We start from the raw sequence: 117,043 nt of genomic DNA on the forward strand, positions 1-117,043 counted from the left end.
TCACCAGTCTGAGCAGGATGGGTTTGGGAAGACTGAGCTGACCGGCCAAGAAGACTGGATTCCTCATCCCAGGCACCTGCAAAAGAGATGGAAAATCAAAAAGGAGACACATTTAAAAAGACTCCTTATTCTGCAAGCTGCACGGGCCAGATAAGACTCTTTTAATCTAATGACTGGAGCTGCTTTAGTGGAGGTTCTGACCTCTTTATGAGCTCTGTAGATGAGAGTCGAGTACCCTTGAATCCTTCTCTTTGTCTGCGGAAGAATCCTGCGCACCGTTCCAGCAGGAGCCTTCATTTTGTTGAAAGCAGTCAAAAATAAATCCACTGATGGAAGCTAAAGCAGCAGCTTGGCCACTAGCAGTGAGAGCAGGGTATGAAAGAGTGTGTGGGGACTGAGGAGGATGTTTTAATGAACACAAATTGAAAACAGCTTTGCTTAATTAGGCTTAATTACATTCACCCACCTGGCTTTAAAACCCTCAGTGTGAGTTCAGACGTCTTTAGCCTGAATATCTGCAGCAGGGAGGGAAGTGGAGTAAAAGCAGAGAACCACTGCAGGATGTTGTTTTGATTTAAACGTTGTAGATGATGGCATTTAGCCACTGTAATCCACATTTTACACAATCTACGATAAACTCATAAAACAGTTCAACAAAAAATAAACACACGGTATTTTTTAATGTGAACTTTACATCCTACATGCCTGAAAGTCTGCTGAGCTTCAGAAGAAACAGACGGAATTCAACACCTGAACTGGCTTTATTTCATAGCAACTTCAATTATATGTTCTTCTAAACACAATAATTCATCGTTTTTTTGTGCTAAAAGTTAAGTTGTGTTGGAAAATAGAGGGATTGATCATTCTGGACTGAGGAGTTTCCCCACTTAGGCTTATATTTTACTAAACAGTAGAGAAAGAAGCTCATAGAGAATTTTTTTTTAAGAAACTCGGACAACTGTTTCCTAATTTTTTTATTTTCTGAGGAAAAGTTCAGATGTTAAGATAGAGGCAGATTTTATTCTAGCATTTGTAATCTATAAAATTTGTTCAATTTAATAGCGACGCTGTTTCTGGCGTGTCGACAACATTGGATTACCGAACCTCATATTGATAATAAAATATTCTGATGACAATGTTTATAGGTGATATTATTTTTTCTGTTTCCTTTTGAAAGATTTGTGAAAAAGAAAATTCCTGAGTGGGGCGTTTATTGTTAATAAATGAACGATGACATCAGTATTTTTTGGTAAAAATGTTACTTATCAGCTGACATATTCTGACATATTTGCGATAGAGTATCAGCCATTTATCAGCTTAGTTTTTAAAAGAATCCTATATATATGTTTGTATTTATATGTTGCCATTGTGTGTTTGTTTTCTCTTGTTACACTTTTTTCTTGATTTCTGTTTTTCTTTACATAATAGAATTAATACAACAATGTAAATGGAAGAAGCAGCAAATATATACAGCTGCAGATGCATCCAAAAGCAGACTTTCCGTCTAATCATATGAGCCAACATAAATCACCACCTTCACTCTCCCACACACACACAAACGCAGACACACAACCCAGATCTGTCACTTAACCATGCTGCCATTTGTTTCCTCCTGCAGGATTTCTGACTTTGACCTCTGCTCTCCTTTCTCCAGGGTGTGTGTTGGTCCTGATGGTGGTGGGCGATGGGCTGTGGGAGGGGCTTCGTCAGATAAGGATGGCATTAGGTAAGGCCATTAACGTCCTGTGGATTATTGTAATCCAGCCTCTCTATCACTGCTGGCTTAGCTGCTCAGTCTGCAGTTGGTCTCGTCTGGTTTGGAGCAGGTTGGAAGATGGCTCTCAACGTGCTGCGTTTCCTGCTGGTTCTGCTTCTTCTGGGAGCTAACGGTACAATTTCAGTCTTTACGTTCTGATTCTAAATCTGCTGTTAGGTTTAGAACCCACATTATGTGTTTGTAGATATTTTGCAAGCTTGGATTTAGTGAAAATTATGTCAAATTGGACAATGTGTTGGAGAACGCCTCTAATCTCAAATGTCAGACTAGTTTCTCTCAGTAACATCCATGTTTTTCTTGGTGGCATTTGTGTTTTATTCTGTATGTCTATGTTGTGTTTATTTACCTTTTCTTAATGTGGTTAAACGGACAGATTGATGCACAGATTTTATTTCCTAACAGTCTTTTTTTTCCCTCCTCTGTGCTTCGTTGGCTTTCTTTCTCTCCATCTGGGTGGACAGTCCTCATCAGCATTCATGCTCAAGAGGTACGAAGAAACCTCAGCAAAAAAAGCAACACAAAATGATAGAGAAGGTTTAACTCTCAGGATTAGAAAATCTGAAGAATTTGCACAAATTTAATCTTTTGGGGTCAGCCACAATGGAGATATTTTGTCTTGGAGTTTTGCAGCGTCTCTCCAAATGACATTGGTCAATGACAAATTATGTTCATTTAGTGAAAAAACACCAGAAATCAGCTGTCATGAGATGTCTGAACTTTCAGTTTCTTTTCTGCATCTTTGCCTTTGCAGTCATACATGAAAATATTCTTTTTAAGTATTTTATTTTTTTTGCACTAGAGCTATATTTTAAGATGAATGGTGTTCATGTTTGTGGTATTTCTGATGATGCTACCATTCTGGATTGAATGTACTAACGTTGTTTGTGCATGTTTTTATGAGGTTGGTGTGTCTGAAGCGTGGACCAGCAGGTCTTGCAAATGTGACTGCGAAGGGGAATCTCCAACAGAGTTTTCTGCCATCGGGTCTGGCTCTTCTATGGTGCAAGGAGTGGATTGCATGCCAGGTAAGAAACACCTCAAACACAGTGGTCTCTTCAATCTCAAACAGAAATTTTGATCATTAATAATCCATTTTTGGCTTCTCAAAGTGTAAGAAATAACAATTCACTTTCTAAATAGTATGTGGTCACACTTAATTAATCCCATAATGAGACTGATGTTGAACAAACTAATTTAGGGACTTTTGTTGATTATGTTATCAAATTGCACCAATCAACTAAACTTAAAGAGAGAGTGGACAAGGACAAATGAAAATGATGCATGTTGGCCTGTTTCAAAAATTGATATAGAAAACAGTATGTCTCCAACTGATGATTTTTTTTTTTTTATTGTTAGCGGAGAAATCCAAAGAAAGTCAAAGTGGAATCATATGACAATGCAAATCTTCACAATTAAGAATCTGAAATGGCCAATTCTTTGGCTTTTTCCCTAGAAAAATGATTTAAACTAATATTTAATCTTCAAAATATTTGATTGTTTAACTCCCATTGATTGACACAAATCATTTAAGCCCTACAATGCAGTCGGATGGAGCATTTGAATGTGTGTGCATTTGTGTGTGTTCTGGGAGTCTCTATATGTACATACTCATGCCTGAGTGTATTACACTCCAGATTTGACGCCACAGGGAGACCATGCTCCACTGGACATCATCAGAGAAGGTGATGCAGATGGAGCCATGGGTAGAAACAGAGAGGACCTCCATTAAGGCTGTGCAATCCTGTTCATTTACTGTCTTACCTGCCTATTTTCTTCATGCAAGTTCAAAAATCCTCAGAAGATACAGTTTCCCAAAGTCAACATTGGTCCATTCTTGACCTTGGAAACAACGATCAATAAGCCCACCACATTTTTGTTTAGATCTCCTGCAAAGAAACACACCAACCAAAGGGTCTGATGGCAGCCTCACTGCATCTCAGATCTTCAGCTCAGATCTTGCGTCAAACTTGAAGCTAATAGGACAGAAGTGACTCCGTTTGGTCCAATCGAGCCTCAAATCACATGGCAACCGGTGACGGACGGGAGAGAGAAGTTCTGCAGATAATCATTATCTCCGAACATGATGCAGAGATTACGGGGCTCGTAATAGACCGAGCCGATCGCACAATCACAGAAACCAGTAATTACCCCCACATGAACCCGCTGATGATAAATGATGAGCGAGAAGGACTTTCCTCTGCCCTGCTTCAGAGTTCCCATCGCCTCAGTTCACTGTGTCTCACCTCCTGGTTTGTGCTTTTAATTCAGCCATCTGAATGTGTTTCGTTTTTGTCAGGAAATACATTAGGGAAGACTACATAGCATCCGTATTGCTGTTATGTAAACACTTATCTCCTGACTCACACAGAAGCTTCTGCCGTAAGCGTTGTAATACTGGGATTAGACAGGATGCGACCCTGTGCCAGATAAGCTTAAGCCAGTAGTAAACAAAAGCACAGCAGGCTACTCCAGTTTCTCTTCCATATGTCCACAACTGATGTTCTTCTCGCTCATATACGGCCTCGTCTCTCATTCATGTATTTATAGGACATGTTTACCAAGTCACCAGAGGAGCTGTTCTCATTTGTTTTTAATGGAAGTGAATAAAAACATGAGAGCAACACGGAGCTAAAGCTGTGGAGAGGAGAACACGGCCATCTGTCCGCCTGCCGCCCTAATGGACATCACTGATCTCTCACTGTGGAGAATTAAACTGCAGGCTTTTAGGATGGGATATGGGTCACACTGGGACTGCTAACGGCAGGGGCCTCGGGAGCGGGAGGGTGTGAGGACGGGAGTCAGCAGGGGTGAGGCGAGAGACGAAAAGGATAGAGGGATGGAGAGTTAAGAATCCAGAGAGGCTTAGCGATGATCATTTGACGCTCGCATTTCAGTGGTTTGCTGCTCGGCCGTGTTTGCGTCTGTCAGGGTGACCTTAAAATCTCTGGAGGTTTAGAAGCGGAAAACGGTAATATTAGCGGAAGCAGAGATTTAAATTTAGACCTCTCCTTTTACTCTGGCTCTGATCCCCTTGCAGAGTGTCTATACCACAAGCCTCTTGGCTTTGAGGCCGGATCTGTGAATCCAGACCAGATCACCTGCTCCAACCAGGACCAGTACACCGGCTGGTTCGCCTCGTGGGTCCCCAGCAAGGCCCGGCTCAACAGCCAGGGCTTTGGGTAGGTCCACGCCAACAAATAGTCAACATAAAGTGACTTTTTTCCACACGATGTGAAAAGATTTACATAAAAATGATGTATTTTGAATCTCTAATAGTGAATTCTGAGGTTAATAAGGCCTATTTGTTTTCATTTTAGCTCCCAAAATGCTGGCTTTTCCACACATCGTTAACTGTTCTGTCTCAGAGAAAAACCCTTTTCTGAATTCCTACCATCTGTCAGAAACAGTATAAGAGTGATGATTATTTATGGTGCATGTGGTAAGGTTGACACATCAATATGCTCCTGTTTAAAACATTAAATTATGAATAAGACAAACTGCAGACACTGGAGAGCTGCCCAGGACTGAACATTACGGAGGATTTTCTTCATTAGTGTTTTATAAAAACACTAAAGCGTTGGTCTGGGAATTTAACCATTGTTCTTTATATTGTTTTCTGTAAGTATTAAAAGAGTAAATAGTCCATTTCAGCTTCTGTCTTTAAGGTAATACTCCAATTTAGTATAAAGGGATGGATGGATGGATGGATGGATGGATGGATGGATGGATGGAAGGAATTTTTTGGGAAAAATATTGCTTCAGCGTCATTACAGAGACTTTATTGGCACAAATCAGGACTTTTTTTTTTTAAACAACAGAGTTTCTACATCTCCCAACAAATAAAGCAAAGGCATAAATAGACTATTTTCTGATGGCTGAATTCCACTTCGCTCCACACTGTTGTAACCCACTGTTGCCCCTCATTATAATGGAGCCAATGTTTCCTGCTATACCGGGTGTAAAAGTCTGCTGTAAAAGAAGCCTACAAGACTAAGTTTCATGTTTCTATCAAATGTTTCTGTTCCTCTTTCAGCTGCGCCTGGCTGTCTAAGTTCCAGGACAACACTCAGTGGCTGCAGATCGACCTGATGGAGGTGATGGTGGTGTCGGGGATTCTCACTCAGGGCCGCTGTGACGCCGACGAGTGGCTCACCAAGTACAGCGTTCAGTACCGCTCTGATGAAAAACTCAACTGGATCTATTACAAGGACCAGACTGGAAACAACAGGGTCGGTTGAGACGACATCTCACGCACCACAAGTCTCATTTTTTACTTAATTGGCAACACGTGTTTCAGGTCTGCTTTAAAAGCTTTATTTTATGACTTTTTTTGAGCAGATCTGGACTGAATACATAAAGCCCATATTTTACTTAAACCCACCTGTAACTAGATACAACCATCTACTTTTTTCTTCTTTTCTTCTCCTTTTTATTGAGTGATGTGAAGATAATTGCAAAGAGAAAGCTCAAGATTCAAGAGTTTGTCACTTGCTCATACAGTATGTGCAGTGAAATGCAAAGTGACTGTTCATTAATGCCTCAGTTTATCATTTAAACATTACAACTTACAGATCACACAGTGTCTACAAAAAGGCAGAAAATATTTAGTCACAGGTATCTAGAACTGAATGATCTAGTATTTTGCTTTATGATGAAAACGACAAAAGTCAGAAAAAAAGACAAAAAGCAACAAAAACAAGACAAAATATTGCAGAAATGAGACACAAAATGAGAAAAGTGAGAAGCAAAATGACAACAAATGAGACAAACGACACAAAACAAAACAAAAAGAGCCAAAAATGACAAATAATATCCGAAAACAAGACGAATGACAGAAATGAGACAAAAAAATGACCAAAAAAGAAACAAAACAACAAAAAATAGACAAACCACACAAATGAGACAAAAGAAACACAAAATGACAAAAAAGCAAAGCACAAAATGACAAGCGAGGGAAACATAAAATGACAAAAATGAGAAACAAAACAACAAAAATATGAGACAAACAACAAAAGTCAGACAAAAAAGACAAAAAACAACAAAAACAAGACAAAATATTACAAAAATGAGACGCACAATGACAAAAGAACATTAAGCAATCTGGTATTTTATGTTATGATCAAAACAGCTTATGCATAACTTTACACATTTACAATCTGCAGTTAATGTCTTCTCTGTAATTTTTACTAAGTCGTCTTGCAGACCGGATCGGACCCTCTGGAGTGCCGGTTTTGGCCCGCGGACCACATGTTTGACATGCCTGTCTTAAACTACTGTGTACCCTTGTTCTGCTGTTCTTATGCAATAACAAAAGAAAGTTGTGAAAAATGAAAATATCGGAAAAGCAATCAGATCTATAATGTAAATATGATATGCTTTGGAATTGTAGTAACTTGCTTTTTCATTTTATCAATTTAAATACTGATTGGCCTCGCAGTGACACCCAAACTGATGTTTTGTACGTTTCACTGAATAATTAGTTATTTTCATCAGTTGGAGTGATAATAGCAGCTTTAATATTTAAGCAGCACGTCCTGAGTGCTCATATCTGTGTCGACTCCCTGACTTTGCCTTTCTGTCTTTCCTCAGGTGTTTTACGGCAACTCCGACCGCTCTTCGTCCGTACAGAACCTCCTGCGGCCGCCCATCGTTGCGCGCTACATCCGCATCCTCCCTCTGGGCTGGCACACACGCATCGCTCTGCGCATGGAGCTGCTGCTCTGCATGAAGAAATGCGCTTGATTCTTTCCTCCCATCATCCCTGAGGCCTTGCCCTCCCAAAAAACTACGACTAGAACCTACAGTGAAAGCCTCGTCCTGACAGTGTGTGGTATGTGAGTATAAATCCACAGATTTGGCCTCCTGAAACTGCTGAGTTGACCCTAAAATATTCAACATGAAACCTTTTTTAAAACACAAACAAAACGGTTAGAACAGACTTACACGTTTGCATTAGAATAGGTTTGTTTGATATGTACAGTGAGCTTTCATTCGCTCCACTCTGTATTGTCTGTGCTAAACCAGTCTCACACTGGGGGCTTTAATTCGGTGAGTTCTCAATAGAATGCTCCATTTGAAATGAAATGGCATAAATTCAAAGCAATAATTAGGCACGGAGAGGGAGAGCAGCGTTGCTATGGGGGTTGGATCTGCAGGTCTGAGGCGAGCTCTTCCAAAACATTTGTGTTTCTCTCTGTGATGGATCCATAAAATCACGTCTTCTTCTTCTGATATTTAAATGTAACGGGGAATTTACACTTCTTAGTAAGTTTCTTCCCCTTATTTACCTTTTAAAGTATAAGTCTGGTGATATTTTACATGTTTAATACTGCCAAGAAAAGACGAAATCCAGCAATAAATTCATCCTCATAATGCGTATTGTTAGTGTGTCCAAAGTCTGATAGAGTTCTGTGCTTCGTTTTACTCTTTTTATTTGTCCAAAAACACATCGGTGAGACATAGTGTTGCTCTGGTTTCCAGGGGCACTGTAGTTTGTTCCGAAACAGTAGTAAAATACGCAATTCTGCTGTAAATTCTCAAAGTTTCAGTGTGTAGAAAACATGTATTAATCCGCAGCTGAAAATAGTCCCTTACAGTAACTGTGCACAGCTGTAATATAAATTAATTTGTTACTCCTTATTTAAAAAAATAATAATGCTAGACTTTCTTTAAAAATGTCTGATCTCACTTTGTTTTTTTTCAACGCTTTTTTAAAAAGTGCTGTATTAAGATTGAGCAGATTCAGTGATATTCAGATGTTGTTTGGTATTGTGGTTAATTCCTGATTTTTAAAATGTATTTCTTGCTGTAACATTTCAAATCATTTTCCCATGGTGCTTTGGGAACACATCGCAGAGCTCTACTCACTCTAGAGATGTGTTCTTTATTGTATCTTTAAACCACTTCCTTGATTAAACAAATGTGTCGCGTCTGTTTTCATTCTGTGCCACAAAACAAACACGGGAGTCCTTCAAAAATGTACAGTTGGCATTTATTATGAGACCCTATCATTTTTAAAGTAGAACGGTCAGTATAGATACACTCTATTATTTCTATTTACACCCTGTCAGAAGTGGGAAAACAGCTTAATGAAAAAAAAAAGAAACAATGTTTTAGGAAACACATTCATATTCGTGAACAAAAAAAGGTCTTCTTCTCGTCTCGGTTCTGGGTGACTTGCTGGGGGGGTTGAAGCCTCCGTTTTCCGTCTGAGATGTTGAGCTAATGTAAGGCTTCGGGTCACTGGCAAGGCAAGCATCACTCTATCCCATTAACGATACAAACATCAGCAGTCAGGTACAATCAGTCAGTTTTCTATAATACACAACATGGGGCGGCTTTACCAGTTGCGGGTCACAAATTGAAAATAAAAACTATATTGCAATGACTTGTTGATACTATATGTGGACACTTGTCCCACTTTTAACACAGTCTCCTGCTGGAAATCCTTTCCTGTGCTATATTTGGCTCCAATTTAACCGGTCGCTGATTTGACTCGTACAATCTGCATCACTCAGAGTTTCCAAATGTTATTGCTCTCAATCAGCCATGTAATCAATTAGTTCTGTTTTTTTCTTCCTTTGTTTAAATCCTTTCCACAGAAATGGAAAAACACAAAACTCCCCAAACCAAATTCTTCTTTTCCTCTACAGATGTTTGACTTTTTCTCCTTTGTTCCCTCTTCCTGTGATGGAAAAGCGTTTCTTTAATTTTTTTTGCTTTATGCTTTTAAACCACAAAGGAGAAAAGAATGAAGGATAAAGGTGATGTTGGAAGAAGAACTACGCTGTATACTTTGTCTAGGCCACAAATAGTGTTTTGTTCTACACAATTCAGTTGTTTTTTTTTAAATCATCCACAGGTCAGAAGACAACAAGTAAATGCTTTTATGAACAATCAAGTAAAATCATCCCTGATCATGGCTGTTGATGCTAAAAAGAATGCAAATAGGAAAATTAAATTCAGATTTACAAAAGGCATTTACAAAAACTCGGATGACACAAGCTTTTAAAATGCACACAGGAAATGTAAACACACATATCATAGGATAAGTCTGGTGTTATTTCATGTAATTCATATTGTCAGTGAAGTCTGATGAAAAGCCCAAAACCAACAAATGGCAGAATGTAACTAAGTACATTTACTCAACTACTGTACATACAATTTTAAGATAACTGCACTGTGTGTGTGTGAGTGTGTCCATGTATGTTGCTTTATACATTTTTTTTAGGTGTGACTCCTTAAAAAAGCAGTTTGGGGCACGTTGTCACAGCTTAGATGCCCATCTATTCCATTAAACATCTCAGATTGTTTTATTTAAATACCACTTTGAGGACCAGATATAACCCAGAATTAAATAAATTAGAGAAAATCCCACAAACAGAAACACATTTTTACAGCTGAACTTGGTTTCCCCTTATTTTCTATACCATTAATGATTTTCTGACACCTTAAATTTATGATTGAAAATATATTTGGCCTTGTGACGCTTTGGAGGGAACTAGCTCCACCTCGATCAGCTGCAACAATGAAATGCAACACACACATCATCGCATCCGAACTACCAAATGTTTGATACTTCAAGTACAATTAACTAATGATATTTGTGTTTATCTGTTTTATGCGAGTTGGATTTTGATTGTGGGACTTTTGCATGAAGTGGAGTATTGCCAGGTTGTTGTGTTTGTTTGCTTGAGTGCTTCCTACACAATCAAGACTACTGGCCCCTAGTGAAGACGTAAATTCAAAAAAATTGGCCACAACACTGATATTAAATCTAAATAATTCCCTAAACTGCCATAAAATGAACTTATCGATGTTTATTATGGACAAGAATTGAGTTCTATCCAGGTTTTCCCTTCACGGACGATATTTTAGGATTACTGACAATTAAAAAATAACTAAAATAACCAGACTTATCCTTTAAGATCTTAAAGGTTGTAGGTGAGGTATGCCTTTTTGCAGAGCGCTCTCCTGCGATCTCAAAACACCTAAAATGTTCTGTCTCGTGTTAGTTCCACCTCAGTTTAAGACACTGACATCTCACCAGGGTTACATGGTGACGAGGGCAAACATGCCCGGTACTTGCTGTTAAGGCTGTAGACAAAACCAACATGGCAGCATGGAGCTGGAAAGCTGTTGTCACTGATAAAAGACACTGAAAATGGGGCTTATTTTTTTAAAAGGTGACACCAGCAGTGGGACATAAAGTGAGCTGACAATTACTGCATGTGAAGCACAGAGCCTAACAGTCTCACTCTGGCTGTTCTGCTACCAAAACCCTGATGACAAATAGCCCAACTTGTCACAAAACTTCAAAACTGATGTCATGAGGATAGTGATCAGATTCGTACTAGATGCAACGTCAGAGATTTTTCATGTATTCATCAGTACATTGTTGTTGTTTTTTTACATTTTAATGAAACAAACTGAAAAAGGGGTAAAAATAACATGAAATAACGTGAAAATCTGTTAATAACATATCAAATTGAACCAAAAAGGACATTCACCATTATTAAATATTCCATGTGACATATTGTATTATCAACACATAAATATCTATGCATTTCTTTGTGTCGAAACTAAAGCTCTTGCAATTACACATTTAATTCTATATTACCTTATAATATTCCCATATAGCCTACATACTGTGTCATTTATAGCTTATATCCTTGAATTTAAAACAAATAAATATTTAATAAATAATGTTGATAGAAATCTTCTTTTTTTCTTTTTGTTCTTATCAAATATCAGAGCTTGAAAAACATTTGAGTTTATTGGCCACCGGTGTGCCAGCGGCCGTCTGATGTGTTGCAGTAGCTTCCTGTGAGCAGAAGATGGCAGCAAAGAGGCCACACAGGCAGTGTCTCCTTGACAGGAAAGATCAGCTTATTCTGATGTAACCTTGTGAGCAGAGAGAGAGAATAACGCACAACTGATTCAGTACTGGCATCCCTAGAGGGAGTGGGCCCCTTTGCTTCTCTAAGCGACACTGTTACTGGTGTTTTGGCCTGTTAACGTCTAGCAGGTTTCAGAGACATGAGCATCAACAGATGACTGTGTTTCTGAATGAGGACTTGATCCAGTGAAAGAGGCTCTTGTGTAAACTTATACTACAGTAACATGATGTCCGTCTGTCGGAGGTGGTGTGGTTTGGTTTTACAGAGCAGTCTCCTTCAGGTCGTTGAGGTTTGGCATCCTGGTGCGGGAGGCTCGGGTAAAAGTTGGTCCGTTCTGACCCGGTTTGATGCCCAGCTGTTCGGCGGTGAACTGGGCGCCCTCTGCCCGCTGTAAAGCAGAGACGTGCCAGCTGGACTCGATCTGTCCGGGTAATGGGTAGCTGGGTTTACGGCTCTTGGCCTGGGTGGAGCTGCTCACCCCGGAGTGCCCCCTGCTGTCAGCGTGGCCTCGACCCTCGGGGTAGCCGGCTTTGGAGGAGGGCTGAGGAGGGTTGGGTAGAGGTTGTTGGAAGCGCAGGTCGGGAGGAGGAGGAGGAGGAGGAGGAGGCTGTCCTTGATTTGAAGATGAAGGGGAGAGGTGAAGGAGCCTACGGAGCGACTTGAGTGGTTGACTCTGGTAGGCGAGAGGGAGACACAGTTGATTAACGATCTTATAAATCACTATCTGTGAAAACATTAATTCGACTTCCTATTCATGACATGAATCCTAAAGTACAGAGACAAATAAGGTACCCATACCGCTTAGAAGTTTTCTTCTTTTACACCTTTAAACATTGAGTCATGGCTAGTTTAATCTTCCTTTTTTTGACATGAATGTACCTATAAAGACTTTTACATGTAAAAGTGAAAGCTGGTTTCAACAAAGTAATATCCATCCATTATCTCTACAGCACCCAAGCCTCAAAGAGCGAAGATGGGGGACACCCTGGACAGGTCGCCAGTCTATCGCAGGGCTACATATATAGACAAACAATCACACTCACGGACAATTTAAGGTTACGAATTAACTTCAGCATGTTGTTGTAAAACACCCACGCATGCACAGGGAGAACATACAAATTCCATGCAGAAAGATGCCGGGACGACCGGGACGCGAACCAGGACTCTTCCAGCTGCAAGGCGAAAGTGCTGACCACCAAGCTACTATGCAGCCCCCGAAGTAATATCAAATAACTTAAAAATATAAAATAAATGGTTGCAAAAGTATTCAAACCCTTTGAAGTGACTCACCAAATTCAACACAGATGCAGCCAATTGGTGCAAGATGTCACAGAATCAGTGAAATGGAAATCATCTGTGTGAATGTGTTTCAAGTGATTGTATCATAAAGACACATGTATCTGAAGGGTCCAGTCATCGGTGATTCAGTACTCCTGGATACAACTACACCATGAGGACAAAACAACACTCCAAGCAACTCCGTGAAAAGGTCTTTGAAAAGCATAAACCAGGGAATGGATACAAGAAAACTTCCAAGTCATTCAATTTCTCTTGGAGTACAGTTAAATTCATCATTCAGAAATGAAAGGAATGACACGCGCCTGAACGGGCTTCAAAATCCTCAAGAACTAAGTGACAACAAAGAGACTTTTGAGAGAGGCCACCAAGACACCTATGACTCTTCAGCAGCTAAGATGGGAGACACTGCATACAGCAATGGTTGCTTGTTCTTCACCAGCCAAACTTTTATGGAATTGTGGCAAAAAGAAAGCCATTGTTAATTAAAGCTCACTATATCTAAACATGAGTTCACCAGAAGGCAAGTAGGAGATTCTAAGGTCAACTGGAAGAAGGTTCTTTGGTCTGACGAGACCAAAATTATTTTTTTGGCCATCAGACAAGATGTTTGGTGAACACTTAATTTGGCTGGAACTGTTTTTTGTGCCAGACCCTGAAAAGCCTGTAAGGTTAGGTGAGGATAAAATGAATGCAGAAAAATGCAGGGAACTCTTAGAGGAAAACTTGATGCACGTTGTAAGAGAAAATGACCCTAAACTACAACCAAAGCCACATAGAAATAATGAAGGCTAATTGTTCTGCAGTGACCAAGTCAGATCCCAGACTGCAATCAAACTGAGAATCTGTGGCTGATGTGTAAAATGGCTGTTTACTCACAATCTCCATGTTGCTTTAAAGTTGTGCAAAAAGGAATAGGGAAAAATTACAGCGTCCAGATGACCCAATTACCATAATTCAACTCTGAAAAGCAATAAAAGGGGAAAGCTTCCCAGGGCGTGGATGCTTTTTATAGGCGCTGTAAATGTACGAACAACTATTGCATAAATCGTATTCATAATGAACATGTAAAGTGCTTCTAGAGGGCCACTTACTCATTTTTAGTTCCAGCAGGAGAAAATACTGAGATGTAATGAAGTTGAAGTTGTACAGTTATACAGTTGGTCTTTTAAGTCTGATACACTTTTGAAAGGTGCTACCAATACTGGAAAATAATTCTGCATTTAACAACCTGCAAAATACAGATAGTTAAAAGAAATGGGTTTTACAATGTGTATAACTAGTGAGAATCCAAAGTAGTTTAAATAAATCCACTGGACTTTAAGAAAGTTCCTTGAAGACGTTTCACCTCTCATCCAAGAGGCTTCTTCAGTTCTGGTGGTGGTTGGTGTTGCCTCAGCTTTCAAACCTCTGTGAGGTGTGTCCAGAGCTATTATTCCAACGACTGATACCAAAACTCATCTGACTACTCAACGATGGTCGTTGCGAGTATCGGTGGGGGTTGTTGAAATGCACAGATGTCACTGAGCCCTCGTGTAGCATGAGTCTGCTGAGTAGTTCTTTTGGGGAGTTTTGAAAGGGCCTGATTGTAAATTGGCAAAAGATGATGTCGCAGACCACCCCCCTGTTCAGAGATGGCTTCTCTACTTTGACATGGATGGCTTCTTTCACTCCTCTCTCAAACCATCTGTCCTCCCAGTCCAAAATCTGATCATTGGTGTCCTGAAACGAGTGTCCTTCTTCCTTAAGGTGAAGGAAGACTGCCGAATCCTGTCCTGAGGAATTTATCTTGACCCAGACCAGATTTGCCAACTTTTGGACCTCTGTCTGAACACCACCTATTTCCAGTACCCTGATCCGGTCCCCTTCAGGTGAACTGCAGGTTGTGTAAACCTTCAGCTGAACTGTCCCTGAATGACTGTTTGTCATAGCTAAGTCGCTAACAGCTACTCGGTCGTGCTGAGGAGTGCAGAATTTATTGGTTTTTGGTCAGAGCAAATGCACATTTTTGGAGAATCTTTCAATGCAACATGTAAAATAAAGTGATTTTGATTAAATACTCCTATTTCAATCTTAGATTTGTGTAATTTTCAGCACATCACAAAGTTAAAGTTCAAGAATGATGACAAAGGTAAAGAACCTGACAGTTCTTTCTGTTTTTACAGTTTCTGGCTCTGGGAAATGCTGTAATTTGGGTGATTTAAAAAAAAAAGCCTTGCAAAGCCACTGGCAACTTGTGAGGTTCAGAGAGTTAAATGGTGTAATTTACATATAATTTTTTATATCCGTGACACACTACGAGTCTGTTCCGGTTGGTGAAAGCATGAGTCACGGTGATGGTAGACTGCTCACAGCCATGACCTTCAGACCAACACAAACTGGAATTCAAAGGAAGTACAAACCTGAGAGTGTGAGTCCACTGGTTTGTCTGGTGGCCAGTCATTGACTCTCTCTCTCTCCCTCCCTCTCTCCCTCTCTCTCTCCCTTTCTCTCTCTCTCTCTCGCTCTCGTTCTCTCTCTCTCTCCCTGTCTCGGTCTCGGTCCCGGCTCTGTTCTCGGTCTCGGTCTCTGTCTCGGGATCGCTCGCGGTTTTTCCGCCGGCTGCCATGGTGAGAGGACGACTTGGAGCTCCTCTGCAGCGACAGGTGTTCTTGTCCGTTACCAGGAACCTAAAGCAGACAAATGGGGATGTTATTCTCTTAAACGTGGTCACCTTCATCACATCTCACTAAAAATTACACCTCAGATCCCGGCGAGTTTCTTCATGCACCCATTTGGCAGCAACGGACAAAACACAAGGAGATGTGATGGCGATTAGTGATGACTTTATACAGTACATGAAAAAATGCACAATTATGTGATTATTTTCGTAACCTCTAATATATAGCAGGTGTGCAAAAAGTTATTCATTCATTATCAAATACTGTGTTGATTTGTTTTTAGATTAGTCATTAAGTTAAGCTGATGTTTTGTCTGATCAACAGGCTAAAAGCAATACGAAATGAAATTTACAGGATATAAAATAAAGAAAAGCAGCAAATTCTCATTTTTGCGAGGCAGAATAATTGATTAATCATTAAGTTAAGCTGATGTTTTGTCTGATCAACAGGCTAAAAGCAAAAAGAAATGAAATTTGCAGGATATAAAATAAAGAAAAGCAGCACATTCTCATTTTTGTGAGGCTGAAACTAACAAAAAACATGGCATTTCTACTTTAATTGACATCAGTTATCACCTAATTTGAAAAAGAGAGACCTTCAGAGGTGCCGATATGTGGATTTTGTCACCTTTAGTCAGAGTCAATAGTAATTTCTCTCCATTTCCAATCTTTGTGCTAAGCTAACTGCTGACTAGCTTCATGTCTAACAGGCAAATATGAGACCACAGTTTTATTCTTTTTATAGAACTGATTCAAGCAGCTTTATACAATACAGCAAAGAGTCCAAAAATATCTGCATTGTAAGTTTGAATGCATGTGCGTGTTCCTGCATTTATAAATGCTCTGAATGACCTTCATGTTATACAATGATGTGACTGCGTTCGCCTCACAAACAGCACACACTGCAGCATGGAGTCAGCGTCTGACAATAAAATGTGAGTGCAAGGTGACTTCATTTGACACACATCGTAGCGAGATGAAACGGATGCGCAAACAGCGTGCGGTATTAAACTGAAGACACGTTTGAAATGCTTTCAGTTTGGAATCAATCGCAGCAAAATCAATGGACCAAACGAGAGGATTTCAAAGCAGCTCGCAGTGGTGAGTGCGGTGTCAGTAAACATGCAGCCGTAGTGTCGGGGTTAGATTACTGGTGAGGCAGGATAGGGCGCGGGAGGCTGGTGTTGTACCATAGGCGAGGCGACTACGGGTAGGACTTTGACAGCTGAGTTGTGCTTTAAGCTATTCTTAGAGCTAAAGAGGGGGAAAAGGCTTTTCTTGATGCTGGGGTTCCTCCCGTCCTCCATGTCCGTCTGTGGAGCAGAAGACGCACAGCCACAACTCTCAACACAAATCTCTGACAGCAAACAGAAACACAACTGCAGCAGCTGATCCTCAGTCTTTAGAAATACCACTTAATGGAGAGATACAGAAAGAAAAACCCTGTCAACAATAGTAGGAACATTTGGGTCGATATATAATTGCAGGACTTTTTATAACATAGATGACAGGTATCATAGTTGACATTTTTGCTGTTTTCAGGCCTATAAATCAACATGGCCGCCTATAACCAAACACCACATGGTATTTTTACAGAAAGATTCTTCTAAATATTATACATACAATTGAGTGAAATTGAAAGTTATTTCTAAAGATATTGTAGTAAACCTGTTGACTACTTTATATTAAATAATTCAGAAAGCCTTGGAGTCTGCCAGTCTTTTCTTTAGGAGGAAATGACATCATGTGGAGCAGGTCATGTGATCTGGAATTAACACACTTCCTTGAGAGGTGCTTTTGTAATGGGCAACTTAGGTGAAAGTGATTTCTCGGACACAGATACAATTTGTTATTTTCCATGTAAAATTTGATGTATCGCCAAAAAAGAAATATCTGTCATTATTATCTGAACATAGTAAAAAGAACAGTTTTTGAATAAATTTATTTTATTATTGTTTAGCTAATTAGAAGGTGGTTGTTATTAAATTGGGATGGTTATTTAGTTGACATTTTAGTCATATGCAGTCATTTTTTAATTAATATGTGATTGTTTCCATAATAAATAATTTCTGAATTTGTAAAGACATGATGATAATGAACATAAAAAAAACAATAGTTTTTTTTTAAATAAAAATGTATGCAAGATATATCCCATGGACTTCAAAAGCCCCTCAATTATATATATTGACCCATTTGATTAATGAACAAGGAACTCCATTAAATTAAACAATTCTTCTATTTTATTACAATTTGGGCAGTGTGATCGCGATTTCTATGTGTTGTAAATTAACCGGCATAATTACATGATGGGCAAAGAAATGAGCTGTAAGACGTCAGTTGGTCAAAACTAGTTGGTTTGTTGGGTTTTTCTAATCTGTAAAAAAAAAAACATAATATAATTTGCACACAGATATCTTGGAATATGGTGGAAAAAACAGGAATGATATTACAGAATTTTTTTTTACTTTGCTGAGATAAAGAAGTTGGTGTACTGATAAAAAGAAAAAGCAGCCAAGTGCAGCAACCATATACTCGGTGAACTAATCATGAAGTAGACAGATAAAACCGTCACAAGCTTCCGCTCCTCTGGAGATATTAAAAGCAGCCATCAGATATATAAGCACCAAATTTACATAATATTTTTCATTTTCTGAGATTAGATGACATACTTTCTTCATATTACTATGTCGACTTCTTTTACAATTGCTTTCCTGCGGCTTTATTTGTATAATAGACGTGGAAGAAAAAGTTGAATTTTGCATTTGGCAGTTGCTTTTCTGAAAACCTGGCTAAAATTTGCACTATTTTCCAATTAAAACTCGACTTTTTCAGGCATACTCGGACAATCTGGGGAATAATTATGAGGAGTTTACAGTTTTGTTATCTCATCTAGATAACTTTGTGTACAATCAGTCTGACTGCTTCCTGCTCCGTTTATTTCTGATGATGTATTATCAAATTTCAGCAAATATCTTGGTGAGGCTGACATTATTGTTACCAACAGAAGTGAGAGCAGACTCCAGAGGACAAGACCAATAAGTCAGAATTACCCAGTAGCACTCTCAGTGGTTAATATTAGTGTTCATTCACACAGTAAGTGCACATGCTGTAGTTAGTTTTCAGTGTTAAACACATATAAACACAGAATACTGTTAAAAAGCCTACTGATTATTATTTAACTAAACATTGAAAAGTATTTTGTAGAACCAAAGTAGCATTGTTTCAGTGAGTTCTAGACGAAAAAAGGGCTGAAAAAAATCTTACTATTTGTGTCTTCTTCTTTTTCTTCTTGATGGATCTGAAGAAGCCCTGTTTTTCCTTCTCTTTGGCGGGCTCTGGAGGATTCATGACCATCGCTTCTGCAGCGGTCCTGCACAGAAAATGTGGAAAGGTTTCATAAGACTTGTGTTTGCAATGACAAACTCGGGTTTAGAAGGAGTCATAAGACTAATAAAAAACAAAATAGACAATTTATAGAGCAAGAAAAAGGCAAGAGTCCTAAAATAACACCCGCAGCACAGAAAAGGTTTGTAACTGTACATCAACACGGAATGATTATCCAAATTATTCACTTTTCACAACAGAAAATGTTGTAACTTCTCTCTGCAATAAACCTAGCTTTTATATATTGCGACTGGCAACACAGTCAGCATAAAGAAGACAATATTTTTGACAATTTTAAAGACTGATAGTTCATGTCTTTACAGCAACACCACAGAGTCATTTTGAAAACATAATGGATCTTATTTGGCAGATTTTCATGTAACGGTGAGGAAAACATGACAGACATGGAAATATGAAGATAAAGCTTCAAGGAAATTCAATCTTAGATCATCAAATTTTCTGTTTGACCATCTTTGATTAGCTTGAATATTTTTGATCATAAACTATGAATATGTGTAAAGATATTTGTCAAAATTTAGCTAAATAAATCAAATATTTCCCAAGTGAAATCATTTTTAAAAATGGCCCATTTTTTTTTCCACACATTGAAATTAAATATCTCAAGAATGATTAAAGACAAAAAGCCTGAAACTTTCATGTTTTTCTCATTATGTCATTTATTCAAAATGATACTTTTCATGACTGCTTCGTTTTTGTTTCATAATGTAACTCACCTAAAATCTGAGACCATTTGATCCACTTTTCCAACAATGCAGATTCTGAATGAATGGTGGGAAGAGAAATAATGTGGAAAATCTCAAGCTTTTATCTCTTTTTTTCTATGAGGTTCTGAGATATTTTCACTGAAAACGGTCTCAAATTTCAATGTGTGAAAAAACGCACCGAAAATTTTTTAGTAGTTTATAAAAAACCTCATATATTAAGCTAAAAATACACAGTTACCATTTCAAATATCCAGTTGATGATGGAAACGAGTTTAAAGCAAATCAGAGGCAGTCAAGCAGAAGGTCCCCGATGATTCGAGATGGACTGATCCCTCAATGTTTTGCATCTCGGAGGCACTTTGTACTGTAGATGCAGCAAATAATCACCTGCAAACTTAAATGTTCCCTCGATTCAGTAGTGACCTTACACCTACTGTAGTGCTGGATGGACCTGCCATACCAGCTCAGCCAATCAGTTCTCACCAGTCAAAAGCTGTCTGGCGTTTGGAGTGGTTGGGCATAGCAACGGGGTCTCCGGGTCCAACGGGTCCAACGGGTCCAACCGGCCCTCGACCCTGACCGACACCATCATGGAAAGAAGTGGAATTATCTGGTCTGGGGAAGGAACTGAAGAGAAACAAGTAGGAGAGGAAAATAAGTGAAAGTGTGTATTTCAGCATGATTGATCTCTGATGTATTCTGACAGTTTTTTTTCACAATGTTTTTCACATTCCCCAAAATCCCCCGTCTGCCTCGTCTGTTTAAGCACAAGCTGATACTTCTGCCTCTTTTATTTTGGGTTTCTCCCAGTGTAATTGTTAAACACAATGACGAATGGGAAGTGTAGAAGGAAACCCTTGTTAGTGGAATATAAAGCCTGACATTCACCACCGATCTGTGAGAAACCCCCAGTGTTTTTCTCCTATTCATTTATTCAGAGCAGCTGCCTGACTTCAAGTCATTTGACCTGTCACCCATACATGAAAATATGCAGTTAAAGAATAAAAGTGTGAGCAGTTGGTTTCCTTGGTTGATAAAGGTTTAGATGTGTCTGTTTACTGTCTGCAGGATCATAGCTAAACATAACACAAAGACCAAATTCTCAGACTTTTCTGTTTGCTTTTAATTCAATTTAGCTGGGGCTTATTAATAAAAAATAAAAAATGAAGCACTGTTTATTTATATCTTGAGCTTTAACTGCGCTGTATTTTTTGTTTTAATTGATGCCATGACAGATTTTCTTTTATTTTTTTACGCTGGTTCTGTGATAATATTGATGGCAATACTGGTTGCTCAGTCAGACAATAAAACAGCCTTTCATAAAATGTTGTTTAAGGATTCTTAAGTTCCAGAGGATGAGTTGTACTTCTACTGGTTTGAGGCATAGCTTGTTTGTTTGTTTGTTTTAAAAACCAAATTAAAATCAGTTATTAGAGCCAGAAACTGTTCAAACAGAAAGAATAATCCAACTTATTCATCAGTGATCTAACATTCTTTCAGAAAACTTAACCAAATCTAAGCTTAAAATTGTGATATTTATTCTTAACTACTTCATTCTGTCTAATTTAAAAACATTTCAAAAATCATTTGCTCTGTTTAAATATTTTCAGGAAAAAAAATCTTTGCCATTAGTTCCTCATCTGTGAGAAAAAGTCATGTAATTTTGGGGACTATAAGTAGTAAAATATTTATAGTATGTACAGTCAACATTTTTTCCTAGTACTGGGGACACTTGGAGGCACTTCAATTACATTTTGTTTAGAAAATAAATCACAAAAACTCAGCTTTCTTATGATTAATGGAATGATACATTTGTGATACAAACATTTCTACTGCTGTCTACTTCTAGCTATAATTGTGCTTTTCCCAATGAGCTGCGGGACTTAATACTGCAGTAATAAATAGTCCATTGTGAATAAAAACATGAATGCAGCAGCAAGTTCAAACGGTTAATTATAATCCTGCTGAATGTGAACATGAGTGAACATTTCAGCACGATAGCAACTCCTATGCTTATTTTTATCTTCCATTTTAATCTTTTCGATCATCATGTCATTATGCCAGTTAATTTATAATGCATGGAAATCATGACCACACTGCCCAAGTTGTAATAAAATAGAAGAACCGTTCAATTTAATGGAGTTCCTTGTTTATTAATCAAATGGGTCAATATATAATTAAGGGACTTTTTAAGTCCATGGGATTTATCTTGCATACATTTTTATTAAAAGTAAAAAAAAAACTTAATGTTTTTTGTGTTTATTATGATCATGTCTTTACAAATTCTAGAATTATTACGGAAACAATCACTTATTAATAAAAAATGACTGGAGATCACTAAAATGTCAACTAAATAACCATCTCAATTTAATAACAACCACCTTCTAATTAGCTAAACAATAATAAAATGAGCTTATTCTGAAATTGTTTTTATTGTGTTCTTTTTATTAAGTTGAGATAATAATGACAGATGTTTCATTTTTGGCAATATATCAAATTTTACATGGAAAATAACAAATTGTATCTGTGTCTGAGAAATCACTTTCACCTAAGTTCCCCATTACAAAAACACCTCTCAAGGAAGTGTGTTAATTCCAGATCACATGACCTGCTCCACATGATGTCATTTCCTCCTGAAGAAAAGACTGGAAGACTCCAAGGCTTTCTGACTTATTTAATATAAAGTAGTGTGTGAGTCAAGTGTGGGCTTAACGCATGTCAACAGGTTTACTACAATATCTTTATAAATAGCTTTTAATCTTAATTTTACTCAATTGTCTATATAATATTTAGAAGAATCTTTCTGTAAAAATGCCATGTGGTGTTTGGTTGTAGGCGGCCATGTTGATTTTTAGGCCTGAAAACAACAAAAAGCTCAACTATGATACAAAAAGTCCCGCAATTATAGATTGAGCCATCTGATTCCTTTTTCTCACCTCGGTAGAAGCTGCCGACTCTCCGAGGCATCGACTCGGTGAAGATCATCCGGTTCTCCTTGGATGAACCTCCATCCTCGACATGAGGGTCGTGATACATGCCAACCTAAGAAACACACACATTGTGCAGACAAACAAACATACATAGACACAGGACCAAACAAAGCTCCTCAATATCAACTTTGTGATTAATGAGCCCATTTAATCTCACTTCTTCACTAATCATTAGCTATCACATCCTTTACTGGCTCGCATCACAACACATTGAGGACAATCTTAGAGCTTTTCAGCGAGGTTACATTTATACCAGCGACAACGTGCAGTGAAGCTGTTGACCTGAGTAGAAACAGAAAAAGCTATGGAAACCAGCAGTCAGAAGGGCTACTGTCAGGAGGTAGGGAGGGGGTCGGACCTCGTTTTTAGAGCGCTGTGTATGAAAAGCAGCAGTGTTGTCCCTCGTAGAGTCTTTGATGGAGGCACAAGGGTGGCTCATGTCTTTAGGGGACTGCTCACTCTGTTGAGAAGACGGACAGGCGCAGGTCAAAGCAGACTGGACAAGCAGCATGAAGCAGTGGCAATGACAATGTGAGACAGTGACAGTAGCTGCACACATATATCACTTAGATCACCTATATCCACGCTCACACAAACACACATCTACAGTGTGCACGACAAAGGAAAATTCACCCTTCTGTACCTTAAATCATTTAATATTTTTGAACAATACCTTCAACACATTTCAGGAAATGTATTTAGCCTATATCTGTGTGATTTTTCACCATCCTGCCTCATCTTCTGCTTGTGTAGCTTAGAACAGGTCCAATAAAACGGTGCTGACTTGTGTTATTGGGTTTCCATGCAGGAGAGGAACTTTGGTGATGAGTGGGCAGCAAAAGGTTTTCAAAAACTTCCTTAAAACTTGCGCTGCTTACTTTTATGGTCTTTACCAAGGCACCGTTTTTGGAGAGGCTGAATAAAAATGTCATATTCCTTCAAAAAAATAAGCAACAAAGGCCCACAGTGTTCTCCTGACATGAAGTGCTACTCGCCACATCTTGTTGTTCTTAGGAATCAATTTAAGCTCATGGAAATTACTGACTTTTTCAACATATTTGAAAACTTGAACACTCAATCCTTTTTGAAACAGTGTCCACAGAAAAAAAATCTATATTCACACACAAGTGATACCTAAAATTGGAAAATGTGTAGTCATTGTCCATTTTCAAACAATAATAAAAACCCAGATCAGTCACATAGGCAAAAGTAAGTGCACTCAGAATCAGAATCTCTTTAGGACGCGATAGTTGTATATCTAGAGTCTTGTGTTCTCTTTGCTATTGGAGTGTGTTTGAAGTGTGTGGTGTGATATTGGCAAGATTTTAAGAGCTCTTTAAAGGTTCGGGAAAAATATTACAGATAACTATGAGCCTTTCAAGGGATTAAAAAAATCCTTAAATTATTTGAATTCTTTGAAATACATTAAAATCACCTACAAGTGACATGTACTTCAAATGCATGACCAGGACAGGCCGCCCCAAGCAAACTGCAAAAAGAAGGTTTCAACAACCCCAACTTTTCATCACAGGACTTGCAGGTAACTTTGCCAGCTGGTAGCAAAGTAGAAAGGTCCAGAAACTGATTTGCTTTCCTGCTTTCTTTGCTGTCCAAAAAGAGCATTTAAGAAAAAACTACAGTTTGCCAGTGAATATATGGGCAAACATCAGCCCTTTTGAAATAACATACTTTAGACAGACCAATCCAAGATAGAGCTGTTTGGCCACAGTAGCAGTAGACCTGTTCGGTCCAGACTACAGGCAGCTTTTCAGGAGAACAACTTCACACCTACTATAGAGCACGGTGCAGGTAATGTTATGGTTTGTGGTTGCTCTGCTGCTTCAGGCCATCTGTCCCAAACGTGGAAACTGAACTGAAAGTGGACCTTTCAACAGGATAAAGAGCCCAAGCACACAAGCAAATCCACCAAGGAACGGTTCAAAAAGAAAAAAATATTAGGGTTATGAAACGGTTGAGTCAAAGCCCAGATTTGAGTCCCACTGATATGCTTTAGGCGGATTTGAAAAGGGCTGGTCAGGTAAGAAAACTCCAGAATGACTTGCAGTCTTTCAAAGTTCCAAGAAGCCCATGTCAGAGACTGGTGAATGAGTATGCAAAATACCTACGCTAAGTTATTTCTGCTAAAAAGGGCAAAAGTTGCTTCTGAGGCCAAAGGTGAACTTACTTTTTCCACAGAACAATAATTCAGCTATTGACATTTTAGTTGAATATGTGATTGAAAAGACTCCTACTGATGTTGTTCAGGTATCATATTTAGTATCTGCAGGCACTGTATCCAAGAGGATCTTTGAGGCATCAATTTCTGTGGGAAGTTCCCTTTTTTGCACAACTGTATGAATCAAACTACTTGTAGAAGGTAAACTGAGCATTAGCAAAAGGACTGTAAAAACTTTAAAGAAGCTGAATTCTGAACACGGATATTGCTGTTACCATGGAAACGGTAACAACTCCTAATGCGTCTGGTGCCAGAGGAGAAACAAACAACACGACCACATGATATAACGGAGCCTAATGGACCCTTCTTTACAATGTTAGCGTCAGTATTATAGGGTGATTGTTTCCGTTCACCACCACCACACTCACTCACTGCCACTAACCCTGGTCATGTCATCGGTGCAGTCCTCTCTCGAAGAGCTCACTGAGTGTCCGGTGAGGGTGGTCCGGTGCTGCAGCTGAGGGGAGAGGAGCTGCAGGCTACTGGCTCGGGTCGGTATCGCCTGACCAGGAGCAGGCAAACCCGCCATGCCGCCCTCCACCCCGTGCGGTCGGTGGCGCTCCCTTCTCACGTACATGGAGTGCCGCTGGGGCCGTTGCTGGGACGAGAAGGGGGAGGTGTAGCCCAGGCCATAGTGATAAGACTCGTGTGGGGAAGGCAGAGTGTGAGTGGAGGGCATCCCAACTCCTCCTGGGTCTAGGAGCTCCGGAGCACCAGCGTCTTCAGGGCAAAAGAGTGAAGATCAAGCAACAAAGTTTCTTTCTCCTCTAGTATATGAGGGTACTTCAGAAAGTTCTCTGCTTCACCTGGGAACAAGGGGCAAAACTCCCATTTTGGGACATAACTGTATAGTATAAAGCCTCATATCACTGCCCACAAAAACGCAACTGTTGAAAGCAATCAAAGAAAAATGGAGCTTAGAACCGGTGTGCTGCTGCTAAAGGACAACGTGCCTGTTCACTAAACACAGGTGGCAGAAGCAGCCAAATGTGGCTTTGAACTGTTGCTCCATGCATTTTACTCACTCGACCTGCACCGTCTGACTTAAATCTAATTCCCAAACTGAAATCCTACTTCGACATTGTCAGAGTGATGATGAGGTTATGTATGCTGCTGAATCTGGAGGTCCAAGATGAGACCTTCTTCTACAGAGGGCTAGTGAAGCCTGAACGTCGGTAAACCAAGTCCGTTGACGTTAAAGGACCATGTTGAAAAATACTGCAAAAATAATCTTTCTCCAGTGCCATTTTCTGGTGAGGCCAAGAACTTTTCAAAGTATCCTCATATTATTTGATGACCGTTAAGTCTGTAGAATGTGAGAAATTAGCCAACAATCCAAACCACCCAAAAGATTCCACCAAAATCTGCACATCCCCACATTTGGAAACTGGAAATTATCAATGAATTCCTACATATTGACTAATCTAATGGCAGCATTACATTTCTCCTACGTTCTAAATGGGGCTACATCTGCCACAGAGTCTGGATAGAGACCCAAGAACCAATGTGACAAAATATGGACTTCTTGTTTCTTACTTTTATCTGTTGAAGGTGTGAATGTTATAGACAATATGTCAACTGTTTGGTATCTACGAGGCTGCAGTTGACTCTTGTGTACACAGTTGGCTCTTCAACTTACCTGGCGCTAAAGATTTATGTCTGGATTTGTGTCTGGATGAGGAGTCCAGGGTGCTGCTCTCCATGCGGGCGGTGCCGCTGCTACGAGAGGCCGGACTGTGTCCAGATCGGTCGCTGTGTCGAGCAGAGGGGCTTCCTGGGGGACCAGGGGGACCTGATGGGGCGTTGAGGTCTAAGCAGCTGGCGGGGAAGAAACGAGCGCCGGGTCCGACCCCACCTGTCGTGTTGGCGTTTGGATCATCAGGGTGGAGTCGACCGTCACTGAGGTTTCCAACAGATTTGGCATCGCTCAGCGCACTGTGGCTCTTGGACAGGCTGAGATAAGAGGCCGAACTTTTAGAGGACGACGACATGGATCCGTGGGCGGAGTCCGCAATGCTGTGGGCGTGTCGGCTGTGTTGTTTCTCTCCTCCAGACTGTAGTGTGTTGGTCTTGCCTTCGAGGAAAGTGTGCCGGCCGGCCTGCTGCTGCTGCTGCTGCTGCTGCTGAGAGCGAGAGGAGCTTTGTTTGCCGTGGCCGTACTTCGCACCGTGTCCCTGGTCCGACAACTTTGGGGAAGGTCCCAAGTTGAAGTCAAACTCTGTCTTGTTTTTGGATTCCTTGGGACTGAGAAGGTGCGGCAGATTGTTGTTTGCCAGGTCTTTGTTGGATGAGGCAGAACGATTTAGGGTCTGGGACAAGTACTGGCCCTTAGGATGTAGCGTCGGACTCAAACTGGTCGGGGCTGGTTTGTTACCATTGAGGAAACTCTCATTGCCGAGGTGATGGAGGTCGCCGTGGCGAGGGAGGCTGGAACATTCTTTACTGTTTGAGCGACGGCTTGAGCTCTTCGTGTGACTCCTGGAAGGTTAGAGGGAGGAACATTCGGCATTGCATTTTTAGTTTATATTTTATGGTTTGTGTAGTCTTTGCTAAGTAGCTGAAGTACTTTGTTTTCTTTAGTGCTATAAAAATAAAGATGCTATTCTTATAACAAAGATTTTCCTATAAGTTGGAGTTTGTAAGCTATAACTTTTCCATCATTGTGGCAGTTATGTAATTATAGATAAGCCTAAAATCAATTTAATTTTGAGAAGAAACTATCCGATATAACAATATTACAATGAAGATTTTATCCATATAATCCAGCCTTTGTTGATCGACACATGGACAGATTTTAACTGGTTGTTGTAAGATGAATACAGGTGAAAGTTAAGACAAAATAAAAGTACCTACCTTGTAGGAACCGTGTTCTCTCCGTGGTGGTGTGTTTTCCTCTTTGAGGATCGTGGGGGGTTGGGAGAAGCAGGAGAAAGCCGCTCTCTCTCTGCCTGCCTCAGAGGCTGGAAGGCTGGATGGTTCAAACTCTGATCCGTTAGATAACGCTCAGTGGGGTTTAGCAGCAAGAGATTCTGAGGGAAAAGACGCACACATGGAGGGTTGGGTGTATTTTAGTGGTTTGTGTCTCAAACTTGATACATAATACAATTACAAATATAACAAGAGTTGAAAAATTACAGGAATATAGATGGATTGACATGGGAGTGAGTATCTCCTGGTGTTTTACCTTCATCAAATCCAACATCAAGCCACTTAGGATGCCTTGGTATCGTCTCTCCAAAGTCTGAGGATGAGTAACTGAGGGAAACTGGCACACGAACAAACACATAATATCTGGATTGAATTCATATCCAACCTGAACTTCCTTTTTGTGCACTGAAGATTACTATTACGATTTCCAGCATACAGAACATTATCCTACCAGTAAAAAAAAAAAAAAGTAGCTCTGAGTTCAAATCGCACAGAAATCTATCGCTGGATCACGCTAAACAAACTACCAAGCACACACAAACACGCACAAGTAAAGTCTTTTTCGGCCTTCTGGGACATTTTCTCTTGCTGCTAAACTGAACACCAACCACCTATCTCATGAGTCATAGCAATCCACTCAGTCATGGTGCTGGGAACACTGCCACAAAAGAGAGAGCGATAGAAGGAGACGGAGCCGAGAGAGCACTAAAGGAGGTAAAAGCACAGAGGAGGAGGATGAAGGAGAATGAAGAAGAAGAAGACAAGTGACTGCAGCTGATGGTTCCTACCCTGATGCCATGAAATCGAGGGTTGTTGTAGAAGAGCTTCATCTGTTCTGCAGGCAGTGGCCCCAAAACCTTCTGAATGGTGAAGAGCTGGAGATGACAGGAAGCAGCATCATAGTGAGTGGTATATGAATTTTTTAAACATGTAAACTGATCCTTGAACATTTTGTGCAAAATTTATCAAGCATTTAAAAAGAAAAATCTGTAAAATTGTACACATTTTCAGCTTCAAAGTTCTTCATTCTTGACCTTGGAAACAATCTCACCTCCAGATCTATTTGTGTGCAGAAAGTCCTGAAAAAAATTCAAACTGGAACATCTATGGTACATTTCCATGACAACTGGGCAAACGCTTTCCACTGAAGAAGACCATGTGATGCGATCAAAAGCAGCAGCACAGTGATAGAACTAAATTTGAGGTTATTTTTTATCCTGTTTTTTGGGTACTTGGGCGCAGCACAACAATGATGTATTATCATCCAACTAAACTGTTCTGTTCAACGTATTCTTTCTTCCTACTGTACCAACTATCTGACAGAAACATCTATCTCCAAAGTTAAGTCGTGAACCGTAAAATCGAAACAATGGGATGAAGCTTAAAGAGCTTCATAAAACTTGACGGAAGCTGCAGAATTGGGCTGGTTTACTGTGGTTTTGTTAATGAATGACTCCTTTTAAGCTACGTGTAGTTATGTGATCTTTGTCTATAAAAAATATTGATTAGAGCAGCTTTAATTTGCTCACTGAAAATTCAGATTAACATTTTTCATTTATCAGCATTCACCGATCACCCTTAATGTTAAAACCCTCTCCCTAATATTGTCTGGGGTCTTATTATGCTGCCAAAACATTTCTGACCCACAGGGGAACAGATACAGGACCTGTAGGGGTATTTGGTGGTGTCTGACACCAGGACGTTGGCTGCAGATTGTCCGTGGATTAGGCTAGTTCCAGTGCACTTAACGGAATTTAACATCTTGACGTCTTTGCCCAGTTCATCATGCTGTTCCTGAGTAGATTTTGCGGTGTGGCTGTGGAAATATGCCACAGTGGTCATGTTTGGTTTGCAACTATGCTCAGGTAGTTTGTACGTATCAAAGTAACATCCACATGAATACCAGGACTCAAGATTTCCAAGAAGAACATTTAGGAACAATGTTACACACATCACCAGTCATTTGCTTTTGGCTTGTTGGTTTATATACTACTATGTATACCTCAAACTTGGTTCTAAATTCATTCCATTAAAGTTACTAATGGGTCATAGATGCTACTTTTATTTTCGGCCACATAGATTCTGTAAAACATTCGACTGAGCCTGGTTCTTGCCACAACATTTTTCTGTAAAGGGCTCATTGGGCTGGTTTTCAACTTCACTTTTAGATTTGTGGCTAAAGAAAGACCCTGTGATGATATCAGAATCAGAATCACTTTATTCATCCCTGAAGGGAAATTCAGTTGTCAGGGTTCTTATCTGTTTAATTTTGAATTGAATAGCCTGACTGCTTATGGCAAGAAAGATTTCCTAAATCTTTCGGTCTTGCAGCGCAGGAATAGGAGCCGTCCACTGATGTTTCATTGTTGATTGAGGCAGATGTGAAGTGGATGATCCATGTTTGTCAGAATGGCCTCCATCTTGCTCAGTGCCCGTCTCTCCACCTCATCCTCCAATGTGTTCAATCCGATTCCAACCACAGAGCCAGCTTTTTTAATCAGTTTGTTGAGACGCCTTGCATCCTTCTGCTTTATGCTGCCTCCCCAGCAGACTGCAGCATAAAACAGGACACTTGCTACCACAGACTGATAAAACATCTGCAGCATCTTCCTGCAGATGTCTAGTGATCGAAGTCTTCTGAGGCAATAAAGTCGGCTCTGGCCCTTTTTGTAGATGAAGTTATGTGGGCGTATGTAAGGTTAAATATTTTAATATTAACAAGTAGTGGGGCTAAGCTTTTTCAAGGGGAGTAAATAAGCAACATACAATTTTTGAAACAAGTATAAGTATATTAGTTTTTTGAGAACCAAATGTAACATTTATCATAAAGACCTCATCATAAGTTTCCCATTAGTGTTTTTGTTTTGTTTATGTTTCTTTTCATTGAAAATATCAACCTGCCTGGGGACAGCCGATGAAAAGCAGAAGGTTTTTGGCAAAGTCTAACATATTTCATATCCATGTTATTTAATGTGTGTTGTCCCTGATAAACAAATGAACTAAATTAAGAAAAGTTAGAAAAAGTATCTTTAATTTGGGTATTTATTTGCATCACCGTGGAGATCCAGCGCTCCGTCTCATCAAGAAAAAGTGGTGATGAGGTTATAAATCAGCAGAGCTCATGTCTCAGTGCATTGACCTGGAAGGGATTCGCATTGTTTCCTTTAATTTCCTCTTACAACCACTGGAATGTAAAATAAATACATAATCCATTAAGTCTTGTCATAATTAGGAACCAGGGCTGAAACTGATTTATGTTTATCGATTCATTCATTTGCAAATTCTTTAATTAATCGTTAGCAGCATGCGGGTCTACAGACTGTGTTGAACTGATTGTAAAGCCAGCTGGGACTAATTTATGATTCTGGGATATCTATGAATAAGTGTGGACTTGTTTTGTCTGTAAAATTTCCGAAAATTAGGACACATGCTCACCGTGTCATCTTCCAGTTGCTCATTATGCAGGATCCAATCAAAAGGCATGCATATGCTTCTTGTTTAGGTGTTGAGAACAAAAATCTGTGACCGATTCTACCTCTTAAGCATGTGTGGGACTTTAAAAATAGTTTTTCAATACATTACAAAATACCATTTCCTTCAGGTACATACGAATCAAACAGTTTTTTCTGAAAAACTGCTCCCTTATAAAGACATGAAATGAGCAGAAGTTGCCAAACATTCCATGGAAAAGTTGTTGTTTTTTTAGGTGATTTACACTTCAAATGGTCTCTCTTTTTCATATTGTCTGTTTAATTTAATACTTGTTTGATCATTACTGGAGTTCACCAACCTGATCGATCTCGCTTTCCCCTGGAAACAAGGGCTGCCCATCACTCAGCTCCCCGAGGATACACCCCACCGACCACATGTCCACCGCCTTCCCATAGGGAGCCCTGAGACAAACAGACCAAATATTATGGACAGGAAGAATGTTAACAATGAACACCTTATTAAGGGTGATAATGACAGCGGTGAGAATGAGAATGAGAAAGATAGCGGTGAAAAGTGCTTAGAGGGGGTGATGATAAAATAAAAGGATGGATGCTGTGATTCTGATGGAGAGGCTCATAAAGAAGACGGTCATTTGTGAGGGAACGGAGCTGAGGAGTCTGGTGAGAAATCTGGCAGCAGAGAAGCAGAGGAGCGGTGGTGTTGGAGGGAGCGAGTATTTGAGTGGGCGGCATTCAAACGCTGTCTCAATAAATGTTCCAGGGCATTTACTAAATCAGGCTACAGCAGCGAGGCTACATGACGCTCAGCCGTCTCCAAGCTAGAGCGGACATTCAGTGCAGCAAAAAGCACCACAACAACACGAGCAACAGAAATCAGCAGCGAAACTGAAATTTGATGTGAGGATACGGTGAGTACGCCTTGGTTCATGTCAGAATGTTGTAGAGGGTGAATCACCGGCCTGCTCTCCCAGTGAGGTGAATTAAAACAACGCCGAGTTGTTCACAAAGACACACACAAAAATATAAATAATAAACTAATAGAAATATAAGATTAGACAGCTCACCAGGCGGGCCACATTTACCACAAAAGACAGTGTTTAAAGCAGTGTGTGTATGTGTGCTAATGTTGACTGAGGTAAATAATGTAAATAAATAAATAGTAAAAAAAAAATACTATTAAAATGTAATGTCTATAAATAAAATGTATGATATAGATAATATATAAAATTTATATATTATAAATTCTATTATTTTTAGCACTCTATGGGTTCCTTATGTACACATATAAATACAGTTATTTTGTTTAAAAAAGTAATTGACAGACAAAACTAGCATGCATATTACGCCATGCTGTATACTGCTAGCCTAGCCCTGCTAGACCCATGTTCTGAAGGCACAAGGGTCTAGGCACGCTCGACAGGGAGGGAGGCGGGCTAAAAGGTTGTCTATCAAATCCCTCTGCAGCAATTGGGTAGGTATACAACCAATCAGCGCAACGAATAGGCTCCTAGAGCGCCGGAAATCAGAGGATGCGGTAGTTCGGTGAAGCCTTATTTATACAGTCAATGGGTGAAGCTCAAGTATATTACAGACATGTTAACAGAAAGATTATTCAGAGTCGGTGCTAATGGAGCTCAACGACTGTTGTCGTTTTTGTTGTCGACCCTGGCAGAGAATTAAATTCGTTGCCGTGGGTTGTCTAGTGCGGCTAGGCTAGTTGTTTCCGGTTGTTTCTGTCAGAATTGTCGCGCCTCTGTCGTCACTTAGTTACGCCCGCCTTCTGACTCTACACTTCATGGTGATTGGTCCGGCCAGTTTTAGGAGAATCCAGCCTCCAGCCTTATGGAGGGTAACTAGACCCACCCTGGCAGAGAATTAAATTCGTTGCTGTGGGTTGTCTAGCGCGGCTAGGCTAGTATACTGCAGTACTACTGTCACTCATATTTAGCATTAATTAAACAGTATCACTATCTGTACTGGCTGAAAACGGCTTTAAAATAAAACATCTGATGGTATTACAATGTCAGTCTAATAGTTTACATAAAAATAAATATCTGATGGGCTAGTAATACATGTCAGTCTAACAGTTTACCTTTTTAAAAAGTATGTGCATAAAAGATATGTGATGTTTCATCTGAGTGTCAAAACAGATTTCTTACATTTCCCTGTGAATTTGAATATTTTCAATTTAAAGTTTGGGCCATCATGATAAGACTAACCATATAAGACATTTCTCTACAATAAGGTGAAAAAGCGTGTCAATTACAGCATCATCACTGGCAAATGGCTAAAACAAACTTTAAAATTTTGGCTTGTTGAATATCAGCAAAAATCCAGCATCATGCATCTCTACTTAAATGTTTTAAACATTCAGAAACAGGAATCAAACTAGACTTTTAGGGATTTGGGAGGAGTTGTGACAGAAACTGCTGCTAGCACGTCAGAGCAGCATGACAAATTATATTTAACTAGTTTTACAGCGGGGGTCTCTGAGAACAGAATTAATCACTTTCAAACTTTTAAAATATGCTACCAGTTTAGCAACTCTCATGAAATTATAAAAAGCCATGAAGTATTAAGCTGATCCAACCATGTCAAGTGTGTTTTAAAGCTGCTAATGAAGTCCTTCAGGGCTCCACATCACACAGCATTACGGCTAAAGTGGAGCTTCATGAACCTTCTCACATCAACTCATTCCCACAGACAATAGAACATGGTTTTGGACTGGTGTTTGGATAAGCAAACACTGCATCAAGTTTTTCAATATCTTTGGGGTTTTTCGCTTTTTGGTCAGACATAACAAGATACTTGAAGCAAAGAGGCCTCTAATAATAAAAATAATTGTCAACAGAAGCCCCAGACTCTATCAGAGAAGCTGTTTTTTTACACATCCATTGAAAACCATGTATGTCCAAATTCAAAGACTTTATTTTTCACTGAAATTGTAGAACTAAATGTTCCTCTATCGTTTGAGGAAAACTCCTAAACTCTGAAAAGGAAAACAAGTGACATATTGCCACCACTTAATTACATGCATGTTTGCAGGGTAAAAATGATAACTTATTGATTTAGATAAACCTTTTAAACAGTAAACATTCATTTGATACGTTGGGTTGACATAATATTGTTGGCAATTGCAGCAAATTAATATTGCATGAAACCTAAAGTCAAATTTCTGTGGTGGCTTTTATTTAATAACTACATTCAAATAACAAAATCAGTGTGATGACTAAGCACCCTCCCCTTCCTACCTAACACTGGAACAACAAAAACTTGTGTTAAAGCTAATTCTCCTCGCTCCGCTCCGCTCCCACTTATTAGTCGAAAATAATTCTCTGTCATTTTTTTCTATTTTTTGAGCCAAAACATTATTTATTAGAATGTACCACTTAAGAAAAATAATAATGTATTATCTAACAATGCCTGTTTTATGTAAAGTCGATGTTTTAAATATATCCAGTCATTTTTTTTTATTAATGAGTGATTATTTCCATAATAAATAAATATGGAATTTGTAAAGACATGATCATAATGAACATAGAAAGCATTTTTTTTTTTACTTTTAATAAAAATGTATTATGTGCTGTGAGTCATCACCAGTCTGCTGTTTCATATTAGTAGCTGTGCTTGTACTGGTATCACAAAAATGCCTTTACTGTTGTTTATATATATATATATATATATATATATATATATATAGCTGTGTTCAATCAGGTTGAAATATTCCACATATCTGCCCCTAGCCTAGCCACGCTAGACAACCCACAGTAACGAATTTAATTCTCTGCCAGGGTGGGTCTAGTTACCCTCCATAAGGCTCGAGGTTGGATTCTCCTAAAACTGGCCGGACCAATCACCATGAAGTGTAGAGTCAGAAGGCGGGTGTAACGAAGTGACGACAGAGGCGCGACGATTCTGACAGAAACAACCGGAAACAACTAGCCTAGCCGCGCTAGACAACCCACGGCAACGAATTTAATTCTTTGCCAGGGTCGACAACAAAAAGGACAACAGTCGTTGAGCTCCATTAGCACCGACTCTGACTAATCTTTCTGTTAACATGTCTGTAATATACTTGAGCTTCACCCATTGACTGTATAAATAAGGCTTCACCGAACTACCGCATCCTCTGATTTCCGGCGCTCTAGGAGCCTATTCGTTGCGCTGATTGGTTGTATATCTCCCCAATTGCTGCAGAGTGATTTGATAGACAACCTTTTAGCCTGCCTCCCTCCCTGTCGAGCTTGCCTAGACCCTTGCGTCTTCAGAGCATGGGTCTAGCGTGGCTAGGCTAATCTGCCCCATCATTTCCCAGAAAATCGAGCTTGACGCATTCAGGATCCTATTTGATATTAGTTCCTTAGTAATATTACAAAACTCAGTGTTTTTCTTAATTTCGTTGCGGCTGTTGATGCAAGGCAACGTGGCCTTATGCTACCTTGCATGAAAATGACTGCAACGACATTTTCACGGTGAGTTTTAAATGTAGGAAAATGAGAGCAGCAGTATTGGATCTGGATTGAGTTATTTGAGGCGGTACTGTGAGAGAAAATGACGGTTCGCCGTGTCTCCGTTGGATGCAATCTTTAGAAAAACAGAAAAGCCTGACATATCTGGTCCTCTGAGAAAATCAAATGAACACTCTTTCCCTCCATCCTTGCTTCTCACTTAGTCTCCTGCAGACACACAGAAAGGACTCACCCCAGCAGCAGCTCAGGTGAGCGGTACCACCTTGTGGCCACGTACTCAGTGTAGTTGGCATCTGTTCCTTCAGACAAGTTACGAGCAAAACCTGAACCAGAGTAACACGTAAAATTACAAATCACATACACCTGATTCTACACTTTAGACATCCAGTACATCCAGCGTGACGCAGATAATTCCTAGTCTTTCACATGAGGGTATAAACGGCCAGTTAATGGGAATAATTAGGATAATCGACAGTCATTTCGTTTGGACAGTCACAGTAACAACATGGTCATCTCCCCATGTGACCAGGCTCTAATTTGTCATGTCACAGCAGGTGGTCTGAGGCTGTGCTTTAGATAACTGTTCTGCAGAGAGTCCTTTTTAAGCATGAAAAGTCACAACAAACACAACGCCAACTCCAACAGTAAATAAAAAAATCTCACCCCAGCTGACTCAGTGGGATTACATTAACCAATTATGCAAAGACAACTGATCGTGTGATTTTTCAAGTACTGAAATACACCTTGAAGATGTAAAAAGGCAAAATTGTGCCAATACAATTAATACGCTATATTAGTATTTTACAAGTTAAGTGCATAACATTAACCCAACTTTCAAGATATATACTTTTGGCACATGAATTGTGATGACAACCACCAGTGTATATTTTATAAGGCTGGTTGGCTGCTTCCCAGTGGTAGAATTAAAAAGAAATAGTTCTGATACACAGTTTACAAGGTGACAAAATAATGGTGGCATTTTTCACTGAACTGTATTCAAGAAACCAAACATGGCACAATAAAATCACAAATAAAGCTGCAAAACTCCCTATTTATAGAAAAATGTTGACTAAATCAGCAGCAGACTCATTCTGTTTAATCCTTTATCTAAGCAGTAAAATGCTGATAGACTGTGTGTTGCTCATCTAAATCTCAACAATTCAACTTAAATACAGCTGATGTAAAGAACAGAAACTGAAAACTCACCAAAGTCACAGAGTTTGAGAACATCCTCATTGCTGATGAGGAGGTTTTCTGGCTTGATATCTGTAGAGAGGTGCAGACAAAAGACTGTTAACCATAGGGGTCAGTTTCTTTCTTAAATGTTCCAGTTATGAAACATTTTATAAAAACTTGTCCCGAGCGCAATCTTCCACTGAGTTAATATTGTGTTTGAGCCACAGTTTTTTTGCTTTTATTAACACATTTTTTCTGAAAATCCAAATGATACTCAAAGTACTTCAAGCCTCCAAGATGTGTTTTATGCATACATGAAGAGATAACATTACCTAAGCATATAAAACACACTTCATAACAAATGATTTCTTCAGTCAGTCTGTGAACTGATCAAGTCTGATTGATCAACTCTTTATGGAGGATGTCGAGGCATCTAGCAATGAGGTTGCAGATGGGAACCAAATGAATACCCCTACCTCATTACAAACTACAATGGCTCCCATTTCAAGGTAAAAATGCCAAAGGCTCTCTCTACCAGCAGAGCCATTGTCTGGTTTGTCCATTCTGGGCTACTGTAGACACACAACAATGCAACATGAAAGGTGTTTTGGAAGAAGACCTGCTCCCTCTGAAGGAATGAAGGGCTTAATCTAAGCTAACAAAAACAACAGCTTGCTTATAAACACTGTATAAACAGATATAAACTGATGAAAACACAATTTTGAACGCTATATTCCATTTTTGCTGACAGATCCCCCCCAAATCCTGCACATCAGACATTTGAAGTTTCTGACTGCAACCTTTCAAAAGCGCTGGATATCGCTAGAGCATCAACTTCCAAGACATTCCCCCTCGATTCCCTTTTACTTACAACCAGAGGAGGTTGTGTATGTGAGAGCCACAAAAAAAGAATGCAGCCACAACCATTCGCCTACGCTAACATTATAAAATACATGGGATGTGTAACATCAAAGTGCTAAAGTGATGAGTCACTTTTCCGTTAATGTTCCTGATCACTACATTCAGACAAACAAAGTGTTGGTACACATGTGATATTTGTCATTCACACAAGATTAGACAACACACCAAATGATATATATAACGCACAATATAGCAAGAACAAACAAAAGACTATGAACTACAAACAGCAGCTTAACCCTCCTGTTGTCTTCACTTACAGGCACCAAAAATACTGTTTCCTTGTCTGATAAAAATTTAAAAAATCCACCAAAAAAAATTCCCCAAATTTCTGAAAATTTGCAAAACCTTCAGGAAGAAAATTTCAATAATTCCTTTAAAAATTTTCCTTAAACGTTTTATTTTTTACAAAATCCCCCAAATTTGGCAGGAAAATTCTTGTAAATTTTTTTAAAAAATGAGTAAAAATCTTCAAAAAAATCCTAAAAATATCTAACATGACTACATATATATCAGTAAAACTTCTAATATTTTCTTTCAGACCATTCACATAAAAATCAACCAAAATCCAGCGAATTTCACTGGATTTTGGTTGATTTTTGTGTGAATGTTCTGAAAGAAACATTTTTAACATTTCTTTTTTCCACCAAAAAATGTTCAAAGATTTCCCAAAAATGTTGAAGATGTTGACATCAGAAGTTTCACTGTGAAATTATATATTTTTTCCACATTTTCAAACTTTAAAATGAGTCAATTTGACTCACAGGACGACACGAGGGTTAACAAAGTGTCCACATCACCAATAGAACAGCATATTTCCGATCTCCTAAACCTTGAAAAATCATTTGTGATGTTAATCTGCCTTACATAACAGTGTGACCTGCCTCCATGTCAGGGATAAATTAGATCAAATGGATCCTGCTGCTGTCTGATGCTGCCAATATTTAATAAACTTAGAGTAAAGACTTCTGAAAAAAGCTGGAAGCAACAAACCAAACTGTGATTCTGTGTGACAACAGAACTACATCACAGGCCACATTCATTAAGGTTTGTCTCAGTTACCACCCACAATCAGCCAATTATCCAATCCTAGCTTTCCACATGGCCCGCACAGTTTCAAACCAACCTGAAGGAAAACTTATTAGTTAGTCTAAGAGAGGCTGCTGTTTGGGTCAGTGGAGCAGAAGAACTTTACCTCGGAGTAAAAGTCTGCGTTGTTGTAGCCATTCAGGATCTAAAAGGAGCCTTTTCTGTCATCGGTATCAGCAACAGGAATGGACTGAGTGTTTTCTTTGTTGGAGTTTCCCAGGAGTTTCCTGCATCAGCAGAGCCAAGGCCAACCATTTTCTGACTGACTGGTCCATGGCATCGTGAGTACCCAGTGTAAATAATGTACATACCTCCACTGTTGAGTATTTGCACTGTGCTAAAATACACTACTTGTTGTTCAATATTTGATTTCCTGTTTTGGATTTGGTGTTGACAGATCCACGGTAAAACCTAGAGCGGATATTTAACTTGAGGTTTGAGTTGTGTTTGGCATGAAGCAGATTGAACTGAACTGTGTTGGGAAGCTGGATTGGACTCACAACTGCAACACAGAGACACTCACCCATTCTCACTGCTTGCTAGTTTGTCCTTGTAAATACATTTTCTAAATACTGAAATGAGTTCTGCTTGTTTGAGCATTGAAGTTTTGTTCTTGTCACTTACCTAGTTTTGTATAATTTGACAATGTTGTTGTAGTTTTCTTGTTTGTCAGACTTGACTATCCTCTTTAATAATGACTGTCAAACCTGCTACAACCTGTTGATGAGTCCTTGGTCGGACTGATCCTGTCTCCATGTCAGGGATATTTTAAAACTACAAGTTATAAAGAAGGTACCGGTGCCGTTGTTTCGTGTGTGCAGTTCTCTTTATTTGGATGTGGATTCTGCTGCTGTCTGATGATGTTGGAATTTTACAAAGAGAGAAGAGATTCTCCATACGTTGTGCTTTTGGATGGATACTGGTGCTGAAATGTGATGTGGAAATGTTACTGGGTCAGACCTAGTGAGGTTACCGAGTTTTATGAAAACGTGATCGGGATTCATACAAAAAGTCAATACTCTCTAATTCTGTCAGATGAACAGAGAGGTGCACATGTGTTCTCTCTCACTCGATTTGCTTCTGTTTCCATGGTCTGCTGTACCAGAATAGACCCATGTGTGGAAACAGACACACAAAGATCAGACCTAAGCAGACAAACTGGACAAGGAGAGGACTCAAAACAGCAGTGGAGACTCTCACACTGAGTTCAAATGAAACAAGTGTGCCTAAATTCGTAAAGTATCATAGAAAAAGTACTTTTGTTTTTAAATTCTTTGGATTTTTAGAGCCCAGAATGATCCAGATGTCACGTTTGCTTTTCCAGGACGGTGTAAGGGGTCGCACTCTTATAAGTAATTTCACCCTGGGGATTAAAAAAAAGATTTCTTATTCTGATTGTGATAAGGCAAAGTGGGACGATGGTTTCAAAGGGAGGGACTCACATGCGCTTAAATGCACATGTAGTCAGACAGACTGCTAAACATAGCCGAAAGACTCACACATACACAGAGGAAGTGTAATTACATTCTCTGCCATGGACACCATAGCTCCTCTATATCTTTACTTAGTAGGTTTGCTGGTATATTTATGCAAACAAATTTTGCATATTACACCTTTGATAATAAAAATGTTAGAGATACAAGGAGACACTGATATTTTTGCAGTAGAGGCACAACTGTACAAATAAAAATACTCGCCTCTGTGTACGATCTCATTCTTGTGACACCAGTTGATGGCTTTGATGAGCTGGTAGATGTAGCTCCGGACTTTATCAGGCGGCGCACCATTTGGCAGTTCCTCTAATAGCTCCAGCATGTTCTGCAAACCACAACAAAATTCACCTGTTAAAAACACAGCTAGGATGTGCAGCAGCAAGGTAAGAGTGTTTGGCTCAGTGACCGTGTGTTTTTAAAATATGAATGATGGCAACCTTCAATTCATCTGCCTGATTTTATTAAATCAATTTTTATTTTCAACCCTAAAAGAGGGACGAGAGGGGACACCATGCTAAATGACTGGAGTACAGTATGAAAATAAAACCTGTCATAAAATAAACACTTGGCTGGATACCCTGGCAACACAGTGGGGAATACCATTACTCACCAACAGCACAGTTCATATGTTGCCATGGTGACACTTATTTTTTTTATGCTTAACTGAACAGTCTCAACATCCTGAAACTTAAAACTAGACTGGAGTCTAGATACAGCAGGAAAGAGAGGAAGAATGTGAGCATAGCGTGGAGGCACAGTGGAAGAATAACGGCAGCTCCGTTAAACCCACCCTCTCGACATATTCAAAGACGAGGTAGAGTTTCCCTCGTCTTCGAAAAGCCTCCTTCAGCTCCACGATGTTGTCCTGCTTCAGCGTCCGAAGCATCTTCAGCTCCCGAAGTGTCGTCTCCTTGACCTCCTCATTTTCTGCATGGAAATTAAAGAGGCAAAGATGATACAACAGCTCTGCTCCTCCTCGTAGTCCGCCTCATTTATTCCCTCACTCACCTTCGCTGTCTTTGAACTTCTTAATGGCCACCAGCTCATTGGTTTCCTGGGAAGATATGAGGAAAAAAACAAATTTATGAGTTAAAACAAGGCCTCAGGAACTTTCGAATCCCTCTAGCTGGATAGATAGACACGTACAGAGATGCACAGAACACTGAGATCAAAGCAGAAGCAAGAAATAGAAAGTGTTTGCAGAACAAAATGTGAAACTGAAACAAGAGGTCTGGTGAAGATATTTAAATTCACCTCCTGCCCACTCTTAGCATGGAAAAAAAGTGTGTCCAAGTTGCTGTGGCACTGCCAACACAATAGCCATGCTGTAGCACTCATTTCAATTATTCTACCACAGGGCACTAACACACACACAGAAGACACATCTTTTGCATCGTTAATATGCATCTTTGCTCTCCTTCAGCTTCTCGCAGGTTGCTTGATTGACCTTGATGAATTTTGCGAGTCACTCTGATTGCAGATTCGGCTATTTAGCTTTGTTTCAAACGCTGTGCTGGAATGCTCGAGTTTACCCATCATATATTGTGCAGATTTATTGAAACACAGTAATGAGAAAAGTAGAGCTGTTCTGCGATCACTTGCCATGCATACAGCAAGTTTATGAAACAATTTAGTTCCAGGAAATGTGATTTTGCTGCAGCTTTTCACGGGTCAGGGTTGCAGTTTCTCTCGTCTTTAAAAAAACATCAGACATCTTTTTGCAAACAGAACATTCGCAGGATAATCAGACATTTTATTGGATTTATCTCTGCTGGCTACTTCCAAACTGGAACAGGAAATTGAGGAGTTATAACCAGCCACAAATCACTCTTTCTTGAGTTTTGAAGGCCTAAATGACTGTTAAAGCTGCGTAAGAAGCTACAGTAAAATATTCTAAAGATTAAAGCAACTGAAGGACTTGAGGAACACATTTAAAATGAATTGGAATCAATATTTTCAACTGTCTCAGAAAAAATACAGTAACTAGCAAATTCTTGTCATTGTTAACGAGCATTTATGACCACAAGACTGACATATCGTCACCTTTTGAGATGATTTAGTCAAACTTTTATCTTTACAGTTACTCGTTTACACCCCCGGCAGTCAAACAGCAACAGTCTCTTTTATTTCAAGTCATGTTTGTGCCCATCTGAGGGATACAGATCAAACGTTCAGTCTCTTTTAGCTCCATTTTTGGTCTCCACCAGCTCCTGAATGAACTATCTGGCTCTGAAGCTGCTTTCTGCTCCACTATGATCATCATTATGCTGCTAAAAGTTTCCCTAAGCAGGTAGTGCAATAAAAAGCAACACTGTAGGAACCAGTGTTGGTCATTAAGCATACAAGAATAAATCTAAATGAGCTGCTGCATCGGTAGACGAGTGATCCGCCTAAAAAAATCTGTACTTTTTACAGATGATGAACTAGAATACGTCTTACCTGGTGCTCTGTGTGCTTGTCTTTCAGGGTAAACACAGTTTTTGGAACAATTTTGTATTATTTTACCGATTAAAAAACAAAAAAAGTATTAATTTACATATAGAAAATTACAGACAAACAAACAGTCAGGCCAAACTTCTAAATTACATTCACAATTAAAATATAATACCACAAAATGTCGCTATTACACTATATTAAATTACACTATTTTGACTATATTTTAATCAGCAACAAATATTAATTATTTTGCAGATATTTGCCACTATGTCAAAGAAAAATTGTTTATTTTAAACATTAAAAAATCACTTTATACACTGTTACTGTACTGTTTTGTTAAATTTCATGTAATACCGAGTGAAATTTAGAAAAAAAATATAATTTACACGCTGACTGTGATGGTTAAAAAAAAAAAAGTCCACGTCAGAAAATTGTATATTTACAAATAATAATCCATTCTTGTACAATGTGTGATTGTAAAATTACGGGTCCACTGAATGCATCATTGTTTTACAGATATTTGCCATTATTTTCACAATTTTACAGCTTTTGAACATTACAATGGCCCATAATTTTTATGTATTTTTTCTTGCAACCTTGCCACCAGATTTCATTGCCTTTGTTTATAATATTTATTTTTTCATTGTGCTAATTAACACTGAATGGACCGTCTGTGTTTCTAAACCATGCTGTTCTTTAATTAATCCTTATTGCTCCAGTCTGTCTGTTACTACTAGCTATCATTTCTTACTGGAACTGAATGTGATAAGGTGTCACAAAAAATTGTGGAAATGGGAGTGACACACAGAAACACGCTTCTAAAAATCAAGTTGTGTTAAATGAAACCCTCTATTTGCTATTATAACATCGTTCTTGGAGGCTGTAGTGGGTGAAGACAGTGGGAATTACAACATCCAGGCCGGTGTCCTCGGCTACTCTCATGTCACTCTGTTGTCCTTTTGTGTGCTCAGGGTCAGACAACAGTCGGCCTCAGTGTTGGAATGAAGCGACACAGTGAGAAGCTTCACGTCACCGTCAGCAATCCTGCTCACAAAAGCCAATTGTTCCACTGAAGATGCTTTTTTTTTTTTTAAGGTTATCTGTTTAGAGATGTTCACTGAACTGAAATGAAACGACATGGATTTACGGCTCTGACAACGCTTAATCCTAGAAGTAAAGTTACAGTTTTCACATATCTGAAGAGCTTCACTGTGTTTACCAGGCAGGATGAGATGAAAACACACATAGCAGCAGACGTTCAGCACATGCGACATCTCAAACTCTGTGGCAGCATCTTGCAATGTGCTGATGATGCTGGTGTGTGGTGTCCCTGACCTCCACTCATTTACCTTTGGAGCCACTGTTAAGTCAGCAACACCCAAAAATAGCCGTGAGTTCGCTAATGTTCTGCTGATGGCGTGAGGAGGTGCTGACTGTCACATTACACAAAACACAGAAGCTTGTCTTTAACACAGGAACCTGTTTAGACATTTTTTTTTTACTGTAACTAATGTTCCTATAAAATACTGGCAGCTGTAGTTACCAGTATTTTATAACTGCAATTTACTTAAACTCTTAATTGATCTATATTAGTTTAGAGTACTCGATCGTAGAATATAAGCTTTAGTGTTTAATACTGTGTCTAAACTTTCCAATAACATACTTTCTATAGTGTTGTCGATGTAATTAACATCATCTGTAACTGTAGTCATCTGTAAATTAGCACATTTTCTTTAAACAAAATGCATAAAATGTAAATTGCAGACATACACTACCATTCAAAAGTTTGGGGTCACTTAGAAATGTCCTTATTTTTTTTAAAGAAAAGCATTATTCTCAATGAAGATGCCATTAAATTAATCAGAAAAACAGTCTCGACATTGTTGATGACTATTCTAGCTGGTAAAAGCAGGTTTTTAATGGAATATCTATCTTGTGCAATTATGTTAGCACATGAATAAAAGTATGAGTTTTCATGTAAAACATGAATTGCCTGGGTGACCCCAAACTTTTAAACAGTAGAATACATCATGAATAACATTGTGTGTTTAATCTTTATGATCCAGAATTAAGATCTACCAACTCTGTTTAACATTTAAAAAATGCATATAGCACTGAAACGCCTTAAACAATAAAGGATGAGGCAAATTATGTTTTTATGGATTGAGACTATTTATCTGAAGGCAGCAATGTATGAGAGATTGTATTTTATAAATCTATTTTAGAAACAGAGTAAATACAAAATGTAACTTGACTTTTAACTTAGACTTAACTTACTTAATTTTTATGTCACATCAGCCTGCTCTTCATAGTCATTATTGTTTGTGGCTCCAAGAAAAGCATTTGATTTTACAGTTTTTAACTGTATTCCTGTAAAAATGTAGTGTTAAAAAAAACAGGTCAATGTCTAATACAACCACATATACATACAGATATGTAATAGGGAACATTTATTTGAAGGCAGTAATGTTTGACAGATTGTATTTCATTGAGAATATTTTGGAAATTGAAAAAAAAATTAATTACGGAATATAGGCAAGAAACAGGTCAATGTCTGACACAATGATATAAACAAAAATACAACAAAAAGTTTGCCAGAAGTGGATGTAGGTATGATTGTTTCCTCAGTGTGCTGAAGTCCTGATGTGTAGTTAATTCACTGAGTTACATTCGCATCTGGTTATTTTTTTTTCCATCGACAGTTTATGTCCCACAATAAATCTCCAATTCCATTTCCTGTATTACAAAATTGTGATGTATTTTATCCCTATCGGCTTCTCTTAACCGGACCAGTGATGTTTTGCTCTTCAAACATATAATCAAGATTTTTTTGAAGTCAGGTTTACATCAGGGATTGTGATAAAACCTATTTCAAAACAAAAGCAGAATAGCAGAAAAAAGTTATTTTTTTGCAATTTTTTATACAAAGTTTAGAGTCCAAGGTGATGTTTAACCGCTTGAACAAATAATCGATGATCAAAGAGTCGCTGATGGATTTTCTGTCGATCACCTATCGGTAATTAATTCCAGTACTGCACAGAAACACTGTATGTGCACCAGGAAACACTGGCTAGCGTGTAGGTTGTGCTATTGTCACTCCCAAAACACAAATTCAAGCTAACACATAAGCCTCCATACACACACCCACATACGCTAATACAACACTTGCATAAAGTGGCAGAACATTGCACAAACGCTGGCACACGTTCACCCGGCTAATTAAATGTTCCGTCAGACACATACTGTACTGTAAAGTATACATAATTTATACAGGGACACCATTTAAAATGCATTTGCGGTACAGTCGGAGTCCAGCGTGCCGCCTGGTTGTGTTCAGAGTCTCCAGTCTTATATTCTCTATGATTCCTCCACCATATGCAGGTCTGCTGTAGTCTCCTAACAGGGTGACCCATTTACCATCAGTATAGTCTCCGTGTTCAATACCTCCCTCTGCACATCCTCCTCTCCATCACACACACACACTCACATGCTGCTTCTCTTTCTCTCTCTCCCTCCGCCACCCTTTCTCTTTTGCCCTGCTTCCAGCTGAGAAAAGTAAAAATAACTGCTCTCTTGCAGCAAAGCTAAAAAGCTTTCATTGCCATGGTCTGAGTCTCTGGCTCTACATGTGAAAATGAATCCCTCACGCTTTTACATAAGTGGGAAATGTGTCACATGTTAGTAACTTCGCAAAAAAGGAAAGGATATCCCGGTTTAACGTGACCACACTCTGACAGCTGGTGTTTAAATTTTAATGAAATGGAGATTCTCTGAGTGTAATGCATTCACGGTTCCATAAAATCAAAAGAGACTGACAGAAGATAAAGTAATTTTTTTTAAAAAATGGAGTGTTATTGGATTATTTGTGATTCTGTGAGCTTGGAAACATATTGTGGTTTGGTGGTAGCTATACTGACAGTTTAGAGAGTGATGATCCTGCTGTCACGATTTTGAGAGGTTTAGTGGATTGAAAAGCACGACACAAAATCTAACATTCAAAAGTTTAAAAATGTTTCCTGGGCGCTAAATAAAATCTCTTACAATGTTACGAAACAGCCTAGAAGTAACACTGAAATGTCCTGGCACAAAAATCAAAGTGACAAACCTGGCAGAGCAACAGCATCTACATTAAAACCACCGGACACGGACACAGCTCTGACCTGTCAGGGCATAAACATCGAACCTTTAGGGAAGCCCACATGTTAGGTTACAGCTGTTACACACTATATAGTGACCTCTAAGTAATCCACAAAACGTGGTGTACATCTGATGGTCATGAACCAAGAAATATGCACCCATGTGCATTGTGTCAAAAGAAAATGGCAGATAGACAAGAGAGTCAATGATTGGTTGCATTTCCGTAGATTTCTGATGGATGTTTTGTAGTGTTACTTTATACGGAATATATCTTTTCTCTATGTGTAGCTTTTCAAAATGACAACATACATGAGACAAAACCACGGGCAATGGCACAAAAAATATGAAAATAAAAATAATAATTGATATTGAGTCATGTCTCACAACATAAAGAATGGAAAAATGTTATTTTCACATGAAAATACACATAGAATTTAAGAAAATACACTCAGAATACAGACAGAATATCGACCTGGCTGACCATCGTGGCTGATATTTGGCATTTTTCCAACTATCGCTATCTGTACTTTTATTGATCAGTTATTGACAAATGAAATGCTCTACTTCAGGTCTGATGAAGCCTCCTCTCTCTGTCTGTCATCCCTATGTGGTCTCACAAATGTTTCTCAAGCAGAAACTGCAAAAACTGAACAAGAAACACAAGCTATTGCCACAAACCAGGAAATTAGCTCCTTTCACTGTGTCTAAGGCTACGCTAACGGATAGCAGCTAAGTTAGAAGGCAGAATAAACTAAAACAGAGTCTGGAAAATAATAACACTTTGAGATCTGGACCTTAGTGAGCAGTAAAAGTGACGAAACAGTGAAAGATTAAGAAACAAACTGATCAATCTCAGTCGATCCCACGTAAACAGATTAGAGTGTCGTTATGAATGACAGGTTCTCTGCTGTCACATGCTGATAAAACATTGCATTCATTGTATATCGGTTCCTAATAATCAATTATCTGCCTTTCTTAATTACCAATAATCCCCACGGGTATCGGCCCTGAAAAATCCATATCCATCAATATATCACAAAAGTGCCGGTTCACTGTTATAGCCCTCATTGGTCTGATATGTTTTTACTGAACGGCATCCATGTTGTAATAAACAGCGCCGAGACTCGAGTAATGTTCGAAAGTGTTGCTTTTGCCGAGGAGCTCCCTACATAGCAGTACTTGGGGAAGTAGGGAATGAATGGATGATTTTGGACACAATCCAGGACATCCTTTGGGTCTTGTGGGGTTTGACCTTCGTGGATCTGGCTTGTTCCGGCACACCTTGTGGATATTAAACCAGATTGAGGATTTGGATTGTTTGAACGGCGGGTCCAATCCTCAGGCTCTTTGTCATGTTCCTCCTGCTGTTCTGAGCAGTTCTTTGTGGTGCAGCAGAGGTCAGCGGCCTTCTGTGGGAGGATGCTCGCAGGGAGGCGTGCTTAGTCTGCAATAGTGTTAAGGTGGGTGGTTCGTGTCAAAGTAACGTCCACACAAATGTCAGGAGCCCAGATTTTCCAGGAGAACAATGCAATATAACGAGAAGATCAGCGTTGTTGCTTCACCTGTAAGTGGTTCTAATGTTGTGGCTGATTGAAGTCTAATGAGTGACAACAGGTGAGTAGATAGGATGGTGTTTGTTGGTGGTTGGTTTGAAAGGACATTAGTAAACAGAAAACACAAACCAGAGGCCTGTACTGTGGAGAAAGTTCAACATATCCAGGCTTATCTTATCTTGCTTTACTAAACCTAACAACCAAAGTTGGACAAAGAGGTTATCAACTCCAGGTAAAGAGGAAAAGTTGGCACCTAATGATCAGTCACAAACATGAACAGGCCTCCAGCTGCATATTCCTCTCAAAAAGAACCAAGTATAATCCAAAACCAGTATGAGGAGTTAAAAACTTTAATTCAGGCTTAAAGGAACACCGCTCTCCACCGGGTGAACATGATTGAACAGGTTTATCAATATTTCTGCCCCATGTGAGGCACATTGGGAGAAAGGTTCTGCAAAAACTGCTAAAATGCTGGTTTCTAGTTCAACCTCCAGTTAAATTCTCAATGTGCAACACAAGATTGTACAGCAAAATTACACATGTAGTCCCTTTATGTTACTCACAGAAAAGACAAATTATATAAACTCGAAAAAATCAAGCAATAAAAAATCAAACTATTCTCATGTCGATGTGGAGGATGAATTCACTAATCTCACATTCGGTGGGATGTTCTTGGAGCGTATAAGACAGTTTTAGCCTCATTCTTTCAGCTGCTTGCCGATGTTAAATGGGTTTTTTTGGAGCAAGAGGAGAACAAATACAAAACATCATTCAAACCAAAAAGTAGGTTTCTAGCAAATCTTATAACGTCAGGAAGTCCAAGGCTTTAGTGCTTCATTAGTCTCTGTTTTAGGGTTATACTGATACATAAAGACCAATAGAACAATGAAGTGGCTTTGAAAGAGACGCTCTTAGAACACTATCTTTGTGAGATTGGAGAATTAATTGGTCAGTAGGAGATGTTGACCCGTCATCTGGAACGTAACTTGCTCTAGAGCAGATTGGGGGTTCAGCATTAGTTACCATGGCAATAAGACTTCGATAAGAATTAAATCAGCTGAAGTTAAACCTAAGCTCACCTCACTAACCCCAAGTCCTGCTTTGTCAATCAGGCATCGGAGCAGGTGACGGAAATAATGTGAAACTGTGATGCCTCCCAAAGACAGGTCAGAAATTTTTGACCACATGGACGCAATATTACACTGTCAAGGTTCACTTTAGTCACAGCTTTCATGGGCAGGTAGGCTACTGAGGGTTTACAACAGCCTTTGTAGGGATGATGTGAGCAACAGTCACAATAAATATCCTGATGATGAAACCAGAAACACGAACCCAGAAGGTGAGAGATCCACAGGGCTGGATGTTTAGAGCATGATGAAGATAGTTTGGACGTTTTGCTATCTGCGCCTGTTTGCTCGATTACCTAAAGAATTCATACAAGGTTTACTTTTCTACAGCTGGCAAGGTCGATGGTTCGATCGGCGTCAAAGTGTCCTTGGTCAAGACATTGAACCCCAAGTTGTTCCCGATGGCAGGCAGGCACATTGCATGGCAGCTCTGTCGCCATTTGTGTGTGAATGGTTGAATGGGAAACACTGTGAAGCTCTTTGAGTAGAGAGGCACTATATACAGTAAGTGCAGACCATTTACTATTTCTTGCTTCCATGCAGTAAAACTTGCTCGCCTGCTACACAAACACTACATCCAGGAATATCCAGTGTCTCCTTCACAGTGTGTAAAGCTGCAAAACTTCACAGTACAGAAATGCACATTTGTTGCATATGGTCACCAGATCGAAATACTGCTGCCTGTGAGTAAATACGTCGTATATTCCAGTTTTAATCTACATAACATGCTGTTTTCTCTTTCGGCAAGTGCTCAATACACACAAATTTGAAGAAGACTGTTATAACCTCTGGAAACTGCTCCTCCTTCCTTAAATTTTTGTGCCAGGTTATTATGTTAGCAAACAGTGTAAAGGAGGGACTGATTTCAACCTTGAAGGGGATGCATGTTTTCCCTGCTCAGACTGTTCTGTTCTACAGACCTGCATCTGGACTCAGCTGCTGCTAATACCCCAGTACAGACTCGCTGCCCTTGACTCAGACTACCTGGTACATTTAGAGGTCCTGGTGTTCTAAAGGGACGACGCTGTGCAGCGGTACATCAGCCTGACTGTTTTGTGTCTGCCTGGTGTTTGCTATCTGCATGTGATTAATGATTTAATGTTTGAGTGTGCTGCGCTCTGATGTGGCACCTTTCACACTGTAAGCTGCAGATTTATCAGCATAAGACGACTGGCTTCAAATGCCCTGAAATTTACTGAAAAGAGGCTTTTCATGGAGTCTAAATACTGTAAAATCCCATATTGCAATTTATAGATAAATGATTCAGACAGATCTGCTACATTTTAAGCATTGTTTTTATTTAACAGAATCACTAAAGTTTTTTATATATATATATATATATATATATATATATATATGGCATGCCGTTTAGGAAATTATATATATAATGAAAGTCGATATATATATAATGAAAGTCGATATATATATAATGAAAGTCGATATATATATAATGAAACTTGATATATATATAATGAAACTCGATATATATATAATGAAACTTGATATATATATAATGAAAGTTGATATATATATATAATGAAACTTGATATATATATAATGAAAGTTGATATATATATATATAATGAAAGTTGATATATATATAATGAAAGTTGATATATATATATAATGAAAGTCGATATATATATATATATAATGAAACTTGATATATATATAATGAAAGTTGATATATATATAATGAAACTTGATATATATATAATGAAAGTCGGAATATAGAATGTTCAGATTTTCATTCCATCTATTCAAAGTTCCATTCCATATATTCAGACTTTTTCCTACTGAGCCCTGGAAGGACATGGCAAACAAAAACAGGAACCTGATTGGACATTTGCTCTTCAGATGAGCTCTTCTGTGATTATCTATCTATCTTCATGGTTGTCACAGGGAACGGCGACTACGTTTGAGAAAACAGGTAATTTTTAGAGATGTTTTGATTCTGAACACTGAACGTGTTAGCATTAGCTTAGCTACTTAGCTTCGACTACATTTGCATCCCTACATAGCTTAAAGGTTAAACAACTGCACCATATGTTGATGATAATGATAATATCTATGTTTATCTTTATAGCTGGTCTTAAGGCTAATTACGAGGCAGAGGTCAGCTGCTGCCTGGACACATCCATGATCACGCCACTGGTGGGACACAATCGTACTGGATTTCAGCTGAAGGCTGCTGTTCTGTCCAAACTGAGACATTTTTATTGTGACATACCCTCCACTGTTGTTAGCTTTTGATTCAAGAATTTTTTTTGAGATGAGGAAATCACTATTGCATGTTTCTAGTTAAATACCCTACTTTTATGATATATCACTACAGCATGCACTTTTTATATTTTCCATCAATTTCACCCAAAAGTTGAATAACTATTTGTGAGCAGTGTATGTAGACACATAATAGAAGCACATTTCAATAATATATCTGCTGCAGTAGTGCAGTTTATCTACCTAGATTGGTGTAACAGTAAAAAAAAAATATATATATATGCTACTGATGTTTCTGACTAAAATCTGCTTGAAAAGCACAACTGCTTATCTGTCAAAATGTGTGTAACAAAAGTGTGCACTGAACACTGAATAAAGTCTCTGTACATTATAGACAAAATTTGCATCTCTCATCACAAATTTCTGTTTATTCACCCAAAGTGCATGAGTAAAATACAAAACAGGTGAAGTACTAAAAAAGATTTATTTTCTAGAAAAGCCAATAGTCAACAATGCAGTTTAATTCTGGGACAGTTGCTCCAGCACCGACACCATGCGTCCCATCAGTGCAACCAAGGTTTTCATTCATCTTCTGGATGTTCTGGAGCATGGCAGAGGTCACGTCTTGGTGTCTTCCGATCTGTTCCAAGAACCGTTCCTCTGACCTCTCCAGATACTGCAGAGGATCCACAGCAGCTTCCTGGTTCCCTTTTCCTGCATAAAAGCACCAAAAAGTACTAGTTGTCAGTAATTATTTTCTATTTTCATAAACACAGTTAACTTAAAGTAAATGTTCTATTTTGTGATTTTAGGATGGGTCAAAAGATAACATACTGATCATGTTGATGTCTGCATAGTCTAAACAGATCTTACTTGATTTGGTCTGTAGAGAGGAGGACAGCGTGGAGGAGCTGCAGGACGGAACCAGTTAAGCTGCAGACTAGTGCTCCTGGTAACTGGACCTCATCATCCAAGGCCGACAACTAAATAAAATGAACAAGACATGCTGTTGATAGCATCTGTAATACAAATGATTTTATCCATTAACTGATTTATTGCTTTGTCCATACAATGTTAGAAAGTGTTACAAATAATACCTGTAATAATTTCCAACAGTGATAAATGCCTTGTTTTATTTTACAACAAAAAACACCAAAAGCATCTGTGTATAAGAAATCAGTGCATTGGATTTCCACATCTGCAAAGCTAGAAAATCACACATCAGAATTTTACCTTGAAATTATGAAAATAGCTGCAGATTACCAGTACTCTTTACTTCATTGTGTTAACTTGATCATTTGAATCAGTTTTTTAGACTTGTATTACTGATACGAAACATAATCAACACATAAATTAAAATGTGTTCGCAAAGAGTTCACTGGTTCTTCAAGGAAAATTTCAATGATAACCATATAGTTCAGTAATATGATTAATGGGTCATTGTGTAACAGCGTGGGAGGTTCTGAATACAGGTCTTGGACTGAAATATTGCTGCTGCTTTCCTCCGGTTTTATAAGGAGTTGTTTCATAGCTTGTTAGCTTACCAGCGGCTAACTGGCTGGCAAACAATAGTTCAACGCCAACCTCTAATCACTGATCCGGTGTCCGGACCGCGTTAGCTGGCGGAACGTTCATAATACTGATGTGGGACTGTTGTAGCTAGCGTATTCATAGTAGGATAACAGCAGGATGTTGGAGAAATAAAACTTACCATTATCAGGATCGCTGGTCTGCATGGCAGATTCTTAGCGCATCGCACTGCTTGAATGTCTGTGTATTTCAGGCCGATTTCAAAATAAAACTCAATAAAATTCTCGTCCGGGTGAGTGTCCTTCATTGTCGCTTCGCCATACGGACATGTCCCTTCCGGGGCTCGGTAGGAAAAAAAGATTTGATATATATATATAATGAAAGTTGATATATATATATATAATGAAAGTCGATATATATATATAATGAAACTTGATATATATATAATGAAAGTTGATATATATATAATGAAAGTCGATATATATATAATGAAAGTTGATATATATATAATGAAAGTCGATATATATATATAATGAAAGTTGATATATATATATAATGAAAGTTGATATATATATAATGAAAGTCGATATATATATAATGAAAGTCGATATATATATATATATATATATATATATCAAGTTTCATTATATATATATCAAGTTTCATTATATATATATCGACTTTCATTATATATATATATCAAGTTTCATTATATATATATCGACTTTCATTATATATATATCAAGTTTCATTATATATATATCAAGTTTCGTTATATATATATCGACTTTCATTATATATATATCAACTTTCATTATATATATATCAAGTTTCATTATATATATAATTTCCTAAACGGCATGCCATATATATATATATATATATATATATATATATATATATATGTACTTGGGTAAAGAAAGCCTACATAAAGTTACTAAACTCTCCAAGATCTGTCCAAGCAGAAGTATTAGAGTTTAAAAAGGAAAAATTTAAAGCTTTGGATGCTTCATTCGTGTCATATCTCATTCATGTAATGATTCAATAGCCCTCCTTGTTGGTTTTTCAGTCTTTTTGCTGTGATTTTTGCAAGCAGTCAGCATCTCCTGGAGCTTTCAGGACACAGAATAGAAGTCGTGATCAATAACTGCTGGTTTCTGGCTCTAAGGTGTCTTTCATACAGCATACAAACAGTGATTTATATTGTGTTGAACATTTTGAGGATTACTCTGCTGGACACAAATCAGTCGATGCTATCCACGGACTCTGCAGCTGCTTTTCTCTACGTGTGGACAGATTAGTCATCCATCCAGAACTATGCACGTGAAAATATTCAAACTTTCTCTGTCCCGCTAATTCTGACAATAACACAGCAAGCAACAATGTGCATGGAATGAATTATGCAGCCAATGATCACATATTCTATGTTTCTGTCTCACAAATGCAGAACTCGACTTTAGCCAACAAACAAGCGGCGCATAAACACTTCAGCCTTTCCCACACAACAGACAAGCATCTTTAGAAGACGAGACCAGGACGACGCGAAAGCCAATTTCCACATTCACAGGCGGCTGCATTCTGCATTTTAATACATCTGATATGCAGATTGTCCTTTAGTTTAGCTTTTATCAGCTTCCATTGGGTTGCGACTTCCTCTCCAGCCGTGTTCTTCTTACCATGTCATTTTGTACATGGCTGCAGAATGCGAGCGTGTGCATATCTGAATTTTACTCAATCTATATAATTTATGGCTCTTTTGAAATCAGGCGTAAACTAACTGTGACGTCACCCGTTGGTTTCAACGCCGAGAAAATGAAGCCCGGATTTTGCTACTTCCTGGTCGCCGTTTTGGATTTTTTGGAGCCAGTGACGTAAAAAGCGTCATCAAACAGACTGGACCGGAGAGCAACTAGGGGCAGGATTGGCTGAGGACTCTCTTATCCCGCCCACATTTTACCGCAGAGGCTTCTGTTGCTGTCTATCAAGTATAGCCACGCCCCCTTGCTTCGCCAACTTTAACGATTTATTTAAAATTCAGTATTGATTTATTTTAAGATCGGCCACCTGATCTCTCATTTTGACCATGAAAACTAATGGGAAAAAAATCCTGAGCTGTAGAACATCAGTCTATCAAATTTTATTTTTTCCAAAAATGAATTGGGGTCTATGGAGAAAAAGCTTTTTGGAGCCAACCCTAGCGGACGGCGTGATATTGCAAATTTTTGACACTTCCGGGTTGGCTTCAATTCTGGAGCCAGATGCTACGTCCACTATATATACAGTCTATGTTTGAAATTTTCATGAAACGGGACGTGGAGAGAACTTGTCCAAATATAGGAACGAAAATGAATGAAAAATGCACAAATGAAATGTCACGTATAGAGAAAGGGACTAGAGGGAAAACATCAAGCACTCACAACTTCATTATGAACCATCTTCAGCCAACTTTAATTCCTTTTAATCCATAATACAATGTAGGCAGTAACAATCTGGATTGTTTTTAAGTCGAGTACGAGATCTTCAAACTGAAATCTAACCATAATTTTCACTTAAAATCAAGCAAAAGCAATCGATCTTGAATAAAACTGACTCTTTCCCAAAGCAAATCCTCTGAATTTCTCTCCATCTCTTGTGTTCTCTTTTCTTGTTGACTCTGCAGCAACTGTCACTCCTCCTACAATAGTCCTCTCTCTCTCTCTGTGCAGCGTTAGGTGTTTTTCACAAATATATTATGTTCAGAAATGTGCACATGGAAGGAATTGGACTAAAAATGTGATTCGAGTAGTCAAAGGAGAACATGTTGCCTCATCCGCTCCGCATGAATATTTATTCTAGAACATGTTCCTTCTCAGATAATGCGCCAGCCAGTCTACCTTTCTGCCGGAGGTGTTTGAGGCTGTATGAGGCCTGGAAGGAACGGCTGAAGAAAAGGTTCTGTAAATGGCAAAAAAAATCTATTAATTTGTGATTTAATTTTGTCCTGATAGACATTTGTGCTGTGCATGTCAAAAATAAGACGGTAATACATCGCTCGGTAGCATAACTCAACTGTTTATCTTTGTATTTTTCTTCTTAACAGACTCATAAATATGAGCTGTTACACTGATATAGGATAAATGACTGCCCAACATTTTTGCTCAGCGGTATATGTTGAGTCATTTTTATTTATAGAACCCAAAATCACAAATTAGCCTCAGAGGGGTGCCTACCGGGGTTTTTCCTGGCTCAGAAAGGCCCTTTGGGGGGTGTCTAGGCACGACAATAAGCATTATGGGTCCACACAGTACAAATGAAGAGTTTCCGTTACCTTTTTTTGATAGAAGTCGGTGTGCTTTTCTGTTATTTCTGACCATCTGATGAACAAACAAGTTCATTATGCTTGAGTAAATGAAACCCCAAATTAGTGAACTGGTTCAAAAAACTATGTATGTATATTAAATATTGTCAACTGTTACCGTTCTGGTACTGGCGGTTTTCCTTTGGCCAATACTAAATGGGGGTTTCTCTATGCAGGAAAAGCCCTTTCATACGGAAAAAAAACCCTTTAGCCATGAAAAATAGAAGATTTGAAAAGAGCCGCTGAGGGGGAATCCCTTTTCCAAGACACACAAACATGAGATGGATCTTGTGTACAGAAAAGCAACACAGCAGACTTGAAGTAAAGATATTAACAAATGACAAAATCACAAAATGTGCGCCAAGATGAAGCAAGTTTCAGGTGTCAACAAACGGATGACCTCCTCCTGTTTGTTCCCAATAAAGGGCAGCTAAAAAACATTACTGCCCTTCTAAATTTCAAGCAATTTCTGGGGATTTTGGCTGCTGTCATTTTTACTCACTGTGGGCTCATTTTTCACTGCGGTATAAAGTCCTGCACCTCAATGGAAACTGCACAAGCATTACTGGAAGTACAGCAAACTTAAAAATGTCTTCATAATGCCATGAAAAGAAAAAAATGATTCTTTATTTTATAACACATTTTAAAAACTTCTCAATAGTTTTCCACATGCCTACAGGGAAGAAATGGGGCTCCACATGCGAAAGTTATTTAATCGACATTTTAATTTGTTTCCATACTTGTCTCATGTGTGCTCTGCATACACAGCCTGCAGTTCAACCAAAAAGTGTCTGAAATTTTATCACAAGGCTGCTGGTCACAGCACTGAGGTTTTTAAGCTCATTTTTTTGGCATTTTTTCAATACGACATGCAGAATAAAGTGATTCTGATAAACTCTTATGACTTTAGGCTTTGATTTCTTTAAACATGCTGATGATTAATGACGTATATCTGGTGTGTGTCTGTTTTTTTTTAAAGATAACAAACCCACTGTCAGGTTTTAGTTTAAAGGTTAACATTTTTAAAAAAAAAGTGTGTGTCTGTTTTTTGTTTTTACAATATATTTTTGAGCACAATGTGGATCATGGCTGCACAGTGGGGTAGTGGTTATCACTTTCGCCTTGCAGCAAGAAGACCCCTGATTCAAATCCCGGGGTGGGCCTGGGATCTTTCTGAATGGAGTTTGCATGTTCTCCCTGAGCATGCGTGGGTTTTCTCCGGGTACTCCGGCTTCCTCCCACAGTCCAAAAATATGCTGAGGTTAATTGATCACTCTAAATTGTCCGTAGGTGTGAATGTGAGTGTGATTGTTTGTCTGTATGTGTAGCCCTGTGACAGACTGGTGACCTGTCCAGGGTGTCCCCTGTCTTCGCCCGAGTCAGCTGGGATAGGCTCCAGCACCCCCTGCGACCCTAGTGAGGATAAAGCGGTGTATAGAGAATGGATGGATGGATGGATGTGGATCATTTGATTTAATATGTAAATTCCTACCTTGACATACTATAAATTGAAAATACGGGTCATATTTCCAGTCACTGCTGCTCTCCCTGGGATTAAACTCTTAGTTAACATCATTTGAATAATGAAAACCTCAATACAGGTGCTTATAGTAATCTGCCATTAACCCCAATTCTGTTCTCTCAATGCAGGTTACCAGTTTGATGCTTCATTCAGAACAATGCAAACAGATTTAGATTTGAAATTTGTATCCACTCGTGTACTGGAATCCCTTAATCATTTGTAAATTTCTAAATGTACTTTTCCTACTCTCTAAAATATCATCGCTGCACACAACGTTTGTAAACTTGGCTATTTCAAAAGCCAGTCTGGAAAATCCCCGTGTAAGCCAACTCATTAAATCCAAAGATCTGAGCAAAAAGAGGAATGGAAAACCCCAGACAGTCCAAACAAACCACTGTGTCCATTCATTCCAATGCTTTCCAGTGGACTCTGTACTGCACCGTGGATTGCTTGGATTGCTTTGGTGTAAACTGGAGCCAAATTAATTAAAGTGCTACATAAATAATCACACTAATTAAAAAGCTCCTGGGTGCAAAAAATGTTCTCCAAAAGCGTGCCTCATCTCTTAGGCCTGTGTTTTTCTTCTTTTTTAATATGCAAGCATCAAATGAAAAGGGTACATCTATCAAGGCAGGGAGGGATTTTCTTCCTCTAACTGAAACCTGTAGCAGTTCTATATATAGGACTTTATTATCTAAAGGCACTATATTCATAAATTAATAGTATGTGGTACTAAATTAAGTATGCAGTCGCAAAATTACCATTCATAATAAATTACAGTCAGCAATCCGTCAGTGTTGGAAATAACAGTACTATGAGGCAATTCTAGGTCATTTTAACTATTCATCTATACTACTACACATTACATTTCTGTGGCAAATATTACACTTTTTATTTGACAGTTACAGTTAAAACTTAGTTTGCAGAATGGCCAGAATAGCACTTTGAGTGTTCAGTCTGCACAACAGCCTTTGGTACTTAAAGCATATTTTAGATAAGGCAAGGCAAGGCAAATTTATTTAAATAGCACATTTCAACAACGAGGCGATTCAAAGTGCTTTACAAAGACATTAAGAACAGAGGATGACAATTATTAAAAGAAAAACAAAAGAAAACATTTATGAAATCATTTTTTAAAAAAAAGTCAGAACAGTAAAGAGATCAAACACAGAAGTCAGAAAACAAGGGCAATTATTAAAAGAAAAACAGAACAGTAAAAAGATCAAAAACAAAAGTCGGAAAACGGGCTGTTTAAAATAACTGTCATAAAATAAGAGTTAAAATAACTGTTAAAAGTAACTGTCATAAAATAAGATTTAAAATAATTTAAAATACTTTAATCAAGAGCAGCTGAGAACAGGTATGTCTTAAGAATGGATTTAAATGTGCTGAGAGTTTCAGCTGATCTTCAGTTTTCTGAGAGTTTGTTCCATATATATGGGGCATAGAAGCTGAATGCAGCTTCTCCGTGTTTGGTTTTTACTCTAGGAACTACTAGAAGATCTGATCCAGATTACCAGAGTGGTCTGGGTGGTTCATACTGAGTCAGGAGGTCCCTGATGTATTTTGGTCCTAGACCATTTAAAGCTTTGTAGACCAGCAGCACGACTTTAAAATCTACCCTCTGAGTGACAGGAAGCCAGTGTAAGGACTTTAATGCTATTTTAATACTAATTATGATCAACTAGCAAGAAAATAAATATATATGGTGCAACTTTTGAAAGATTAATAATATTCTGTTCACTACAATTTGGACTGTTGATCAATTAAACGCATCTTTGCTAATTTTAGTACTCTCAGCCTCACTTAGTCTGCTAAAAGGCTGCAGAGCAAAAGTATACTGATCTGAAAACCTAGCTGGTCTTGTTTTTTATAGAGTAAATGGACTATTTGGTGTTTTTTAGTGATTTCATGTCTTATTATAGGTGAATGCAACTTGTCTTTTTGTGATGAGTAACTCTTTCTCTTTATTTGAGTTATTTTTAGCTAAATGTGAAAGATGTGCCTCTGTGTCTTTTGATATTAAGATTTTAACAACCTGTCTTCTTTCAAAGGTCAATATTTTTGGCACTTTTCAGCAAATTACAAAAAAAAAAGAAAAGCCTCACATGTGCCAGGATGCGTCTTTTAAAAATCCAGCTTAAAATACTGGAGGACAGTTCATTTACTGTGATTGAATAACTGCTATTTTTAGAAGCTGCTCTAAACAGGTTGTTTGAGTGTCTGTAGAGTTGCTGCTGTCCAGGGCCCCTTCAGGAAGAAGACTCTCTCTGCATCTGCGATTGACAGTGTGCAGGAAATACCCACAGCAGATGACACAAACATAAATGAGTGTGTGAGATCAGAACTTTCTGTCATTATTTAATCTTTCTCTCTCAGTAGTTGTTTTACGTGGAAATATCGCCAAAGTCCCAGTACAAATGTTTTCAAATCATGTGTATTGTGAGTTTGTCAGACATTGTAATGTTATAAAAATCTGTATTTCTACTAGCCTGGAAAATCCAGACTGACTTTATTTATGTATTAATATAAATACAAATAAAGGCAGTCTGGCATCGTGATGATACGAGACGATTTCAAAAAGGAGGGGCTAACGAATGCAGCTTGAACGAGAAAGAACCAATCAGCGTAACACGGATGTGACGCACAAACAAATCGACCTTGTAGTCCATGTAGTCCAAACAACAATGGCATGCAGCCGAGAAAGCGTCGCGGTGAATGATTACTGTCGTTTTTGTCACAAAAATCTGCGAATACATGGGGTACTCTCAAGTACAACACTTATTTTTTAAAAGGCTACGCAACAAAAGACTCCTTCTGAACAATTAGCGGTGTTAGGAATAACTTTAAATCGGAGCCAAACCAAGTCGGTGCGTATGTGTAAAAGTTGCTTAAATTTACTCACACGTTTGGAACGGGATTTTCCTCTGTACAAACAATGGCAAGAAGCCGAAAGTAACGAGTCATCCACTGCCTCCTCATCGTCGCAAACGTCAAGTGAAAAGAGGCAACGACTAACGCCATCCAAAACGCCAAGAGACCACAAAAAGATTCGCTTTGGCCCCCCTCCTCTCTCTCTCTCTCTCCTTCTTGTTTTACGGCGGTGGCCCCACTCCTCCTCCTCCGGCATCATCTTTATGGGTAATCCAGGCGCTGAAGATGACGCAGCATTAACTCCCGCCTCCCGTGCTATGATTGGTCGTACCAAACTGTACCGGGAGGGAAACGCGATTCAATTCACACAATGCCAAACTGACTCTCCTGTATCTCCTAACAAGGAGATTGGAGATTCAGTTTGGATTTTCCAAGCTATATTTCTACTGTAGTGACTGTTGGTTAACATGTAATCTTAATGGGCTGCATTTCAGTCATTGGGAATTATGTAAAAGAGGAAAGCTTGAGAAATGGCAGAAGTAAACTCTTCATATCTTAGCGGTCCTTACTTACACCTCCAACGTAAAAACAACCACAAAAACCAATAAAAACAGCTTTTCACCATATGGAACTTTTAAGGCATGTTTTTCCGGTAAAATTCACTTCCTACACTGGAATCCAAATGTGTCCTTTTATGCACAAATATGCTTATGTTTGGAAAGTTTGCCCTCAAACTCTAACATTCTAGTGAAACAGTGAAGGTTGCATGAATGAACAAGACAACATTAATCCAGTTTTGTAGCTCATGATGTGACAAGTGACCAGTTTAACTTGGCTAAAAATGGCAAACAGGAACTCTGAGTACAATCTGTGTGACTGTTAAGATACATGTGGATGAGTTTCCTTAAATTGATACGGCATTAAACATGTAATACAATGCAACAAAAAAGAAGAGAAAAAGAAAAGAATATGCGCTCAGACGTGGGTTTACATCATTGATCTGCATCACTCCGGTTTCAAAAAGTAGGAAAACAATGAAGAAGTTTTGGCCACAGAACTGACACTTCTATGCTTCAACAAGCTATAAGAAAGCTGGAGGAGGAAAGTGTGGAAAATTTATTCAAGGATTAAAAAACTGGCATGAGCATTGGTTGGAGTTGGACCAACAATCACAATAAGAGAATTCGATACTACATTTTGCTGCAGGCAGTGTTTGGTTTATTGCAATCTAAGACCACTGCTTTGGATTGACAACCAAAGATGTCACCATGTTTCTCCTCAGACAGCCCAAATGACATTGTGTAAAGAGGTCTTTGAGCTGGCATTTATCATCTTCCCACAGCTGACACTTGGGGTTTTTTTTTTTAGAGTTCTGTTTTAAAAAAAAATCTCCTAACAACTTTCTGATTAGCAGCTCAGAACAGGTTGAGAACATCGCCTTTGCTTGATAAACACTGTGCCGAGAAACAGCAGGTAGAGGATGACACAACAGAGCTGGGAAGCATGCAGGCATGTATGGTAGACGCTGCTGCATGAGTCACACCAGCAGGCCCTGCTTCCCTGCATACCAACTACATTAATGGCAAAAATAGTTTCTGGAAGAGCCACCAAATGAACCCACACGGTCCACCGTGTTCTCAGACTGAATAATATTGGCGTGCATCTGGTCTTATACAGGATTCTACATAGCGGACAATATGTGTGTATATATAGTGACAATCAGGGTTTATTGTAAGAGCTGATGATGTTCTCTTCTGGTGCGGTGGAAAATGTGCACTGCTCACAACCAAAGAGCCCTGCAGAGCTTTCTAAGGTCATTGGAGCGTACCATAAGCACAACACTCCACATCCTCCAAGACATCTACACAAGGATGCTTAAAGAGGATCATGAAAGACCTCCATCAACCCAAGAACGGACTCAACACAAACACAAAGAGACTCAGAAGGAGATGAAAAAATGTTCATGTTTTTTTTTTCCATTCCAATACTCTACCAACAATAAAGCCATTATTGTTCACCCTAAGAGGCAGATTTGTATTTTTTATCCTGTGATAAGCATCAATAGGAGCTTTAAAAATGTGTTATTATTTCTGAAGTTTTGACACTTCAAACACTGATCCACAGATTGGAGTGAAGAAAACGACGCAAAAATCAATGACCTTTAATCTTTTTCGACTCAAAAACTGATATTACCCATGACCCCAGATTTTACACATGGTCATCTCAATCAATATACATCACTTCTGTCAAACTGAAGATGGTCAGACTTGGGGGATTTGGTGAATTGAGGCAGAATGACTGGAATGTAACCAAGGATAGATGCATGAAAACACACACATCACTGCAACACTGCGCTTTATTTCCCAATCTCTGTTCTTCTGACTATTTTGTCTTCTATTTTAGCGAGTTTTTAAAAAACCTGTCTTGTTGTTATTGCACATCCTTGTGGAAGAGTTCTACTGCATTTCCCTGCCCACTGTATGAGCATGACACAAATAAAGATCTCGAATCTGCTCTATCATTAGGTTAATGTTGGTTTGTACAACCGGTTCCCTCTCATCATCCGATTTTGTTCTCAGTGCACAAAAATGCAAAGATCCTCATTTCACAGTTATCCTTCCATCCATTAGCTATAGCTTCTTTATCCTGTTGTGGGTCTGGCATCTCTGACCCCTGCTATTGCATTTCAGGGCTAACACACAGAGAAATGCAACCTTGGACGCTCAGTTGTGGATGAATCACAATTTAACACGTTTTTGAGAGGAAAATAAGTCACCCAGAGGTCTGCAGCATTGAATCTGGTCGTTTCTTTCAAATAGATTTTTTCTTAAAATATTTTTTTCAGGGTTTTTTTTGTGTCCGTTAAATTCAAATGCTGACAGAAAGGAGAACATTTTTGTGGATGACATTTCATTCAATATAGAATCACAATGAACCTACTATGCATGTTTCTGGACTGTTTTTGAACTCGGAGCACTGAAAAGCCACAGCGAACCAGCAGGTTCCAACCCAGAAAGAACCTTGTTGCTGCAACACCGCAAACCACTGCACCCTTTTGCAGCCCCATATCACAATAATGCGTAAAGTGTGAATATTTTCCCATGAAAGCAGTGCAGAAATGACATCTTACCTTATGCCTGCACTTAAGCACCACTCCATACGCTCCTGGACGAGAGAGAAGAGGAGAGAAAGACACAAAAGATCAATAAAAAGTGAGGCAGAGACGTGTTGTTAAGTTGCAACGTCTTAATTATGTTTCGGCCTCCAAACCTCTGACAAACAGGTTCATAAAAAACAAGTGCAGTAGGTGAGAACCACCAGAGAAACAACAGTTAATAGGTGAGGCGGAGGCAAACGTACTCTCCCACACACTCAACACACACTTATGCCTATACCTTTGACAAATAACACACACACACACACACACACACACACACACACACACACACACACACACACACACACACACACACACACACACACACACACTGAAAGGAAACCCATGTCCCTGTAGATTTGTGTCTTTGCTACGACAGACTTAACAAGAATCGGTTGACCACTGATATTTTAAACGTCAGGTTTACAGCTCTGTCTTCACAACATGTCAGCCAGACTTGCATTAGTTCAAGTTAATTATTCTCCATATCTTTCCAAACTGCTTCAGACCACACATCCAGCATTATACTTCAGCTAATTCTACTTGTCTGTGCTTGTTTCTGAGGCCATCAGCACCACACAGCCTGATGTTTGTGCAGGGTTTATAGGTTTGTATAGATCAGGTCTTAAGGAGAGTCACACCCTTTTTGCTCAGTCGTTTTCATTTAAATGTACTGTCACTGTTGTGAACATTTTTTTTTTGGCGCTGCTTAGTACAAGCTTTGTGCAGCTGTATTTGTTGAATACTGACAGAATAATTGTTTCCTGTTTGTTAATGGACGTGATTATCCCGTAAAGATGATCTGAAGACTCATACATGGATACAGACTCCTGAAACAAACACATTCTCTCAAACTATTTATACTCAGAAAGTGCAGATACATTTTGGAGCTTTGCTGGACAGAGCACTCCTAAGCTTTTGTATTGGTTGCAAGTGCATTTGATTATTGATCAATCTTGAAAGGAAGTAATCCCATTTTGCAAACGCAGAAACAGAATAATACATGTTGACAGCACTTGCAAGGCTCGAATGGACATGAACTTCCTGGTTGAATTATTGATGCAAAAGATGTGCTTCTTTGACAAGTTAGAGGTACAAGAATGCACACATAAATAGTGATGAGAGAACGGTGAATCCCAAAGAGTATTTTTTATGAAACGCCCAATCAGACAGCTTGAAATTCTCTGTTTGTTCAGCTAACTATGAGCTGAAAGTAAAGGCTACCTTGCTGGAAACCTGAAAACGCAGCCAGTGGTTCAAATCAGATCCCTTCCTGGATTTTTCTTCACTTTTGGCAAGGCAAGGCAAATTTATTTAAATAGCACATTTCAACAACGAGGCGATTCAAAGTGCTTTACAAAGACATTAAGAACAGAGGATGACGATTATTAAAAGAAAAACAAAAGAAAACATTTATGAAATCATTTTTTAAAAAAAAGTCAGAACAGTAAAGAGATCAAACACAGAAGTCAGAAAACAAGGGCAATTATTAAAAGAAAAACAGAACAGTAAAAAGATCAAAAACATGGGTCAGAAAACAGGGGCTGTTTAAAATAACTGTCATAAAATAAGAGTTAAAATAACTGTTAAAAGTAACTGTCATAAAATAAGGTTTAAAATAATTTAAAATACTTTAATCAAAAGCAGCTGAGAACAGGCACGTCTTAAGAATGGATTTAAATGTGCTGAGAGTTTCAGCTGATCTACAGTTTTCTGGGAGTTTGTTCCATATATATGGGGCATAGAAGCTGAATGCAGCTTCTCCGTGTTTGGTTTTTACTCTAGGAACTACTAGAAGACCTGATCCAGATTACCTGAGTGGTCTGGGTGGTTCATACTGAGTCAGGAGGTCCCTGATGTATTTTGGTCCTAGACCATTTAAAGCTTTGTAGACCAGCAGCACGACTTTAAAATCTACCCTCTGAGTGACAGGAAGCCAGTGTAAGGACCTTAAAACTGGAGTGATACGATCACTTTTCTTGGTTTTGACAGAATTCAGTAACTGTGATGCAGCGAGTTGAGCCTAAAAAGTACAAAGTGTTCTGAAGTTGCTACAGCTGTGACGCTGACTGAGCTCATCTTCATAGCTTTGCCAGCTGAGGCTCACAGACACAGGTATTTACTGTTATTTGTCAAACACATTAAAAAAAAAAAAGCATTTCCCAAGCAAAACTCTAAATAATTAAAACACAGAGTGATATATTATTAAACAGCTAAGTGTGTCAGAGCATTCATAATATTACTGATAGAAAATGTGCAAATATGGATTCTCACTGATGAAAATAACTGACTTTAAATTATGCAAACTTTTTGATACATACATATGAATTATACACATGGTGGCTTCAATACAAGCAAAAAGCATAATCTGCTGTTAGAGATCTTCCCTGATTGAAGTGCAGTTCTTTGTGTATGAAACTTTGTGATTAGTATGAACTGACAGGCACTGATGTAGATCAGCCAGGGAGAATTATCAACAGTACAGTAAGCATTGTGTGCTACTTGTGTGTTAAGACTGAAGCACAAATTCATGTCCATCCAAGAAATAATGTCTGCATGGCTTTATGTGTGGAGGATGTGCGTGCGAAATACTTTTGGGTCATTTGCAGCTCTGGGTAAAATTCAGTCCTCATTTATTTCGTTTTGGGGCCGTCCATCAGTGTTGTCACTGACTGCACCAAGAGTCGACCGAACATGAACACAAAGAAGCACATAGGCACACAGACATACAGTACTCATGCACGCAAAGGAGGCGGATGTTTTCGACCACGGTATTTTAGAAATTTCCCTCAATGGTAAATTTTTCACTGTGAAAATAACAAAAAAAAATCAGGTAAGGAATTAATGAATTTGTTTTGTTTAAAGATGTTTTGGACATTTTGGCTATAATTAAATAGAGACAGTGGACAGAGACAGGAAATATAGAGAAAGGAGCAGGGAAATAAGGTCTCACCGGCCAGGAACTCACTGCTGACCATATGGTTGCTCCCAACCTACTCGGGTATCTCGTTGCCCAAAATACCTTTATTTTACCCCTCTTGGCAGGATGAGAGCATTTATCAGCACCTTTCACTGCTGTGAGTTAATGTTTGGATAGATGTGGGCAGAAATAGTTGATTTTGTTCAGTTAAAGATCACATTCAGGATTAAGTGAAACACTTTAGTGAATCAACTAACCACCTTGACCTTCGACCTTTAACAGACAAACCGTAATTCACCGCTGAAAGTCAAGTAAACCCAGTGTGAATCCCAACAGCGGTAATACAACACCATATATTAAACCAGAGTGTCATTATGTCCCAATGCACAGTAGAAGGGTGGATCAATAAGATCAGAGACTGTTTCTGGTGCATGAAGATCAGAGCTCATGTTCATCAGCAGAGCAGCAGCTGTCATAAGTTAGGATGTGACTTGGTATCACGCTATCAACCACTGGAGCTGTGTTTCACAAGTTTTACTGGTACTTTCAATTTCTCCATGTAGATGAAACTACATGGAGAAAGTGGCAGTGCTGGAAAGCTCCATGACATAATTCCTGAAGGCACCATTGAGGAATACATGCAAGAGGAAGGCAGAGAGGGAAAAGGACATAAAGAGGCGGAGTCCAACACAGTCCTACACTGAAGAGAAGAGAGCTGCGGATAATGGACACAAATGGAGATCTATGGTGGCCAACCTTTGTAACGAAGATGACACATGATGATGATGATGATGAGATTAAACTGGGAAAGAGAAGAAAACATCTCACTCTGAGAGAGTCGGCACTCGACGATCATGTAAAGGACCATTACTGGTGACGTGATGCAAAAAAATGGCAGTTTTCACAGTGAAAGAACTCACAGTTTGTAAAACTGTACAAAGTGCATCATGTTGGAAGCGCAGCAGGAACATGCTGGTTGTTTTCTTCAACATTCACATGCTTGTGCATCAGGAATCAATCTCCTGGGGTCAGACGGTCAAGGCAGAGCTCTGCTGTAACATCCGGAGGTATCTGAAGGAGAACATTCAGCGCTAATGACCTGAGCAGTGGCGTGATGCATGTGGGTGTCACAAAGCGGTAATGATAACACACACATTTTTTAGCCACAGCAACACAATCATCGCTCCACCATGCACACACAAGATCTGGCTGACTGTGATTTCTTCCTCTTTCCCAAAATGAAACTGAGGTTGAGAGGTCACCATGTTGACACAGTTTAGGTGATTCACTGCAGATGGTGTTTGACATGTTTAGATGGAGGGACGTCCAGGGAGCGTTACAGAAGCACTGTGAGCGGTGTGTCACTGCACAAGGAGACTACTTAGATGGGATGACTGCCAAACTCAAATCAGGTTTTGATGTTTAAAGGCACAGTCTTGGAACTTTTTTGATCAACCCTTGTATGTCAAATTTCGTACACCAAAAATACCAGGATGCCCTACTATATTTGTTTGCATGCTTCTCTGGCCATTCTGACCCACAATCCTCTGCACAGCAGAAGATTGGTCACAGTTTCTTGCAAAATTATAAACAACCTTGAGCCACCAAAAGCACACAGACAAATGACAGGTCATTGGATATGGGAGCAAGACAGTTAAAGCTTTTTTTATGCACACTGAATCCAACAATACGGGCAAGTAAAGCTCACACTGAGGGTAAAAAGAACAATTGAGCTATTTTATATGAAGTCATACCTTAGTTTTGTTGTAAACTCTCAAACAAAATCTGGCATCCAAATAATTTCATGCTCACAAGGTGAAAACCTTTTTAAGTGAGGTGGAATTACCTTTAATCTGATCGCTCACACGGTAAATTAAACATATTGTGCATTTCCACACTTCTAATTCCATCAGTGCTATGGAGCGACTTTTCTGCTTTGACTTTCCAGCTCCTTCTACTTTTCCCAAGCATGGTTTAATTAAAGTCTGTGAAACTTAACACTTCTTGCTGACCAGAGGACAGTAACTAAACCATGGATTAAAAAAACATGGAAGCAGTGAAGATAATTAGGGAAAAAAACAGTATCTATTCAAAAGAAGAAACTCAGAGCAGCAGAGTAGTGAGGATAACAGCGGGGCACAGTAGGATAAATTAGTGCTGTGGAAACTATCAAGACAACAGTTAAACACGGAGGATGTTTGGAGTTTGCATGAAGAGAAAAGTAAAACTGGAGCAGATCAGGAAACAAAGAGGCTTCTTACTCAAATCTGATAAGTGAAGGGACGGGGAAATACAGGGATTAGGAAATGTCTGATCATGATCTGGGTTCAGGACTGCTTTTCTGAGCAGTCTGGAGGATAAATAAAGGAAACTAATAGGAAAATATGTGGCAAACAAACATCTAAAGCTTTAATTTTCCTTGTGAGGACAGTCATACTCCATGACAAACTTCCCCGACCTCTTAGGCTCAAAACTCCCTCAAAATCCATCTGCACTGAATTAAAAATGCAAAGTTCAGAAGGAGAAATGTAGGATATATGACATCTGACAGCAGCTATGTGTAGAGTTCAGCTGTATGATGTGAATTCTCATGACAAAACTACACTGGATCTGTCCTCAGTGCTCTGAGTAGAGTTGTAGGACATCAGCATTCCTTAGTTTTTACAATCATGCAGTCAGATCTGCTTTGTAAAACCACCCACCTTCTCCCACAATGCCAAGGACTTCAAACTTATTCATCACATCACCAAGAGTGGGGTCTCCTCCAGCAGGTGAAACGAGCTGCTCGGGTTGTTTAGCGAGGCGACTCCTGCTTTGACCGGCGAACTGATGACTCCAGGAGAACCACGGTGAGAGTCTGACCACACCCCATCTTCACTCCTCTTCCACGATGGCTTCTCGCTTCCTCCTCACTCTCCAGACTTATTTTGAATCTTTTAAATGTCAGTTTCTGTTTTTTACGGATCTGACTCAGGTCTTGTCAGTCGTCACTTTATTCCATGTCTTAATGTTCGTCTTGTACTTCCATCCAGAAGTCCACACGAGTGAACCTGGAAGACAAAGACAGAGCAGTGTTAAAATATGTTGATCATGGCTTGCACAGGCGGTTGCATGCTGGTGGTATCCCTGGCACAGATGGCAGCTAAGTAGGACACGTAGATGTACAGAAAGGCAACATTTCCTTGAGGACACATTTAAATAATGGATGAATTAAGCATGACTTCCACATAGATCGCTGTCCCATCTATTCCAATCAACCTGCAGGATGCTGCACGGCCGACGGTCCAGAGTGAACGTTTAATGAATGGCGGCACTATTAGGCCTAGCTGCTTCTCACAGCTCTAAAGTTGCAGTTTGCTGAAGCATGTCAACAGAATATTACGTGAAATTTTGTAGACGCTGTTGGTCTCAGAAAAATAAATCCTACAGGTGACCCTGAAACACTGCACTGGCTGCACTGTGAGAGTTATATTTTATTATGTATTGGAATGTCTCAGCAGCTGTTGGATGAATCGCCATAAAATCCAGTGAAAGATATGCATGGTGCCGAGAGGATGAAACCTAATCCTGCTGACTTCTCCTACAGAGTTTTTACTTGACCAGTAAAACCTCTAAAGATTGAATAAGATTCAAGAGGTTTATTGTCTTATGCATAGAAAACCAGACGGTCACAGTGGAGACGGTTACATGAAGTTTTTTAATTCAGAATTAACTCATTTGGAATTAAAGTTTCGTGCTTTGCGTTTACATGGAATTATTATTTCTGAATTAAGGTTTACATGGACCGCACGTTTATTTAACTTCCTTCATTCCGCTTTAACGCTTGGGTGTTGGAAAGGATTCTGATTGGACAGGGAGTGGACGTGATCCTGTTTATCGGAAGAAAACTAACTCCATTTACCGTGGCATTTCTTTTCCCCAACAACATGCAGCAACGACTAATAAGCACGCTTTTCGCTTTGCTTTTTACTGTCGTTCTGAAACAGCAACTCGACAATGACGTACTACTTCTGTCGCAGAACGTGTACGTCGCTACGTGAGGAGCCAAGCATGCACAGAATGACTGGAATTACCTAAAGCGGAATTAACTGTATACATAAATAGAAAGTACACAGGAATTAGATTATTCGGAATTAACATCCGAATAAACCAGGTAATTTATTCAGAATTAAGTTTATTCAGAATTAACTTTTTAATTCGGAAGTAAGTGTTTACGAGGAGATTTTAAAGCGGAACTAACTTTAATTCCCAATTAAAGAGGAATTAAAGGTTTCATGTAAACGTGGCAATTGTCCAGTGAAACTCTTTCTTTGCTGACCAAACAGACACAATCTAAGAATGACTAAATAAATAAACACATCTGTTTTGTTTTGTTTTTTGTCTGCATTTATTCTCATTGTTTAACTCCATGGAAGGGGTGTCAACACTTTATGAGATTAATGCATATTTTAGTCTTGCAGCCAAATATCTTATTATTTAGTGCATGCGTGTGACCATCACCAGCCCTCCCTGAAATAAATAAACACATCTAAACCAAACCAACAGCAGCAGTGGTCATAAAGCGCACTGAGCATCATTGTAAACCTCGGTTTGAATAAAGTGATTATGAAGTGCTTTTTGCAGTTATACAGTTGTAAATATAAAACTTATCAGCAGTGGTCCTTGTTTTAACGGTTTGGCACAACTCTTGGTACAAACATAGGTCCCTAATGTACTGATTTGGGTCTGACTCTTCTTCTGCTGCCACCAGCTGGGTGACTTGTTTCACCAACCAACCAATAATGTGTTAGATTTGATGCACACATTCATGCTTCTCTCACAGTGAATTTCAATAACTCCTCCACTTTTCATCTGGTGCGCTATCAGGTCAGAATATTAATTTAGTTCACGAACAAATACCTGCAAAGCTATCGGCTCTCCAAGCATCTCCATATGGACCTCTGTGTTAACTATCAACGGCAAACTAGACCTTGAACGAGACGAGCATTACGCCTGCTTTGCATCAGCATGCTAGCATATTCAGAATTTAGCTCTGCGTGCTTCAGAACAGCCTCACAGCACAATTATCGGATGAACTGTAATGACATTTAGCTCACAGATTCATTTCCGCTTCAGGATGAGTTGTAATAACTTTGGTGATCCCCTGACTTTCAAGCTTGGGCCATCATCGGCTCAAAAACTGTGTCTTTGTTTTGCTTCTGGTTTATTATAGGGTCCACTGCACTTCCCCAATGTATAATTACCCGCATATTTCTTTTGCTGCCACATTCAGCTTCCAAAAACATATTCTATACACATGCACATACATGCAATATTATTAGTTTTTCTTGTAGTAATAAAAAAGGCCAAGAACAATCCTATCTGAAGGCTTACATCTCTTCCTGTCACACATCCAACAACTGACCACGATTATTAAATGCCTCTTTTGTAATTTGAATGCTGTTGGACTGGAACCACAGAAGCCTCTGGCAGTATCAGTCCAACTTCATTTGTGTGATTTATTCAGCAGCACAAAAAGAAAGGGGGGAAAAAAACACTTTAATGTTGATTTGGCTCATGTGTGTGGGCGTTTTCCTATGCAGTGTACATTCCACACAGCTAGTGTTTCCAGAGGAGGAGATGAGGTGGATGTTGAGGCCATCCATGGCTGGTCATTTACAGATATGCCGCTGCCACTGGAGACTGACTGCATCCATCACTGTACCTTCACTGAATGCTCTAACAAAACAAACCTGCAGCTGGATGCAGCAGGTTTTGTACTCAAGGAAAACGTGCTCCTAAAAATGGGTACAGCTTGCAACCTTGCAACCAAACGGAAATCAGGTGGAAGCATCACTGAGAATATTGATAGAAATGAAAGGAGAACATCAATCCTGCAGCGGACGCCTGTTGGTTTGTGCGCGCAAAAAGAAAACCACCAATAAGTGAGTTTGGGAATTTAATAGGCATGCGCGTGCACGAGGGTACGTGTGTTTGTATATGAGGTGAGAGGGAGGGAGAGAGAGAGAGGGTGAGAGAGAGGGGAGATAGTAATGCTGCTCTCTCTGCACCGAAACTGCGTCTCTCTGGTCGCTGCGTTGCGGAGCGCACCATCATTCCATCGCTGTCCACGCGTTTCTCAGCCTACACAGCAGCCAGTGCATACATTATAACGTGGTCTGGTCCACGGAGCATGTTCACGACAGTGTTGCACAACGAGATCCACAAATAGCATTTATCCACGAACCTCACAGTGAGATGTCATTTTTACGCACGTAGGAAACAGAAAAACCCCCAAATCGCAGCCGGATAAAACAAATCAATAAAGACATAAAATTTACCTGCAGATGTGATGTATCGCCAGGGTGAGGTGAGAAGGCTGAATCTGTGAGGCACACAGCATCATGCCCATGAAAATGATGATGTGGGAAGACGAAGAAACATCATGTGGAGCGACAGGAGTGGAGGGAGGGGAGCAACCCGGGGCCTGTGCGTCGTGACACGATCAAATCTTCTACTCACTCAGTCTCTGGACGGAGATGAGACCGAATCCGCAGGCACCGAGCCAATGACAGGGTGTCAATGTACCGTCAACAGTTCTTCAGAGGCTCCGTGTTCACAGCCTCAGCATCAGCTGGTTATAGCAGCAAAAAATCGTCATTCCCTCTGAGCGACGCAGCGCGCAGCCAATAGGAACGCGGACGTCTGCGCGTTCCACCACTGCTTTTCTTTTTTTCTATTTCTTTTACATCCACCATGAGCTTCGATGAAATAAAACTTTGGGATGGAAATGGAATCCAGTTATTTGTTTGGTATTAAATGTGTTTGATAATCAGCCTTCCTGGTGCATCCTTGGTCCTCATGTGGTCAGACTGCAAACCCTCCTGCTGCTCCTCTCCACTCTGCCTCACCTGCACCTCCCCTCCATGGCTGAGATAATTGGTAAAAATCAGTGAGAATTCATTCAATCAATCAATCAATCAATCATTGGATTCACAGAGTCGACCTGACCTGCGTCATAATGAGGAGTTGTTGTTAAGATTGTTTATGTTAAACACTGCAGCCTCTAGATCAGAAATGTCAAACTCATTCTAGTTAAGGAGCAACATTTGATCTCAAATGGACCAGACCAGTAAAACCACAGCATAATAACTTATAAATAACCACAAATCCAAGTTTTTTATTTGCTTTAGTGCAAAAAAAATCTATTCTCAAAATGTTCACATTTAGGAGTAAAATATGCAGAAACATATTGCAGTGAAGTGTGATTCTGTGCACCAGTATTATCAGCAGATGTACTCCACAGCTGGTAAAGTGTACTTAACAAAGTAAAAGTGAACTACTTATTATGCAGAACGACCCTTTTTTGGCAGCACTAGAACACATAAGCCTACTGGATAATTGGATTTATCAGGGCATCCTAATTTATGAGGTGATAGTGTGCTCAAAATCTAAATCTATTACGCAATTCCCACTGTGGTGCATTAAATAAAGTATCGTGTAGAAACTTAAAGTAAGATTTCAACACTAGGATGCATAAGTCAACGGATGCAAGTTGTTGTTTTTGTGTTAAATATGCAAAGTAACTCAGGTAAATGTTGAGGTTTTTCTCTCTGTATTCTCTGGTTTGCAGTGGAATAGAAGCATGAACATGAAATTACAGTTATTATGGAGTCCGTGTGTCTCTATACAGAATTTTAACAGCTCTTCATGTGGCATTGAAGCCTGATTCACCCCTTCTGTGAGGTAAAATACTGTCAGATATTCATCTTCCATTAGAAGCTGCAGCCACACAGAGAGACGTACTAATAAAATATGAAACAGTTGGTCGAAATCATTGCCAAATAAAAACTTTCTCACCTAGACTTCATACCACGTTTGTGATCGGAGAGAAAAGCATTTTGACTGTTGGAAGGGAATTATTTCACATTTTGTCAGTGACAGTTTCACCACAGGAGAATCTCTTTAATTTCAGTCCTTTCTGAGGAAGCAGTGAATATTTTTCATCTCTTAAGGTTTTCTTTGATGTAATAATCAGCAGTAAATACATTCAGTTAAATACATAAAAGGAATTTAACATGAGAACTTTTATTACTTTTCTATTCCAACACATTTCACGTGAACGTACCAGATTATTTACTTCTCTAAATTACTAAATATATTGCACACAAACATACTTTGAGTTTTGCATAAAAAAGACAAAACTTTATTGATTCCAGGGAGCTTTATTTTATTCATTTATTCATTCCTCAGCTTATTTGACAGAGCTCATCATGCTCACTGATTAAAAAAACAACTTAAAATAAGCCAAAATGACCCTAAAAAAGCTCATTTTAATGCTAACTTTAATGCTAGAAGTTACAAAGATCATCTAAACATTGAATTACACCATTCGTATCAGTGATTTGCATACTTTTTTCCCACATACATCAATGAATAACACCACAGCGTGTGAGCTCGTGTCCAAACTAAAAAAAAAATCTGAAATGTGACACTTATTACAGATCAAACTGCAACAGAATCAGTTCAAATACGCTCCACAACCTGCTTTGACTGCATGGAAGTATATTAATGATAAAAATCTAAAATGTTTTAGTATATTGTCCATAACATTTTACATTAAAATATTATACTCACGTCATTTTGGACATTTTCTGAGTCACTTGACAATTTATGAGTCATCTTGGGACAAATCTTAACACTTTCGGGCAAGTTTTCATTATTTCAGACAAATTTTGAGCTATTTTGTAATTTTTTTGAGTCATTTGATGCATGTTTCAAGTTATTTTGGGGCAAACAGTAATTTTGAACATTTTTCATTATTATGAATGAATTTTGAGTTAGATGTGACATTTTTTTTAAAAAGTATAAAAAATTTTATGCTTCAGCATAATTAGCTAATGATACATCATGACTTTTATAGCTATATTATTATTATTATTAATATTAGTATCATCATTAATATTATTGTTATTACTACTATTATTATTATTATAGACATACTTCATGCTGTTTTTGACATTTTTGGATAATAATAATAATAATAACAAAACCTAATAATATATATATATATATATATATATATATATATATATATATATATATATATATATAATATTATTATACTTTAATGGCGTTAGTACAAGATAACAATGACTGAAATCAATCTAAGAGCAAGAGTTTAGTAATTTAGAGCAAGTTTGGTTACAAGGTTCATGTTATTTTTGATATTTTGTAGTCATTTGGGACAAATATTAAAAATTCTGGGCAAGTTTTCATTATTTTGGACAAATTTTGAGTGATTTTATACATGAGTCATTTAGACAGTATTTGAAGCACATTTCAAGTTATTTTGGACAATTTATGAGTCACTTTGACAATGTTTGAGGCTTCTGGGACAAATCTTGTTGGGCAATTTGAGTTATTTTTCACATTTTTTTGTTATTATGTACCTTTTTTAGTCATTTTGACAATTTCTGAGTCATTGAACGTTTCAAGTCATTTTGGACATTTTGGAGTCATTTGAGGCAAATCTTCAAAAATTTTGGGCAAGTTTTCATTATTTTGGACACATGGTGAGTTGTTTTTGAAATTTTTTGAGTCATTTTGACAATTTTTGAGTTATTGGACAAATGTTTCAAGTCATTTTTGAAAATCTGGAGTCATTTGAAACACATCTTAGACATTCTGGGCAAATTTTCATCATATTGGACATTTTGTGAGTCATTTTCAGATTTTTTTTTAGTCATTTTGACAACTTTTGACACATTTGGGACAAATCTTAATTTTGAGCAAGTTTTCATTATTTCGGACAAAATTTGAGTTCTTTCAGAGAAATGCATTTTTCATTTTAAACAGGAACTGAGTAACTTAGAGCAGGTTTACAGTCATTTTGGACAAATTGCATCACACCAGCAAGGTTAAATTCACTCCTACAGGGATCATTATGCAAAATTTTGAGTCATTTTGACAATTTCTGAGGCATTTGAGACAAATCTTAGCATCGTTTAATTATTTTTCACATATTTTCAGTTATTTTATAACATTTTTTGAGCTACTTTAACAATTTTTGACGTATTGAACAAATGTTTCAAGTCATTTTTGAACATTCAGAGTCATTTGAGACTAATCTTAGTATTGTTTAATTATTTTTCACATATTTTCAGTTATTTTATAACATTTTTGAGCCATTTTAACATTTTTTGACGTATTGAACAAATGTTTCAAGTCATTTTTGAACATTCAGAGTCATTTGAGACTAATCTTAGACATTCTGGGCAAATTTTCATCATATTGGACATTCTGTGAGTCATTTTCTGATTTTTTTGAGTCATTTTGACAATTTTTGACACATTTGTGACAATTCCTAACAATTTTGTTCAAGTTTTCATTATTTTGGACAAAATTTGTGTTCTTTCAGACATATATTTATATATTCTAAATGAATATATATGAATCAATCCTTTCAGTTTTCATTTTTATGGTCACATTTTACCACTTTTTCATTGCTCTTTATAATTAGTCCCTATTATTTTCTTGCTCCAGTACCTGCTGATAGATTTAAATCTCATCAGCTCCTCTTGCATGAAAATCACCAAACATGAATCTTTTCGTTCCCACTCGACCTGCAGTTTATTATTAACCCCCGACACCAAACAATATCCGCCTTATTAAAGCCACTAATGACTAATAACCCTCCTTCCTCTCCAATTATTTTTTTTTCTAACCTCCAGCGGAAAAATGTGAATTGGAGCAGAGCGCGGCGGACATGCGCGGAGCTGCAGCGAACATGGCGGCTTGCATCTGCTAGAAAGTGAGGAATCTCCCATCAAAACATCCTGTTCACACGGTCGGTACGGCTCCTGTCTCATTACTACTCTAACGCGAACAAAACCACGAGCTTTCTCTGCTTTTCTCTCGCTTGTTTTTCCCGTTGAGGTGGGAAGTTGTTGATGAACCAGAAGCGATCCTGCTGCTTCTGTTTTTTCCTCCTCCTCCTCTCTCTCTCTCTGCTTCCATTTGCTCTGATAGATCAGGCAGCAGAGTGTTTCTACTGAATCGTGCAGCTTTTCTTCTAGTTTTTCAGCCGCTACCTTCAGCTCTTTTGCTGTTTGCTGCACAGGGAGGAAGGGGAGGATTTGCAGAGGATCGGGGGAAAGCAGCAGCCTGCTATGATGAGGATACAATGCAACGTTAGCTGCTTTTAGCCCGAATAATGAGCTCCGTCCCGCCCACTAAATGTGACCAGAACCCAAAATGAAAATGCGTCACACACTTTTCTTTAATTCTCACCTTCTTTTGCTCGTCCAGCCTCCTGCTCCTCTCAGCCTGTGCACATGGCTGAAAGAAATGTTTACCCAACATGCAAGCTGCTGCTTTTCCTCCACCTCTTAAGGGTTTTTTTTTCTTTCCATTCAATGCAACTCATGTTTAAGATAAACAGTTTGCTGCAGAATGAATGTGTGACATGAAGCTAGAAGTTCCATCCTGGAGGTGACGCCCTGCAGAAATGTGATCCTCACTTCTGTCTCCAAACTGTCCTGCAGGAGGAGGCCCAGAGGATGGCTTCAGGTTCATCTCATCACTGTCAAATGATGCCTTAACCCTCCTGTTGTCTTCATTTACGGCCACCAAAAAATATTATTTCCTTGTCTGAAAAAATCCAAAAATTCAGCAAAAAAATCCCCAAATTTCTGAAAATTTGCAAAACCTTCAGGAAGAAAATTCCAATAATTATTAAAAAAAAAATCCCCCAAATTTGGCAAAACAATTCTTGTAAATATTTTTTTTTAAAAATGAGTAAAAAATCTTCCAAAAAAATTTAAAAAATATCTATAGTGATTACATGTATATCAGTGAACTAATATTTTATTTAAGAACATTCAAAAAAAGATTTTCTTTGTGAATGTTCTTAAGAAGTATTTTTTTTAGCATTTCTCTTTATTTTGCACCAAAAAAAATGTTCAAAGATTTCCCAAAAATGTTGAAAATGTGGACATCAGAAGTTTCACTGCGAAAATATATTTTTTTCCACATTTTCAAACTTTAAAACAGGTCAATTTTGACCCGCAGGACGACATGAGGGTTAAAGAAGAAAAAAAATAAGTTTCACCTGTTTGCCACATGCACAAAACAGGAAGTGAGTCACTGAGAGCAGGTCTAGAGTCATTTTGGACATATTCACACCAGCAGGGTTAAATTCGCCCTTAAAGGGGTCATTATGGAAAAAATTTACAAAATGTAATAATTGCGGGCACACTTTTATTATTTTGAATGAATTTTGAGTTATTTGGGACAATTTTTTAAAAGTCATTTTGCATTTTATTTATGCTTGAGTATAATTTGTTAATGATACCTTGTAGCTTTGTTATTGTTTTTATTAGTATTTATTTTTATTATTTAAGACATGTTTAATGTTTTTGAGACTGTCCTGTGTCACAGAGGAAGCAGAGGATGGTTTCAGTCCAGGCTTGCAGGTTGATCCAATTACTGTCAAATTATTTCTTAAAAACAACAGAAAAAGAAATGTCACCCTTTTGCCCTGTGCACAAAACAGGAAAGCACATGTTGGAGGGTAAAAAGTGAATATGAGTGCATTTAAAATCACTCCGTCAGTTACAGATGGGTTTATTAGTTGATTATTATTCATGAAATGCAAAATATTTGCAGTTTACTGTTTGTTAAATGCAAGAATTTCTGTTTTATGTCACTGGCAGTTTGATTATGGATGAATGTTTTGTCATTTATAAAGTAAAAATGTCAAAACCTACAGCAGCAGGTCCTCAGTAATGAGGATTTCTTTAGACCTTTATATTTTTCTGCTAATTGTTTTCTTGATTAATTCCATTATTTATCTATAAATTCTTGGATGTTTAGTCTAATAACTAAAAGAAAAGCAGCACAGCCTCGTTTTGAGGAGGTTACCTGTAAATGTTTGAGATTTGAGGTTAAAAATTTACATGTTTTATGTGATAGTAAACTGAATCTGTGAACATGTTTGAGGTTTAAACTTGCTGGTCGAACAAAAGAGGAAATAATGTGCTGGAGGCTAAACCTGCACATTTCTAATCACTCCAACGCTTTGCAGAGTTCAGTTAGAGATTCATGTTTTTAGCTGGTCGTTATTTATGAAGTGAAAATGTTTATAGTTTGTTAAATGCAAGAATTTCAGTTTTACATCAGTGTCAGTTTGGTTAAGGATGAATCTTTTGTCATTTATACAGTAAGAATGTCAAAAACCGCAGCAGCAGGTCCTCAGTAATGAGGATTTCTTTATTTTCATGTTCGATTATTCAGCTGGCATTTGAGGTTAAAAATTTACTCTCTTTATATGACAGGGAACTGAATCTGTCAATATGTTTCTGGTTTTAGACTTGCTGGTTAAACAAAAGAGGAAATAATGCGCTGGAGGATAAACCTGCACATTTACAGTCACTTTGTAGAGTTTCAGTTAGAGATGGACTTTTTGAGTTGATTATTTATGAAGCAAAAATGCTGATATCTGCAGCTTTTGTCTTTTCACATGCAAGACTTTGCAGCTTTCTTCTGTTTTTAATAACTGTTAGAAGCATAAAAGATGAATCTTTCTGTCAAAAACACCTAACAGCAGAGATGAGGATTTGCTTTAACCTGCATCTGCTTTCATAATCACTTATTCAGCTAATTGTTTTTCTGATCAGTTCAATTTTTACGCTACGCATTCTAAGATTTTCACTTTACAATCTAATACATCGCAGAAAAGCAGCACAGCCTCATGCTGACATCATAAGAACTCCACTCATTTTAGCAGAAACATTCACTGGAGTGATAGAAACACGTTTTGTTTTATAGATGTGAAATAGAAAGGAGTCAGCAGAACAGCACTACAGATGAAGATGCTCTTGTTGCTTCAGTGCTGCAGCCGAAGCAGAGCATAACATTATCACTTCTTTCATTGGTAACTGGTCAACAGAAGCAACAGTTTTGATCATAAGTTGTAATGTGCTGCTTCCAGCTTCATAATTGTGAGGATCTGCTGCTTTATTTCATTCTATGTTGAATATTGTTAGCTTTTTTTTAAAGACTACTTTGTCCTGTTGGGCTCTTGGAATTAGTTTTTGACATAGACTCAGCTTGTTAATTGCAAAAAGAACTGACAGAATAATTATTTAGCCATGAAATCAAACATTGCTCTATTAAATTCCGCACATCTTCAACGGAGCTTCAGTTTAATGGTTTTATAATTCTGCTTTGTGAAGTTACACAGTGAAATCCAAGTTATTTGCGCAAAAACCATACCTTGAAAAAAAGTAAAATAATGCAGTCTAACTAGATTATTAACGTTTTTGTTGGGAAATTTTCGGTAAACAACAGAGCAGCTTTTAGTAATGCATAAAACAAACAAACACAGTTAACACTTTGACACCCGGCCGTTTTTCAGACTGCTCAGGTTTGTGAACATTAAGCTAATCCCAGATCAGTGGCAGCCGTGGTGGAAATGGAGGTCGTAAAAATTAAGTGCTTCCTGGTCTGCAGGGCAGTTTTGTCTGACCCTCTTGAGTGAGGCGGACAGAGCAGAGCAAACACTGAGCCGGTCTGCAGCAAAGCGACGAGCTGAGCTGGAATCCTTTTCATGTCGGCCAGCAGACGTCTCACATCCACACGTCTTAATGGCTTTTTATGGCAGCTTGGAATCTTTATGGCTCCTCCGGACTGAAAGGGATTCATTGCAGAGACAGAAGGGGTCTCCAGAGGGAGGGACGGCCACAACACGCTGCAGATGCTCCAAACTTTGCAGCACAAGGGAAGGAGACATTGTCTGGCTTCTGGGGAGGTTTCAACCTGCCATTTTTGTTGGGGATTTTGTTTGGAATGTGTTGCTTTTTTTCGCTGCTGTGGATTGTTTTTGTGCTTGGTTTTGAGCTCTGTGCCGGTTTTGCAGAAAGCAGGACGATGCTGATCAGTTCTTTTGTAGACCTGATGAGGAGTTTTGGGCCTGATTTTCAGCATAAACAGTGTGGTAACAGTTTTATTTCATTTATACTCGCTAGTCAAATCTGGAATAAATCCTAGAAACATTGCAAAGCTGCTAATTTTAACATTGTAGACCAGAGGAGTTCATAAAGATTTATAGCAACACAAACAATAACCATGTTTTCATTGGGATCTTCTGCATTCTTTGTGACTTTTGTGATCTAGTTGTGAGTCTCAGATTACATCTTATGCTTAGAATATGTAAATAATATTACAATCTTTTACTTGTTACAGCAGCACAGTTAAACCTGAAGTAAAAAACTGCAGCAAGACTTTATGTTTTAAGGAAAGATCATTTATTTTTTCTTCTATTCCACAAATTTCATTGAAATCCCTTAAAATCCAAGAGTATTTTCCAACTTTTATTTGCTCTATATATTTAACTTCATTACAAATAAAAGCAAAGTCATTTCCTAAAACAGCTGCAGCACTGAAGCCTCAGCAAACGTCACTCAAACACCAGAGAATCTTGTGTTTGTTGGGGACTATTTTTAGCTGTGGATTAATACACATTTGATCCTGTTGTGTGTGTGTGTGTGTGTGCAGCAGCATGAAGGTGGCGTAAGAAGGATCGGCTCAAAGTAAACTGAAGCGTGGTAACGAAGGAACGTGTCAGCCGAGTGGATCATCGTGTTTTAATAGGACGAACAGCAGCAGGTTATCAGAGTTCAGCTGCACAGATAGTACGAGAAGGACTGAGTTAGTGCTGATTTTTGGTGTTTTTATGGGATTTGTTGGCAGTAACAATAATATCACAACATTACAAGAAAGTTTAAGGTGCAAGAAAGTAGTTCAAACACTGACATACAAAAAAAATACCAGACAAAATAAAAACGTCGTTTAAATCAAACTTGAAAGAGTAAAATGGAGCAGAAGATAAAAATGGGCTAAAAAAGAATAAAACAGACTAAACAGGAAAATAATGTTAGAGAGGATGTAGTTAAGATAAAAACAGTCCCAGCAAGAATTATTTTTGTTCTAGAAACGTACTAGAAGTTTTCTTGAAGCTCCCAGAATGTTTTTCCTAAAAGCTGTATGAAATTCTCTAAAAATGTTCATTTTCTAAATGTTGCATTGTTCTTGCTTTGTTACTATGTAACATTGTGGAAACATTTTATAGACAAACAGAAAAGTCAATATAGAATCAAGGGGCTTTTGAATTCCATGGGATATTTCCTGCATACATTTTTATGAGAAGTAAAAAAATGGGATGTTTTTTTTATGTTCGTTATGATCATGTCTTTACAAATTCTAGAATTATTTATTATTTAAACAATCACTTATTAATAAGAATTGACTGGATATCACTGAAATGTCAACTAAATAACAGTCCAAATTTAATTACAACCACCTTCTAATTAGCTAAACAATAATAAAATGAGCTGATTCAAGAAAGATTTTGATTGTGTTTTTTTATTAAGGTGAGATAATCATGACAGATATTTCTTTTCTGACAATATATCAAATTTTATATGGAAAATAAATTATATCTGTGTCTGAGAAATCACTTAACTAAGTTCCCCGTTACAAAAACACCTCTCCAGGAAGTGTGTTAATTCCAGATCACATGACCTGCTCCACATGATGTCATTTCCTCCTGAAGAAAAGACTGGAAGACTCCAAGGCTTTCTGACTTATTTAATATAAAGTAGTATAGTAATAGTAATGTAATATTTCAGAAGAATCTTTCTGTAAAAATGCCATGTGGTGTTTGTTTGTAGGCAGTTATGCTGATTTTAGGCCTGAAAACAGCAAAAATGTTAACTATGTTGCAACAAGTCCTGCAGTTATATTTTGACCCATTTGATTTGAATAAGATAAGTTGAGATCAGCGTTATTAACCCTATAATGGGAAAATGCAGCGTTACAGCAGCAAAAGTGATGCTGCAGATGCATTGGGAACATCAACAAAAATGTCACGTAAATTCTGCTGATATTGTGCAGATTCTTCCACATGTGAAGATTCAGATGTTGCACAGATTCCTCTTGCTGTGGCAAATAACGCTGTGCCCATCTATATGTATTGAAGAGCAATGATTTTGCACGTATTGTGGCTGATGTTTCTGGACCGTGTTGTCTCCAGTGTCTGTTTAGGTCCCTGAAGATCTGACTCCAGCTGCAGCGGTCATCATGGGCCGAACACCACACCGAGGTAAACCCGCTGTCAGATCTGCTAACACCACGAATCAAACACATCGCAGAAAAGATCAAAATCCTTACTCATGTTTTCCACAACTTAATTAGATTTTTATTTTTATTTTTTGGTGTTTGAGACTCTCAGAAGTGTTTGGTTGGCTTCGTTCTAGCAGTAATTGTAGCCTGTGCATCAGAAGCTGCTGAGTTCTGATGAGCGCTTCAATCACCGTTTTGATTTCAGATCAAAAAGAGGAGAAGAAGGAGAGACGAAGCAGCATCACAGCAGGCTCTGCCCTCGACAAATCCAACGGTTGGCTCCTCACATCTCTGCCTTGTTGATCCTATCATTAAGCTTTCTGAATTAATAGCTACTTTTTTTTAGGATTCACCGCTTGCAGAGATCAGTCACCTGTTTTGTCTTCTTAGGTTAAGAAAAGCACTCATAAGTTACATGTTGAGCTGTAAGTTCAGGAGGGTTTGCAAGTTTATGAGGACTTCCACTAATGTTTTAAACTCTCTTTGTGCAAACGTTTATTGCTGTCTTTCTCCTACGCTGTGCAGATTTATCAGCTGTACAAAAAAAGATGAACATTTTTCTCTCTATTTAGTTACAATCCATTGTAGAAACATGCTAACTGTTTTTAATTTACTCAGATAAACTGATAATTAGATTAGGGCTGCAACTAACGACGTGTCGACCAATCATCTGAGCACGATACGGCATCAAAAGCGGAAGTGAGCGCGCAATGCAACAGAAATCACCGTCCGACTGGAGCGGGGAAACCGGACGGACATCGACGCTGCATGGTGCATATATTATGTATGCACGATACAGCGCGGACATCCGCGATCTATCGTAAACGCGGATGTCAGCGTTTACTATACAGCTGTATCTAAACGCGGACATCAGCGCTGCATCGTGCATACATAATATATGCACGATGCAGCGTCGATGTCCGTCCGTGTTCCGCGCTCCAATTGGAGGGTGATTTCTGTTGCATTGCGCGCTCACTTCCGCTTTTGATGACGTATCGCGCTCAGATGATTAGTCGATGCGTCATTAGTTGCAGCACTAAATTAGATGTTTTTTTCTAGTCAATAATAATAATAAAGGGATATTTTTACTGTTTTTTTCTTTCACTACTTCCTGTAACTGCATCTGTGTCTCAGTGATCAGAAATTCACTTTTTTTAAAAAAATCTCTTTTACTAGAACCGTTCAGCTGGGAAGAATATCTGAGAGAAACCTCCTCCATTGCAGCGTCCCCCACCTGCTTCAAACAGGTATCTGATCATTAAAATGCAGTTTTAAGGTCCCTTTGTTCGGATTGCTTCCTCAAGTGTTTCCCTTTACTTTTAATATCAATAATTATAGTCTTAATTGAGTTGATAATTGTTGTTGCTGTTCTGTTTAAGAAATAGTTGTTGCCTAGTTAAAGAACTACTCTGCTGATCTTTCCTAGTGTTAGACCAAAACCACCGCAAATGTTGTCTGCAGAGCGTCTTTAGTTTTTTTCTCTGTGCCAAGAAGTTCCATTTCTTTTGCAAAAACAATCAAAAACAAATCAAATACAGTTCAGATTGAGTCTTGCTGTTTCATTCAGTTAGTTTGGACGTTTATTTCTGATAATCTAGAGCTGAAAATGGCCCAAAGCAAACAATTCATGCTGCTGGTTACACCTGTTAGTGACCAACATTGTGAGATTCTTATTTATGTTTAGTCTTTTATTCCAAAAGATCATATTTATGACTCTTATTTTAACAATTTTTTATCTTCAAAAGGAACAAACAGGTCAGAAATGAGTCAGAAAGTTCTTATCGATAACAAAAATGAAGATTATTGGCAGGCTTTTCCTTCTTACGGTCATTTTGAGCTTCCAGTCTGCATAATATTCCCACCTTTGACATAATACGAGCCGGTTGAACCAGCAGAGATGACTGAAGGTCTCTTTGTCCCCGTTCAGTCCAGAGTTCCTCCCTCCAATGACTTCAAAGCCGGCATGAAACTGGAGGCGCGGGATCCTCGCAACTCTAACTCGGTGTGCATCGCCACGGTGATGGGCATGATGGGAACTCGTCTGCGCCTGCGTCTGGACGGCAGCGACAACACCAACGACTTCTGGCGGCTGGTCGACTCGTCGGACATCCAGCCAATAGGAACCTGCGAGAGGAACGGAGACATGCTGCAGCCGCCGCTGGGTGAGAGGAGTCAAAGTTTTTGTACAAGATTGAGCTTTTTGTAGCGTTTATGTGGAGTTTTTTCAGTCTAGTGCATGTTTTTGAACTGGAAGTTGGGTAATTCTAGTTCTTAGCAAGTAGAATCACAGGCCTTCTTCACATTTGAACTTGTAGTAGCAGGAAAAGCACAATAACATCAACTACAGCTCCATTATACTCAGTCAGTTTTTTTTTCATTGACGACATCCATTTTGGCTATTTGTCCATGCTGAAATACAGTTTTAAATCACTGAAAATGTAACAAATTTTTCATGGTAAAGATATTCAGAAAGTCTTTTTGCAGTGATGAAGTGTAGACGGAGAAAAACAGAGACTTTTGGAAACAAAAAGCTTAATTCATTTTACCGTTTTGAGCCTCCTTGTCTCCTCTTTTCTGTCAGTGATCTGGAAATCAGTCTTGATGTGGCATCTTGAAGTAGGTCTCAGCTCCAAAAATGCATATTGAGGATAGAGGATGCACAGGTGTATCCTGGAGGAATCCGATGAGTCTCTTCTGCACATGTAACATAACATACAAACCATGTGGGGAGCAGGGGTGCATAAATATACCGTCATATTTCTCTAAATCAGGCATAAATCATGTCACTTTTTATTTGTGCTGCATAATTTCATGTCATGCATCATTTTAGGGTTAAATAATGTGAGATCTTATATTCTCGTCACATTCAGCTGCATTGCAAATAAATTCAAATTAGACATCGTGGATAATGTTCTGCTCCTCTAACAGAGATCATGAAATACAGCAGCAGGCTGTAACAAAGCAAAGCACAGACGGTGTAGCTGCAGCATGTGTCAGATTTGATGGAGGTCGCTTTGAAATGACTGCTCTGAATCTCACTGAAGGATGCCTCGTTTTTCCTCTGCTTGTGGGAGTGACCGAGAGGCGAGGAGGAGAGAAATTGAGGACGTACAAACTGAGAAAGGAGAAAGGTGGACAGTCATGGATGTCCGCTTCCTCATTGGCTCCTTGCAGTCACTGCCTTCTCTGCTCCGATTCGTCACGCCCCTGTCACATGACTCCACGACCAAGCAGCCCACCCCACTCTGTTTTCTGTTTACCAGCACACACACACACACACAACGTAAAAAAAATAATGTTTTTCTGCTCATTATGATCATGTCTTTAAAATTCCAGAATTATTTATTATGGAAACAATCACTTGACTGGAGATCACAAAAATGTCTACTAAATAACGATCCCAGTTTAGTAACAACCACCTTCTAATTAGCTAAACAATAATTAAATGAGCTTATTAAAAATAGTTTTGATTGTGTTCTTTTTATTACGGTGAGATAATCATGACAAATTTATTCTTTTGACCATGTAGCAAATTTTAGATGGAAAATAGCAAATTGTATCTGTGTCCGAGAAATCACTTTCAACTAAGTTCCCCGTTACAAAAACACCTCTCAAGGAAGTGTGTTAATTCCAGATCACATGACCTGCTCCAGATGATGTCATTTCCTCCTGAAGAAAAGACTGGCCAGACTCCAAGGCTTTCTGACTTATTTAATATAAAGTAGTCAACAGGTTTACTACAATATCTTTATAAATAACTTTCAATTTCAGTTTTAATAAATTGTATATAGAATATTTAGAAGAATCTTTCTGTAAAAACATCATGTGGTGTTTGGTTATAGGCGGCCATGTTGATTTTAGTCCTGAAAACAGCAAAAATGTCACCTATGATACAAAAAGTCCTGCAATTCTATACTGATCCTAGTATAGACAAACATTATTTCTGAAATTATTCTAAAATGCTCGTCTGGACAGAAATAATTTTGCTTTAAATCTTTTTAAATGAAAAAATGACTAAGGATGTAGCTTATTACCAGGACCTTAAAACTGAAGCAATTAAATGGAATTCAGGTGTCATTAGCTTTATTATTTACCTGCATGTTTCATGCTGTGACATGATCCAGATGTCTTCTATTCAAAAGGCCTCTTTGTATTAGTTAAGAGCCTTTAAGTAATTCCTGACAAAACAATATCTAGTTTAAACCTCGTCAGAGACCTGACCAGCATAAAATCAAGATACCCAAGAAATACTTTACTGCACTGATGTAAAAATTCTACAGAAATCCAAGAGTACCTGAAAGACGCACTGCTCACTGATCTTCAACGTTTCCCTCTTATACTCCCACAGGTGTAAAGGGGATAAAGCCTCATTGTAAACATATGATGTTGATCTTGTTCACAGGTTTCAGGATGAATGCCTCCTCGTGGCCCATGTTCCTCCTGCGGACGCTCAGCGGTGCAGAGATGGCCCCCGCCTCTGCTTTTAAAAAGGTAAAAAAAAACAAAAAAAAAAACACTTAAAAATTCAAAATTTTGCCAAAAATACTGCGAGTGAATCCACATTGTGAGCAAATGTTCCTGAGGTGCACAAACAGTGAAAACAAGGTGTCGTTATTGTTTCAAAGTCAGGGTTTTTACATGTATTTATTCATTCATACAACATTTATTCATAGTCAGGAAATCACTGAAGGGTGACAAGGACACTGAGTCAACTTACAAAAACAGCAATGAAATAAACAACACACAGCAATGATAAACACTTTTAAAGAAAACACACACACAATTTACTACACCTAATAAATACAGTTAGTTTTATATCAAGCACAATAGTTGACTAAATTTTTAAGCCAGGTTGGAAAATATAAAGATATGGCAAAGTTTTATTTTTTGTCTGATTGTTGCAGTAATTAGTACAGACACAAGGGGGAGCCACTCACAAATCAAAGCTCATGCTGGAGTTGTTTGGACACAATGCCAGTAGATACCTGCAGTGTTTAATGCGTCTAAAAGGTCAGAAAGAGAAAAATATTTCACCTGAAAAAGCATAAAATGATGCTGAAGTTTTTGTTTTATTACAAATCTGTAAAAAAAAAAACGTGTAAAAAGTATGTATAGAACTATGTAACACTTTTACAATTGATTGATGCAGTGCAGACTTTGGTTTTTATTGTGCATCACTTTACTTCTATGTTCACGGTTCACTTGTTTTCACAAAAGCTGTGAATGTGCAGTGTTTGTTTGTTTGTTTGTGTGTTTATTTATATGCGTGTGTGTGTTCAGGAACCAGCCAGTCCTGCTAAGAACTACTTCCAGCCTGGTATGAAGCTGGAGGCGGTGGACAGGAAGAACCCCTACTTGATTTGTCCAGCCACGGTGGGGGAGGTCAGAGGTCAGGAGATCTTCGTCATGTTTGACGGCTGGCGGGGCGCCTTCGACTACTGGTGTCCGTTCGACTCCAGAGACATCTTCCCCGTGGGCTGGTGCACCCTGACCAAACACAGCTTACAGCCTCCCGGAAACTTCTGTGAGTGCTGCTTTGGTTCATGTTCTGTCTTGTTATGCATTTTGTCTGATTATAACAGCTCATGGAAGTAGGGATTTCAACATTTAGCAGAAACTAGCAGACCTTGTTCTCACTCAGCAGGTTTTCATGTTGATAATTTTGTTGCAATTGAGATCACTGTGACGCCTTCTGAGACCAGCCCATTCGTTTATGTCCTCTGTGCTGGACATTTGTTTTTGACTCACTAGAGCTATCCTACTAACCCCTGATGTGCTCAATAGAAGACATCCTGACCTTTCCAATGATATCTCATGTGATTGGGTGAGATGAGGGAAACTTTGTTTTCATGCTGCGACAAAATGGGGACTGCAGCAAAATGCAGGCGTCCTGAGAGCTTAATTCATGTTCAGTTTAATTTAGTTTCATTAGAAAATGGAATGACGTTCTTGTTTTCTCGTCAGCCTATTTTGATTTTGAAGTGTCACACATGCTGTAAAATCTAAAATCTGAGATCTAAGTTGTGGTTTTAGCTTCAAAAAGGCAACAAATCACCAAAAAAGTTAAACTGAAACATACTTTTTTTTCCTCAGTTCTCAGGAGGACATTTGCATTCAAGTAAAGGGAGTTTCACACTTATGAGTTCACTTGACACTCACATGTGTGAAGTGAAATGAATTAACGAGCTAATTAACTGAACTGATTATTCATATGATGCCTTCTTGGCTTTGTGAGCTCTTGACTGAGATGGAGGTTTGTATGTTTATCCTTTAACCCTGCAAACCATAAAATCCTACAATAGGTGTGAAAAGCATGTTATCTTTAAAAGATCTACCAAAGTACACTATTTAAGAAAGCCATAAAATGCAGAAACAGAAGGACTCGTCTCATTTTCAACTTTCCAACAGTCCTTGAACAGAACTGTCTGTGATTGTGGTCTTTGTTTAGGAAAAAAAGTAGGTTGGGGTCAGTATATAATTGCGTGACTTTTTGTATCATAATTCACATTTTTGCTACGGCAACGAATTTAATTCTCTACCAGGGTGGGTCTAGTTACCCTCCATAAGGCTCGAGGCTGGATGCTCCTAAAACTGGCCGGACCAATCACCATGAAGTGTAGAGTCAGAAGGCGGGCGTAACTAAGTGACGACAGAGGCGCGACAATTCTGACAGAAACAACCGGAAACAACTAGCCTAGCCACGCTAAACAACCCACGGCAACGAATTCTCTGCCAGGGTCGACAACAAAAACAACAGTCGTTGAGCTCCATTAGCACCGACTCTGAATAATCTTTCTGTTAACATGTCTGTAATATACTTGAGCTTCACCCATTGACTGTATAAATAAGGCTTCACCGAGCAACCGCGTCCTCTGATTTCCGGCGCTCTAGGAGCCTATTCGTTGCGCTGATTGGTTGTATACCTACCCAATTGCTGCAGAGTGATTTGATAGACAACCTTTTAACCCGCCTCCCTCCCTGTCGAGCGTGCCTAGACCCTTGCGTCTTCAGAGCATGGGTCTAGCGCGGCTAAGCTACATTTTTGTTGTTTTCAGGCCTAAAATCAACATGGCCGCCTATAACCAGTTGAGTGATTTCTGGGACACAGATACAACTTTCCGTATAAAATTTGACATATTACCAAAAAAGAGATATCGCTCATGATTATCTCCACTTAATAAAAAGAACACAATAAAAACAGTTTTTGAATAAACTCATTTTATTATAGTTTAGCTAATTAGAAGGTGCTAATTATTAAATTCAGACGGTTATTTAGTTGACATTTTAGTGATATCCGCTCATTTTTATTAATAAGTGATTGTTTCCATAACAAATAATTATGGAATTTGTAAAGACATGATCATAATGAACAGAAAAAAACATTAACTTTTGTACTTTTAATAAAAATGTATGCAAGATGTATCCCATGGATTTCAAGTCCCTCAATTAATATTGACCCTATTATTGTTTTTTTTTTAAATTTTGCCTTGTAATCCTGCAAATAAAAGACAGTTTGAACTCTCTGTACTTATAGCCATGCTTGTGCTGTTTTCATAAAGGTGCAGGACTTTATGTTGTTGTAAAAAAGGAGCCCACAGCGAGTAAAAATGTGACGGTAGCAAAAATGCCCAGAACCAGCTGTGAGTTCAAAGGGTTAACATACAGAATACGGTTGTTTTATCTTATTGATGGACTTTATAACATCACAAAATGCTCAAGTACAAGGCTTGGGGCAGTGAAACTCTGAATTTCTTTGGTTCTTGTGGTTGTTATTGTTGTGGACAGTCTACATTTTGACCACTGGAGGGCAGCAGAGCGTAGATGTTGACGTCAGCGCCATCATTAAAGGCAGACTGCTGACAGGCAGACAGCAGAGTAGTGGAGGCGACTTTGTGAATGAAACAAGAAATGAATGAGAGGGAAACATCATCCTGGTTGCTCTGTGCTCTCATTTCTCTCTTTAGTCAGCCTTGAAGCTTTCAAAGGCTGGATGTTGTGTTTCTGCTCCAGGTTTTAAAACCAGAGAGGCCTTGTTCAGACCAGCTTAAAATGCCTCGTTGTGTCTGGAGCTGCAGTTTTCACTTTACGTCAGAGCATGTCTCGAAAGCTTTTGATCAAATTAACTCCTTATTTGATTCATTTTTTAGTTTATTTTGTAAAAATGTAATAATTCTTAAAGATAATATTTTATACATGACACACTTTTACCTTTATTTACTTGAATGTGCATATATTTAACTTAAAACTACAGATTTGTGGCACCCAGGTAGCTCCGCTGATTGAGTGGACGACCCATGAACAGGTGCTGCAGCGGCCCGGGTTCGATTCCAGCTCACGGCTCTTTGCTACAGGTCTTCTCCCTACTTTCCTGCCTGTCTAATAAAGCCAAAAAAATAACTTAAAAAAGCTACAGATTTGTACCAAACTGTGAGGCTGCAGAGGAAATGCCAAATGTGACAACGACAAAGTTTGTGTATTTAGTGTTTGGTAGTGGGAAGTTAACTGAATTTAATCAGCTGTTCAATTTTTTGTGACGTTTATAAAGTCTGTGGAGTTTATTCTTCCGGTTCATATCAGTCAGAGTTTGAGGATTGGCATTCAAAATTTCAAAATTTCAACCTTAGAGTGTTGTTGGAGGACATAAAACTTTTTTTTTCTTTTGTGACTTTTTCAACATTTTTATCCCCCGCCACCACGAAGTGGAAAGGGGGATATAGGTTTGGCCTCCGTCCGTCCGTCCGTCCGTCCGTCCGTCCGTCCGTCCGTCCGTCCGTCCGTCCGTCCGTCCGTCCGAGATGAAGGGGACAGCTTTTCTCGGAAACTATTACAGCTAGGATTACGAAATTTAGTGTGTAGCTTCACACCATGGACACCTTGATCAAGTTTGAAAATGAGACCTGTGCGATAATATTTTACAGAGTTATGGCCCTTTATCACTATTTTGGATATAGACTCATATGAAGGGGACAGCTTTTCTCGGAAACTATTACAGCTAGGATTACGAAATTTAGAGTGTAGCTTCACACCATGGACACCTTGATCAAGTTTGAAAATGAGACCTGTGCGATAATATTTAACAGAGTTATGGCCCTTGATCACTATTTTGGATATAGACTCATAGACATCACATGTGGCGGGGGATATTGATGACCATGTCGTCTTGTTAATTTTCATGTTGAAAGTCAAGGTCAATGAAGTCACCATATGTTATTCTTTGTCTGTTAGCGGCTAAAAAAAAAATCCAAGAAATGTATCATCACTGTGAGTTTTGTCAAATAGCTATGGTTAATTTTGACGTTTTGAGGACCAATCCGCAAGTCCATCTTTTTCCAACTTTGGAGAAAACAGAAAGTTCCAGGCCTCTGCTGATTGGTCAAAAGCCACGATGTTGTGTTCTGTAAGCTAGAGTGAAGACCACGTGCTTCTCCACCTCACTGAGAGGCAGGAGCTACGCCGTATTTAATGTGTGCAGAAGTTACCAAATATGATCACATACCCAATAAAGGGTGCTGAGATTTTTCTATTAACAGATTTATTGCTTAATCTTTAAAATGTCGAGGTAAAACGGTGAAACGGTCGCCAGTGATCAGACTTCTAAACCACAACCCACAGTCTTCAAATTATTGCTTGTTTTTATCTGACCAACAGTCTAAAAACCCTCAAAATACTCAATTTGATCCAAAAAATCCTCACATTTGAAAAGACAAAACCAGCAACTCTTCATTTTTGTTCGATGAATGACTTTAAAAAGTGGATCATGAGCGCTGTTTTCTATAAACGATGAACTGGAATGACACGTTAAACTGTAGAACTATCAAGGCAGCAGATCTTTAACCACATGACTGAGTGGTTGATATTTACTGTACCCAGATCACAGCAGAACAGGAAGTTAATTATTAATAGTGGATGTTAAATCATTTAACCAAACATCACAAACACTAGTAGAAGAAGTATTCAGATCAGTTATTCAGACCAAGTAAAGTACTGTAGTCTAAAAAAACTGTTACAAGTAAGAACACAATTTTTCAAAAATATTTTTGGATAAATTTACAGACATATAATCAGCAAAATGTCAAAAATCAAAATGAAATGCCGTTCTATTACTGAATCTTTAGATAAACTAAAATGAGCAGTTTTTTAATCAGTCGGTAGGTAAAGTGAAGATAATCTTATTTGCTTCATATACTTTTTTATACTTTAACATGTAGGATCTTATCTGATTATTGACAATAAATCCTGGAAATATGAATTAGCATAAATGAAAATGAAGTGATTCTATTGTAATTATCATGAAATAATGTCATAATTGTACCTTCTACTCCCAGTAGTGACGCTTCTTTTATTTTTTATAAAAGTAAATAGTGTTTTTTTTCCACAGTAAATTCTCCTTTGAGTAATTGAACTCTTAATAAATTTGTTGTTTTGCAGAATCTCGAGCTTTAAAGACGCTTGAATGTGTTTGTTCTGTTGTTCAAAAGGAAGAGAAAATTACAAATAACAAAGTCAGTTTGGGAATATTGAGGCTCGAATCTCATTTATTCTGCTGTTGGCGTGTTTTTTTTGTGTTGACTTGGCTGGCTTTGTCGGCGAGGTTGTGACCCTCAGCGCTGACCTCCGCTCAGAGTCGACTCGGTTCCCTCAAGACTCGGCCAATCCGCCTGAGCAGATTCCACTTTCGGATGTTTTTATCATATATTAGCGCAGCTTTACATCACTACAGGCTGTGTTTTTTAAATGTGTGGTAGTTTGGGCTGTTCTCGACTCCATTTGCTCTTTTAAAGATGTGACAAAGCAGCGGGGCGAAACCACAATCATAGATTTCGTTTTGTTCGTCCACATCTCAGGATTTTATCCTCTGAAGCTTCTTGTGTTTGTACATCATCTAATACTATCAAAAACAAAATTAAATACCTAAAAATGTCACTTGGATGCTTATCAAAGCTAGTTTAGTTTATTTAAAGAAAAAATAATTGAGTGTGTCATTGAAATTGTCTAAATAGGAACTTAATGAATTTAACATTTTCCGATTTTTTTGGAATTATTCTTGTCAGATTAATGGTGTTAATGATAATTCATTTTAGTAAAAGCAAAGTTGTGAGAAGGATTCACATGCACATTTACGACACTCAGAGATCCTTTTTTAAGATGCATTCATCACGTTTATGTTGTTCTTCAAGTAACGAAACCATTCAACTTTTATGCATTTTATTTTTTAGTGTCCTAACATCTAAAGAAAATGTCAGTTTTTGACATTTTTAGAGCCACACATCACTTAATTTTCTTTAAAAGCAAGTTAATATTTTGTTGAAAACAGTCCTTCCAAATACAAACTGAATCTAGGATCTTTTAATTTCATTTTCCTTATTCAGTCAGGACGCTGTGAGGTTGCAAATGAGGTCTGTCCAGTAAAATGGCAGAAAAAAAACCACACAAAAGACAAGCTGCCATTAGTTGTGACTTTTCAATTTAGCCCAATTTTTCCACATTTTCTTTATCAATATGTGTTGATTTATTATTTCCTCAACTAAATATTCTTTGAATTAGTGAAGAATTATTTGCAGGAGTTTCTACTGCCTTTGAAAAAAAAAAGAAGCTTTTCCACCAATTTTGAGGTTGCGTTTTTGTTTGAGGCCTCTTATGAAAGACAAAATTACCCCGATTCCTTCTTTGGGAATTCTGTGTTCCCTTCTTTTGTTTTGTGGCCTGTGATCATCTCCTAGTCTGCAGAAATAAGAGCTTTGGTTGATATTATGAAACTGTGGAGGCTGTACCCAACTATTAATTACCAATCAGTGTGTAATTATACGGTAATTACGCTCAGCAGCTCCACCAGGGCGTCGCCTTGTGGTTCGCCTAATGTTCAGGCGTTGGCTGTTTAGTTCCTGTGGCAGGTATTCAGACGTTTGCCATCCATCAAACTCCTTTTGACAAATGACTCTGGAGTCAGTCTGCTGAACTCTGAAATTCTAATAAAGTTTAGCCGGCGTGATAAATATCAATCATTCCTCGTGTTTGCTGTTTCATCTCATCGACTCCCATCTCGCAGTTTCCTCCCCTTTTACCTTGTTGTCGATGTCCGCTGGTCAGGAAGCAGCTTGAAATATCCCAGACCTGCAGCCCTGATTAATGGGAGGTGTGTGTGCATGTGTGTGTGTGTGTGTGTGTGTTTGGGTTTTCTCCACATAGCTGATGGATGACAGCGGTTCCATGTCTGTCAGAGCGTGTTCTCACAGCGATGCAGTGACGTTTACGGCCTCCTTCCGCTGTTTTTGTGTCGTTAGACCAGGAAGAGTTAAGATGTGCTGAACATGACATTATATCTGCTTCTCAGCTTTAGACACGCTTCATTTTTCAGTTTTGCACTGGGGTCATTGTTTACTAAATGGAAGCTAACTGTGTTCATCCAGCTGTACAGTTTGTTGTAGTTTAAACAAAAACTGGAGTTTATTCATCTCAGTAACGGACAGATTTGCATTCAATCCTGTATTTTCTGCTTATTCTTTTGCCATTGACAGATTTATTATTTAATCTTCAAAATTTTGGAAAGCAGTCAACAATGATCACACTCCTTAACCCAGAGGTGGACAGAGTAGCCAAAAAAATCGTACTCAAGTAAGAGTAATGTTACTTCAGAATAATAGTGCTCAAGTAGAAGTAAAAAGTAGTCATTCAAAAAATTACTCAAGTAAGAGTAAAAAGTATTTGGTGGAAAGACTACTCAAGTAGTGAAAGTACTGAGTAACTGTTTGACTGTAATGTCTGATTTATATCTTTAGAAATGATGTGATCAGACAGACAAAAATTTAAAATAATGTGCAAATTCTGGTATTTCCAAATAATAAAATAAAAATTGCAAAATTAAATAACATCTTTAAAAAATGACGAGTTCAGGCACAAGAAACACAAATTTCCAAATCTTGGTTTTTCATAGCATACTGCCAGTCAAACATATACGCAGTGCTTTCAGTACTTGAGTAGTCTTTCCACCAAATGCTTTTTTACTCTTACTTGAGTAATTTTTGAATGACTACTTTTTACTTCTACTTGAGCAATATTATTCTGAAGTAACATTACTCTGACTTGAGTACGATTTTTTGGCTACTCTGTCCACCTCTGCCTAAACTACAACATCTTGATAATGTTGCTTGTTTTTGTCTAACCAACAAGATATTCAGTCAGTTGTGTTCAGTTGTATGTATAACACAGGGGAACACTTCTTCAGTAACTTCGAGTTGCATTGGATATTTTAACTGATTCTGAAGGAGTTTTAGGCGCTGATTTCAAATCTGAAATTAGTTTTTCTCTACAAGCTCTAGTTTGAATGCAATTTGAGGTTAATAAAATTGTACAAATGTGAACTTGCGTAAACCTCCTCCCCAGGCTGAACTGAATGATTTAGTGCGGGATTTAGGTCTTTCAAAGAAAGCAGCAGAGATTTTGGCATCAAGATTACAAGGCAGAAATCTTGTTGATCACTCTGTTAAAGTATCATATTTCAGAAAGCGTGACCAGCTTTTTGTGACCTTCTTTTCAGAAGACAGTTGGTTTACTGCCATGACATCCCAGGGCTTCTCAAAGAACTGGGCGTACCTTACTGTAGTCCTGCTGAATGGAGACTCTTTAGACAGTTCAAAACACAGTCTAAAGTGTGTTCTTTTACATTAAAAAATAAATGAAAATGTCAAATTGCATAAAATCTGTAGTTTGCAGACAAAAACCGACTTCAGATTTGAAATCAGCACACTCAAATTGACTATAGAAGTCTTTTTTTAAATGCAACAAAATGAGTGTTCCCCAGTGTAATATTTAGAAGAATCTCTAAAAATGCCATGTGGTGTTTGGTTATAGGCGGCCATGTTGATTTTAGGCCTGAAAACAGCAAAAATGTCAAATATGATATAAAAAGTCCCACAATTATGTAATGACCCAACTACTGACAGCTCAGAAAGTGGCAAAACTTGGCTCAAACTTTGTACCTCTAACAATATTGTGGAGAAAGTTGAAGATCAGTAAACAGGGCATCAATCATTTCTTTAATTTGGAAACTCTCCTAAAGCTGGCTGATGAGAAATCCTGAGATCTTCCATATTTTAAAAAGCAAATGACCTAATCTCTGCTACAGATCTGAAATGCACTGAGATTTGGGGCTACTTTTCCAGTAAAATGTAACTGTCAAATTCTTCCACAAGACAAGCATTTTTCTTTTCTAAAATTGATAAAGCTGAGAGGTTTGACACTGTTGAGGATTAACCCAGGATTTGCACCTCGTCTTCAGTTTAGTTTGACCTTAGACTTTGTTACAGTCTGAGATTATGAATCCTGCTTCTGTGTATGTGCATGTAGAAAGATTTACCCTGTGTCTGAAGAAAACAAAAAGAAAAGAATAAAGTAAATCAGCACCTCCCCTGTTTGTATGTGAGTAAGTGAATAAGTAGGACTCGGTTGGGGTGTTAATGAGCTGATAATTAGCCGTGTGTGCGTGAAAAGAAAGTGAGAGACTCTGTAATTACTACTATGTTTAAAATTCCTAATTAGCTTTCATCAAACTTGTCCTGTTGCGATCCCACTGCATATTTTTGAAAGAGGAGGATGCCAGGATAGCGTGTAATTATTTTCCCTTTTGTACAGTAAGCGTTTGTCATCGTGCTAATTTTTTTCTTCTTTTTTTTTTTCTTCCACTTTTGGTGCGATGCATCTTTGTGTTAGTTTGTTGGTCCAAATGCAGAACGGTGCTTTGTGAATAATGCATGAAGGGTTGAGCGTGTGCGTGTTAGCCGGCGCTGGTGGTCCTCTTTGTTCCAATATTCCAAATAATAATGCAGCTTTTTGTCACCTTAAAATTACCCCGTAGAGATGCATTATATTACTCCGATTGCTTGGAAAAATGCTATGATGTTGCTATCAAAAATATAGAAGTCTGCACATTCTTCTCTTGAATATCATGCATGTAGATTTATTTCTGCCTTTTGTTGTAACTTCTGAGCTCTTCTGGCCCTCGTAGACGAAACAAATCGAATTCTCTGTGGGGATTCTCACAAGAATAGACTTGAAAATAAATTCTCAATGCGAGAATGGGGTCAAATAATTATATATCTCATTAGGAAACATCGTGTTGTGCAAAGTGATATCAAAGAGTTTTTATTCCGTCTTGAATCTGCAACATGAGCGCCCGGGTTTGTCTTTTCTCGAAGCAGATTAAGACGTCTTTGAGGGGGCTTTGTGCAGGCTTCCTCTGACCGCTCTTGCTCCACATTGTTCCAGAGCCGGGGTGATGTCCGACTATGTCGCTGCTGCTTCCTGATGCTGGACCCGACCGTCTTTCATCAGGGAGGGTCTGAATGGGCTAAAGTTACAGAGTGTGGGGGGGTTAGGACCTCCTTCTTCTCCTGGCATGTGAGACTGTGTTTGTACGTCGTGCACCAACTCCAGGAGTTTGGCCCTTTGCACCCGCCTCAATCAGGGCTCTTCGGATCCAGTTTAACCTTTTACCCCCCTCTCCTAGCCCTCACCCTTTTCCCCCATCCCCCACTGTTGCCCCCCCATCCCCTCCAACAGAGGCTTTCTCAGAAGCAGGTGACTGATGCGGACTGTCGATATGGCCTACAGATAACATTAATAAAGGGCTCAACTCCCCCCTTCCCTCCCCCAGAACCCACTGTTTCTTCCCTCCCTCTCTCACTCTACCCCTCCCTTACCCCCCCCCCTCTATGCAAATCTGCCTCCCCCCTTCCTCCTCCCGCCTCCTCCCTCCTGCTCATTCATTGGGAGGGAAGCTTTTTGCAGCGGCTTCAGCCAGCAGCAGAGGCACAGGCAGAGGCAGCGTGGGCTTTGTTGTGGGCTACTGCCGGGGGTAGAAAAGAGACGAGGGGCAGAAACGCACGGAGGCAACCGAGAAAGCAGCTGATCGAGAAAAAAACGAGACAATGAAGCGCAGCTGAGACGAGCGAGCGTGTTGGAGAAAGAAAAGTTGAGAAGAGAGGGGAAAAAAGTAGTGAGGCAAATCAACAAAGGAGAAAGAGTTGATTGAAAGAGAGAAGCAGGAAGCAGCTGTACCCAGTGAGTAGTATTGTTGCAGACATCAGTACTACTATCACCGCCGCTGTTTCCACCGCTGCTGCTGCAATACTACTACAAAAAGCCACAACAGTGAAGTTCTGCTTTTTTCGGTGGGGATTTCCTGGTGAGTTGACTGTGTTTGCCAACCTCTTCCTTTGTGCTCTTTAAGCAAAAATGAAAGAAAAACTTCTCACAGTTTATATTATCTGCTTAGTCTAGAATGTTTTTTGATTAAGATGTTATGTAGCATGCTTCTAAGTATGTTTCATGAGATTCTGTTTTCTGTGGAAGTATCTATGTTCCCTTTATGACATGTGCAAGTTTTTTTTTCCTCACTGAAAGACACATAAAATCTGACAAATCAGTCATCAGTGGACTCAAGTAATGGTTGCTTGTTGATGAATTAAAAGATGTTTTGTGATTTTGGGACTCAGATCAAACATGGCAGTAGTTTCTGAACGTGTTTCACGAGACTCTGTTTTCTCTAAATGTGTCTGTATTTCTGTTTTACCATATGCAAGATTTTGTTTTCCACTGAAAGACACCTAAAATCTGCCAAATCCACATGGACACAAGTCACAGCAGCTTGTTGATATTCAATAACAGCGTCCCTGAAAGATCCAAAATCTTGAAAACTGCTGCTTTTCTTTTGCAGTTTAGAAAGAAGGAAGGGAAGTTAAAGCTAAATCTGCAGCTCAGATGAAAGTTGCCTCTCATGCCTTCTTTTTGGGGGTAAATGGTTAAAGCTGCTGTTTCACACAGTTTCCTTTGTTAAAGCACAAAGAGTTTTTTCTTCTTCTTTGAATCGCTCGCATTCATTCAAATATAACGTAAGAGACTAGCGACCATTTCACCGACTGAATGACTCAAAGTCTGGAGCTTTAACTGTGTTGTTGGCTGTAATTAAGTGTGGAGCTCCATGTGTTTTTGATCATGTCTTTTTGTGTGTTTGGCATCAGGCTTTGGTTTGCAAAGGGCTCAGGAAAAGATCTGAATGTTTGCTCGCTTTACCCGCTCAAAATAATGCAGTTTGAGAAGAGAGCAAAAAGGCTGATTTTATTCTGCTAGTGTGTGTTTTGAAGCCGGAGAACATTGTTGTGTTTCTACTACATGGCCTGAAGCTATTTAAGTAACTTCCCCCCGTTCTGCTTTCTGCACACAGTCCCACCACACCTGAATCTGCTGCTCATGACTTTCATAGTGCTGCAAATTTCACTCAAAAGAGTGTGTGGGTGTTTGGACTGTTTGCTTTGAGGGTGCTCTTCATGCAGGGGTGTGTGTGTGTGTGTGTGTGTGTGTGTGTGTGTGTGTGTGTGTGTGTGTGTGTGTGTGTGTGTGTAATTAGATGAGCGGCAACTCTGTGGAGCCCCTCCCCCCCAGACAGCAGACACACTTCTCAGTTTTTGCCGTTCTCATACGTGCACAAACGCGCATGTTTCCTCAGGCTGTGGCTTACACAGGTCAACGGGTCGACTTGGAATTATATAGTCATGATCGGCTCCATATGTCTCTGTTTTGTTGCACTGTATATCTGATATTTTCCGTTTGTTTTGTTGTTGTTTTTTGTGAGGAATAATCGTTAAAATTTTGTTTGCACATTTGGATTTGTTGCAGTATTGTTTTGTTCTATTCGCTGATTTAAAAGTTCTTGCATAGTGTAAGTTTGCTACTTTGAATCAGTCATTGTGCAAACCATGCTGCCGTGTTTGGATTCCTTTCTCTGTACTGTTTCTGCTGGTTCCACATTTTAAAATACGAGGTTTCAGTGCTTTTTTTTCTGTTAAACATCGCTTTAAAATTAGCTGATTTTAGGGAATTATGATATGCACATTCCCAGCATTTAATCTGCTCAACAATCAACCAAAAAAGGATTGCATTTGTTAGTTGTGTCACTAGTATTTATGATAAAATGTTGTTTGAAAAGGCTGAATGATTTGTAGACATGCAGCTGAAGTGCAGCTAGTCGTACCTGGTTTGGTAGTTTTACAAGCGGCCTCACAGTCATTAAGGCTGTGCAGCCAAACGGCGTTCGAATCCACAGGGGTTTTGAATTACACTCAAGAGGAGAGTCCTGGGTTTGTTTTCCCAAACTGTTTGAACTTTCACTCATCATGCAGAGCCGGAACCAGCAGATACAGACCGTATGAAGCTGTCACTCTGACGCTGGTTGATGTTAGTCATTTATAAGCAGATTTTCTTCAAGAGGTGTTTTTTTTTTTAACATAAATGTGATAATAAACCAATATATGGTAGGATATGACATTAATGTGGAAGCTCTGTGTGTTGCTTCGGTGGCTGTCACATAATGTGAACGGCTTAGATTTTCTTTTTTTTTTTACAACAGGGAAAGATCAGAGAAGGCCCCCTACTTAGATTCCCTACAGCGAATTAAAACCCGCTGCTACCGACTGGTACCCTGCAAACACATTTTGATCTGCCTTTGTAGGGTTTATGGCTTCTGGCTGCATGTGAATGAGTGTACCACTGTGCTGGCAGGTTGCTATCACTGTTGCTCAGTGTGCACGCTTTGTGTGACTGCTCCTGGTGAGCCACAGAGCCCTCGCCCCCTGAAACAAGACACTGCCTTATTCGACGCCCACTTTCACTCATTTCCCAATTAAGCAGCTTTCAGGGCGCCCAGGCTGGCCCCCTCAGAGAATACTGTAAACCTTCCACTGTCGCTCCATGTTGCTTCAGTCAACGAGGCTCTAATGAAAGCCGTGGCCCCATGAGAGCGTCGACATGCACTCTGAGGCCCCCGCTTTCACCGAGCCGTACAGTGGTATTGAACTAGGAGATGGTTATCTTCCTTGCTTTTTTTCTTTCTTTCTTTCTCATTCTGCTCTCTTCCGTTCACACATCCACTGTGGTGATTATGTGATCACATCACAGTGTCATGCTAGGGCTAATGAAGACAGAAATTGGTGGTGCTGCCACTGCTTTGTGTTTTTTTTTCTTCTTTTCTTCTTCCTAACAATAGCTGGTGGCACTTCTCACTGTCTTGTCACTTTATTTCTATTTTAACATCTACGAAATTATTCAAGTCTGTTGCTAGAATTATTTTGCAGGTATTTTCTTGGGGGGGCCCTTTTCCTCTTAGGAAGTAGGAGATAAAAGTAGCAAGGCGGATGCAGCGGCAATCTTTGGATGGACTCGAGCATCATGATTACATGAACAACGTCCCAAAAATAACAGAACATCCCACACAGCCAGATGTTAGCATCGGTGTACCAGTTATTGGCAGATTATATCTCATCACAGACACAATGCCCATGAAATGTCCTTCTCACAGTTAAAACCTGTCTAGTAAACGGCCTTTTAGTAACTTGGTTTCATCATAGCGCCAATCAAAAAACACCCAGATGTTCGGTGTCTAGGTGTTTGATTTTTCTAATATTAATAGCAATAATTAGATTTTTTCATGTTGGATTTCCCAGTATACAAACACCAAGTGAGTAATAAGAAATAGTGGCATCATGCCAAAGTTAGGGCTGACTAAATACTAATTTAATACACGAGGATGAACTGGTAGTAACTAAAATGTATTCATAATTCAGCCCTGGCATCACAAACATGTCTTGAATTGAGCATTAAAGCATATTTGACTTTAATGTTTCCTATCTGAAGTTAATATTTTATTGTTTTCTTACTCATTATTGTTCAATAAACTCTGCTGCTGCAAATGTACAGTTGATTTTTTCAGTCAGTACACATTTTGGTCCCAACTCTTTAGTAACTAAACTCAAACAATCCTTAAAAAACATCACGCTGTGGTATGAATGTCGATTTAAATTGAGCATTAGTTTATGTATAGTTTGCACGTTTTTAAAACTCCCATTACATCCAGTATTGAATGCCGTATAAAGACTTAAAATTGTATCACATGGTTCTTGTTTTTGTTGCTACAAGCAGAAGGTTTTGAGGAACCATCTCGCGTGAAGGTCTCTGGGGACGCGTGACTTTTGACTCTGATTTCAGTGCAGGGAGGGGCTCAGTACAAAGGAGCTGCCAATCTCACAGGACTCTGAAAAATCAAAACAAATCTCCTCTGCAGGACCACTCGGTTATTCATTTTCCAGCGTCTTTTGTCTTTCTAAATTTCTGCTTCTGTGCTCCGTCTCGGGGACCGACGGCAGCGTTGAGCGTCTTTATTTGAAGCCTCTTTGTATGGATGATGAGCAGATATAATTAGGATGTTGTGTTAGTTGATTAAACAATTAGTCAGCTGACAGTCAGGAACTCATCTAAAAATTGAATTAATTAATTAAAAAATGCCAAACATTTCAAGGTTTCAGCTTCTTACATGTGAGGATTTCATGCTTTTCTATGTCATACAAGATAATAAATGTAAAAAAAATATTATTAAAAAAATTAACTGAGCAGTGGCATGAAAATCAGTGCTGGTTGCAACCTTATGTGTGGGTATGTTCTCTTGGAAGGTGACATTTTCTGCTGTGGATTTTGAATTTATTTACCTTAAAATATCTATCATGCATCATTTTCAGCATAGCCTGATTCGTGTTTATACTCATCTTTTAAATCTTATCTGTCTCCTTCCCAGTTACCCTCCCCGGTGCACTCCTCGCCCCGGTTTCTTCCTCCTCAGCTACACGTCGTTCCTCTTTCAACTCCTCCTCCTCCATGCAGACCTCATACCGACTGCCCAACCCCTTACCACCCCTCCCCGTTCGCAAGGGTGTCCGAGGTCGCCGTCCCAAATCCCAGACTATCGCTTTGTTGAAAGCAGCGGCCGAGGCGGCGGCGGCGGCAGCAGCAGTAAATGGAGCGTCACAGAGCCCAGCCAGGACCAGCTCGGAGGCTCCGCTGGCCCCCAGACCACACAAGAAAAGAGGGCCCAAGCCGAGGAACAAGGTGAGTCACTGACCCTGCTGTTTTATGTTTTGTGTACAATGGCGGAAACAATTTTGATGAAGAGAAGACACGGTCAGAGGTGCACCGTTTGAGGAAACAGAGCAGGATTGTTTGTGGATGTTTAGATATGAAAAAAAACATGTACATTTCAAGTCATTCAACAACGTTATGTCTCAGTTTATTATTTGCACATTAAAACTTCCAGATCGGAGTGTCTACAAAGGAACACAACTTTGAGTCACAGCTGCCTGGAACTGAGTGATAGAGTATTTTAATTTTAAAAAGACAAAAAAAAACAACAAAAACAAGACATAAACCGACAAAAGCAAGAAACAAAACGACCAAAAATGAGACAAACGACGCAAAGCAAAAAAGAGACAAAAAATTAAACAAAAAAGTTACAAAGCACCAAAAAGATGGACAAACGATACAAGCGGGACAAAAAAAGACACAAAATGACAAAAACGCTACACAAAACAACAAATACAGCAAAACACAAAATGACAGAAATAAGACAAATAACACAAACAAGACAAAAAGGAAACACAAAACGACGAAAATGACAAAAAAAATGAGACAAATGACAAAAGTCAGACAGAAACAAGACAAGATATTACAAAAATGAGACACAAATGACCAAAGAACAATGAACAATCTAGTCTTTTACTTCCTGATCAAAACAACTTGTCATGATCTAGAAATTATGTTAAATTTCTATTTTTGGTTTCTGGGCTCTCTCTGCATGGAGTTTGCATGTTCTCCCTGTGCATGTGTGGGTTTTCTCCGGGTACTCCGGCTTCCTCCCACAGTCCAGAAACATGCTGAGGTTAATCGATAACTCCTGTAGGTGTGAATGTGAGTGTGATTGTGTGTCTGTATATGTAAACAATTTTGGTGAAGAGAAGACGCGGTCAGAGGTGCACTGTTTGAGGAAAAACAGGAGGATTGTTTGTTTATGTTTAGATATGAAAAAAACATGTACTTTACAAGCTGTTCTATCTGCTGCCATGCTGTTCACATACAGTAGAGTTAAAACACACCTTTAGTAAGTCATTACCTAACAGCCTTTTCAGGTCACAGAGATACAATGAATGTGAATAATGAATTTGTTGTTCTTTTTTTTATTCCAGAAGAAGGCTCGAGTGGTGCAGTCCCTGGAGTCAGTATCAGTGACTGCTCCACCTCCAGAGACCAGGCTGAGTGCCAGCCATGTCTCAGTGGACAACAACCTTAGCAACAGCTCAAATGTAGTTTGTACAGGTAAATTAGAGAAAAGATTACATGGAATGCCTGAATGTACGTACATGTGAGTTCAGATCTCTTCGGTTTTTGCACATTTTGTTGTTGTAGATTTAATTTTAAGTTGACAAAATTAGGATTTTGCCCATCAACATATACACAGAACACCTAATGAGGAAGTGAAAACGGGCTTTTAGCGATATTTGCAACCTTTTAAGAGATCAAAAAGTTTTACAAAAGCATTCTGAGCCTTTTAGATCTGTGCTACTCCACCTTGGTGCATCCTGTTTGAAAAATGTAACGAGAACTCGATTTGTGCCAACCTGATGCAAACTGAATCGATATAAGATAGTATATTCTGGTACAAGTTTCCACAGTTTACATTTAATGTCAAGATAAACCCCAGCTATGAAGTTCCAGAATCTCTCTGTAGACCTGTAGGGTAAAACTGCGGCAAGTGGTGATTCCTTGATCTAAGTACCACATAATGATAAATCCTTAGGGTAAAGGTGTAAAAACATTTCTAAAGCAGTCAGTGTTCCCAGGAAAACAGAGGCTTCAATAATTGTCAGATATATGTAGTTTGGAACCAGAATAGATGTGGTTCATGCAGGTCTGATTTGTGATGTATTTCCAAATAATAATATATCATATAAGACGTGTCGTAGTGTTTATGTAGCTGATGAACTTCAGGAGATGATGATAATTTGAGTTTGCAAAATTGCACTTGAAGGCACTAAAGGCACTAAAGGCACTACATCTGGAAAAAATAGTCCTCATAATTTAGTTCTACACCTCTAAAGTGAGGCATGGTGGTGGCAGCATCATGCTATGGAGGTGCTTGAAAGATGTATGCTTGAGTGGCTTTAGGACATGCGTCTCTCTATTGTTTAGTAGTGACCCACCCATCCACAGAGCACCCATGGGGTGAAGAGGGCAGTTGACATGCTTTCTTTCCAAATCCAGATGTGCTAAGCTTGTAAAGATGACCCAAGAAAACTAAAAGCTGTAATTGTTCGACTGTGTCAGAGGTGATGCTGTGAAGGGGAATTAAGGGTCTGATTACTTGAGATATTTCAGTGTTGTTTTATTATGCATTATTGACCTTAGAGTATCCTGATGAAAAACAAATGTCAGCTTTATAAATTTGAAAGTAAATCTACTGCACGAATAGTCCCAACAGCGAAGTATGTGGATACTTTCTGAACATGTGGTGGCTTTTAGTGACTGCCTGGTAGTGAATTGTAGCTTGATTCAGCTAAAATGTGATTCCACCAAATAGAGTCCAGCTTTTCTTGTCCTTTACTGATGCTTCCTTATCTTTGTTTCGTCCCAGTGTGTGTTTATGTGAACAAGCACGGAAACTACGGCCCACATCTGGACCGTAAACTCGTGCAGCAGCTCCCGGACCACTTCGGTCCCGCTCCAGTCAATGCAGTCCTGCAGCAGGCTGTCCAGGCCTGTGTGGACTGTACATACCAGCCCTCTGTGCTGCTGTCCTTCCTACAGAGCCAGTCCCACACTGGAGGAGAGGTCATCAGAGGTAAAGGCACTGAACATCCCTGGATATTCCCCTTGGAGAACCTGCAAGCAAACACAAATGATGTCTTCAGATTATCTGTTTTTTTCTACCAGAGCAAACCCCAAATGTTTCCCATACGAAAGTAGCAAATCCCATTTACATTTAAAAGGCTAAATTTTGGGAATTTTTTTGGTGAAAAATTAGTATAAATTCAAATTTGTAATTTTCACGTATCAAAACTGATAATCAAGTAGTTGTTCAAAAACTGCTCCAGTGGAAGTTATATACTGTTAAAGGATCAGTGCAACCTTTTTGGTGGAATTTGCTTTCTTTCCAAGAGTTACAAAAGTAGGTTTACACTGCCCTAATGTCTGGATGGTAAATATGAAGCTACAGGCAGGAACCTTACCTTAGCACCTAGCCTGGAAAGTTAATAAAGTCCACCACCCAGCATCTCAAAAGTGTTTTTATTTACACATAATGATGAATTCCTTACAAAAATTAAAGTGTTAGAATGACAGTGAAATGATGGATTATGCGACCGACTGTTTCTTGGTCAAGAGCGGTGACTTCCAGGAGCCTCTGCTGGTTGCCAGGTTACTGGTCCTAATAAACAAACTCCTTTGTCAATTATACATCAGTTTTTGGATATATTAAATGAATGAGGTGAGTCAAGTTCTCATAGGAGAATTTTGTTTCCTTTGGACTGAGACATGCTAACAGATTGTCATCTTATGCTAAGCTAAGCTAACTAAATGCAATAGATTCACATTTACCATATAGACATGGGTGTCAATGTTGTTATTTAATTGTTGGCAAGCAAAGCAATTAGCATATTTCAGCCCAAATGTTAAACATCAAAAGTTACTTCTTAAAATAGCGGCGCCAAATAATTTATGATTTCTAATGCCGTATGTCCTGGATGGGCAATCAGCCAGGTGAAATTGGTTTAAGGACATATGAATGTGGTGTGTGTGTGTGTGAGAGAAAGGAGAGAGAGGAGGATTAAAAGATGGTGCCTGTGGCAGCAGCTGATGTGAGCGCTGTGTCTGTAATCAGAAGTGACATGTGCGTCTAACCTGGTTTGGGATTCTGGGATTGAGTCTCCCTTGGGGGGTCGGATTGAGAAGGCTATGGGTGAGGTCGGGTGGGGAGAGGGGTTTTAATTTGTGGATTTGTGCAGGCTTGGCTTGGGTGGGAGGGTGTAGCACAGGGTGGGATGGGGCGAAAAATGCTGGGTTTATAAGTGGAGGGTCCTAACCCGAAACCATCTGCTGTTTTCTTTAACTGTGAATGCATGTAGGTGTCTGTGTGTCTGTGTGTGTCTCTGTGTGTGTCTGTGTGTCTGTGTGTGTCTGTGTGTCTGTGTGTGCATGTGCTACATGTACACGCGCACACATGCAGACTAATGGCTGTTGTGTTCTGCCCTCAGTGCGGTCAGAACATGGGATTCGCTATGTGAAGCTGCCCTCTGCCTCCAGTGCATCCTCCGTGCTGCGGTTCCTGGAGAACATGTGCCAACATCTGGAGAGCGACAGTCTGTTCAGCTCGCAGCCGTTTAGCCCCTTCAGCAACAACACACGCTTCTACAACAGAGCCAAGTCAGGTGGGGAAATGTGTGTGTGGAGTGACTGTGAAGAGCTTTAATATTATTGAAGGGAAGGTAAAAGGAGTTTAGCGGACTCTAAACTTTTGGCTTTTGCTTTGTTTTGTTTGCATTGTATCTCCAAATTACAGCTGTCAGTGAGTGGATTATACATGCTATAGCTAATTTGAACTTTTCTCTTGCACTTTCTAAAAAGTTGACTTACTTCTATGAACATCAACAAACCACTAAAGTTCCATAGTAGCTTCACAGTCAAATACTGTATTTGTGTATATAGTGCATATAAAAAGACTTTAATCCATGAAGGTTTTGTCCCTTTATTGCTTTTGGATGTTGAATTGTGATCAGTATGATTCAGGTTTTCGGACGAGAATTAACAAAAAAGACTCTTCCATGCCAAAATAAAAACAGATTTCTTAAAGTAATGGACACTGCAATGTCCAGCAACCATTTGTGTAGCTTTGGCTGTTTGCTTGGGGTCATTGTCTTGCTTCAAAACTAAGTTTTTGAGTTTTTTTCTACACATTGACTCCTCCATAAAGCTTTCTCTCATCTCAGCCGCTGAAGTTTGAAACTCCTTCAGAGGAGTCATAGGTGTCTTGGTGGCTTTCCTCTTAAGTATTTTGATATTTTTTCCATAATTGACATTACTTTTCAGAAATCTGTTTAACATGAACGAGTCTTTTGTGTAACTTGTAAACTTGCAAAACACTGCAATTTAAATGTGAACATGTTTCAATGCTGAAAAGCAACAGAAAGGAAAACTTTGAAGTGAAGTGAGCGCTTTTTGTAAGCACTGTACATCAGTGGCTACTGTTTCAGAAGTGATGGCAAATTCATTTTAACATGATGAAGCCTGGTGGGAGCTGAGGTAGGAGGAGTGAGCAGCAATCACTATTACTCACGATGATGGAGTGAGACCAGTTTGACACACCTCCTGAATCTTTCTGCATGAGTCTGTCACTCTATCAGCGTATTTCCACCAACACTAACACGATGCTAGCTCCTGACTAGTGCTGGTTTGAAATTGGCTCAGTTGACAAACCTTCTAAGAACTGGTCATGAGTTTAGAAAACAGTGAGACTGAGAGCCACCATAGAGCTCTGTCATTGTATCGCTGTCTGCATCCATGTGAACACCGGTTTTATTACCGAAACTCCCTCCAGTTAATTATGAACTTCTGTTGATGACCAAAGTGCAAGGAGACAGTCTGTCTCTTGCACCCACCACCGCTGAAAGCTTGATGATGTCATTATTCCTTCCATTATTCCTGATGTTCGATGTTTTAATACCACCCGTCTGCATTTATATACAGCGTTTCAAACGGCAGTTGGTGTTTATGAATGTCGCTCTGTGTGCCACCATTTATTTGCAACTCCCATTTTTTAAAGGCCATCTGACAAATTAAACTGTTTTACATGATCTAAACACGTAGTTTATGTCAGATATTGTCAGGTGTGTGCTTTTTAAGATGTCTTCTTTCTGCTCACTTTCATTCTAGTTAGAGAATGTTTGTATTTTCATAAAACATTTTTTTTACTTTACAAATGAATGAAATAAAGAATAAAATGAAATGAAAAAATGTATTGAAAGCTTAGGATTGTTCTGAAAAAAGGGCAAAAGCAATCACTCATAGTATGACTTCCAACTCTTTTACAGCCCAAATAACAAAAAAAATATCCAGTACTGGAGCTCTGTTAAAAATCAGTGGTCACAAAGTTGTAGTTGGTGCTGCTGGTTGACAAGTGCTGGTGTGTGGAACCAGTTGTTGCAGTGAGCCATTTGTTTAGCTGTTGAAGTGGTTTGGAATAAGGCATTGAGTCCAAACTGGCCTTCAAACTACATTAGTTGAAAGATTGTGTGTTTGACCCAGTGCAGTCTGAAACTTTTTCTGTTTTCTTCTTGCGCTCATGGAGTCTTAATCTCTGTCTCTTCGTTGCTTGAAACAGAACCGTTGTCCCACGCAGAAAACGGCCTGTCCAAAGAAGATTCCTCAAAGGATCCCACTCCCAGCACTCGTCCTCTTCACACCACATCTGACTACAGAGCAGCAAAGAGAGAGCGGCCATATTACCCCGGACACACGCAGACAACACCTCCACCACTGCGACGAGTCAGCTCCAACCCGACTGACCCGATGTTAATGCACAGACGAGTGGAGGGTACGGTTAAGAACACGCACACAGCCGACAGGAACAAATGATCCTACTGCTTGGGAAAGTTCCTTTAAGCTAAAATCTATGAAATAAGGAGCGTTTCATGAGCAAATAATGTTTTTTTGTATTCCAAGATTGTATTATTTATAATTTGTTCGACTTTTTCAATCGCCTCAAAACTCAAAAAGGAAATTGTGACTTTTTCTCTCAGTCCACCTTCCTTTGGGTGACTGTTTGCTAAGCTCCAATGGTCTTGCAAATCAGTTTGTTGTTCAGGATTAAGCAGCAAAATAAATTCTGCTTCACTTATTCATTTTAATTTGACCAAAATTCCGTACATTTCAAGACTTTTCAAGGTCTTCTTGATATCAGCTGAATCTATGATGAAGAAAATCATGAGCAGATACAGCTGGTATGCTTTTATATGAAGATAGTAGGTATTAGTTTGATTTTGTTTTTCTTTCTCCTGCCTTCATGTTCTCCAGCAGCCAGTTCAACAACAGGTCCAGACCATGTGAAACAGGACAAGGAGGGTTCACAAAGCAATGCTTCTTCCTGGTCTGTTGATGATGTCATTCGGTTTGTCCAAGAAGCTGATCCCCAAACTCTCGGTCCGCATGTCGAGCTGTTCAGGAAGCATGTGAGTATTTAATTTCAACCCACTTTCCTCTTTGTCTTGTTCGACAGTCATCAGACCACAATACTGCACTGATTTCCACTCGACATGCTAGGTGTAATTGTGTGGATGAATAAACTCAAGGCAGATCAGACTGGAAGTCTTTCCATCGAACACCTTAATCAAGTCATCACCATTTTGATGAAATTGTTGTGAGAAGACGTGTGAGACGTTCCCCCTGCTGACAGCGTGATCTCCTCCCTGCAGGAGATCGACGGCAAGGCGCTGATGCTTCTGCGAAGTGATGTCATTATGAAGTACATGGGACTGAAGCTGGGCCCGGCACTCAAACTCTGCCATCACATCGAGAAGCTGAAACAGACCAAACAGTAGAGGATGGAGACTCTCCCTTTTCTCACTGGCAACACACACCAACACATTATTCTACAGGGACGCAGTGCAGCGTGAATCCACCTGAAGCAGGGTTGCAGCTACCAATAAGGACACTGAGGTCATGTCCCCGGTACTTTTTTGTAAATCTGGAGGTTTTAGCAACATGAAAACTGTTTCCACTTTTCAGTCTCATACATGGATTGGTGGGTATTGTACGAGCTGAGGCCAACAAACAAGTGAAGAATTTCAGCATCATTCCACAGAGTTTTATTTCTGACAATGTGGAGAGGACTTTGAAGGAACATTTAGACCTTCATGTTGGTATAATTAAACAATAATATGAACAACTGAGTAATTAAAAATTGTTACCTCGCTATCTGTAAAATCCTAGCAGCTGTCCAGACCTGAACGCATTTGTTTTTTCAATTACACGCCACAGTTTCAAACACGAAGTCAGCACTTACATAACTGTAATTATTATCAGATATCTAAGCATAGGTATGAATTTAGTTCATGTTTGTGTCTTTTTGCCTTGTTATAAAATAACTGGAGGCCATTATTTATCAATCGTTATCAATTTACCTCTAGGTTTCCACTTATATACTCATAGAAGTCCACTGTAGGTTCTGCTTCTCTAATCTTTTTCAGATGTTCAGCTGTTTTTGTCTCTGGTCAGAATTTCAGGATGGACGCTCTGCACTAAAGACTGGGAAAGTCAGTTCAGGTACTGGCGGTGAACGTCTCGCTGCCCCGTTTCTAACAATGCAATAACGTTTCTGAATGGCCGCGTCCGTCACAGACCGTCAAACTTAGCTTATGCATGCCAGTGAATGTATGAAGTCATGAGCATTATTGCTGAGAGGTACTGAACAACAGGAGCGCCCCAGTTATGTGAATGAAAAGGAGCTGAAGGGTTTCATTCCAAAATGTTGGAGTAGTGTTGTTTCCTGAAGTCAGTCATTGCATAAATATTTCTCATCCTTGTGTCATCACACGCTTACGTTGTTGACAAAGATCATAAATTGACTTTGGCAGAGTGAGCACCAATTTCATTTATTTGGTGACCGGGTTTAGTTTGGAAGAAAACCTTTCATCACATGTAAATCTGCAGAGCAAGCTGTAGATGGAGGAAAACAGTTCCTCAAGAGCTGTTTTTCTTTTATTTGTCTCTGTATGCTGGAAGACATTCAAGCTGAACAGTCTCAGCTTGAGCACTGATGTGGCTCCATGATTGTATTATGCTTTGACAGTCACATTATCCAATGCACACACATACACAACACACACACACACACACACACACACGCACACACAATGACTGGAATACTGTAAGTGTTTTGACATCAGAATAAAACCAATGGAATTGAAGTTTGAGTGCTGTACAGGAAGGTTAGATGCTCCTTTCTAAGAGAGTACACGACGGAGAAGCTGTTTTGTGTAAAGTTAAGCTAAAAGGTTGTTTTTTTTATATCATTTTGTACTGTAACAAAGTGTATCAACCTGTATCAAGCGTAAGTGTAATCATTTTTTTTCTGCCTGAAATAGTTTTTGTGTGCACCATCAAATAACTACCTACAGGATGATATTGTGTCTGAGTAATTATTCACATGTCTCAAAGTATTTATCTGTTTTTGATGGCAGAAATATTCCATTTTCTGAACATTTCAGAACCATTTTCAAACCAAATCATGTCTGTTGTAGCTGCATTTCACACTGTTGCTCTCCTGTAGTGGTAACAAGTTGATACTTGAAACCGTCTTGCTTTAATGTGAAACTCAGGTTTTTAGTAAGGGTTGTTTCTTCTTAGAAGATGTTTTACGTCTTTAGCATTTTGTGTTCATAACTACAACATAGAGGGACTGCACAATAACCAACTATGTGTATTTTTTATGCCTTGTCATCTGTCGCTCTGCAGCATTTCATGTGTATATATACGACTTTTTACTGTAAGTTCAACGAAAGATGTTTGTTAAATATGTTTGATATGCATTCACACAATTAAACATTTCTTTACATCATCTTAATGTTTGAGATCCCAACACAAGGCCAACATAGAAGCTTCTAGCACAGATTAAAAAAAAGTGCAGTGATTGCTGACCTTTTGACTTGTGACCTCTAAAACAAAGAATTGACTACTTATGAATTATCCTCTGAACCTTAACCAAATCAAAGATATTTTACTTGTTTTTAGAGGCCTGAATAAAAACTGTTTACCCAGTTCATAACACATAAGCAAATTTCTACCTTTTTGCAGAATTTGTCTGCTTCCAGTCAGTTAAACTGGATCCTACAGCGAGAACATAATTGTGAAATAAGGAAAGAGAAAAAAGGCGACTTTAAGAAGTAAAGCAAAACAATACACAACAAAAGGGAAAAAAAACAAGAGCATGGCAGAGCAGTCTTTTTAGTGGTGGGTTTCGTGTGTGTGTCCTCAGGGCATAGGGGCTTAAGGGTCAAAAGATCATGAATGTCTCATTTAAGGAAAGTGACAGTCCAATAGGAATCATTGTTTAAAAGATCAGCAAGTTCAAATAGCTCACTCAGGATAAACAGGCTCATTATGGCTCCTGCAGATTCTCTAGGATTTGGTACATGTTGTTTCCTGGTTGTGAAGCAAGCTCTTCTCACACTATATTATCCCTGTTAAACACTGCTCTTCTCTACCACGTGTTTACCATTATTTAAATGAAAACAATGCTAAATACATAGTGTGTGCAGCTGTAAATAAAACCATAGCCAGCACCATGAGGCTCTGGGCCAAAATATTTCATTTTGAAACAGTGATTCAAACATAGCAATTCTACTTAAAATTAAATCATGCCTTTAGAAAGAAAAGAGTGCTTTCTGAACTGAAACAAACAGAAATATGTTGTAAATTTGAGACTAAATCCATGTGAATTAAATGAGCATTTCAAAGAAAATGTTTTTTTCTTTGTCCTGGGTTAACTAAAAAAAATCTATTTGAACTAAATCTTTAAAAACATTCACAAGAACAAAAAAAAATTCAAATATGGTTTCTCATAATCAGGAAGATGAGTTTTTAGTAAGCTGTACAGAGGTGGAAGAAATATTTTGATTTTAAGTAAAAGTGCAGAAATATGAAGTCACACATTTAAAATGTCAAAAATAAAAGTACAAATTAACTTAAAATGCACTCATCATGCACAAATGAGTATTTCAGAATGATACATTTTAAGATTTTAATTATTAGTACATACCTCACTTTACAGCTGGTAACTACAAAATTAAATCCAACTACAGCATTTTTAAAAAATGATAGGAGTTGGCATTTAATTTAATACTTTAGTGAAGTTGAAGTACCCCCAAATTTTGCTTAAGTATACTAGTCAATGTTTACATTGATCGTATCATATTATTTTAATTATCGAATATAATATATTTGGCATTTTTTTATGCTGTAATGTAAATTAAGGCCACTTTTGTAGCAAAAGGAACTGCTTTTATTAGTTGACGTATCAGTCGACGTTGTTATAAAGATGCACCTGGTCTGTCCTGAGCTAACTCGAGAAGCTAACTGCTAGCTAAAGCGTGAGTTTGCATGTAAACAAACAGGAAGTGTTTGAAGTACACGGACCTTCATTCCCACGTTTTAGACTCCTGAAAGAGTAAGTCAAACTTAAACACACAACAACCAACCAAACAACGGTTACGTTTAACACAAAACACCCTCGATATTTGAGATTAAGAAACGAACAGAATAGATATTAGCTTGAAACTTCATTTTTGGCACTGGAAAATGCAATTTGACAAAAAAAAAAAAAAAGCTAACTCAAGCACCACATTGTTCTATTTGTGTTGCTTGTGGATAGAAGTTGCTTAGTTGTAATGCCATTAGCAAAATGTAAAACTTGTGTGAGTGACGGAAGGCCACAAGATACACCCATACACCTGTAAGCCCCGGAAATAGCTCGTAAGTTGATGCTGATCTACCTTTCTGGTTGTTTTTCACTCGTTTTAAAGTTGTTGTTTTTTTCAGTTAAATTCAATTTACAAATAAGTTCAGTATTTTCCCTTTATTTTGGCATTTTTATGTCTCTGATTGACATTAAAATAAGAATAAAATAAAATAGAAAGTGTGGAACAAGTGATTGGAAT

At 38.8% G+C, this 117,043-nt stretch overlaps 3 protein-coding genes across 7 annotated transcripts; 2 read left to right on the forward strand and 1 right to left on the reverse strand.

The window, feature by feature from the left end:
- Positions 1-1,719: 1,719 nt before the first annotated feature.
- On the forward strand, positions 1,720-8,697 carry rs1a (retinoschisin 1a). The gene is made up of 6 exons (XM_022200009.2): positions 1,720-1,889; positions 2,239-2,264; positions 2,679-2,802; positions 4,815-4,956; positions 5,811-6,006; positions 7,367-8,697. Exons 1-6 carry the CDS (start codon positions 1,835-1,837, stop codon positions 7,517-7,519), a joined length of 696 nt encoding a protein of 231 aa, XP_022055701.1. The 5' UTR covers positions 1,720-1,834; the 3' UTR covers positions 7,520-8,697.
- A 49-nt stretch (positions 8,698-8,746) lies between these two features.
- Positions 8,747-73,971, reverse strand: cdkl5 (cyclin-dependent kinase-like 5). The gene is made up of 22 exons (XM_051941405.1): positions 73,625-73,971; positions 70,007-70,354; positions 64,358-64,392; positions 41,500-41,545; positions 41,282-41,418; positions 40,696-40,816; positions 37,022-37,081; positions 36,048-36,138; positions 31,685-31,787; positions 28,683-28,769; positions 28,151-28,231; positions 27,820-27,995; positions 26,606-27,444; positions 25,349-25,686; positions 23,089-23,190; positions 22,677-22,782; positions 21,619-21,622; positions 20,224-20,367; positions 18,896-19,001; positions 16,822-16,944; positions 15,375-15,641; positions 8,747-12,349 (listed from the first exon to the last, which is right to left on the reverse strand). Exons 2-22 carry the CDS (start codon positions 70,041-70,043, stop codon positions 11,936-11,938), a joined length of 3,417 nt encoding a protein of 1,138 aa, XP_051797365.1. The 5' UTR covers positions 70,044-70,354; positions 73,625-73,971; the 3' UTR covers positions 8,747-11,935.
- Positions 73,972-78,003: 4,032 nt separating this feature from the next.
- scml2 (Scm polycomb group protein like 2) lies at positions 78,004-114,945 on the forward strand. 5 transcript variants are annotated; one of them, XM_022200019.2, is made up of 14 exons: positions 78,004-78,132; positions 84,379-84,447; positions 84,673-84,741; positions 85,644-85,714; positions 86,395-86,629; positions 88,870-88,958; positions 89,748-89,991; positions 105,085-105,395; positions 106,526-106,655; positions 107,971-108,177; positions 109,589-109,762; positions 111,712-111,924; positions 112,404-112,558; positions 112,802-114,945. In XM_022200019.2, exons 2-14 carry the CDS (start codon positions 84,426-84,428, stop codon positions 112,925-112,927), a joined length of 2,046 nt encoding a protein of 681 aa, XP_022055711.2. In that variant the 5' UTR covers positions 78,004-78,132; positions 84,379-84,425; the 3' UTR covers positions 112,928-114,945. The 5 variants fall into 5 exon arrangements, with proteins under 5 accessions (XP_022055711.2, XP_022055732.2, XP_022055725.2 ...); XM_022200040.2 differs by having other exon boundaries at positions 112,407-112,558; XM_022200033.2 differs by having other exon boundaries at positions 78,012-78,136.
- The last annotated feature ends 2,098 nt before the right edge of the window (positions 114,946-117,043 follow it).

Source organism: Acanthochromis polyacanthus, chromosome 2, assembly GCF_021347895.1.
Source record: "Acanthochromis polyacanthus isolate Apoly-LR-REF ecotype Palm Island chromosome 2, KAUST_Apoly_ChrSc, whole genome shotgun sequence".
In the NCBI taxonomy this organism is placed as follows: domain Eukaryota; kingdom Metazoa; phylum Chordata; class Actinopteri; family Pomacentridae; genus Acanthochromis; species Acanthochromis polyacanthus.

What these genes read in the sequence shown, in the direction of transcription:
- rs1a (XM_022200009.2), top strand. Translation starts at nt 1,835, where the DNA reads ATGGCTCTCAACGTGCTGCGTTTCCTGCTGGTTCTGCTTCTTCTGGGA. An exon ending in CTCAACAGCCAGGGCTTTGG is followed by an intron (nt 4,957 to 5,810) that starts GTAGGTCCACGC and finishes TTCCTCTTTCAG; the next exon opens with CTGCGCCTGGCTGTCTAAGT. An exon ending in ACCAGACTGGAAACAACAGG is followed by an intron (nt 6,007 to 7,366) that starts GTCGGTTGAGAC and finishes GTCTTTCCTCAG; the next exon opens with GTGTTTTACGGCAACTCCGA.
- cdkl5 (XM_051941405.1), bottom strand. Translation starts at nt 70,043, where the DNA reads ATGAATAAGTTTGAAGTCCTTGGCATTGTGGGAGAAG. An exon ending in GGGAAAGCGAGATCGATCAG is followed by an intron (nt 28,770 to 31,684) that starts GTTGGTGAACTC and finishes TGTCATCTCCAG; the next exon opens with CTCTTCACCATTCAGAAGGT. An exon ending in CGCCAGACAGCTTTTGACTG is followed by an intron (nt 19,002 to 20,223) that starts GTGAGAACTGAT and finishes TTTTCTGTGCAG; the next exon opens with GACCGCTGCAGAAGCGATGG.
- scml2 (XM_022200019.2), top strand. Translation starts at nt 84,426, where the DNA reads ATGGGCCGAACACCACACCGAG. An exon ending in GGGCCGAACACCACACCGAG is followed by an intron (nt 84,448 to 84,672) that starts GTAAACCCGCTG and finishes TTTTGATTTCAG; the next exon opens with ATCAAAAAGAGGAGAAGAAG. An exon ending in TCGAGCTGTTCAGGAAGCAT is followed by an intron (nt 112,559 to 112,801) that starts GTGAGTATTTAA and finishes TCCTCCCTGCAG; the next exon opens with GAGATCGACGGCAAGGCGCT.